The sequence below is a fragment of the Medicago truncatula genome, chromosome 8 (assembly GCF_003473485.1).
Source record: "Medicago truncatula cultivar Jemalong A17 chromosome 8, MtrunA17r5.0-ANR, whole genome shotgun sequence".
Classification (NCBI taxonomy): Eukaryota; Viridiplantae; Streptophyta; class Magnoliopsida; order Fabales; family Fabaceae; genus Medicago; species Medicago truncatula.
In genome coordinates this window covers 47,614,582-47,723,153 of record NC_053049.1, presented here as the reverse complement: position 1 = coordinate 47,723,153, position 108,572 = coordinate 47,614,582, and the positions used below count along the sequence as shown (strand labels likewise).

The following is a 108,572-nucleotide window of genomic DNA, read 5'->3' as shown; positions in this document are numbered from 1 at the left end:
ATCAATTTCATATACTTGCAAGACATGCACATTATGCTACCTCTCATCGTGACAACTAAAAATATTTTGAACCATTGATTTTACTTGTGTTTGTAAATGAATGAATGGAATTACTTTGCTAATTGCTGGTAAAATCGCTTTGTATTATGAACTTACCTTAAAAACCACTCATTGCGAGAAAGCCAAATCTAATCCAACAAACAGGATATGCCAATTCTTCATATCACAATATTGGGACTTCTTAAGGTTGCATACAAGCCAAGTTCCAAAGTCTTGCCTCCAAATAGAGTTAGGGATTTGAGGCATGTTAATTGTGTTATATATGGAAAAAAATGTGCTATTAAAAACTTTATGTTTTAGTAATTCTTAGTAAATGATTATGATGTGAATATTAAGGGGACATAATGTGTGATATGCACTAAGTCACGTCATAATTGACTAACAATAATTTAACAAAAGTATTTCATTAGAAAATAAAAATACATCAAGGGCCTGATTACAATTTTTAGTTTAAGGACCTATTTAATAATTCTTAAATAGACCAGTGAGCTATAAATTAAAAACCATGATTTAAAGAATAGAAAGAATTAGGTATTAAGATTTTAAGCTTAATAATTATTAGGCAAAATCATGTCTCCAATTATTTTAAGTTTGACCATTATTTTGGATTGCACTTTTAAGTTTTTTCTTGAAGTTATGTTCTCCTTACACTTTTGTTCTAAATGAAATATTTTGGGAGGGTGTGAACCACAACTTTTGTTTCAAACCAAGAGATAAGCGACATTCATATCATATGCTCCTGCATCAAACTTCATGCTAAAAATGAATTATTTATTATTTTTGGTTTGTGAATTTGAAACATGGCTCATGAATGAACACATTATTGAAAAAAGAAAAAAAAAACAGATACTTTGGTTCAAGAATCTAACTTATTGTGCAAGCATTTGTGTTTATATTACTTTTATCTCAATTTTATCCTAATCGAAAAAACAATGTTAATTAAAATCATCTTTTTATCTTATTTCACATTTATCATCTGATTAAATCGTCTAATTTATCAAACACTATAAATTTAATATACTATACATTCACTATAATTATATGCTATAAACTCACCCACTAATATCATCTATTTATTTTAATTTTTGAACCAAAAGAAAGTTTAATTCATCCATCATTGCCAATTTCTATATAAGATTGACGATACCTACTAAACAAAATATGATACCTCCAGTGTAGTTGGATTACGACTTAATAGTTTTTGTTATATAAAATAATTAAAAAGATAAGATAGTGATGCCAATGAATTGAATATTCAAAAGGTGAGATAAGATATTTTACAAAGGAATGGATTCAATGGATATATAAATATATAAAACAGTCCAATGGATAAGATCAAGGACTTTGTGCATACAATAAACCTTATCATGAGCAATAGATATAGGTGCAGGGCATTTGATAAGAAATTGTTTCATTCTTTAAAATGATTTAATTTTGTTGTTAGTATTAAACTTTTGCTAATGACAATCTACAAATACTTTTGTCTATACTATTAGAACTTTAACGCCTGTCCCGACTTAGTGAATATAGCCACTCACTTCACTTAAACTTTAATTAATTGAAAGAAAAAAAAAAAAAAAACATCAAGCTCATTATGCAAAGTTATCAATGCATGATATTATTAGCAAAGAAGACTATTGGAAGAGGAAAAAAATCCACACACATGAATAAAAGACAGAGCAAGTATCCTATAGTTGCAAAATAAAATGAATGCTTATTTGAAACTCAAATAGTTAACAAAACTCCATGAAAGATAACTTGTTCGAGAATGAGTTGATTATTAGATGAAATATTTCATAGTCAAATTTTACATTCATCGTCAATTCTGTACAAGAAGAAAACATTTAATTCACAAAAAATGATTTTTAAAATTAATTTTATCATTCTGTGCGGAGAGCGGTAGCCGGTTGACTATAATATGTACATGCAATAATACACATGTCAAAACAATTAAAAGTAGTTTTTTAATTGAAAAACAACGACTATTTATTAAAAGAGCAATGATATTTGTATATCCATTTAATGACAACTTTGGTGACAACTTTGTTTTTCTCTCTTTTGATTGGTAAAAAGCAATGGAGAGAGAAAAAGGAAGAGAGAGAATAACAACATCATGTGAGTATGAGAGAGAAAATTGTCAAAAAGTTGTAGCAAAATGGTTATACAAATATCATTTCTCTTATTAAAAAGTTACATGTTTAATATAAAATGCACAAATTATTATTTTAAAATTTTTGACATGTCTTTAAATTTATACATGATAGAAAAATCTATCAATTAAATGATGTTTTTCTCCGTTCACAATGTTGGACATCCTGTTTTTTGTTCTGTTTTGAGTTTCCCTTCATGTACATATTGTTTTGACTCTCATGTTCTTCTTTGATATATCTTAAGTTAGAAATGACATTTTGATTTAATAATATATTCCATTGTAGCCTTTTAAAAAAAAAAGTTTTTCTTCCCTTAAAAGAATGATATTTTATTTATGAAACGATATTTTTCAAAATATGAAAGGCGACAAACAACTTTGTAACTTGTATATCACAAATAAATGATTGTTAATATATGGATTAATCTTTCTTTCACTTTCTTATTAATATTAAATCACACATTATAACATTATTATCTGAAGAACTATATAATTCTACCGTCCTTAAAGAAAAAAGTATATAATTCTACAAATGGATCGAAGTTATTATGCTTTAGGTATCATCATGTTGATAGTAGATAACAGAACTGTTGCGAAAATCAATTCAAAACATAATTATATATAATATCCAATTTAGTAGTAGTGCGGAGTATATCGAAGGAAGAAGAAAAATATACGTAATTATAATATACATGTAATTCATAACCTTTACATAAGCTTAAAGTAGTTAATGATCGATTAACAACATATAAGCATAGACATGATGAGAAACAGAGCATCATCGTACTTACAAGGTACACAGGAAAACATATATGACTCACTGTGGAGAAACAGAAACAACAGACTTATTATGATTAGGAGGCATTGATTTGGTCCTTTTCATCCAAGGTGGAGGTGCAGATGACGAAAATGACCCTGAACGATGAAAACGACACCTGAAAGAGCCTTCGTGTGTCGTTGGTGAACATAGACACCGTCCTTTGGGAAACGACGCCGCTGCATCACCACCGATTCCACTGTCACTTTTGGGTGATGATGATGTTGAAACGATGAGCTTGATTTGAGGTTGAGATTGAGATTGAGATTGAGATTGAGATTGAGATTGAGATTGAGACTGGGAAGCCATTAATCAAGGAGGTGAAAGAGGTTCAAACAAACTTCAAAGTGGTCTAAAAAATAAGGACTCCAAACTTCATTTATATACAAGATTACCCTACTGTTACTGTTTTACTATTTGTTTTCATAAATAAAGGAATTAATCTCTTAGTATACAAACAAAATAGTTTTTTGTCATGATAAAATTATTGCTTTTTATTTTTAATAATTGTCTGAACTCATATTGTCTCCTTTTCAATTATGGTATAAAACTAATGGTGCATCTTATAATTGAGGCTCATGTAGAGACCATAGAAGTAAAGTTTGATGTAATTTTTTTCAATTACTTTTCTCATCTGTAATTTTTTTTAATATTTTACTAAATTAAATCATCACTCAAATTTTAGTTAAGGTTGAACCTATATGTGTGTGTGAGATCGAATTTATTGGATAGCTCTTAATAACTAACTAATTTCTGTCCTTCAAAACGAAGAATTAAGGTAATAAATAAAATGTTTAATTGATCTGTCGGTCCCTTAACTTATTTCTTTTATTTAATTTGATCTCATAAGTCTTAATTTTCTCAAACATGTCTATTAAATTATTTCATTTATTCAATTTGATCCAATTTTAATAATTTTAATCCTTTAAAAAAAAGACCATTGGATTATGAAGGTCTACCATATTTTATAGTGTATCATCAATACCTAATTTATTTATTTTCTTCATCTTCTTCCTCCATCTTCATCATCATTCAACCTTCATCATCGTTATAACATAAAATAAAAATCCCACCTTTTTTTCTTTCAAAAATTCACATTTCAGCTTAAACAAAAACTCTTACAAAAAAAACTTAAACAAAAACTACATTATCAAACCCCTCATCCAAAAATTGATTCAAAATAATATCATAATAACTCTCCATAAACACAGTCCCTATATTTACCAAAAAAAAAAAAAAAAATCATTAACTTTCATGAATCCAGAAATTTCCATAATCTTCAAGTAGTTAATAAAAAAATAAATAAAACTATTACACCACTGGATCTAAAACTTACGATACATATATTTTTAAGGTTAATGGTGTTTTACCCTCTGTAATATAAGTCATTTTTAGTTTTCTCCGTGTAAAATATTTTTTTTGATTTACCCCCTATTATGGGTAAAACAAAAAATGACCTATATTACGGGGTAAAACACCATTAACCATTATTATGGGTTTTGATTACTTTTTCATCAATCAAGGAATCCATTGGAAAAATCTTAGTTTTTTTTTTATACAAATTACTCTTTCATAAATCAAAACAGTTACTCTTTCATAAACTTACGATACACTATAAAAAGAGACCGCTGGAACTCCTATTTTCTGCAATACAGATTTACGTTTCATGAAATCTGGAACTCCTATTTCGCTTTTACTTCATGATTTTTCGAATTCGCCGTGTTGCAATCGTTTGTCCTGATTTTCGTTTTCGTTGATGAAGATTCACGAAGATTCAGATTGGAAGTCATTGAAGAAGAAGATGAAGATTCAAATTGATGAAGATTCAATTTTGACGAGTGGAAATAATACTGGGTTTTGATGTAGATCCAGAGTAGAAATCAACAAGGCAACATACAAGGAGATAAAAAGCAATAAATTTGAAGAATTAAAAGGAGGAAAGTTGCAGAAGTGTTGAAGAAGAAGATATTGGTTAGTGTTCTAGTGAGAAGAAGAGAATACGGTCTATGGGATTTTGGAGAGATGAAGAAATAAGGGTATAATGGTAATTTTCTTCTTCTAGATTTGGAGAAGAAGAAAGAAGGATTTGGAGAAAATCAGAAGCACAAAATTACGGTCTAAAGTTTTGATTGAGTTTTGATTTTTCTAAAATTTGGAATTAAATCTAGATTTTTTTATTTGATTTTATGAATATGATTGAAGGACGAATGAAGATGAAGATGATGGAAGAAGAAGAAAGTAAATAAATTAGACATTGGTGATACATTATAAAATCTGATAGACTTTTGTAATCCAACGGTCTCTTTTTTTAAAAGATTAAAATTATCAAAATTGGATCAAATTGAATAAAAGAAATAAGTTAAGGGACGTGTTTGAGAAAGTTAAGACTTATGAGATCAAATTGAATAAAAGAAATAAGTTAATGGACCGACAGATCAATTAAGCCTAAATAAAATGTCATACTAACTAATATATTTGAGACAATAATTAAAAAAATTACACTTTTTTATTTTTAAAAAAAAAGTGTAATTTTTTTAATTATTGTCTCAAATATATTAGTTAGCATGTCTTAAAAAAATTACACTAAAAACATTATTTTTCCACTTTTAATTAGTGTTCTAAAAACACTCGGTTTGCATTTTCCAAAAATAAATAAAATATATTATATATAATTGACAAAAAAAGTATATATAATATAAACTAATTGTTACTATATCACTAAAAAACTTTGTAGGATTTTTTTTAGAACCGAAAAAAAAAGAGATTTTAGGACTGATCACTTGTTTGAATATTATGAACCGCATTAGATAGTGGATAGGATATGGATATGACACTGAAAACGAATAGAGAAACAATAATAGATTTTTATCTCTTGGGGCTGGATCATATTGCACTAAACAACTGAAAATGATCATGTTCACCCTGTTCCATTTTTTTTTTCCCTTTATCATCATATAAAACCAAATAAAATTTTATTAAAATGTTAAAATAATCTTCAGAAGGATTTATTATTATTTAAAAACTATCAAGTATTAATGGTTACGAGTAGGAGTACCCCTGTACAGTACAAGGCCGGCCCTAGGGTTTATTAGGGTTATTTATAGTACACATCAAGGTTCAAAGAATGCAAACATTCAATTACTTTTTTTTTTATTTTTTTATTTTAAGAAATTCAATTACTTGTTATATGTAATACTTATGATTTATAATAATATGGGGCTTAATACATACGCATGTCCCTTAATTTATTTTTTCTTCTCACTTCAGTCCCTTAACTTTTAAATGTGTCAATTTGGTCCTGTAAGTTCTCTTCCGTTTACCCAGTTGATCCTTTCTGTTAACTTTTTGAAAAAAAACGTTAACTCTGCATAAGTGGCTGTCCACGTTGGCCAATCACTTGAGGACATGGCAAATCACTATCAGCAATATAAAAGGGGATGAAATGTCAAAAATTAGGGTTTTATTGATCTCATTCCTCCTTCTCTCTTCTTCTCCATCGTGAGTCTATCTATCATAGCCAAAACCTTCACTCTTGTTCTTCTTCTTTCATGACCCAGAATCCAGAAAAGGCTTAACCAAGCATCACCTTCACCTGAATGTCGAACCAGACATCAAAAACACAGTGGGTTCACGAGTAGTCTTATGGATCTGTTGGATCTAGTTTGAGAAGAAGGGGAAATCCGAGTTGTAGGTGTGGAGAACCAACTGTAGTTCAAACAGTGACTGACTTTTTGAATCATAACTATGGGAAGAAATTTTGGGGTTGCAGCAACTACAGGAATGCTTATGACAAAGGTTGCAGCTACTTTAAGTTGGTTGGTGACGATGATTTTATTGATGAAAGGGAATTGAAGATTGAAAAACAGAGTAAAAAGATTAAGAAGTTGAAGTTTGAGTTATCAAGAACAAGAAAATGGTTGTTAATGGCACTGATTTTTGGATTTGTATGGTTTGTGATTGGGTTGGTGTTAGGAACAATTTTGGGTGGATTTTATTTGAAATAGCAAAATTTGTTGTATTTTGAGTGATGATGAAAGAATGTAATGGATTGAAGAATGATTGTAATGTTTTGATTATGATGAATGAATGAACTGTTTTGATTATGATGAATTAATGAAATGGTTTGTTGATGAATGAAATTGTTGTTTAAGTTGTAATTGCATTATAGCACATAACATGAAAGTGCAGTTTATCACCTAATTGCAAATTACAGAAACCACAAAATAATCATAAGTAGTGAATCAAATGTGCATTATAACACATATTCAATAAGTCATAAGTGCATTATAGCACACAAATGCTTAATAGCACACATTTGATTAACAATCAAAAGTGCTTAATGGCACACAAATGCTTAACAATCAAAACAAATGCTTAACAATCAAAAGTGCTTAATAGCACACGCTTAAGAGTCAAAAGTGCTTAATAGCACACAAATGCCTAACAATCAAAACAAATGCTTAACAATCAAAAGTGCTTAATAGCACACATTTGCTTAACAGTCAAAAGTGCTTAATAGAACACAAATGCCTAACAATCAAAAGTCAGATATCCAAAAAAGACATTCTAAATTGCCTAATATCCAAAATTCAGATATCTAAAAAAGACATTCTAAAGTCAGATATCAAAAGTGCTTAATAGCACACAAAAGTTATTGGTCCATCACATTGGCTGAGTAGCATATCCTCCCTTCTTTCTCCTCTTGTTTCCTGTTTTTGCAGCTTGTTTTGGTTGAGTAGCAGAAACTTGATGACTAGCCCTTCTCTTCTTAGTTGAAGCACTTGGTTTCTGAGTTGGTGGCATCTGAGAAGTTGGTGGAATCTGAGAAGTTTGGGACCGAGTTGTCTGAGTTGCAGCACTTGACTCCTTAACCTTTCTCTTCCTAGTTGATGCATTTTGCTTGTGAGTAGTTTGAGTCTAAGAAGCTTGACTCTGCGTAGCTTGAGTCTGAGATAGTTGTGCCTGACTGGTTTGAGTATCAACGTGTGCTTGAGGCTATGAAGGTGGCACCTGAGAAGCTTGAGGCTGTGATGGTGGCACATGAGTAGCTTGAGTCTGAGATACTTGTGCCTGACTGGTTTGAGTATCAACTTGTGCTTGAGGCTGTGATGGTGGCACCTAAGAAGCTTGAGGCTGTGATTCAGGAGGTGGATGTGGAGGCAGTGGGCATGTTGACTTGTTGTGTCCAGATTGCTTGCACCTACTGCACTTTATTCCATATGATGCTCTCTTCATTTGTCCTTCTTCTCTGAGAAGCTCACTTACATCCAATCTCCTTTTCTTTTTAGGTCCTCCAGGTTGTTTTTTGATAGCTGGTGGTTGAAGATCTGTATATTCAGTCCTCATCCAAAGATTTTCTCCATTGGCAGGATATATCATGCTTGAATAACACTCAACATATGCTTCTTTCTTGTAGATTCCTGGTACATAGTCAGCAATGTTGTAATATTTGTGTTTCATGCAAGCAATGGGATGACAACATGGAAGTCCTGTCAAATTCCATTTCCTGCAATCACACACCATTGTCTGCAAGTTAACAGCATACTTGTCTCCAGAATTTGAGAGATGGATCACTTGGAAATCATGATCTCCACCTTGCCTAAGAAAATAAACCAGAAACATTCCACCATAAGAAAAAAAACATACAAATGAAAACTTAATCAACATACAAATGGAAACTTAATGCTTCAGAAAACACAATTAGTATACAAATGAAAACTTAATACCTTACTATCTAGTTATTTGTATAACCAGATTCCTTTTCTAGCTTCTTCTTGATATTTGGCAGAATATCACCATCATTAAACCTTGCAATTTTCTGCCTATTCTTATCCCACCTCTGCATGACATAAACTCTTATATCCTCCAACATGGAAACAAATGACTTAGACCTTGGAATCACAATCACAGAGTTAAAGGCTTCTTACATGTTGTTCACTAATGTGTCACACTTTGAGTCACCTTTAAACATTGACCTAGTCCAATTACTCCATCAGCAGTGGGACCTTCACTAGTGTTTGCTTCATTTGTTTCATTCCTAACAGGTGGAAAAGGTTGGGCCACAGGTGGGGCCATCATAGGATATTCTATCAATGGGTTAAGCTCTACAATTTCAGGTTGTGACATGGGGTGGACAACATACAAATGGACCTTATCAAACTCATATGCAATACTCTGCATCCTTCTACACCCTAAATCATTATTCAAAGCTACCATTCCATCTTCCAAACTAGGATCAAAATACCACAAAGACTTAAGACTAATATAACCTAAACCTTTTAAGGTTGATAACAAGGCAAAATAGCTGAAAAAATCTGGGTTACAGTCAAGTACTTCTTCTGGACCTACATACTCAGGGTCACTAAAACAACTTAAGTCCCAAGCATGATGCAAGACACACTCAAACAATTGGTCCATATGTTTTGAGCCATTAAGGCAGGAAAGAAAAGAACAAAACCTAATTAAATTTGTGCACAAAAATTGAAATAAATGGACCACAAACAACACAACAGTATAAAAGCATTCTTTATTTCCTTCAAAAAATTCAACACAACAGACAAAAATCAACTTTTGAAAAGGGAAAGTACAATAAAATATCAAATCCATGCATACAGAACCTTAAAACATACACAAATCATTCCAATCTGCAAAACCCTAGCAAAATTTCGAAACCCTAATCAGAACAAACATGAACATGAGTTTCATATTCGCGAAGAAGAAGATGAATTCAACGTTAAAATCCAACACAATCATACAAAACTTCAACATTTTTCAAAAACTTCAACATTTTTCGAAACCCTAATCATAAAAAACAAACACTTTTTCGCGAGGAAGAAGATGAAAGAAACCTGGATTTTGTCTTCGTTTTCGTCGTCGTTCCAGAATCAGCAACTTTTCCCTTAGATCTTCAGTTCGTTTCTTCTTATTCTCTCTTTGTTTTCTTCTCCTTCTCTCTCTACGTTTTCTCCTTCTCTCTCTATAGCTTATCAGAATTGTAACCATTATGCCAAGCTGGACTGCCACATGTTCAGAGTTAACGTTTTTTTTCAAAAAGTTAACAGAAAGGACCAACTAAGTAAACGGAAGAGTACTTACAGGACCAAATTGAAACATTTAATAGTTAAGGGACTGAAGTGAGAAGAAAAAATAAGTTAAGAGACTTGCGTATGTATTAAGCCTAATAATATGTCATTATTTTACGGTTCAAGGGGATTGTTTGAATGGACTTTCCATCAAGGTTCATTATTATGAACTTCCCTCCAAGGTTCATTAATAATGTGTTTTTCCATCAGGAGGGCAAAATTCACACAATCACGATTATTGAAGGATACAAATGCAATTAAGCTCTACATTTTTTACGGTTCTAATTAAAAACTTTATTTGTGAAAAGAAAAAAATAAATTACATCGAGATATACTACATTACTACTAAAGGGTCATTATCAAAAAAGTAAAGATTAAAATAGTTTGATTCTCCTCAATAATTTAAAACATGGAAGAGATCATGAGGGGTACCCATGACATGGAGGGAACTCATGATTTTGTTCTGCATATTGCACATGCAGTAGATGCTTATTCCATCTCAATTTAAAATGCGTACAAATAGGGTTGGCATGTAGGCAACCTAACCTAGTACTTGTTTATGCCATTATTTGCAATTTCTATAAAACTAATAAATTTTTTATTTTTGATTTCTTTCCTCAACTGCACATTTTTTATGACAATTTAATTTTCCATAACTCCAAATAAAAGTTATCTTGTGATTACAAGTTTTAGTTATAGGACCTTCTTTTGAGACTCCTAATTATAGGACCTGTATTCAAACTTTAAATCTTCACCACAATATAGGAATAACGTTAACAAAACAAAAATATTTCCTCTATAAATAAAAATAAAATGTTACCAAAAAATTTATTTTGACACAGAAAATTGATATTTTCCCCCCTCTCATTCAACCAAATCAACATTTAAATTGATTGTATTTTAATAGTGTCTACATACGATATCAACTTTTTTGATAATTTTTCCCCCTCTCCATTCAATCACGCTCCTACAGTCACACTAACAAAAGAAATGAAAAATAACAAAATTGGTGGTGGTGCATTTTTTTTTTTTTTACAAAGGTGCATTTTAAAATGTATTAAAAAAGAGAGAAATTAGAAATTGAAGACTAGGTTAATATCTCACAAGTAAAACATTAAAGGGTAGAAACAACAACTATCTCGTTAAAAACCTTACTAAAAAAGTCAATGGAATAAAACTTCAATGAGGAAAAAAGAGTTCATAGCAAACAAAAGTTTGAACTCTTAAAATATATCGGGAGAAACGAAAATCAGGTAACCCTAACCTATTTCGGTTAGATAAATCAGAAACACAAGAAATGATATAGTCTCATCATACAAAATTATTATTTTGGAGTCCAAGAAAATCAATGTTGTCTACATAAAAGTGTCTTGTCCGAAGATATGAGAAATAATAAATCACATAATTCTTGTTAACTCAAGACAATTCAGTCATCCGTTTCTTAACCTCACCAATGAGCAAGATCATAATTCTTAAAAACCAAAGCAACCAATTGATAATCTATTTCCAACCAAAGAGAGATTCATCCCTTTTTCGAAGCTATCTCAATTGCATACCTGGCTCAATTAACTCTGCATAGAAAGCAGTAAACACATTTAAATTTTTAGCAAAACAACCTACAACAACGTTGTTATCTCTAAAAATACCAACACTAGCATCTGATCTAAGACAATCTTTTGTTGTGTTGTCAATATTGCATTTGATCCAAGAGAAAATAGAAGGATGGTATATATAACCTACTGTTACCGACTAAAATGAATGTTTTTTAAAGAAAACGCAAAAACTTTTAAAGGGGAAAGTATGTGAAAAGTATGAATTTTAATTGATGAATAACTAAAGAAATCAATAACTTGGATTTTTATGAATAATGTAGGTATTTTAATTTGTAAGGTAGGGTCGCTCCATGTTTGAGTCTCGCAGTAGGCCCTTTGTAATTTGTACAGTATATGTAGGTGACGAGTCACGAGAGTAACAATCAGACAAATTTGATTAGTAAGAGACGACTAGAACCTTATTCTAGTTTCTAGGATTAAGTGGACCCTTAAAGAAAATGATTTAGTTGATTTGGTTTCTGAAAGCGAAAGATTATGTTTTTTTTTAAAGGACGAAGGATTATGATTACTTACTGGATATGTAAATTATAAAATAAATGTATATTTGTATAAAATTATAGATGTTATAACTTTAAGTAATCAATCAAATTAAATTAAAAGTTACATCTTTTACTTTATAATTCACCCCTTAATTACATTATCCACATTTTAAGCTAACGATGGAAAATGGAAATAAGCCCAACCGTGGATAAGTGCTTATAGCCTAACCTACGCAGCCCCGGTCCGACCATATTGACAATTAAGGCCACTATTTTATTAGAAACACTTTTTAAGAGTATTTTATTAAAAACATATTTAAGCCATGTTTCGATAGAGCTTATGTTAATTCATAAAATTTTACTAACGAAAATTTTATATTTATAAGTTGTTTTTTTATAAACTACCTTAACAAATTTATAAATAATACATTAATATTTATTTATTTGCATAAACTATTTTGCATAAGCTCTAAAATAAGTATCAAACGGAAATTAGACCGCTGATTAAACTTCAAAATAAACTTGTTAGGTAACATGTTAGACTTGAGATTTAACTTTTTTTTTTCTTTTTTATCAAACCATAATTAAACTTTACAAAATTTAGCTCGACCTATTATGTGCTACTAGTGTTCAAAGTGAGAAAAAAGAATCCATATATTTTTTAGATTATTTGGACCCAAAGTGAATTCATGATGAGTTGAGCCGAGTGGCCACAAGATGTGTTTTACTTTTTAAAGTTTTTTAATCAACTTTATAAATAAAATATGATTTCATATTTATTTTATTGTTTTCCATATTATTTGCATGTTTCTTATTTACACTTTCAAAATATATGATATGAATATGATAGACATTTGAATTTTTTTAATCACATCCATGTATTCATGGTTACATCCTAAAATAAAATTTAATTTTCAAATTCACCCATGAAACTAACGCCTCTTCCTTCTTTCTTCTTCCAAAATCCAAAAAACGCATCTTCCTTCTTTCCTCTTCCAAAAAACCACACTTCTCCAAACAAGATCTCTCCCTTCGATGGAGAAGACTTGATTATATTGAAATTGAATGAAACAAAATCTAAAGGAAAAAAAAAGGACCTGTTTTAAAGATGGAGAAGATTTTATTCTACTATAATTTAATCTTAATCTCAGTTTAAGTAGGTCATATAAACTGAGTTTAAGTGCACGGTTAAATTTTGCTTTAAACCCTTCAACTTTATTCAATGATTCTGAGTAATCTTATTTTAAGTATGTATACGTAAACTATGTTTCAGTAGCTTATGTAAACTAAGTTTACATCTACTTACTTAAACTGAATTTAAGTTAACCTCAACAAAGTTAATTAACAGGAGCGCGTGCGTGCTGCACCATCAAATAATCGTCATTGCAGAGAAAGAAGAAATTCACTTGTATTCAATAGAGTATGGATGAAAGATGTTTTGATTCACTTTTATTATTTTATGGAGATTGGTTGAACATCCATGATTGTTTGTGGATGAAAGTAACAACAAATTTTTTTTTGAAAGAGAAAGTAACAATGAATGAAATCAAGGTTTTAAGAAAATTTATATAAAAGAACAATTTTGGTATTATTTTTCCTTATATGAAGACCATATATCAAGACCCAATTCATAAACAAACATGCAGAGTACCTACGACTTTCTTTTTCCCCATATAACCTGAGTCTTGGATTGAGGAAGAGTTATTACCAAAGAAAATTATGTTCATAGGTACCTCTTTTTCGTGCAAAAGTCCTGTCATAATATCTAACCTTAATGATATATATGAAAAATATATTTTCTAATTATTATAGTATCTAATTCATCTTTTTCATATTTGAAAAGTATGCCATGGTAGAGTTATCACACAAAATAGAAAAAATTACAAGCAATTGCTAATTATATATGCACACACATTCTACGTGTGTTTGTATGTATAGTACATATCTACCTTGACATGAATAAGTTAGGTTCAAAGTAACGTTTTAAGAAGGTATACCCAAAATGAATTAAGATACAAGCATTTGATATTATCAACAAAATGTATAATTAGTTAACTTACCAGTCAAATTATCAAACTACCATTCTTCTACGATTTCAGCAGCCTAATTTATTATCAGATTTCAAGCTCTCATATTTGTCATCGCTAATGCATCATATTAATCACTTTTCAATCTTTGAAAAGCCTTTTCTGGTGCTACAAGAAGATTTTCTCCCTTTTTTTTTTCCCACTGATCAGCTAAGCTATGGCAAGGAATAAGAAGAGTTTACAAGCCAAACTGGTGGGTATGTCCTCCTTATTATTATTTTTTTGGTAAAATAAGAATCAGCTCTATTGAAGAATTGAATTGCTCCTATTTGGCATTAAGCTAGAACAACATGTTACACGTACCAGGACATGAGAAGCAAATAGTTTGTATAAGTAATTTATTATGTTCACATAACATCTTGTATAAAAATCTATGTTGGATTCTAAGCAAACATATTACATATTTGATTAATTATGTCATAGAAACAGCTGCTTAATGTATGGAAAATAACTTGTGTACCTCTTTAATCTGCTAACGTTATATCTATCCATTAATCAGCTTAAACTCGATACTATTAGTTTCATATGATCAAAAATCAAAATGGCATGCTTATATAGCAGAAAATTTATCTCAAGTTATTAAAATTATGCATGACTTTCCAGGTACTTCTAGGGGACATGGGAACGGGGAAGACTAGTTTGGTTCTTAGATTTGTCAAAGGTCAATTTTCGGAATACCAGGTTGCTATATGATTGTTTCTTTTCTTTATGTCTTCACATCATTATAGATGACTCAAATTATTGATAAAAAAATAAGATAATTTAATTTGAATTACCTTAAATGAATGTGTGCAGGAATCAACAATCGGAGCCGCATTTTTCACACAGGTTTTGTCTTTAAATGAAGCCACTGTGAAGTTTGATATATGGGACACAGCAGGGCAAGAACGATACCACAGTTTGGCTCCCATGTATTATCGTGGCTCTGCTGCTGCTATAGTTGTATATGACATTACAAGCATGGTAACTAAAATCCACTTTATAAGTGATATTTATGGTAGCAATTTATAGGCAATCATTTTTATTTAGCTTGTGATGATTAGTTGTTTGAAATATGTACTTGAAAGCAAAGAATTTTCGTTCGCATGACCTGTCACGAAGCTGTTCAATAAAGATAACAATAATTGATTGTCATGAATGATATATAATAGAATGTGTAATGTTTATGTTATTGCATCCGTGCTACAAATATTTTCATCTAAAAAATATCATATCAGAAGAAATAAATGGTGCATTTTCTTTCTCAGGATTCTTTTGTACGGGCAAAGAAGTGGGTTCGCGAAGTGCAAAGACAAGGTAACGGAACAGTCAAAAAGTAAATATCATGTGAACAAACTAGAGAAACATTTGTGAATATTTGGGCTATATAATGTTGATCATGCAACTTGTCACAACTTTACATTATGATTACTAATTTAGCAGTTTACTTAATTTGGATAAACTATTTCAGCAAATCCAAATTTGATAATGCTTTTGGTGGCTAACAAGGCTGATTTGGAAGACCAGAGAAAAGTTGGAAATGAGGTATTATTTCTGGTAAAATACCGTCTCAACATTATAAAATGCGGGAATATAGACTAGTTGACCCTCTCCCTTATAGACAGCTAAAGGATTTTTTTTTATACTACCATCTTTCATATGATGGTTGCAGGAGGGTGAGGAATATGCCAAAGAAAATGGCATGTCTTTCTTTGAAACTTCAGCAAAAACAGCACAGAATGTCAATGAGCTCTTCTATGAAATAGGTAAAACAATAACTTAACATCAACCCTTTTTATGTATTTTGGAAAAGAGGCAGTGTCACATGACATGTTTTAAGAACATATACACTGACTTTTGGCTGAGACATTTTTTTCAATTGCATGTTCTAAAGTTCTTGCCATTTGTTATGTTAAAGAAGACCAAACAGTAAGAAGAAATTCATTAGTTCACATCCATGCAATGCAAGAATGAGAAAAACTTAAGAGACTAATATTTGATTTTCATGTTTCTTACTTATAAAAACAAATATTTTACAGCTAAGAGATTGGCAAAAGCCAACCCTTCACGTCAAACTGGGATTAAGCTGCATGGCAGAACTCAAGAAACTAGAAGAAGACTATTTTGTTGTGCTTAAGCTTAACGGTGTGTCTTTAATATTTTATAAGACATATACTATATTGTACTCAAACTCACTCAAGAAGAACATATGTTTGTTCAGTGTACATTTTAATGTAAGATCTCACGCCCAAAGTGTACTCAGATGGTAACATTTCGTATTGACGAACTTATCAGTTCTCATTCTAAGGTCTCATAGGTAAAGCCTTTTTCTTTAAGTTTTTAATGTTGTCTTGCTCGTTTATTAAGAATTAAAGGATGATATGATTTCTAGTTTGATGGAGAAGATATATACATGAAGAAAGAAAAATACTTCAAGGAGAGCAAGAGAGACATTTTGATGAAACAGCTTAAACAAAAATAATTATGAATGCATGAGAAAGCAGGTTTGCTCAATCAAAATCTAGAAGTTACTGTCAAAAATCAGAGTTGTTGCGATGAGATGACAAATTTTTCTGATGCTAATTTTGCAAAATTGCTATACAACGCTCCAAAGTGATTCTAGCCATTTAGATACCCTCTGCAAGGATCAAATGGGGAATATTTAAAAAAGCGCTGGATCGATAGGAGACTAAATAAAAGAAATATTTTTCACAAGAAGAGAAATATGCCTTTTGAATTTGTGTTTTTAGAGATGAACAGGGGAGAAGCTGCAACACTATGTCCCACCTATGTACAATTTCAGCTGCTTAAAAGAGAAACAGAATAGAAGGCTGATTAAAATACAAAGAAAGTAGAAAATTTCATATTTGCTAACTTATGTGGAGCTTATATTTGTATATCCACCTGTTCATTTAAGAGCTACACTATTTTTCTTGTTGAAAAATTTGCGAGGATGCATTGTTGCTAGCCGGCTGGAGGGGCTGGAGTTGAAGAAAAGAAAATTACTTTCTATTATCTTAGAAAGGCTAAAATTGAGAAAGAAAAAAAAATCTAAATGCAGCCAAAGGACATAGAAGGCATCTCAAGACCAATCAAACAATAATATGACATTATTACGTTGACAAATTATACAAATACAACAACTATAAAATAATATATGTTTAAATATGCTAATAACATTGTACAAAGGGAGGAGGAGGGGATACGAGACGAGCAAAAGCTATGAAACAATAGCGTCTATCCCAATATCCTTTCAGTCTCAACCTAAAGAAAGTAAGAAAAATGTCAACTTTTGTTATAACTTACAGCTACTTTTACAATCGTGGAAGGAAAAAATGAATGGAGATTGCTTGCATCCTATAGTAGTGGCAGATTGTCAACCAACAGATAGGACCACACCCTATTATTACTTGGTACATATCCAAAGAAGTAAACATTTTGCAATAACAGCACCACCAGGTGTATATTAGATTGATGTGTGATAATCATAATTCATAATAAATGCAATTGTGCTGATTAGGGAAGAGCATTCATTCACTGTGTTTCTGTCCTTAGCCTTATCTTCCTTTCAAAGCGGCAAGCCTAGTTGCTAAATCATCACAGTCAGGTAACTTGGGATGAACATGTCGAGTTTCATACGATCTATCTGGCTGAAATGAAGCAGCGCGAACAAAATCTTTCTTAGCTTCTATTACTCTAGTTTGTTCACGAGGAAGGGAAACTGATCGTAGGGGAAGGGTAACTATTTCTGGTGTCTCATCAGATCCATCTCCATCTCCATTCTGTAGTAGTTCCCGAGTTGAATTATCCATTTTATGTTCATGGTGACTGTTTGACTTCTTTCTTACTATTTCAGGCTTTAGAATAGATGGTTTTTTGCTATAATGAATCAGTAATTTATCTATTACCCTTTCCTCTTCAGCATTTTGATGCTGCTCATCAACAAACAAATTTCGCAGACCACGTCTTGATTCACTTCGTCTCCTGCTTCTGCTCCTTGCTTTTCTCACAAGTTCAGTATCTACATTAGGGGCATCATAGTGACTAGTTCGTGATCTTGAGTGCTTTCTCCTTGTAGATTTTGCTTTTAACTTGGGGATTTCTTTAGAATCCTCACGAAAATAGAGTTCCTTTTTAGGACTGTGTTTGCTCAGTCTCTCGTGTCTACTGGCCTGCCAATCCAGGTCAGACTTATTCAAACCAATTTGGGTCCTCTCTGACATAGAAGCAGCATCAGAGTTTTCGTGAACTGAAGGACATGTAAAGAAGCCATCACTGTCGGTATGTGGAGATACTACATTGACTCCACATGTTCTGTTCTGATTCTTAGAAACATGTTTAACATATGGAGGTGGAATAACATTACTAAAGCAAGGCTTTAGCATAGGCGTTTCATCATGTTGAACTTTTCTCTCGGATTTATCAGTATCAGGTGGGCCAGCGCATGGCTCCTTCACATTACTCCTGAAACGTGATCCTATTCGAGTAGAAGTTGCAGTGTCCTGGCTTTTTCTTGGAGGGGTCATATTCCCCAAACTGTCATGCAGCTTGAAACCATCTTCAAATTTTTCCAATGTTTTGTCCTGAAATGAACGTCCAATTGGTTTTAGCATATTACCCTCCTTCCAATAGCTTCTATCACTCTTTGTAGTAGTAACCTCTTGCTTTCCTGTTAATGAATTATCATGGCCATCCTTTTTCCCAAGGACTTCACGACCATTTAATGGCTTGAATCCATTTCCAGGGAATGTGGATTTATATTGAAGCTCATGATAATCTCTGTTTAGGTCCTTTAGGATAACAGCTTCCTTGCCATTCTCCAATATAACATCATTCTTTGCATCTTTCTGGCAAAAATCCTTGCTGACTGATGATTTATCATAATCAAACAAATTGTTACAGATACTAGCACTCTGGCCCTGTACAGGTCATTTATTAAAAATAATAACAACTTTAGATACATTTTCAAAAATTCAAGTATGGTAAGAATTAGCTAAAAATTCAATCTGACACTGAAGTTAGTCAAAAATGAAAAGGAAATACAGAAAGCCGCACCTGTGCAAATGCAGAGGGTCTTGACATCCTTATTTCGAAAGCCTTGGAGTCCCAGTTGATTGAAAACTCTGATGCAATTTCCTGCATCAAGCAGACTTTCTTCTCTAATGTAGAAGACTTTGAATTCAAATTTGCAGCAAACTGATAATTGGCAACTTAGTCAGTGAGTTGAAGAAAACAGGAGAACTCGTTGATAAGTAAATTTCTAATAAAATTAAAAATATGAATAGCCACCTCTTGATTGACAAAACACTCTACGGAACTCCCATATCTCTCCTGAAATATTTGCCTAAGGTCGCGTAATTCTGGTAAATCGGAAAATCTTGCAGCAGCAAACATCAAAGATGATACCGCCACCCTACATTCCTCAGGGCAGCCACTGTAAAAGAAACAGAACCAGTTATAAAAATATTCTAACTTCTGATTTTGAAGTAAACATATAAAAGGACTATCTACTCATTATAATTTTGGGATATCTACATATAGCTTATAGGTATCCACAACAAAATTATATCTGTCAACCGAAAAACAAATGGATAGATATGTTAAAATATATTTTTGGTCTATATGCTGTTGATATGTTTTTTTTTTAACAATTTATTTTCTACAATTATGTTATTTCTGTTAATCATCATATCAAAAGAAATAACAGTGCCAAACTAAAGCATAATTCTAATCCATTATCCAAATTCCGCACAACGTAAAGGTTATTCTTGCCAAGATCACTAAAAAAAAATTCCGCACAACGTAAAGGTTATTCCGCACTTGTGGTCGTTGAATCTAAGATCGGACTGTTCAGATTTCAAACCAACGACCACAAGTGCACTGAATGCATCAAATATTAACAGCAGGGAATCTCATTGCTAAAAAAAAAATAAAAATAGCGTTCAAACTTTAGCAGCCATAATAACTCTGATGTCAAATGAAAATTTAAAATTAGAATAATAAATAAAGAAATGACATGAATATCTATCTAGGCAGAAACTAATTACCTTAACTTCTGCATCACTGATAAATGCTTCAATACAAGCTCACATGATTTCTCCACAAAACCATAACAAGATGACAAAATCAACTCAACCAAGAGTCCTTCAGCCTGTTAATTTTACCACATTGCAATCAAAACAAAACTTATTGAGATCATTTCATTAAACAATCAAAATTAATAGTACGTCTCCAATAAGCAACTGCTCAATGAAAACTAGCACGCTTTTTTCAAAGCACAACACTACATTGACCTAAGGCTTGTTTGGATTTCCTTATTTGAGTTTATCTACTGAATAAGCACTTTTGAGAGTGCTTGGGAGAATTTTTGAAAACAGGTTATTACATTCTCATAAGCTGTTTTCAACTAATTTCCATTAGTTCTCCAGGATAGCTTATGGAAATGGTTTATAGCTTATAGGAAAACATTTTGACTTAATTTATCTTTTATTATATGAAAAAAAAAAAAAAAAAAAAAAAAAAAAAAAAAGTTATATGATAAGTACTTATGCTATAAGCTGCAAAATAATTAGTTCATAAAAGGAATTACGTACCCTTCCATAGGCATTGATATCTAGACCACTGTGAAGAAGATCAGCAATATCTTTCTTAAGAAACTTCTCTGTGGCTTTTCTCTTTCTCTTAATGACTTCAACACGATTTTTGGTCATTTTGATTAACGGTTTACTGAAAAACAATAACAACAGAATAAGAGAACAAATAACATATAAATAGCAAGTAATTCAACAAAACTACGGGACAAACCATTTGGCGGAGAAGGTTTTGCCAAGTAGTCCATCCAACATGGTGGAAAATCTGGACTGAGAAGTTCAAATTGCGAAGTTAGACAATGACATTGAAAGAAAGGTTTGGTCAGAGTGTTGTAGAGTGCACAGTGGAAGAAGAAGAAGATGAAGAAGAAAAAGAAGAAAGAGTAATGGATTAAACAAATATTTGGAAATAAGAAAAAGATCTTTGTTACAACACTATGCATGCGACGATAATAGAGTTTGGCTATATTATGAATTATACCGACATAAAAAATGAACGTTAGAAGGAGTGAGTGATTTTGCCGATAAATTTGGTAAGAAGTAATGAATGAATGGCGAGTATTATTCTAAGCTAAAGTTGGTGTAATGGGTGTTATTCTGTGGGGACAAACAAACGGGCTAGGCGGGTAAGAGCCGTTATGCCTCATTTTTTTATGGTCATGTTTGAATAATAAATAAACATTAGAAAAGATTAAAGAATGTCATTTTGTTAAAAAGGATAAAAATAGAAGTATTGTATTAAAAAATGGTAGAAAGTAACTTTTTTAAAATTAAAATATTGTTGAATCTAATGCAACCCTATTATTTTCTATTTCCTTAACATGTGTCCTTAGCATAACTCATAAACATTAAATTAAGGGCCATAAACTTTTTTTTTGTAATTAATGAAAGAGGGTCGAAACCAAAAAAAAAAAAAAAAAGAAAACTACAAAACTGTTCTAATAATTGCAGGCATGCAAGTACTCAAAATGTCGTAAAAAGGATATTGTGAAGTTTCCTACGAGGAGATTTTAGAGTATGTACATCATTTTAATTTGTATTAAAATTAAAATAAGCTAATCAACTAACACATTTGTTCACGCTAAATATGCTTAAAAATAACGTGTAATTGTAAGTTGGAAATATTATAGATGCGACTGACCAAATTATGGGTGTTCCTGAATGAGTGTATTGAAATATCTTGGATACGACAAACCAAATTATGAGTTTTTCCGAATGAGTATTGTAATAGGTGATTATTGGATGTTTAGTTGGCTCAGTTGTGGGAAGAGAAGTTGAGGTGCGGTTGTAAGGGTTCTAGTCAGTTTGTTCTAGGGGTTTTGGTGCGAGCAACGGGTGATAGGCGTGTGGAAGTTGCCTTCACGGTCATTCGCGGTGGAGAGTTTGAGGATTTGACTCAAGTTTGGTTTCTGCTGTTATGTAGGGGTTTGATTTTGATGTGGACTTTGATTTTGGTGGTTAGTTTTTTATTTGATTTTGATGTGGACTCAGTTGGTTGATGTCTTTATTAAGGGTTTGATGTACGATAAGTATGAATTTTCTTTATGTTCCGCATATATATGACGCCATTTGTATGTTGTTTTAGTCTTGTCGACCTCTTTTCATCATGTGCAAGGACATTGTTATTAATAAATTTTGTCCTTTCCTAACATGTTGTTTCTAACATGTTGCTCTCTGTTTAGCATTGTACGTTGTTTGGCAATTAGTTTTTGCTATAAATAGTATATTCATACATTGTAAAAACACATTTAATCATTCAAACTAACTTATTTCCTCTTTTTTTTTTATCCCTTTACCTATTATGCATTTCTAAATGCAGAGAACCCAACCAAGAGAGAAGAGACATAGTTCCTCCATCGACGTTAATAGCTTGAAGCAAATGACAATTGAGGACATTCAGTCGTACCTTGGCTAGATTCTTGTTTCATCAACAGACCAAAGACAAAGAATCACACTTTCCTTGTTTCCATCAATAAGATGAAAACCATTAGGAACGAACGAGTTCATCACGTTTTTGAGAAAACATAGTCTGGATTCAACTCTCCGAAATATCCCTATGATGATTTAATCCATCTATCCAATTTCCCCCTCTTACCCGGAAGTCATTAACCTATTATTTAATGGCTCCCATTCTAGATTGCCTCAGCCGTTGATGATGCTACCAACTTTTTCTTTAGCATGATTCAAACCAATTGTTTTCCTAGTGTTGTCCCTATCACAATACTGTAAACATAGTTTTGCAAGGCTAGTAACCGCACTTTGTGCTCAAGCTTAAGGTAGAATGGATGAGGCAGTTAGTGTGTGTCGTGCTATTGTTATGAAGCATCCTCATAGTGATGTTCACCACGGGAGGGAATGATCAATGATTGAAGGATCATTGGATTGAAAACAAGCGATGGATTCAAGGAGACCAAGGTTTGGAAAATTATTTTTAATTTAATACACGCCAATGGTGTTTTATAAATATAGTTAGCTTTGGAGAGTAAGAATAAGTTCTATTTGGCATACCATTGACGCGGGAATTTTAAGGTAATGTCCGGATTGAACTTAGGCTCACACAAATGAGATGAAATGTACCTTTTTTTTTTTTTACTAGACTAGATAAATCCAAATGTCCAAACATGACATTATATTTGTGTTACAGTCAAAGATTTTCAGACTTCACTGCACTTATATGCTATTGAACAATTTATGAGTTATGGATTAAAGTGTACTTTAACATTTGGAGGGATAAAATATTCACATTTACATTAGGGATAAAGATATGCAAAAGAAAAAGCTCATTAGCCATTCCGCAGATTGAGCTAACAAAAGTCTTCAATATGAAAAAGAAAAGCTTTAATATCTGACCAGCACCGTCCACAAAACAATCTTGAAAAATATGTATACTTTTTCAAAAAGCCAAGCAATTTGTAAAAAAAAAAATGTATTCTAAACTTTGATTATGCATGTCAAATTGATACATTGGTCAACAAAATACTTTGAGCAAAATAAATACATAAACACACCAAACACTTATTACTAATTAACATTGCAAAGAAGATTAAATAAACAATTTAAGATTCATCTAAAAAAACATTAGATGATATTGCAAGAAAAATTCAGAAACATAACAAATTAAGACCTGACTGATCTCATCTTCAGTTTAGAGTTAACACTAGCAGGTGTCTCAGGGCAACCAAAGAACTCAGAATACATTTCCACGAAGAATTTATCAACAATTTCAAGATACGAAGGACAAGTGAGCCTAGAATAGTAATGAAGAACCTCTTCAATGTCTAATATATAATCCACATTACTCATCTCCAACATTTCCAATTCTTTCAGCTTCTTTTCAACCATACTCTTAGAATTGAACATTGATGATGAATCTTGTTTGCATTGTTCTCCATCCAATTCCTCACTTTTCTCCATCTCATTCTTCTCCTTTGCATTGTTCAAAGCAACCATGTTTTCATTATGATTATGTACATGTAGTTCCTCTTCTTGCTTTGTTGTTGATGATGATAGCATAGCTTTGTTCTTTCTTCTTTTCTTTGATTTTCCTTTTTCTGAATCCCATTTCTCAGTGAAGTCACTGTAGAATTTTTCCAAGTCATTATAAGAGGAGTGATTATGAGGGGGTGTTTTGGGAATTTTTTGGTAACTTCGAGAGAATAATGACCTGAAGTTGTTTAGAGTATTTTGGAAAAATTTCTTGTATTTGGAAATTGAGGTTCTTAGCAGCATTGTGTGATTGATGAGAATGAAAAGTAAAAGTGAATCTTTTTTTCTTCTGTGTATTTTGTTTTGTGCAGAGAATGAGAAATGAAACAGGAGAGAATGAAAGTGTGTAACTGTGTTTGTTTTTTTGAGGTTGTAGAGTTGTAGTTGGTTATGTTATGTGTTCTATGTCATTGTTTTCTTTATATTACAATTGATAGAAGCAGAAGGAGCCATGAAATATTCTTTGGCTTTTTTCCTTTTCTGTCATTGGATCTCCTTTACTTTATTGTTCTCTTTTGTTTTCACACGCTCCTTTTGTTACCTGTCTTTCCATTTTGCTTCCTTATTAGGGAACCCTACAATCCACACCCAGATTCTCACTCATAATTTAGGACTAAATAGACAAATTTATTTTCCAAACTGGGAATAAAGGTCAATATGATGTAAGGATTTCACAAAATAACTGCTCCCTCCGTCCTAAATTGTATGACGTTTTGGTCATTTCATACGTATTAAATTGTGTGGGGAAGAGAAATTATGAGTTGTTTTACAAAATTATTCTTAATAAATGGTATGGAAAAGATAAATGAAATAATTGAAAGAAGAGGGAGTAATTAATAGTTAAGGATATAATAGGAAAAGTAACATTAATATTTTATTGATATTGTAAAGCGACATATAATTTGGGACAAATTTTTTTCCAAAGCGACATACAATTTGGGACGGACGAAGAAATACATTATACATATATGAAATTATAACTTGTCTCTTAAATGTGATGAGTTAAATGAACATGTGATATTTTATGTGAATCTCACCAATCATATCGTCAAAAACTTATACAACATGTTAAATTCATGTATTTCATGTCAATTACGAGAAAATCATCTTGAGATTCAAACTCGTTAAATAGCTTTTGCATCATAAATTTCACATATTTTTAATTTTATGGATGATCAACATATGATCTATTTAAAATGTCACATATTCATTTAACATGTCATATGATGCTAATAAAACTAATAATAAAAATGCAACTAATGAATTATTGCGATAGATAGAGCATCGATTTCAATTAATACAACCCCCACGATTTCAATTTTCAAAGAAGAAATTCCCGAAAGTATTTTAAAATGTAGGAATTTGTGACTTTTTTTTTTTTTTTTTAATCAAGTTTAGTTGCTTTTACTTTTGATAGTGGAGTTGGTGTGTATGTACCTCTTTGGGAGAAAGAAAGGAGCGGGGGTTGTTGAGTTGTGTCTTTGTTCAACAATCTTATTCTATATTTTATTGGGAAATGTTAACCACTGTTCCGGAACACTGCTTAAGAAGCAAATATAGTATGTACTGTATTAGAAATTGTGTTGTCAATCCCACAAAAATCAATAAAGTGTATTTTTCAATTTAAAACTTTCTTTTTTTGATTTCCTTAACCAGTACCTCGGGTGCACCGGTTAACAAGACCCTATTTTATTTTATGCAAGGATCTCTCCTAATACTAATCACGTTAATTAGTGATTTGGAAAAATTACCATACCATGTTGCGAGGTTTACTAAACTAGCCTAAACTTGGATAGTTGGATGAATCAAAATAAAAAATAAAGGCCTAGCCTATACTTTAATAAACCAGCCTATACAAGGTAGGGCGTTTCTAGATTTTTACTTTAGATTGTAGAGTGATTCAGGAAGACTTACACAGAGATGGTCATAAATTGATTGTTAACTCCAACTATACATCCGGTGTAAAAATGTATATTTGAATCGATTGTTTTATTGTACTAAAGATCCAAGTTGGTAGAGTTTTAAAGAATAAAATTAAAATAAAAAACAAAAATGTTCACAAAAATAAAGAATGAAAAATAGATACTTACTAAATCTCACTAAGCGCAAAACCTTTAAACATTCAAAAGTTACTGCGATGTTCAATTTAGGAAAGTCTCCAAAGACGACGTCATTTGATATATATATATATATATATATATATATATATATATATATATGTCAGAATCAAAGATTTATAATTGTCGATCCACAGAGACTTGGTAAATAAATCGTTCAATTATTTTGATTGTTAGTAGTGGTAGTAATAAAAGAAAATGGTTGGTTGTTTATTGAGTGAGGAGTGAAACAATCAATTGACAAATTGTGTTGGAGTTAAGCTTCATTGATTAATTCTCTCATGTATTTCTTTGATCAATTATATGCTCCTCTTATTTATTTCAATTATACTTTCACTTGTCCCCCTTGACATATTGATATCTCACAAATAATAATAGATATACCATATTCTCTAATCTCTAATATCTCGTTTGGTTAGCTAATAGAGTAGCATTATGCTTCGACGGTGTGTGTGGTTGGAAACCTAGCCCAATATTATACAACTAGCATCTACAAATGCACTACCATGTCTCTTACAAAGGAAGTCAATGTTTAACACTCCCTAAATCAAAAGATCAATTTCGAGTTTGATAAAGATACAACCAACCCATCCAATGATCCTTTGCATGGAATAGGAGGTCCTGTGAATAGGTCCAAGAGTAAGAGGAAGAAGCAAGCTTTGTAAGGTCTAATCATAAAGATAAAAGAAAAAGAAATTCAATAGACATTAGAGGCCACACCAAATTGGCTCACTTTTTAACATGAAAATGCCCTTTTCACTTTAAAAATTGCACCCCCTTTTTATATGTTAATTTTATCAAACATTGTAAATTAACTAACTAGTTTACTCACTATAAACTAACTTATACATTATTCACTATAAGCTCAGCTAGTATATGCACCCCCTTTTTATAATGCTTGCCACTTTTTTCTTTTTTTTTGGAAAGTATAGTACTTGCCACTTTTAAAAGAAGAGAAAAATTGTTTGCATCCCTTGCTTAAGGTTATATAACTAGTAATTTCTAAATTATTATTACTCACTTTATATTTATGATAATTTAAATACAGAAATATTTTTTCAACATGGATAATCCAGTAAAATTATGTTTCACTTTCTTTTATTTATGATATTTTTAATGGGATTTGTTAGGATACATCTACTAGTTTTTATTAAAGAGCGTTTGAGCAACATGCATCTTTGGGTGTATTTAACTAATTTTTAGTTATGACATACTAAAACACTTCTAAAAAAGAAGTGGGTGTAACTTAACAAACCCAATTTTTAATATATGTACAATAAGCAAATATGATAAATATTGCGAAAGATGAGAGAGCAGATGACATTGACAAATAGAGAATCGTTCTTCTCTCGTCTGTTTTTGCTCATCTCCGTTGAAAAATACATGTGCGTAAGTTAACTTACGCTTGACTATTTTGACGGGAATGAGAAAAAACGGATAGGAGAAGAGTAGTACTCTTGACAATATGGAATTGGGCCAAAGCAAACCCAGAGGAATAAACGACAAAAAGAGGTAGGGGAGCCCAGATATGCACACAGAAGGCCCATACTGAGAAACCGACGTCCAGTTAATTAATTGACCCTTTTTAGGAACAAATAGTATTAATTGCGAATGTTTGGGTATGTGTGCATTGACAGAGAGATTTGGGGCTCAAGAACCCAAAAAAATGCGACCATTAATGAGAGTGGGAAGAGAACCAAAGCAAGACATAACGGATTGACCACTAGAAAACATTCTTTAATCCGCTTTCCATTTGAAGTAAACTGACAACCAATTAATTAGGCCATTAGTATCTGTCACCAAAATGAATGTATGTGACGTCCTAGATATTGCCACACAAACGGGACCTAAACGTTTTTGTTTACTTTTCGATTCAAAATGAATATCGTTTAAAGTTTATATATATATATTAAGAAATGTATTAATTAAAAAAAAAAGTTATTTTATCAAATTATCTTAATCAATCATTAATTTATTTTTCATTAAAGAAAAAATAATACTTTGAAAGTAGAATATATGGTATTAATTGAAGAAAAATTATTATTGCATTGAAAACTGAAGGTGACATTCATTTTAAATAAATTTTTTTTTGCTAAAACAATACTCATTTTAAAACGGAGAGAGTACTAATCATAATTTACAATTCTATTGTAAGTAACTTCCCTCATTTTTTTATTGTTATATTTTTCTTAATTGTCTAAAAAACAAAATTTTTCTTAAGATTAATTAAGTAAATGGTTTCAATAAATATGTAGATTCTTTTTATTAACAAAAGCAAATTTATTGGATTTCATTCATAACCAAAGAGTATTTAGTGGATGGTTAAAAAAAGTACATAGTTCATGGTACATCATTGAAAATGGTATAAGTGTTAGAGTGATAAAGATGCTCTAGCAAAACTATGAACAAAAGAATTCAACATTGAGATACAAGTTCTCCAAACTCAGTATTGGGAACAGTAGAAATGAAAGAGCATTTATTTATTAGAGACTTAATTTTATAAATTCTAGTAAAGGATGGTTTAAACTAATTCTAGAACAAAGGCATATAAGTGTAAGTAAACTGATATACAACTCAATTTTTTTAGAGTTGATGAAAGTGGAAGAAGTTTCAGATGCTTCCTATAACTTGGCGTCACGACTTTTCCATATGTTGTTGGTGTGATGACAACCTGTCAAAAAGATCAAACGATTAACGATGTAGTTGTGAAGTTATCGACTGTGAGAAGAAAATCACAGATCAAGTTTCCTATATACAATGTAGTTTAAAAATATAAAATAAAAATGTGAAACTTGGCATTCATTTTAAAATAATGAGATAATGAGAGGTAACAAAGTCCATGTGAATGTGTCACATACATTATGCATTATGTATGTAGAATAGGGAGGGTATACAGTCCCCACAAGAAGAAATGTGAAAGATGGGAACGTTTTTGGTTTTACATTCTTCCTGCAATTGCAAACAGATCTAGTTTCTCATTCCTCTGCACTACCCATTCGTTTGACATCGACGTTACATGTACACCTTAAATTGATGTTTCATCTTTGGTTATCGTAGTAGTAGTAATGGAGAATGCAAAGGAATTGTACGGCTCCACCATCTCACAAATACACATGCCTCAAACTCAAACCTTTCACTTTCTCTTTTTATTTTCAAACAAAAGAAAAGACTCTTCGGGTATTCAAGTTACATTTTTCTTTTAACTAATTTCGAAAAATTTATAATACTCCTCTTATCTTATTAATTGATAAAAATAATTTGTAAATTTTCACTTGTTGATTGGTGATTTTCTAATCAACACAAATTCATATCTTCATTTTGTGGTGGCATGGATCATATATAATATTTTGTATGTCATCATAATCACCCTAAAAATAAAAATAAATGTTCAATATCTACATATCAGTAAATATGATGTAGACCAGTATAACTTTAAATATATGTGTAAAGTATTTATTCCACTTTTTATTTTTATTTTTAAATATCATAATTTTTCTTTGATTTAAATATAAAAGAAAGTAGAGTCAACAAAAATTGTTGTAGTTAATCTAAAATTTAGATAAAAGACATTATTTTTTGTTGATAAAACTTTCTCTTATATTTTAAATTGAAGGTTGGTGTAATTTCAAATGTTACTTTTTTTTTTTACAAGAACTTCAAATGTTAATTAAATATTTGTATCATCCTTTTAAAATATGTTTACACCGACAATGTAAAAAAATTAAATTTGTTGTTATAATTTTTTATACCGCAACATTCTTTTAAAATCTCAATCTTATACACCTTTAGTAATTTATTACATTCCTTTTGTATCTAAAACATATTTTAAACAAAAAATAATGAGTACCATTGTTTTGCATTTGTTGTTACTTGTTAGGTGGAGATTCAATATCTTTGCTTGTCATTGATATATGTACATGAACAGTCCATGATCGTTCCTTATAATCATCTTTGAAATATTTCAATATCTTTATGGATAGGTGAATTTATCAATTTTGCAAAGACAAAGAACATGATCTCCCTCACCCGACAATGTTTGATATTCCGTCCTTTGTTGACAGTTTGCTAGCGCACAGACAATGAATATACATACATTGATTGATGATAGTTATATATAGTATGAATTTGGATAACAAAACAATCTTAACATATTTGTTTTTACCAAACAATGATTTAATTTTCCTCATGCTGTTGCTGTGTATGCCAACAGCATATATACAACCAACAAGTTTTTCATTCCCTTTTTTATTTTCTGAAGTATATTTTAATTGACTTTTAAATAATTGTTCACTCACATGTTGACACTTATTTCAAATTATTCAACAACTTTTTTCTTTGACCTGACTGATACCATGTTCATTTCAAAAGAATTTAACGATTATGTTTTTCGGTGCTATTGGCTAATAATTGTTCATACAAGCTTGAGTAAAATGAGTAAGAGACTTGTAAAAAAAAATTGCTCATAAGTCCCTTAAAGTATTGTTTAAGAAACTAAGATAAGTAACCTTTGAATATAAAGTGATGTAGTTATTATTATTTTTTTTTGAAGGAATAGAGTGATGTAGTTATGATTTCCCCAAATCTTTAACTTATATTTTTAAGATAAATTTTCCCTTTATTTATCTGTAAACACGTATTATTAAACACATGTAAACATAACAAAAAAATGAAGCAAAAGACAAATTAAATCGATGTTCGTATTAGTTTAGCTTGAGTAAAATGAAGCAAGAGACAAATAAAATCGGTGTTCCATCATATCCTGGGTCTCGGTAATCCAACTTAATTGGCAAGTTTTAACTAAGACAGTTGGTTCAAATAAGAAATGCGGGATGAGACGTATATATAGTATTTATTATAAATTACATAAATTTAAATAATTAATTTTTGTTTATAATAGTGATTTGAGGGGCGTAAGATTCATCATTTACTAGTGTATTACTACCCTATAGTAAAAAGTGGATCTCTTACACTGCCAGGCCTCTCAAGTCAAATCCCATGTTGAGTTTAATAAAAATAACCTCCTAATTTCAATGGAAAAATGCACTAAATAAATTGTACTCCTACTTTTTCCCTTGTTTTCTTGGGACCCTTTGAAAACGAGCTAGATCTTTTTGTATTCTTTTGGCGCATCCGAATGAATGGAATTTCAAAAAGAGAGTAAGACAGAGCTTTGCATTTTCAATCACTTTCCTTGATTCAAATTACAAATAAAATAAAAATCCTATCTCAACCCTTTTCAAGCTTATGGCTCACAAGTCCAACCAACCATGTATGTAACAATGATCAAATTCAAATCCAAAGTCCCCTTGTGATTTCCTTTTCAATTTTTCATTGAGCAATCTTTTCCATATACGCCTTTTTAAAATATAAAACAAAGAAAAAAGCTGGCATTTTCCAAAAACAAGACAAGTCCCCTTTTTATAGGTCTTTTCACAAATTTATCCCCACCTTTGCTAATACAGTTGTTTGTCAGCATATCCCATTCTTGGAACACAATTACAAAAATGTAACCTTTTTTTAGAATAATTACAAAATATAATAAAATTGTAAAACAAACAAACAAACAAATTAAATTTGAAGAACTAAAAACTGAGCACTAAATTGATGAGTAGCAAATGGAATATCATACATTCGAACTTGAGTTAGAAAAACTAAACTAATAATATCCTTAGAAACAAAAACACAAAACTAATAAAAACAGAGAAAGAAATAAAAAACAAATAATAAGATAATTATTCTTATTTTCTTTCTCCCTTTTTTTTTTTTTTTTTTTTTTTTTTATATCAAAGCCAGTCAGAGAATAAAGCTTCCCAAATCTCTGTGTAAACTTCAACAATGATCTTGTGATGATGATGTGAATTGAGTGAAAGAAAACACTGTAAAAGATTCTCCAACTCACTTGGTGAAAATATTTGTTTCTCAACAATCATTTCCACCATTGAAGTTCTAAAATCATTGTACGGATCACTTGAACGTTTCACCACTGCGAAAGTGTCTTTGACTTTTCCGTTCAACGGAAGAACACCCATGTCGGAACTCCGGTCAGTTTTCCGGCGAGAAGAATGTCGGCGGCGAGACTTAGAGGAATCTGAAGAGAGAGACTTTGAGGAGAAAAGGGTGTCTGTTTCATCGTCTTCGTCACTGCTATACCACCAATAACTATCAAAGTTTGTGTCTTTAGCACATGAGTTGAAAGGAAAAGCTCTGTTTTTCTTCTGGGTATGTTTCTTCTTCTTTTTCAACTTCTTTTTCTTCTTCTTTTTGTTTTTGTTTTTGTTTGTAACGTTTTTCATTGAACTGTTTGTCTTTTCGTAGAAACTGAGGCTGTTCTGTTCGTGGAATGTAGTGTTTGGTGAAACAGGAGGACATGGTTTTCTATCAAGTTTAAGGTTGTTGTTGATATTGCTATTTGCACCGCAGAGAAAGGGTGATGAACAAGAAGATATTTTACGTCGTGGAAGAGAATGAGAATCTTTGAAAGATATGATATCTGAAGGGTCGTCGATGGTTTGAGAAGGTTTGGGTTTGGAAATAGGGTGAAAGGGTAGTACAGTAGTGTTGGAGGAGATGGGGGGTGCAAATAGCGGTTTTTCCATAACATCAGTTAAGTGTTGTTTGGTTTTGCAGGATCCAAATGAGGATCGGAACATGCGAGAGATTCTCATTTTGAGACGGTTTTGGTTTTCCATGAGAGAGAGAGAGAGAGAGAGAGAGAGGGAAGAATATGGGGAGGTAGGAATTAGGAAGATAGGGTGATATAAATGCATGAGAAACAGAAAGTGGAAGTCTTATTAATAATCATTTACTAGTACTAGTATTTGAAAAAAAAAATAAAAAATAAAGGGTTTGAAAAAACTTAAATTTATGCTATTTTATTTCTTGTCGTTTAGTTTGTTGGGTCTGATTTGTACAGTGAGTGAATCAATGAGAGAAATTCGATTTGGTAAACAGTGCTAATTGACCTTCTTCTGCTTCTGGGGTTTGCCTTTAAACGTGCGTGACCACCGGGTTTTTCATTACTCTCTATTTAGTAAGTGTTATGTAAGATGAGAAATTAAGAATTAAGAAATAAACAAATAAGGATAGCAAAAATAAGAGTTTTAAGGCTTCACATTGCGTGTGCGCCAAAATATATATGGTAATAACAACTTTTAATTTGATTATTATCTTTTTTTTTTAAAAATAAAAAAAAAAAATAGTAGTAGTTAATAAATATCCAACATACTACTGTATTACTTACTGTGGTAAAGTTGAGGTGAGTAACTTGGTGGCGTATAACAGAATTCAAATTTGTCACTTGTCCTTTTAGTTTTTGCTATTGCTATATACTGGATGTCTGAAAAGCTTATATATATATATATATAAGTAGTACCACCAACACAAGGGCATGGGCATAGCATAACTCTCACTTGTCCAACGTACAGGGCTATAACCCTTTGTCACTTTGCATAGCTCCATAGTACTAAATGTACTACTATGCTATTACTTTGTTTTTCAATGTTTTATACTATATCAATTTATTCATTTTTCAAATTGAACTTAATAATATTTATTTGAAGATTAACACGTACAGTTCAACTATATTTGAGAATAATCTTTGCCTACAATACAATAGATATCACGAGAAAAATATGTGCTTCAATAAAAATCTTACGCCAATCATTATACTAAAGTTATTAAAAACTTCTTTTGTTAACCTTTTTTGGTGCATATAATTTAAACTAAACAAAGTTTGTACTTATTGGTTAAGTTTGTATTAAAGTAAAGTATTCACTCACCCCATGTACTTGACGTCTAAATTTTTGAAATTGATTACCATTAATTAAGTAATTTACGAATTGTACTAATTGGTTAAGTACTAAAAACAAGTTTAACGATTGCACCTTATGATGTAGGGGACCATTATCAAGACGCTAATTGAACTAGTTAAAGGCGCTTAATGATGTTTGAAATTCAAATAGTAGAAAAATGGATCGAAGCTGGCATCTCCTTGTAACACACAATAAGAATAAGAAAAATAAATTAGCAATAGCATAGCCTTTTCAACAACAGCTTAAGAATCTTTAACTAAACTTGATTTCTTCTACGTAGCCCCGTGATAGATTGATACTATAATATGAAATATTTACTTTGAAACAAACCAGCACTAGAGTTAACTTAATTTCACATCCTTTTCATTTTTAATTCTTGATGTGGGGTAGTTAGTTTATGTCAAAGTAGCATGCATGATCCAACCAAATCGGATGACTAGTCTCAACAATGTGTCACATTTCATAAATAATAGACGTTACAATGCAAGCAACATGTAAATGATAAAGAGTTATATATTTGATGTCTTAAAGTTTTGAATTAAAATATAATTGTTTGTGACTCAATGTGATTATTTTTTGGACTTTACTTCATGATCCAACAACATTACTACGTGACTCAGTTCGTTCTTAATTTTTGTAGACATAAAAATGTTCTATATGAAAGAAAAAGTTGGAGGACACAATTTATAGAACTTGTTCTGTGTTTATTTTTCACTGAATGGAGTGGATGCATGGCGTTCAAATAACGTTTTTGATTTGAAATAGCGTGTCTATGTGCTAATTTTAATAGTGTAAGTAATTGACTTTAACATTTTATGCCTGGTAATTCAATATTTTAAGTTCTAACTTGTAATCCACGATGCCTTTTTTTTTATTTGAATCTACCTCATTGACTTGTCTAAGTTTAAATTCAACGAGTGTTTTCAAAATATAAATTAGAACATTGTTTACATTCAGACAACAGTTGTGGAGCGAGAAAAAAACTTTAGATGGGCCACAAAAATAAGCATTCACTCAAAAATTTTGTTTTGTTTTGTCAGGTAGTCTAGTGATTAGAATTCATCTTTTTCAAAGTGAATAAGTAGGATGTCAGGGGGTTCGAACCCCAACCCCTACATATAACAATGGATGTCGCTGCCAACTGAGCTATGTTCACAGACACCACTCAAAAAATATTTTAATAAGCATTAATCATAAAATTGACCATAAAAAATATTAAATTACATATTTTAAAAATTCAAAATGATTATTTACGCATTATATACTGAGATGAAGAAGAATATTTTCATAAATCACAATGTAATTTTATTTGAAAGTCAAAAATATTTTAATAATTTCCTTTATAATTTTTTTAAATTTTTTTGGTAGCATATGTGGTGGCCCACCTAAGCCCTAGAGGGACTCCACCATTGCAGACAACACAACACCAAAATTATTGATATCGTTACTTCTTTTATGAAAGTAATCGACCACTATTTTCGAATCAAGTACAACATTAACACAGTCAAACCATGACTTCTAAACTCATTTAATTACATGAATATATTCATGAGTTTTAAGCCAGAATGTTTTATGGACAAAATCAACAAAATTCAATTTGAATATGAAAAAATTGGAATCAATTCTACCTCCTCCAAAAATTGAATCAAACATGCTACACTTGTTTGTTTATTTATTTTTTTTCACTTTTTCCCTCTTCCTCAATTAATGCAAATCCCAAACTCAACTTAAATCAAGAAGCTTTGGAAGATTGTCAACTATTTTGTCGGTTAAATTTCAGTTGATTATCCTCACCTAGCTACATACTACTGACTGACTGATAGTGTAACAAACTTGCAAGCTAATTTCTTAATGGCAAGCCGACCTAATGGTTTTATTTGTTTGATTATTACTTCTTCCTTCCGTTCCTTTTTAAGTGTCTCTTTTAGAGAATTTTTTTGTTCCTATTAAACTGTCACTTTCGAAGTTAAATGCAACATTAAATGTTGTTTTACCGATATCATCCTTACTTATTTTATTGCGGAGAGAAAAATATATGAAATTAGATATTGAATGAATAAGGCTATTATAGGAAATGGGTATATTGTTGTATCAAAAGTAGTACTCCCTCCGTTCCTTTTTAAGTGTCTCTTTTGGAGAAATTTTTTGTTCCTATTTAACTGTCATTTTCGAAGTTCAATGCAACATTAAATATTATTTTACCAATATTATCCTTACTTATTTATTACGGAGAGAGAAATGTATGAAGTTAGTGCTTAAATGAATAAGGTTATTATAGTAAAAGTATGCACTGTTCTATCAAAAGTAGTACCACCTCCGTTTCTTTTTAATTGTCGCTTTGTGACATTTTACGCAAACCAAGACAATCAATAAATGTTACTACTTTTGATACAATAATTGATACTTTTACTATAATATCCTTATTCATTTAATATTTCATTTCATATATTTCTCTCTCCGCAATAAATAACTAAGGGTAATATTGATAAAACAACGTTTAAAGTTGCATTGAACTTTGAAAGTGACAGTTAAATTGAAACAATTTTTTTTCCAAAAGTGACACTTAAAAAGGAACGGAGGGAGTAACATTTATTGAATGTATTAGTTTGTATAAAATGTCTTAAAGTGACTTTTAAAAAGGAACGGAGGTAGTAATTTATTAAACAAGAATTATTTATTTTAATGAGATAGTGTCTGCGGGTACTCTACAAGCTAGTATGACAGAATTTCAAAATTATCTTTGCAAGCTCAACAACCTTCAGAATATGCTTAAAAATGGAACGGTTTTGCTTAGAGCATTAACTATAACTAATATACTCCAACCTAGTACCTTTATTTATAGCATTCAACTGAGAGAGAGAACTGAACATCCTAAATATAAACAATATATGCACATTATTGAATAATGACTCGTGACTAGAAACGCTAGGAAATTTCCCTTTCATATTGCAGCATATATATTTAAATTTCTGCTTCTGTTACATGAAACCTTAAAGCAAGAAAAATGGATTTCAATAGTAACATATATATTGGCTGTAGAAAAATAATATGATATAATGCATTATACTTCTTAGTTGATTTTGACCCTTCTTAATTCTTATTATATTTTATTGGATGTAAGAAGATAGTGGGGGCTCCCAATATTTTTATCAGTTCTCTGAATTTAGAAAACTACAAAAATTTGATAGTGTATGTTTGTTTGAGAGGAAGAGAGAGAATTAGGGAAAATTGATTTTCTAAATGTGAGATATTGGAGGTGGAGGACAAAGGTATTATTGTCACCTTTTCCCTGTTTCTATCTAAATGGATTTTATTAATCAACTTTGGCAACATGCTCGTGTCTTCCTCAACTAGTCCGGTTGTTACAAGACAACATCATAGGTTTTTTCAAGTATTATTTGGCTTCACTAACAAGTTGAGTCTTAATGAGTCCTATTCTTCACTCCCCCAAAAATAAAATTAAGGGTACGTAATAATAATAACTCCTTTTATTACATATTTGAATTTGGTAAAATTTGTCATGCATTTTAAATTTCAACCGTGTGATCTCAAATTAACAATTAAAATTAATTGAATCTGATTTTGTTATTGTTTAATTTGAGGTGTTTAATATCATATGAATATACGAGATAACCTACAACCTATGAAGCACGAACACATACGCAACATGAACATCCATACACCAACATTGATAATAATTTACGAAAATGACATAATTCATTGTAATTTTATATGTCAGTATCATATGCATGACAAACAACAGAACACCTAATTTAAAGAGTGCATGTACTTCATAGTCTACAACGTAAAACACATACTTTTCCTATGGCAATGAGTTTGGATCGAAATGTTACTTATGTCTCATAGTTTAGCGGACATGATCCATTGAGCTAAGTGAGTATTTAAATACAAGTTCAACAGTGTAAATTCAAATCTTTCATTGATGATATAAAGAGATTGTGGCCACTATGTAGTTGGAAGATATATGTATAATTGAGTGAACTTTATTACCAAACATCATTTATTTAATTTTTTGAATTGGTTGCCTAATCTTAACAATTACCCTTTAATTTACTTTAAAAAAAGACCTTAGAATCGTGAAGTCAAGGTCTTTCTCGGAAAAGCATCTCAAAGTTGTGGAAGGTTCCAAGTAGATAAGGACACATGGATGAGAGTGGCCCTTACCCTTTTATTTCAAATGCCCTACCAAGGGGTAACAGACATTATGGGATAGTTACATTCCACTTTTCAAAATTCACATGAATTCAAGAATGACAAGAAGAAAATATCACAAATTACATTGATTTCTTACTCTGATTTTCTCTGCCTATCATTATATAAAAAGGTTCTCTGAACCCAAATTTTGTTACCTTATTATATTGTCAATGAAAGCAAAGGGAAGATGTTAGTGTTTGACATCTGGTACGTGACGTATGGTCCTAATTTCTGATGTAGTATTCTCTTTTTATCTCTCTTCTTACATAATTTCATGAGCTTGTCTTTTATATTGGCTATACATACACAACACGTTGTAATTTTGTATAATGCTTCAAATTTCACACGTACCACTGAGATTGGCACAAACCATATATAGTGTGTTTGGTATGGTGACGGAGAAAATTGATTTTGGTTAAAAGTGAGTTGAATGTGAATTGATTTATGTTTGGATACACTTTATTAAAAGTGATTCTTGTGGGTTGATGTTGTTTGGATAATTTGAATCAAAATTGATTTTGAATGTGTAAAGACTAAACTATCCTTTTAATTGTATTTAAAACTCATTCTCATTAAAAATTATTTCAACTTATCATACATGAATTTTATTGGTTCCAAAATTAATTTTAAAATAATATTAATTTATGTTATTTTTAATTATTTTTTTTCAATTAGGTGATTTTTAATAAAATAATATAAGCATAAAAAGATGTAAAACAAATGAGAAATTACACAATTGTAAACTAAAATATACGTAAATTATTAATACATAATCATAGATTTTTAAATATGTATAAAAAATGGCAGGGCTCTAAAGTATATTACATATAGATAATAGATAATATAAGTTAAAATGCAATATAATATTGATAATTTACAAACTAATTATTTAGCTTATATGCTATAATGTTCGTAAGTTTGCTCTTTGTACATGTTATATAATCAATCTATGTCAGTTACTAGCAATTGCATATTTGAATTTAGTTCATTTATAGCTAGACCAATTGTATTTGTGGATTGAAGCATTTACGAAATTGTTCTTGAAACTACCAATGTTATGAGAAGGTGGCATAAGCAATTGAACCATCATAAATTATTTTATAGGTCTCATTGCAGTTCGTCCTCGTATGACTCATGCTTCGGTGCTTGTAGATCTACATCGATTTTTTTTTTTTTTTCGGTGCTTGTAATCTAATGGTTGAATCATGGTCTTGTTTCTTGGAAGTTAAAAAACAGATAGATGAAATTGTCTTGAGTAAACTAAGAATATGTTATTCATTATTTCTCATATCTTCAGAGAAGACAATCGTTGTGCCGACAACATTGCTTCCGTTGGACTCCAAAATATATGATTTGTTTGGTGGTGGTGGTACTCTTTCCCTTCTTGTGTGTTCAAAACTTGTTTAACTAAAATAGGTTAAAGCTTCTTGATTATCGTTTCTGCTAATGCATTTCAAAGGATCAATCTTTTGTTCGATTTGCATGCCATTACTGTCTAATGGGATCAAGCTCCAAGCTACTAGTCTGCTCATGTACTTGGAGAAGGGTGCATAACAAGGAACCATTGTTGAGGAAACCACTAAAGTTGCTGTCATTCTGAAGGCATAGAAGGGGAAATGGAGACTACAAAAAGCTAAGTTACTCATTCCTCAAATAAAACACCTAGGCTTTGTTCACGACACAAAGTGTTTAGTATGGTCATAGACACAAGATGGACAATGGGTTAGGGTCCTTTCAGGGGTATTGTTGCAATTTGAATTGTAGTATTATATATATATATATATGCCTTGTAACATTGTAAACTATTATTCATTCAAGTGATGTATATATGCCTTGTACTTTGTAGTCGCAGAGATATGCACACTTGATCGAAATGCATAAACAAAGACCGTGTTTATTGCCTTACGATTTATGTTTCTTTTATTCTCTTACTACAACAACAATTGTTGTAGTAACACATAGTCTCCAAATATCACGCGATGGAACAACAGTTAAGTATATCTCTTAGCTTAATATGATAAAGAAATGGTCTATGAAGGGGTAAAAAAAATAGGAGGCTGTCATTTTCCATTACCCTAATCAGAGTGATGGGGTTCAGTTAAAAGGGAAATAAAAATAAATAAAAACAGTCCCAGCAATAACTTATTTATAATATTATGACTCAAAGAACGTGTAACATGAAGGAAAACAATAGAAGAAACATATCCACAAAAGAACATACCACAACTATAGAAATGGAATTTTGTCAAATAAGAAAACATAGAAATAGATTTCAGTAAGTTGTAAAGTTGGAAATGAATATTTACTGAACTTGTAGTGGAAATTAGGGAGGTTCATGTTGCAATTTGGATCGGTTTTGAGAAGGAAAAAAACTATCTCATTCAAAGATTAAATTATATGTGAATCTCTTTGAATGACTCCTTTATAAACTTCAATTCAAATGAATTAAATGTGATTTAGTTTTTATCGATTTTTTTTACCCCTTCATAGACCATTTCTTTATCATATTAAGCTAAGAGATATACTTAACTGTTGTTCCATCGCGTGATATTTGGAGACTATGTGTTACTACAACAATTGTTGTTGTAGTAAGAGAATAAAAGAAACATAAATCGTAAGGCAATAAACACGGTCTTTGTTTATGCATTTCGATCAAGTGTGCATATCTCTGCGACTACAAAGTACAAGGCATATATACATCACTTGAATGAATAATAGTTTACAATGTTACAAGGCATATATATATATATATAATACTACAATTCAAATTGCAACAATACCCCTGAAAGGACCCTAACCCATTGTCCATCTTGTGTCTATGACCATACTAAACACTTTGTGTCGTGAACAAAGCCTAGGTGTTTTATTTGAGGAATGAGTAACTTAGCTTTTTGTAGTCTCCATTTCCCCTTCTATGCCTTCAGAATGACAGCAACTTTAGTGGTTTCCTCAACAATGGTTCCTTGTTATGCACCCTTCTCCAAGTACATGAGCAGACTAGTAGCTTGGAGCTTGATCCCATTAGACAGTAATGGCATGCAAATCGAACAAAAGATTGATCCTTTGAAATGCATTAGCAGAAACGATAATCAAGAAGCTTTAACCTATTTTAGTTAAACAAGTTTTGAACACACAAGAAGGGAAAGAGTACCACCACCACCAAACAAATCATATATTTTGGAGTCCAACGGAAGCAATGTTGTCGGCACAACGATTGTCTTCTCTGAAGATATGAGAAATAATGAATAACATATTCTTAGTTTACTCAAGACAATTTCATCTATCTGTTTTTTAACTTCCAAGAAACAAGACCATGATTCAACCATTAGATTACAAGCACCGAAAAAAAAAAAAAAATCGATGTAGATCTACAAGCACCGAAGCATGAGTCATACGAGGACGAACTGCAATGAGACCTATAAAATAATTTATGATGGTTCAATTGCTTATGCCACCTTCTCATAACATTGGTAGTTTCAAGAACAATTTCGTAAATGCTTCAATCCACAAATACAATTGGTCTAGCTATAAATGAACTAAATTCAAATATGCAATTGCTAGTAACTGACATAGATTGATTATATAACATGTACAAAGAGCATACTTACCAACACATTTCTTCCCCTAAACAACTCCTTTATCCACACCCTTATCGTGACTACCCTGTTTCTCATTATTATTGTTATTATTATCATCATCATCCTCAACGAAGAGAGTTTCCATTTCTTCTAATGTCTTGCCTTTGGTCTCTGGCATAGAAACATAATAGAAACCGGTAGCCGCCACCATAATTCCTGCCAACACAAAGAACATTCCCCCAAAAGTTATCTTCTTCGAAATGCTCAAGAACGTCATAGACACCACTCCACTTACCAACCGATTCACTGAAATTGCAATACTCGAACCTTGAGCTCTAAGCCTCATAGGAAAAATCTCCGAAGAATAAACCCAAGTAATAGGCCCAAGCCCAATAGAAAAGAACGAAACATCAGCGCAAACAGCTACAATGCACACCACAACAGCCCAAACAGGCTTCCCTGAACCCTCTAGAATCTTTGAGCCGAAACCAAGCCCAAACAACGACACAGCCATACCAAACGACCCAATCAACAAAAGAGGCCGCCTCCCAAATTTATCCAAATAAATCGCCGAAAGAAAAACAAAAAAGCTCTTTGACAAGCCCATAATCACATTAACTCCGAATAGCTTTTTCTTACCGTGAATCCCAGCAGCTTTAAAAACTTCCGGTGAGTAATATATAACGGCATCGTTTCCAGATGCTTGCATGAAGAAATTAATCCCAATAGCAGAAATCAACATACGCTTAATGGGCTTGCTGGGCCTTAAAAAAAGCTCTTTCCAAACACCTTGACCAATCCAATTTCCAGGCCCATGGGCCAAATCATTTTTGTTTTTTACTATTTCTTGAAGCCTTAGTTCAGCTTCTTCTGGAGTAGTTGAAAGTGAAAGAAGAACACGTTTGGCTTCAGAAACTCTTCCTTTGAAAACAAGCCAATGAGGAGATTCAGGCATGAAAATAACACCAAAAGCAATTAAAATCGCAGGTAGAGCTGAAATCGCAAGCATGATTCTCCAACCAAGGTTTATAGGGAGATCTGTTAAAGCGTAGTTGATTACATAACCAATGAGAATTCCAAGAGTGATGAATACTTCAGGAAGCGAAGTGAGGAAACCACGTGTGGTGGTGGGGGAGAGTTCTGCCGTATAGAGAGGTGAAATCATGAGTGCATAACCAACACCAATGCCGGCAATCATTCTACCGGTTAAGATGAAAAGGAAGGAAGGTGCAAGTGACATGAAGATAGCTCCGATTAAGAATGTGGCTGCTGCTAAGACGATTGTGTAGCGTCGTCCGATAGTGTCGGAGGTTTTTCCGGAGGCTAGTGATCCGATTAAGGAACACAAGTTGAGGCTGCCTACTAGTATTTCTTGTTGAATTCGTGAGATTTTTAGATTTTCTTTTATCAACATGCTTGCTCCACTCATAACTCCAATATCTGCAATGCATTATTATCAGTATAGTAACAATTTAATTCGATTCAAGTCCTAAAATAGAAAAACGGAAGAAATTAAAATGAATAAAAATAAATGATAAAGAAAGAAAATAGTGAGTGAGTGTGAGTGACCATAGCCGAGGAGAATGGAGTTGGTTGACGAGAGAAGAGCACAGAGGAGTGTGTATCTGTTGATACGAATTGAGGTATTTTCTTCTTTGCCATTGGAGTCCATTTTTCCGTCACTAAGGAGATTGAAACTGTCGAATGAAACTCAATAGTGAATCATATAAATAAATAAAACTCCTTTAATGAAATTCATGAACATTAATAAGTTAGATACCAAAGAAGATAAAGTGGTCGAAACCTCCTTATTAAATTCAATAAGTTGAGATTCTAGACTTGTGAGATACAGTTACTGGTTATGGTTTCAACTTGTGAGTCGCCACTTTACTAATATAAACTAAATTTCTTAATAGAATGAATAATAAATTTCTAGTGGCAAGTAGTAAAAGAGAAAGAACATGTGATCAAACCTGAAATTATAGGTCGTTTGTTAATGCAGCATAGTGAAAACTGAAAAGAGCCAAAGAAACCATGCATGCTTTGCAACCACACTCAAGGTCCTTTAAAACAAAAGGGATCGCCAATCATTCCAGGTGCGTGTCATCAACTCAACTCTGTTTTAAATTAGGGTCTTTCTGCAATGCACGCGGTATTAATGTATCAACTGTTCCAACCTTTTCAGGCTCCAATTACATGTCTTAACAAGAAAAATAATAAATGTATTTTACGTGTCAATTTCTTTCACAAAACACCTCTTTCTCATTTTGCAACATTGCCAAGATGCTCAAGTTTTGGCATCGTTGCTATCAGATTTAGACTATTGAAGTTGTATGGATGTATATATGTGTTTGGACATCTTTACCCTTTGAGAAAGTTTTTTGGAGTGAGATTCAAGTCCATTTAACACGGACCCCCGCCTTATTCATGAAACGAGGGCATTGTATTCAACAGTACAAGTTCTCAAAGAATTTAAAAAAAAAATTCCTTGAGAGCAAGCAATTCCACCATTAATTTTGCTAATTTGAGTAGATATTGGAAGTTGGAGTGTTTTCATAGTAGTCATATAAAGCTTTTAAGATGACCTAAGTTGGCAAGAAAATTGACACTTTTTTTTTTAGATAAATATTAGTGTTACTTATGTTCGTATTTTCTCCTTCATCGTGATTTAATTATTGATCATTTAACTCCTTCAACACTAAACTCAAACCGGTTGAATTACTCAACCCTAATTGACACAATTATTAGCTTTACGGTAGATATAACAAACCGAAAGACTCCATTTTGGAGCTCAAAGGAGATGAAGGAGAAGCCCCTGTGAACAAAGTGCATCAGAGCTTGAAATCTACCAAGCAAAGAAGGGAGAGACAGAGTTATCTAGGAAGCTTGAACCAAAGAATTCCACCATTACTTAATTACTAAGTTCTAAATTCTGTTCATGTGTATGGTATTTACAAGTATATACTCTTTTAATCTCATCAGGAATCAGATATTATCATTAAAACTGAAGAACATCTTGGGGGCTGAATAAAAACAAACAGTCAACCTATGAATCTATCTGTTACAATTTCTAAAACATCACAGGAAAAATTATGAAATGGTGTAAACCGTTGTTTCCAGTCTCTTCATCATAATTTACCACCTTTTCCATTTGCAGAATGAAATGGTTGAAACCATTTTTTCCAAGCTGCATCTTTCTGTTGCTCCAACCAAGACAAGAAAGCACTATCCAGCAAGCAGAACAGGTTTACATACAGAAGCTGGTACTTGACAGGAACATACCGAAAATTAAAAACCTGCACAATTGGCCACACACCACCTTCTAAAACCAAGGCTGGGAAATAATTCCTCTTCAAGTCTTCCTTCACCTCAGGAATAGTCTTTCCAGCAGACAATCCCATGTAACTAAAGAAAACAAACAAATGTACTGGACCGAAAATCAAGCCGTCCATTGCAACTTTTGTAGCTACGGATCGCGCAGTTTGTGGCATTAGTTGAAGCTTGTGACTTATGAATTTTTCCAAGCCTTCATACCTACAAGAGATGAAGGTTGGTTTGTTCAACTTCAATGTGATCATAAAATCCTTTTGCAGCAGGAAATTATAAGTTTGTTTATAATATTTAGAAGAGCTATTATCCAAGCTTCTTAGTAAACTGAATGACATGAAAGCCCTTTCAAAGCAGAACCCAACCAAAATCTTATGAAATCATCGCTACTCTTAGAATTTGGATTTGTTTAAATTCAATCCAAGAAAACAGGCTTGTAAGATGAAGGAATCATCCCCTCACACTCAAGCGGGTAGAACAACAGATTTTGTATAGGCTCTAATACCATCTTAGAATCTAGGTTGAGCCAAATTCAACCCATATAAAATTAGCTTGTAAAATGATGTAAAGTCGCTCTCAGGTCAATATCTAATTCAATGTGGAAACTCTAAACAAACTACCTTTGAAGGATTGATTTATGTAAAAGTAAACATAGACAATATCCATGACAACAATAAATGTATGAAAATGAGAAAAAAGACATACCAGAAGTGACCAACAGGACCAACAAAACCAACTCCAAACATACTAGTAACAGCAACACGTCTCCAATCGATGACAAATTTATCATCTGCTGCTTTCTGCAAATATAAATATTATTATAATTTTAGGTAGTTACAGAGAGAGAGAGAGATGGGTAGTGCTAAAAGACATACAGTGGCAGATAACTGAAGACGCTTTTTAGAAGATGAAGATGCAGCTGCTGAATGAGTGATGTACTGAGCAGTGACATCTCCAACGGCCCAAAGGACGCCGGAGGTGGCGACTTGGGTTCTCACCGGATGAACGGAGAGGCTATTCTGATACCAATTCCATGCCCTCAATATCATCGACATGGGAACCTAACTGAGATCAGATTAATTCGGTGCTTCTCGTTGGATATTAGACCAGTGTCTGTCTACCTACAAACCTTAACTTAAATTTCGTTTTAAGCGTCGAACTATCTTAACCCATTCCTAAGATATTTAAAAGAGGGTTTATTTTTTTTAAATTAATAAACTAATATTGTGTCTATCTCAGAATAAAAAATAAAATAAAAAACTGATATCAAAATAAATGAATGAGCAATGAACTCCACCAAACTATGGATTATTCAGAAGAATCTTAGCTCCATTCTTGTATAATGTGTTAGACAATATTTGATTGAATTTTACTACATACTTTCCACTAAATTAACTCTGTTTTACAAAGACTCATTTCCCTTAAAAAATCAAAAAGAAACTAATAATAATGTTGTTTATTACAACAACATATAAATTTTATTTTGGTTTTAAAGGGATTTTTTTTCAAGAAATTCTTTTTATAGATCAATGATTAATTACACATGAATATTTTGGATTGTGAGTTTCATTGCTAAATTTTTAGAATAAAAAAAAATTACTTTGTTATGTATAAATTAAAATCTAAAAAAAAAAATGATTTTATTTATATTTATATTTGTCGTAAATTTTCATTAGAGTTTAAACTTGATGAAATAAATTGTAATCATATATTCGCACAACATTAAAAATATTGACTTACATGCCAAATATCTTAAAAGTCTCACAAAAGTTAATTTGTAATTGTTTTAAACAAAAAAAAACTGTAATTGATGGATGGTGAAAATGATTTGTATACTATATATATATATATATATATATATACACTTGATAGTTTGTTTATTTATTACGTGGTATAGTTTGATTCGTGAGTAGATGCTGGCGTGGCCTAGTCCACTCCACGGATGAGCTTGTTATTGTCATTTTGTCAAGACAGCCTCAAAAAAGTGCCCCGAAATCTGATTGAGATAAATATTTGTGGATAAGAATCTTCAATGTATGCCATACACACGAAACCCACTAAAATCAATGCTATTCTTTCTTCTTCACTAATCACATTACATGCACCATGACATAATAATTGGTTTCTAACTATGTACACTCAACTTGTCTAAGAACCTCGCTTCAACTCAGATAGGTACCTCTACTTTTACCTGTCTTCATAACAATTGTAAACATTACCATTATGTCATCAAATATGTAGCATATAATATAGTTTGTTCAAGATTAATTCACTCATATATGGATTAATGTTGTGAGCTCCTTTTGTTAATCGTTGTATTTTTTTAATATGACAGTTGATGATAACATTTTCTGGTTGGTTATCTTTTGTAGTTTTGAATGAGACATGTCCTTATGATGATGATGATGATAGTAATATAGCTAGTCTTGCAGCCAGAATCCGAGGCTTTCAGAAGCAGGAGTCAAGAGAGATTTCTGAGAATCTGATCAAATCTATTCATTGTCATGGATAGCAGCCAGAAGGTAGCCCTCATGAGTAATCAAAACGCTAAAGATTTATTAGCCATTGTACTGTCATCTTTTTAACTTTTTTTCTTTTCTAGTGACAATATCAGAAAATCATCTCTGTTGCAATATGCATTTAGATGTGACCTGTAATAATCACTATGATAGTGAACATTTAGACGTTTGTAGAAATATACTACTCGAGTTACTATTTCTTGGATTCATTGATCATAATAACACTGAATTTTAGGTTACTAAGACGTGGAGTATGAAGAAAAGCTTTTCCTTCATCTTATCATAAAAAGTATAATATGCATCTAAATTGTGAAGATAGTTTAGATAGTCTCAACGAATCTTAGATAGGCTTCATTACCATCGTAGCGTTTTGTTTGGACCTAACTTAACCGCACAAAATCAACTTGCCACCTGAGAGATGTCTCCTGCTTATAAACGCTTTTTCATGTCATTTTTCATCCAATATGAGATTCTCACTCACATTTGGCAATGATATGACATCAGGTTCTCTCAGAAACTTTAGGATGATCTCAATCTCAAATTTTGTGCTCTAAGGTGCTAGATATTGAAGTTGTATTGGAGTTCCACTTTGCTAAGGTTCCCAGGCTGTTGGATGTATATATGTGCTTGGGCACTCTAATCCTTTGAGCTAGCTTTAGGAGTGTGATCCAAACTCATTTAAAACTAGAATAATTTGCGATTATCTAAATAGTAAATATGGTCATGTACTCATGTGTATATATCAAAATGTTAATATGTTTTGATTGCATAATTATCCACATCTTAGGTATTAGGGATGAAAATTCAGTTATTATAAGTGATGGCCTGCAACTTATTTGATCTTTGATTTATGCATTGGATCCCAATGACTGTCACGTGTTAGTGTTAAAGATAATCATCAAGATGTATAGAAATATTGCCTATAATCTTCAACTTTTGGCAATTCTGAAATAGGAGCTGAGGCAATACAAGAACAATCAATCAAAATCAAGCTCTAATCCAGAAGAAACATGCGATGAATCCCGCTGTCTTATCTGTATGGGGAGCAACAGTTGTCAAACGGTTATTTCAAGAACAAAACTGATGAGTACTTTGATCAGAAAAGGGAAACCGCACGAAGCTGTGACCATCTTCAATAGTTTGACTGAAGAAGGACATAAGCCAACTATTATAACATACACAACACTTGTGGCTGCCCTAACGCGTCTAAAGCGTTTCAACTCTATTCCTTCCCTTCTTTCTAAAGTTGAAGAGAATGGAGTAAAGCCAGATTCAATTCTTTTCAATGCCATGATCAATGCTTTTTCTGATTCCGGTAAGGTACATGAAGCCATGAAAATCTTTCGAAAAATGAAGGAATGCGGATGCAAACCAACAACTAGTACTTTTAATACTCTCATTAAAGGATTCGGAATTGTTGGAAGGCCTCATGAAGCCATGAAATTGCTAGAGATGATGATTCAGGATGGAAATGTGAAACCGAATGAGAGAACATATAATATTCTCATCCAAGCATGGTGTACCAAGAATGAATTGGAAGAGGCATGGAATGTTATGCATAAAATGGTGAACTCTGGCATGCAGCCGGACATTGTCACATACAACACACTGGCGAGGGCGTTTGCTCAGAATGGTGAGACAGATAATGCGGAAAGGTTGATATTGAAAATGCAGCAGTATAATAACAAAGTGAAGCCTAATGAACGAACCTGCGGTATCATAATACGCGGTTATTGTAAGGAAGGTAACATGACAGAAGCCTTGAGATTTCTATACAAAATGAAGGAGCTTGGAGTGCATCCAAATCCTGTAGTTTTCAACTCCCTTATCAAAGGATATTTAGACATTACAGACACAGATGGAGTAGAGGAGGTAAGTTCTGGTATTTGATAGTATGCATATTTGTCAGTCAACATCCATTTGATATAATGACATATTCATGGGCACCTTTGTTTGTATTTTTTTCCAACAGGTTTTGAAGGTATTATGTGTTTGATGTGTCCCTACCTAAATTTGTGTTGCTCTTTATGAATAATTTTTGAGTAAATAGACACTTTGGTCCCTGACTTTGCACCTCGCTGTCATTTTAGTCCCCTACTCAGGATAAACTACAAAATAGTCCTTGAATATGCACATCTGTTATCAGTTTAGTCCTTACCGTTAAAAACCTATGTTAACTCATGATGTGTCAATCATAGGGACCAAATTGAAAGTAAAAAAAAAAAAAATTTATTAATGATAAAAAACCAAAAAAAGAATATTTATCACCTTCATCTCTATCTTTGCAATTTCAAAGTTGTGTCTCTTTTTGAAATTTTCAATTATAATTACCTTTTTACTCATATAAGACTACAACATTAGGCAATAGAATTGAAAAATCTGTACTTTTTGGTTGCTCAAATTCAACCTTCAAAATGGCATCCCTAAACACATTCTCAATGGTCTATCTTTAATAGAACATGTTAACAGGGGAAAAAAATCAAGAATTGGTAGAAAGAAAGATGATTTCAGTTTTTGCTGCAGGTTAGGCCTTTTCTTTTGGACTCTGTAGTGGTTTTTCTGTTGTGTTTGCGATGATTAACTTATCTAGTTTTTCATCTTTAAACCCAAAAGAATAAAATCTTTATGAAGATAGAGATGAATATTCTTTTTTCTGGTTTTTTATCATGAATAAGAAATATTTTTTTTACTTTCAATTTGGTCCCTATAATTGACACATCGGTAGTTAACAGAATTTTTTAACGGTAAGGATTAAACTGATAACAGATATACACATTCAGGGACTATTTTGTAGTTTATCCTGAGTCGGGGACTAAAGTGACAGCGAGGTGCAAAGTTAGGGACCAAAGTGACTATTTACTCAATAATTTTTTCTTGACATTCCATAATTCATTTATTTATTTTTGACAGTTCCATAATTCATTTTTTTGATATAGCATATTATGGATTCACATTGCTTTCTTAAACATTATTGACGTGTTTTGGTGTTATATTTAGCTTTATAAAAAAGATATTTTACAGTTCATAGTTCATACACAACATTGATGTAGGTGTAATGTGAAATGTCCACACACAAAAAAGGGTGTAATGTGTTATACTATGATTTATGGTTAAACGTCGTTTTTTTTCTTCTTTTTCTGAGAGGTGGTTAGACATTGTTGTTGCTCAGTAATTGAACACATCAAATTATAAACCATTCCTAATGTTAACTCTTTTCAATTTCTCCCTGTGCATTACATGGGTTCATAAGACTAGCAAGATTAATACTCCAAGATATCAACCACCTATTTCGAAATTGATTTTCTATACTCGTTATATCATGCTGGCCTTTAATTAGTCAGTATCTTGATTTGTGATAAAGATAGTAACCTACCAGTAAAATCTGGCCAGGCATTGACATTAATGGAAGAATTTGGGATCAAGCCAGATGTAGTGACGTATAGCACCATCATGAATGCGTGGAGTTCATCGGGGCTTATGGACAATTGTGAGGAGATATTTGATGACATGGTGAAGGCTGAGATAGAACCGGACATCCAAGCTTATAGCATCCTTGCAAAAGGCTATGTACGTGCAGGGCAGCCAGATAAAGCTGAGGCTCTTCTGAATTCGATGACCAAATACGGTTTACAAGCAAATGTTGTGATCTTCACTACCATCATTAGTGGGTGGTGTGCCGCTGGCAAAATGGATTGCGCTCTTAGACTTTACGAGAAAATGAACGAAATGGGAACTCCCTTGAATTTGAAAACATATGAAACTTTAATATGGGGATATGGAGAAGCAAAACAACCGTGGAAAGCAGAAGAGTTACTTGTTACTATGGAAGAAAGTGGTGTAGCTCCTGAAATGTCCACCATCGAGCTGGTCGCAGATGCTTGGCGTGCCATTGGTTTTTCTAAAGAAGCCAACAGAATTCTAAATGGTTCAGAAGAAGAATCTGAATTCGATGAAAGTTTTGATAAGATACCAGGGCAGAGCTTGGATAGAATTTATAAGAAGCAGAAACTTGGTGCTTCTCAATCTAATAATCTACTACAAATGCCTGATATAGTGGTAGCTCAGCCAGAAAGAACTTCTAATAACGCCAACATAAAAAGCCAAATGATAGTTAAAACATATGGCACAGTGCGGAATGCTACCGTTTCGATGGTTTTTGTTCGTAAAAATTCATATGGAGTACAGCCATTGATTGTAAGTAGGCATCAAACTCAAAATCAGATTATTAGGCCTTTACTTGACTGTTGCAGATTAGTGTGAATACGTTGCTGAGGTGACTTTCAATTGTGGTTATCTCGTTGATTTGTGATGAAACACAAAATCATATTTTGAATATATTTATTTGTTTCATTCATGTACTTCTGAAATCAGAAATTACACTTCAGTTTTGCCATAGTGGTGTTGTAAAATTTACTTTCCAATGAAATGCACAAGATGCAAGGCTACAGAATTGTTTGATTTGTGTTACTGTGAATGAATATAACCATTTCAGTCAAATCAAATCACACTTTATATGAGGAGAGATTGAACTGTTTACTAAATTTATTGTTTGTTGATAAATTTGATTAATACCCCTAAAAAAACAATAAATAAGCCACTATAGGCCATCCACATTGGACAGACTTATGTTTTAGTAAAGTCATAATAAATATTATGTATTGGTGTGGTTTTTCCTTCTAAATTTATCATTTATTTATTTTTTTACCTAATCAAATAATTTAATTTAATCATAATTTCTAATTTAAATCAAATCAAATTTAAATTTAAATTTACAACGTCTTATCCACAGGAATTTTTTGCACTCCTAGATCAGGGTCTTGGATCCACCACTGTTGATAGAAACATATTTAAGTAATATAGCAAGACTTTATGTCCAAGAGTCATACGTCCCAAATTGTATGTCACTTTGGAAAAAAAAATTGTTCCAAATTATATGTAGCTTTACAATACCAATGAAATATTTATGTTATTTTTCCGATTATATCCTTAACTATTAATTACTCTCTCTTCTTTCAATTATTTCATTTATCTTTTTCATACCATTTATTAGGGATAATTTTGTAAAACAACTCATAATTTCTCTTCCCCACACAATATTAATTATATTTCTTAATACGTATGAAATGGCCAAAACGTCTTACAATTTAAGACGGAAGGAGTATTATTATCACATTGATCGATTGAGGGAAAGTTTTGTCACCTACTATTGTTTTATCCGTTCGAAAGAGAGTTTAACCACAATATTGTAAAATCGAATAAAGAAAAAATAGTTGAAAGTTTACTAATATTTCCATAAAAAAATATATTTATATTTTAACATTTTACACGTCTTATATGACAAATAAAAGTAAACACAATATAACCTAATGAAACCATTAATTTGAAATGGTTAATGAACTTCAATTAAGAACAAATTATTAGAAATCAAATTCAATTTTACAGGTATAATAGTTCATTCTTGAGACATACCATTTTGATGATTCAATACAAAAATTTCAAAAAGTAAATAAACACAAATAAAACCTAATCTAGCCAAATCATTTAATGGATTCCAACTAAAAATAAATATTTAGAATCTAAGTTCAATTTTATTGGTGGAACAAATTAATTCTTGAGTAACCAACATCAATGTACAATTTTGATGTTAAAAAAATCATTCCAAAAAATAAATATAAAAAATAAGGGTTAAATATGTTTTTAGTCCCTATAAATATATCAATTTTTTGTTTTAGTCCCTCTAAAAAATTTCTTCAACTTTTAGTCCCTATTTTTAAGTTAATTTTAGTATTTTTTTTTAATGAAATTGTGCAGAAATGTGTAGAATATTGTAAAAATATTTCCCAAAAAAAATTAGAATTTTTTAACAAAACATAAATTTAATATGAATTTTTAACCATAAAAAATATAAAAATTCATATTAAATTCATGTTTTGTTGAAAAATTCTAAATTTTTTTAGAAGAGATTCTTATAATATTATAAATTTTTCTGCAAACTTTTATTCAAAAATGTGAATTCTACATATGAGTTTACTTTAAAAGAGGGACCAAAAGTGAAGATAGAAAATTTTTTGAGGACTAAAAGTTGAAGGAAAATTTTAAAGAAACTAAAACGAAAAGTTGGTATATTTATAGGGACCAAAAAGATATTTAACCAAAAAACAAACTTGAGAAACAAGAAAGAAAAGAGACAGTGAGTGCATAGGGAAAAGACAAAAACCCATCTTAGCCGTACAAAGATTTTACAATATCTCAAACAGGTTTCATTTCAACTCAAACACTTAAAGTCACTCACTCACTGTTCTTGTTGTTAGATATGCCATCATCATTCTCTATCTTCCCTTCACTTCAAACCCCAAACTCCAACCATGCTCATCTCTTCAATCCAATCAAATTCCCTAAATTCCATTTTAATTCAAGAAGACTCTCTTCTCCACCACGCTCTCATCCTACCTTTCCCCATCTCTACAAAACCTCTTCAACTCTTCGCCGTAGAATTCCATGTAGTAAAGCTTTGAAAGACTCCGGCGGAGGTGGCGGCGACGGTGGTGGTGGTGACCGGGAGGTGGATAAGAAAAATGAGTCGTCGGGACCTTTTCCTGATTGGTTGAATTTTACTTCTGATGATGCGAAAACTGTGTTTGCTGCTCTTGCTATATCACTTGCGTTTCGTACTTTCATTGCTGAGCCTAGGTTCATTCCTTCCTTGTCAATGTATCCTACTTATGATGTTGGAGATCGAATTGTTGCTGAAAAGGTACTCTTTTTCTTCATTTCAATCCAAGAACTTCTTACTGGCTTTGCATTTGCTTCATGTTGTATTTAATTACTCCAAAAGACAAATGAGATAAAAACACTAAGCTATGTAGGCTGTAGCATCGACACTTTAGATTGAAGACATGTTTAGTTCAAATATTTCATTTTCAGATCGAAAATGAAAAGTATAAAGTAGCGGCGACACTTATGATTGAAGACAAGTCTGATCGAATACCGACACATGTAGTTACATTCAAATATTTCATTTTCTCAAATTATTTACGGTATCAACGTGTTTTGCGTCGGTGATTCATACAAGTTCAAGTAAATAGATATGGCCATGCTATTGTTATAGGTTTTGACATCAGCATCCAATTAGATAGACTCTCTATAATGGTGCATCTCTTTGTAGATTTTAGATGCTTCTCCATTTGAAAAACTTCACCTATTTGTTGGAATATGGGTATACTTCTATATTCAGTGGCTTTTCTGTAACATTCACAGGGATAGAGAACAAGGGGGCTGAGTTGTTGTTTTCATTTTCCAAACACTAATTTTGAATTGATTGAAATAAGTTTACATGGAATGGTTAGATTATGATGTTCGTGCGAGTATTGGCAATTTGAATGTTGATTCAGTTTCAGAACATATATTATGTTTCAAGTTTGCTGTGCATCATAGATTTTTGTTCATTGTATTTCTTAGTGCACTAATTTGATACAATATTGATTTTCATACATACTAATCGGTTAATTCTTAGTTCATGTTGTTGAAGCATATTAATTGCTGGCTTAGTTATTTACTGATAACAGTCTCATAGCTGTAGCTATTTGTTGTCTTGAGAACTGTTATTGCAAGTCTCAAAACTCAAATACTCACTGGATAGAATCATGTGGATTTATGGCTATACCCCTTTAATAGATTTGACATCAAATGTCAACTAGACTTTCTGTTATGAACTTATGATGCATCTCTTAGTAATGATAAATCCTCATGTTTTCAGGTTTCATATTATTTTAGAAAGCCGTGTGCAAATGATATCGTGATATTTAAAAGCCCTCCAGTCCTTCAAGAAGTTGGGTACACTGATGATGATGTTTTCATAAAACGTGTTGTTGCAAAGGAAGGTGATGTCGTAGAGGTATGATATTTGGAGATGAACATTCATGCTTAGCTTTTTGTTCAATTCCTTGTTGAGCTAACGTCATTCAAGGTCTTGTCATTATCTTTTGTTTGTCGATGACTTATTTTTCCTCTTGCTTGATTAAAGTTTTTAGTGGAAGGTTAATCTGTTTTAACGATTAAGGTTTGGTTAACTGACTTATGCTCACTGTCTGTTACCTGCACTTGGAAGTTTGAAATCTGCATGAATGTAGTATATTTCATCAATATTCAATTGTAACTTCAGTCAGATTCTAACCCACTTGGGTGGATCTGGTGGTGTTGGCTTGAGACCTTGGAGTGTGCTTATCCTCAAGGTCTCACGTTCAATTCTCCCCGGCGCTAATTTGGGTGGACTAATTTAATTTCTTCAAAAAAAAAAAACTTGAGTCAGATTCTTGTTGTGTTTGATTCAGTGCCTTGGTGTATTAAATGTGAGCAATTGAATTATTTGCAGGTCCGTAATGGGCATCTAATAGTTAATGGGGTTGAGAGGGATGAGAAGTTTATCAATGAACAACCGAAGTATGAGATGAAACCCACAGTAAGTTCTACCCTTTTATATTGTACTCAGTTTTCCTCTTATTTTCTTTATTAGTCCTATGCGTAATTAATGTGCAAAACAATTTTTGGAATAATTACACATGTCATTCTTTGAGAGAATGGACTAAAAGACGAAGTTATGTCAAGAAAGCATAATCAAATTTAATATATACGCTGTGGTGGATGAGCCCTAAACAAAGGTTATGAAGATAATTTGGGCCAGGCATATGAGGGTTGGTCGTCCTATTGTGTTGTCTTGTGCTTGATTGTGTTTAAGGCGTGATCATTGAGCTCAGATCGTTTTTGTCATTGCACAAAAGTTCAGAACTAGTTGAATTTGTATTTAGTTTAATAATATTATTTGCTTTTGCAGCGTGTTCCTGAGAACTCCGTTTTTGTGATGGGAGACAACCGCAATAACAGCTACGACTCCCATGTCTGGTAAAATTTGTTTGAATTATATTATATGCATTATGTACACTATTCTTACATCTTATGAGTTATTTCCTTACAATGTTAAATGCAATTTTCTTAGGGGTCCCCTGCCAGCCAAGAATATCATAGGTAGATCAGTATTACGCTATTGGCCACCAAACAGAATTGCTGCCACAGTTGCTAAGGGAGGGTGCCCTGTTGATACCAAGCAGGAGACTCCTAGTACTACTCTAGCATCTCAATGATGAAGGCATCAACCTTTTGTCAAGCTTCATTTTAGCATTCATTGTGTACAACAGTTTGTTGGGAAAACGTTTTTACGCTCCTTCCCATTCTTTGTATTAGCTCGTGTCGTTGCCGATCAACCTTCAGTAACGAGATATTGAATCCAAATTAGCAAGACACTCACAAAAGATCATTGGTTAATGGTTGGTAATTGGGAATTGGGTGAATTTCTGCAGTAGGTAGCAATTGTTGGTTTTGAAGTTTTGCAGTAGGTAGCAATTGGATGAACTTTTTAAGAATTCTGCTCTTCACCCAGCACAAAACACTCGCGCCCTGCAGCCTTGTCAAAAATACCCTCGCGTGAGTTAACTAACGCCGCGTTAGTTAACTCACGCTAGTTCAATTTCTTTGTTGTTTCTTCTCTCGTTTTCTGCTTTCGTTTTCTAGCATCATGTGTTTGTTAACTATGAAGATTAAGTCATTTGGCCATCAATTAACTCACGTATTTCTTCTTTCATTTGAGCATTAAATTCATATAAAGATAGAGCCAAAATAAATTGATAAAAATTATAGAAACAAGCCATCAATTCATACACGTGAAGCCCATTAATTCTACAACACCAAACAAAAGCAGGGGTATTGATTTTTCAATTGCTGACAAAAGTAAAAAGCAATAGCAGATATGATTTTCAATTACTGATGAGTTTTTGCAGATATGAACTAGCGTGAGTTAACTCACGCAGTGCTTTACACATGCATTAATTAAGTAGCGTAACGTTAGGTAACTAACACATAAATTTACACCTGCGTTAGTTAACTAACGCAGGGGTATTTTGGGAAAGGCTGCCGGGCGAGAGCGAAAAGTGTTGGATGAAGAGATTTTAATTGTATATTGGTTATTTCCCAAATCCAACCTGGGGTTCACTACTTGGTCCTGATTCCGTATTGGCAAAACCCAATCCATGTACACTACCAAAAAAAAAAAAAAACAGTAATGATAGAATTTTAAATTCCTGACAAAATATACTCATTTTGAAAATAAGAACTTCCAAATAAGAATTTGAATTAACCGCTAAAATGACATTACTTCAGAAATTTCATTTATCCAAACACATTCTTTAAGTTTTGGATGAAGATGCAGTGTTGTGGTATCTTTGTTGTTGCTCTTGATGCTAACTCAAACTCAAACTTCCCATTCATCCTCACAATTAAAATTTTGCGCCTTTCTTATGGTTTTCTAATTGTCTTTCTTTTAGTCAATATAGATAGATAAATTTCTTATAATAGTTAATCTATATTATACCCAAATTAAAATACTCACAATTTATGCATTCCTTCTTTTATTGGTTATTTTTGTTGTTGTGGGAACTTTAAGGTAATAACCTGTTAGGTATTTTTGTTTGATTTTTAACGAGAATACCAATTTAATTAGGAGAAGGAGAACACACTGATGCCACAAGGTAACGCTGCATCTGTGGTTTATTAACTCAGAACAAACCACATTATACTCTAAGGGATGTGTGTCACTTGGAGGAAAAAACTAGAGGTGTGTGTTTCAACCGACAAATACAAGAAGGGTATTCATTCATTCCGTGTGTGATTGATTATCTTTTCTGGAAGTTTAACAACTTGATGCCATAGGCAAATACAAAAAGGAAGACAATTGTCAACTTGCGATTGGTCAGGTAAAACTACACAACCCTTTCACCTAAAACAACATTAATTAACAAAGATAAATTAGCAAAATTACACAGATCTGATAACAACTACATTATTATGCAGGTGGCAATTGAGGTAATTTATGTAACAATCCAAAGTCTAATATATTCTAATATCCTTTACCGATGTTTGGGTTCCAACCGCAAGTTAAAAATTTCTTTTGGGAACCCAAACATCCAGTAAAGGATATTGGAATATATTAGAGACTACTTTGGATTGCTACATAAATTACTTCAATTGCCACCTGCAGAGAATTGGTTGATGAATTGTGCACACAACAGTTCTCCCTGTAACAACTGTGTTTCTAACAGTACGCATAACTACTGCTGCAGCTCTAGCATCAAGACCAATCGTTGGTTCATTCATAAAGATAATGGAAGGGTTTGCAACCAATTCTACAGCAAATGGTAAACCTCTTTCTCTACTCGGTTGATAAGCCATCTATTCCAGGAAAGCCGACTAAGAAATTTCTCGCTAGATCTAACTCAACTAGCTCTATAACTTCCTCGATAAACATCTTGTTGCGAATTCAATGAAAAATCACACCAATAACAACTTGATGTGTGGAGCAAGAGATAATCAAGCAACCAAAACAAAGTGTATGGAACAATTAAATACAAGCCAAAAGTAGAAAACAATGGCAAGAAGAACACAAAGAAGAGAAGAACACAAAAGAATTTGTTGACCCAGTTCGGTCCAAATTGACCTAGTCTGGGAGAGACAGCAGCCCTCCGATCCACTATATGATGAGTAGCGTTACAAAAGAGAAATCAATGGGTTACAGGAATAAGTCTCCCGCCTAATTCTACCCAAAGTCCCAGCCTCTTCCCGTAACCGAGAGACTCAATCCTAATAGTGTTTCCCAAGGTGAATCAACCTTCAAAACCTAGTGTTTGTTCCAAAGAGACAAACTCTACACGTTGTTGCTTTTCTAAACCCTTGTTTCAGCCCCCTCTATCTCTCTCAAAGTTTGCTCTGATACAAGGTCTATATTTATAGTAAAAGTATAACTCATAAATTTGGAATAAATACCACACTGAAGATACTTTTTTTTTTCTCCTTCAGTGAAAGAATATTAGCATAAAAAATATAATATTCCCTTTCAAAATATATTTGCATCAAATCGTTCTTCATACAATACAAAAATATATTTATTGTCCATAAATATATTTTCAGCACAAAATATATTTGAAACAAATCTTTTATATTTTTAGCAACAATATTCTCCATCCATCAAATTTTGAGTCATACTACAACACATCTGAAGATAATAAGTAGAGTTGTAGACTGTTATAAGCTGTTTGAGTGTCATCTTAATTGATATTTTTCTTATCATTATGCATGGAGTTTAGGGACAAATAATTGATTCCTCGCTAACCACATAAAACAACCTTAATGCATGTGAAACTTGCATAATTATCTTATAACTGTCAAATGTCAAGTTTCTGACTGAATAGGTGGGGGGATATAAGAGCATATGAGAGGGTGTTAAACATGAAAATTTGTTTGATAATAACATACCTTTCTTGTTTCTATATCAACTTCTTTACTGAGCCGCAACCAAGCAGAAAACAGAAGAGATTCATAAACTGTAATATTGGGAGAGTGGATATCATTTTGTTCACAATAACCGCTAATCCGAGCAAAAGTTGCTTGGTTCTTAGGATAACCTGATATGCTAATACTTCCTTCAAGGTAACCGCTAGTTTTCCTTCCTGAAAGCACATCCATCAAAGTGGTTTTTCCAGCACCACTTACACCAACTAATGCTGTTAAAATTCCAGGCCTAAAAGCACCACTTATGTCTCTTAGTAGAGTCTGTTCTCTTCAATTCTTCATGTCTTCATTTCCTGATTATAAATTACTAATGTGACATTTGGGAGTTGTGATACTCTAATATATTTTCAAAATTATTTGAAAATTACTATTGAAGTAAGATGACTTTATTACACAATTTTTTTTCATGTAAAGTTAATTTCTGTGTTCAACTTTATTTTATTTGTCTTTTAGTGATAATAAAAATCTTTGATCACACACGTCATAAACAATATTATGCACGCACACATGCATGTACATACTCACACATACCTTTTACTCCTCAATGTTTAATCATTATGTATTTTAAGTATAAATGTCAAATCCAAATATTCACAGCTAGAAAAATACAAATGTCAAAGCTAACGATAAAATGTTCACTGAATAAAGATGTATAAATTTACATTGGGCATATTGATGTAATAATTCACATTTTCAAAAACAAGTGACAGAGGCTGAAAGGGTAAAACACCATTCCCTTCTTGAATTTTGCATTCTTTGCAGCTTTAGGAATTGAGCTATTCGTGCTGTTTCTTACTTCCATGTCAACACCTGTAGTAATCACAATTATCTTAGTGTTCATTTCCAATTGGCATGAATGATTATGGTAAATTGTATGTTAGTATAAAAAAATTACGCAGAAATCATATCAATGGTGTGCACTTGAAATAGAGATAAATAAGCTACTCGTTTTGGTTAAGGTAAAAATTATTTTAGGATAGAATCGGTGTTTCTTTTGACTAATAGCAGAGTAGAGTAAAATAATAATTTAGTCCTTCAAGTATCACTTTTCTCCTATTTAGTTCCTAAACTATATGAAAATAACAAATAGTCCTTAAATTAAATGAAATCCATTTAGTCCATGAATGATATAAAATCCGTCTCTCGAGTCCCTAGTATCACATCAGTACATAACAGTAGGCACTAACTTGATGGAAATTTTGAATTTTAAGAATAATTTATTATTTTTATATACATTAGGCACTTTAGGGATTATTTTCAAACAAAATTTATTATTTCCTTCAAACGATTCAACATTTGAAGCTGAACTTTCTGTCATATCTCCTGTTGTTTTTTCTACTGAGGAGGACTTCGTTGTGCTTTCCCTATTGTCTTCCTGTTCCACTATGATAGATTTTGAGCTTCTGAATGCTGCAATTTAATTTCAAAGTGATATCAGAGGTTTTTTTTTTTTTTATAACGATTTTTCAAATAGTTGTCCATGTTGCAAGATTGGTGGCTTTGCTTTTCTTGATATGGTTATCTAATAGGTCTCTTTCTAGTGTTCCTTTCTAATCCTCTCTTTTAATTGAGTTATAAAGATTATAATATAACAATTTAAGAAACAAGATTTTACAGATGCAAAAATGCAAAATCAAAAAAGATAAGATGGAAACTTACGGTCCAAGTAAGTTAGAGCGAGAATGAAACAAACATTGAACAATAGAGAAAATCCTATAAGAGCACGGATAGATATCCAATACCAATAGTCTTCTGTAAATATGCCTCTGGCCTTAAGAAAGGCCTTCCCAACCGTGGGTTCATCAATTCTGGGGTCAATATTAGGCTGTGAAAAGTGAAAAATCAGTAATTAATTGATAGTTATGTTATAAGGTTGAAGAACAATGATTATATCAACAAGAATAAGATCTCACAGTCACAGCACTCCATCTTTTGTCTAGAAATTCATTGATGCTTATTGCAGTCATTCCATACATCATAGGTGAAGCATAATGGCACCATATCATCCATGGTTCAATATCATCTATATATGAAGAGAAGGTTTGCAGTGGTTAGATAAAAAGAATCTATTTCACATGAAAAATTAGAAATCTCATTTAATATTGAAATATTTTTTAGTAATATTTATGGATGTATAAAGAGAAATTGCTACTTACCTCTTGAAACAGTAAATCCACTTAAAACAAAAATAACTAAAATTGTTATGGAACCAAATGTATTAGCCACAACTCTTGTCCTTCCAATTACAGCAATGAACCGGAAAAGGGGTAGGGGCATTTGGTTCACACAGAAGAATGCCAGTAGTTGACGGAAAAACCTGAAATAAGCTTTTAGATACATAATTGAAGTTTTGCCAGTAAAAAAATAGTAATTAAAATGATAGAATAATATTGCAATCAAAAATGTTTTTTCAAAGGTTTTAATCTAGAAAGCTTTTTTGATGTCATAATATTACTTTCCGAAGGTGAGATTGTCTATCAAGGTCCTCGGGAGAGTGTTCTAGATTTTTTTCAAAGTGTGGGCTTCAAATGCCCAGAAAGGAAAGAATTGCAGACTTTTTACAAGAGGTAACTTCTAGAAAGGATCAAGAGCAGTACTGGTTCAGAAGGGACAAACCTTATGAATATGTTAGTGTGCCTGATTTTGTAATCCACTTCAACAGTTACTGAATCAAATGGAATATGTCATCAAAAAGGTTATATGTTTCTGGTGCAGGTTGCAGAAGTGAGATTATCGTAGTAACATCCGTGATATGAAACATTTACCTCATAAACCTGACAATTTGGAAGGTTGTGGAACTATCCAAACCAGTTGAAATTCCATCCATAAAGAGTGCTTTTGCAGGTCCTACTAACATTTCACCTGCATTGTGTTTTTATGAATTGAGATTGAGAATTGATAAAATGAATATGATTCTATGCAATATTGTTATTATTCTATAAAGACTTGCAATTTGAGAAGCACACGACACTTACCAGTGGTTAAACGCTTATTTTGCCCACCAGATTATGTAAGATTTTTTTACCAAAATATCAGCACACATTTCCAACCCAAGAATCTATGTATTATATAAATAAATTAGATGAAAGAAAGTAGGATGATTGTTGACTAAAAATCAATCAACTTATCAGCACACATTTCCAACCCAAGAATCTATGTATTATACAAATAAATTAGATGAAAGAAAGTTGGATTATTGTTGACTAAAAATCAATCAACTTTAAAAGTAATAGCATAACCAAACCTTGAGAATATAATATGTAACAAGACTTGTTTCTTGACCTTCTATTGATGTTACTTTCATGAAAGCATCTATTTCAGGATCTGGTTTGATACCTGCTTCTTTTTCGCGTCTTGACAATTCTGTCAACATGTCATATCTTGTTCCAACTCCCAAGCAGCACCCGGAGAAGTCACTGTCTTTCTCCAAGGTGAAGATCATGCTGACTAATATAAGCACATGTTCTTTGAGGAACAAATTCTGACAGTTCATGACCATTGTAAGTGACTCTTCCTGAATCCTGATACCTGTTGAGAATTTTATGATGCATATGTTTGGCAAACTTATATAAGGAAATAGTTATTCTTTTTAAAAATTATCATGAAATCCTTTTTTTTTTCTTCTTGAAAAGAATTATTCAAAATGTTTTAAATGACAAATTATGATCACTAATGTTAGGAACATACTCAACTATTGAGTAATTAATTAATCTCATTTTGATTAGTAATGCACTAAATGAGACTCATATATTCATTGTATTAAGATTTTAGTGAATGTGATTTTGTTTAATGAGTTGTGTTTATTCTCAGTGCACCCTCACCTCTCCAACATTTTTAATTTTAAGTGTAAAAGTAATACTCCTATAAAATATGATTATGCAGTACTCATATGTTATTTTTTTAAATGTAAGGAAAATAAGAATAAAACTTTAGCAAATTATTAACCTGTAATGTTCCTTTAACTTTATCATCTATTTTCAATTAGGGTGCAGGTAATGCCGTGATCCATATGGCAAAAAATAGAAGGAATAATTCAAATCGGATATACCAACAACATAAAATCATTTAATATATTTTTGATAAACTATTTAAAAATACTCAAATAGAAGGAATACTCTTATTTTTTATAAATAAGAATTATATACTTTTTTTTTTGAAGGAATTATATAATTTTATACCTCAATTATTGATTTATTTCAAAATATAGAAATTAAGATTCTATCTAATTCAAATTCTGATGAAATTAAAATTGAAAATGTGAACTCATTAAAAAAATTAAAAACCATGATATTTTTCTTGTGTATAGAAGAAACCATGAATAATTAAAATTATTTAGATAAGATAATATATTTGTTGAATATACCTCTATTAGACCATTTACGATGGTAAAACAAATTCAACAACCCTCAACACCCACTTTTTCAATTTCCAACACTCCACATCATTTTCTCTCTTTTAATTCAACACTCATTCAATTTTTACCTCTCCAATGGTTTTTTCATTCAACACCCTACCCAGCCATCTTTTATTTCTTATTCTTATTTAATTTTATATTTTTGTTTTTATAATTACATAAAATTACAATTATCGATTATAATTAAATTAAAATGAAGAAACACTTTAACAATTTTTTTTTTTGTAAAAACAAAATTTATTTACATAATTTATTTTTATTTTCTTAACTTAAAATACAATACAACAAATTAAGTACGAGTCACACAAATAGCTTAAACATGCCAAGTGTCACAACATTATCCATTTCTCTCTTCTCTCTCCGCGTCCCAACTCACCCACGCGCCCTGTCGGCGCGTGTATCTCACGCGCCTGTTTTGAGCAATCCAAGCACGCCACGCGTCTCTGTGGGCCAGCTTTAAACATGTTGAACTTGTTCAACACCTCTCTCCTCCAACTCAGTTTTTTCCCATTTCAACATGTTGAATGGCAAATTCAACATGCCATTGCACTTGGTCTTACATTCAGAGTAGCATTGGCTAGTGTTGGCAAGGCCCTAGTTCCATCATAGGCATCTCTTTCAACTGACAAATTTTCAAACCGGACTTCAATCTTAGACCATGTACAATGGTTAAAAAATTTCAATACCCTTCAACATCCACTTTTTCAATTCCCAACACTCCACATCATTTTCTCTCTCATAATTCAACACTCATTCAATTTTTACCTCTCCAATGATTTTTTCATTCAACACCCTACCCCACCACCTTTTATTTCTTATTCTTATTTAATTTTATATTTTTGTTTTTATAATTACCTAAAATTATCAATAATAATTAAATTAAAATAATACAATTAACTATTTATTTTTTGTTTTTATAAACACCTGCAATTGTGTTTTTGTAAAATAATTTATTTTTATTTTCTTAACTTAAAATGTGACACACAAATAACTTAAGGATGTTGGTTGGAAAATTGATTTTGGTTTTGAAGATGTTGGTTGGGAAATTGATTTGGGTGTTGATAATTGTTGGGATTTTGGTAGGTAAATGGATAATCAGAAGAATTTTGGGTGTTGAATTGATTATTATTGGGATCTATTTCACTAAACAAACACTAAAACTTCAAAAGAAAAAGATTAAGAGAGTGAAAAATTTGATTTTTTTTTCTATGTCCAAATCAAATGATCCTCTCTGTTTGTAGAGAAAAAAAAATCACGAATTTTGGTAAAAAAAAAAAATTGATTTGCAATGAAATAATTGAGTCCAAATTATTAAGAAAATAAAAATCCAAGCAACTTCAACCCACACGTGTCCCTACTTTATCCAGAAAATCTTCTCTCTCCGCGTCCAACTTCAACCCACACGCCCTGTCGGCGCGTGTAGCGCACGCGCCCAAAAGAACCAACAGAAACGCGACGCGTGGCATACGGTGCAGACTTTCAACATGTTGAAATGGTTCATCATCTCTTTCATCCACATCATTTTTAATAACCCCTTCTCCAATGGTTTCAATAGTTGAAAATGGCTTTCAATAACCCCATTGTGGGTGGTAGGAATCTCATTTCCAACCCTATTGTAGCAATAAAGACATGGAAAACCAGTTAGTAGAACCTTGCTCTTGCTCAAAAAAGATGAATTAGAAAGTAAAAGCAATTCAAATCAAACCAAATAAAGTTATATCTACCATCATTCTATCCCTCATCTTGTGGAGAAAGTTCTCATTGTCTTCTTCAGCGGTATTAATTATGCTCTCAAGAATATGCTTCTTTTTTTCTAGTCCAAGCTTTGTGATATCATTTATCAACCTTTTCATAGTTACCTTTCCATTATCAAGAACTTGCTTAAATATCCCTTTTCTCATTCTATCATATGCTGGAAGCCTCCATTTTGAGCTCTAAACTATATTTTGTGATTCGTTGGTTATTCGAGGGTTAAGGGTTATATTAGCATACTGAAAAGTTTAGATGGAGTAAGCAGCAACGCCGTCAAAAACTTAACAGGACCAATGTAGCAATTTAATATAAAATCTTATATTCAGAATCGGATATTGTTTTCGCCAAACAGAATTTTTTAAAACAATTGTTTAAATTCTCGTTACGCATAACAGAAACTAGTAATTCAGAGTTCCTCGTTTTGGACTCAAATGAAACTACTCGCATGATTATATTAAATATACAACGTAAGTAAATAAAATTCATGTAACAACCTGAATACCTTAATAAGCAAACAAGAACATAGAGCAGGAATACAAACAGAAAACATGCAAGGGGACTAAATTGCACTAAAATCAAAGGACAAATCTGAATGTTATTTCTTCAGACTGGATCAGAATTCTCATGCAATCTTGCAGGACTGATTTGTTTCAATCGGAATTGAAATTACAATGAATCATAAGACTAGAGCTGAAAACGTGATACCCTTTCTAATCGGCTGTGCCTCATTATATTCTGAAATTGTAACTGAATTGCTCAAACTTGCTCAAGCTCGGAAGCCTGGAATTTCAGCACTAGTTTTACAATTCAGAAAGAAGAAAAAAGTGCTTATTTTTGCTTTTAGCTTCAGTTGAGATTTTTTTATATGAAATAAATTCCCCCCTATTACAAGTCACTAAAAATCTATAATAACAGTAGCATGTGTCCTGTACATCTACATAATCAACTACGAATTAGAGTAACGGAATAATCCACAGATATTGCTAATAGACATCTACTTTTGTGAACTTAGTTGTGTAGGATGCTGACAATGCCACCTTCAACAGGATTATTGCTCACCAGTTGCAAACATAAATTCTGCCTACGGAATAAGAAAACAAAAAGAACTAGCTCTATTAGTAGAAATATCTAAAAGTCATTAATCACCTTAACAAACATAAAAACATCTTAGGCGGCCAATGCGAATGTTTTGAGAAACAAGCCTTAGGATTGTCATCTTTGAATGATTCAAAACAATCTTAAAAATTTACATAATCAAAACACAAAACTAGTAATCTCTAAAAAATAAGTGTCAGTCTCAGACATCCAAGGAAGGATAAAGCAGCATTAACTCTCAAGCCTGGCGAAGGCGAAAGTTCTTAGGCGGCCACTGCGAATGTTTTGAGAAACAAGCCTTAATGTTATCATCACAGACGACATTATATAATTATATAAATAAATAATGTAAAAGCAAAGAGATATACTTTTCCATCCTAAAATGATCAGCAAAATATAAGAAAACAGAGCTGACAAAGTGAAGCAGATGGATAATTTGCATATAAGGGACGCATTCTTCCCATAAGCAATCAGAAACACTGCTTACAGGGCAGACGAATAGTCCCCAAAAAATTGCAAATAAATACAGATCTACTTCAACAATACAAATTTATCACTGTTTGATTGGTTGATATGAAAGTCATCAGATAGGAGCGAAAGACTAAAGATTCTGTTTAATCATAAATAGATCATTTGAACTATGCAATTGATCATCATATGACTCTCCAACCAATCAAAGATGTTGAACTTAATAATACTATTACAACAAAATAAAATGAAAATATAAAATTCCTCAGAAGGAAGGCAGTATGGTATAGTAAATCATCAATGTTCATACCCTAACACATTTTCCATCGATCTCATCATTGGAAGAAAAAAAAAAAAACTAGATCTATGTACGAAGAATTTATAATTTAAATAATGGCCTCATAGAGAAGATTAGAATTTTCCACATGAATTAATTCAGACATATGCTTGTCTATTAATTATTTTAATCATCGGCCAATTCAAACTTAACAATGAATAATAATTTCAACAAATAAAAGAAAAATGAAAAACCTAAATTGAAAGAAAAAAATAAGGGACTCAGAATATGGGTGGTGATATAACAGGATGGTCGGCAAGGCCAATTGGCCATTACGACGAACGAGACCTAATCACAATCGTCACCGTCGCCTTTCAAATTCAATCTTATTTGAAAAACTAATTAAAATCGATTGAAAACAAGTTAAGAACATGCGAGATTAAAGCAAAGGGAAAACATGAAGTTGCGGCTAGAAACCCTAATCGTAACTGTGATACAATGGAGAAGGGGTATCGAGGTGCTTATAAAGAGTACTGGGAGTGTGAACTAGGGTTTTGGCTGTGAAACTGTAGACACGTGTAACTCATTTCTAGAATGTGCGGCTGGTGCGCCTTTGCTTAACCTACGCCACCCTATATTTTTTTTTTATTAGAATTGTTGTTCACACATTTGGTTTGAGTGAGAAACACGAGTAAATTATTCAAATGTTCATCGGCAGTTAACTGCCGAAATTTTAAAGAATCGGCTGCAGTTAACTGCTGAGGAAAACTTCGGCAGTTAACTACCGAGGAATTTCAAACATGAAATTAAATAAGAAAATGCACATAAATTTTTCTTAATTAAATTTAATTCTTTAATCCTTTTAAGGAATTAAACATAATTATTTTAATGATTTATATGATTTTGTTGTCATAAATGAAGAAATATGAGAGATGAATAATATCTGCAATCGGTAGTTAATGGACCTAAAATGATGATTCAATAAAAAAATGCAACAACAAAAACGTTAAAAATGATAGAATAATTATATTTGTAATTATTATTAATTAATTTCATTGATGTCTGTCATTATTCATAGGTTTGACTGACCTATTATTACTTTATACTAATATTTCAATATTATTACTTTAATTAACATGAAAAACGCAACAACAAAAAATAAAAATATTTGTCATCGGTAATTAATGGACCTAAAATGGTGATTCAATAAAAAAAAAATGCAATAACAAAAAACATTATAAATGATAGAATAATTATATTTGTAATTAATTTCATTGATGTCTGTCATTATTAATAGGTTTGACTAACCTATTATTACTTTATAATATTTTAGATATTATTCATCCCTCGTTCAAATAATTATATCTGTAATTATTCTATTAATAAAACCTCTTTTTTTTATAGAAATAAAAGCTCTTTCCATTACTAGTAAGAAACGTGATCGAATACTGCAATTGTTTGAAACGTACAAAATAATGATTGAAACATTCAAAATCAATAAATATTATTAATGACAATTTATGGTTTTGTAAAAAAAAACAGGTTTGAGGTTTCCTCTGCAGTTAACTGTCGAAATTTTCAGTTTTCCTCGGTAGTTTACTGCCGAAGTTTTCCTCGATAGTTAACTGCAGCCGGTTCCATAATTCGGCAGTTAACTGTCGAGGGGCATTTTGGTAAATTACTTAGTGTGACACAGCCAATGCATATGTGTCAACAACAATTTTTTTTTTTTATTCTTCTGGTACAGTAAAATATTGTTTTTTTTTTAAGAGAAAAAATATAGTTTTTTAAAAGTGTTTGATCATTCGTTAACATTTCTCTTTAAAATAATGTCTATTATAGTTAAAAGCACTTTTAATCATGAGTGCCTCTTTAAAATAATATTAACAATGGTTAAATGCACCTTTAAGCGATTTTTCGGTTTTTGTTTTGTTTTTGTTTTCGGCTAAAATAATATTGACGGTTAAATGCACCTTTGAGCGTTTTTTTTAAAGTGAATAAATGGATGTTTGGGATTTGAATTTTGGCCTATGCATAAAGCAATTATCAACAATCTGTTTACCGATGTAAAAAAGGAAAATGTGATTCCAACTTGTAATTTTTGGCTTGCCCTATTTTTTGGCGTGTTGGCCTGCCTAATGAAAAAACTTTTTCTTTTTTTTTACAGTTTATTAATACAAAAATATATTGTAGTTAGCTTGGTTAGTAAGCTAAATTTCCTAAGAGCGTTGATACCTCTAAATTTTCTGTTATCAACATTAGTCTTTTTTTTTTCTACAAAAATTTATGTTACATGTTCTAAGCCACACTTTTTTATAACATGACATTGTTGAGACATTAAAATATCATTATCTTAATAACTTAACATGTCACTTGAACCACGAGTATCGACCAACACAATCATGTTTGAAGAGTCATAAGACACAAGATATGTATAGGATATAGACGCTTCCTCTATGGAAATTTTATCTAAGTTTTTTTTTACTTAAACAAATGAGAATGTAATATTTGAATATGTTGGCCGCCTAATGAATTGTAAACCACACAGAAACAACATAAATTAAGGTGTTAGCAAGTGATCAGTACTATAAAATTGAATTGGTATAACAACGGGAGACCACCACCATAATAATATGCACATGCATAACATTTGGGACTCCTGCCACCGTAGAACGTGGTAAGTCTGTACTTCCAAACTATATTTCCAAAACAATCTCTAATTTCCTATATTCTATTACACAAATGAATGTTACACTAACCATCAGAATCTAACATTTGCTCATAAATCAACAATGTAAATTAAATGCCTGCATTCGCAACACAAGTTGGTTGCATTGCCATTCTGATGGCTCCATATAAAACAACATAAGCTGCTCAATGAATAACTACTATACTTTTGCTTTCATCTTCTATCAGGTCTACTTATTTGAGCTGGAACACGTGATTCAAGTGTCGATAGGATCTGTGGCATTGACATGCCTCCAGAAACAACAATTTCTGCAAAACATGGCAAATGTTAAAAGTAAACTGGAATGAGTTCAACTATATTGTTTAGTTACTTTGTCATTTAGAATGTCCACAAACATTCACAAATAGTTATTGCTTGCAACATAAAGTGCACCAGTAACACATACTGAGGCATTCAAAGAAACTATATGTTCATAAAATATTGCAACAGGGTTTGAGTGTGTAGCACTGATTTGAAAAAGTATGAAAAATGTGTGAGCAAAGTATAAGTCTTTTCAATCATTATCCCCCAATTGTAAATCAGTGAGACCAAAAAAATCTTGGTTCAAATTTTACCACATCAACCGAATTAGCAAAGGAAGCTCCAGAAATTAGTTCACTCATAAAAAAGAAACCATCTTCAAAACATTAACGAAGTGCAAAGTAATTATCATTAGCCTGTGTTTCCTTCCATAAAATATTCAAGACTATGAGTAAGTATAAAAACTAGACAACTCACCAATTCCTTCACGGACGGATAAGGTTGGCCTAATGACATCCTTGGTGTTTACAAGAAAAATATCACCAATATAAAGATGGTTTGTGGGAACGTAGACACAGCATAACTCCTCATCTCCAGAGTAACTCTGAAAAAGATATATAAATAATTTAGTTAAACTCAACAAGTTATTCAAAGTTGCGACAATTTGCAGAAAATCTTCATTAATTAAAACTAAACCTGTTTGTCAAATACAATACATCAAATGCTTATCAATATAAATCCATGACTCCAAACTATTGATTACAAGTTAACATCCAGAAGGCAATTTGAACGAGGTTCAGAAAGTGGCAACTTACTATTAAATACATCACTATCCTTTAAAAAACAATACGGTGTTTTGCAATATTATATGGTTTTAGAGATAACCAAGAGTAGTAAAGTGATGAATAACCATATGGTTCGGTATAAAACCTCAACAACACATATATCATCATACCATCGTCATGCAAGACGTAGCAGAAAAGTCCGAAGACTCCAAAAAAAAAAATCATTTATAAGGGATTACTATATAAGGGAGACACTAAGGTAATGATACTCATAGGGTTTAACACAAACTTCATTGGACTCCACATGAAGATTACACATACAATAATGAATGGAAACTGGTAATTTATTAGAATGAAACAGGGATAAACTCCAATTGCAGAGAGAGCACTTCAGAACATTGAGAGCTTGCAAAGCTCTCTATGCCTAAAGTCCAAAGGTAACAAGTCTTATTTATCAAATTATTGAAGCACCTATTAACTTATCAATACCTCCGACCCCTACAATACAAATTAAACATTCTCAAGATGAACAATTTGTAGTTGCAGATTTGCGGAAAATAAAATCCAACCAAGGTCCCACTGTTCGGGGATAATAGAATACTGAAAGAAAATGATTATAAATTTAGTTGAACCGGTAGCCCTTGCAGCTTTACACATAAAGCTTGCCCAACTCCCTTTGTTTTCACCTTGTAAACATCCCCACCTTCACACAAACTTAGGTGTCTCCAGCATTAGGACTTCAACAACCTTCTTTAAAATGAAATTGAGCAAGGCTCCACAATTAATCAACATCATCATCACTTTCATGCCAATCACTTCATCCCATAATTTGACAGACCACTCGGTAGTCAGCCCGACCGTACCTTGTACACCCAGCTGAATAAGATTTTCTCTCCCATTCAATAACCTTGTCCTCTTCATGCCCTATTTTGTATGTACCCCTTTGGGTCTTCCATGGTCACACTCACTTCCAACTCATTCAGAGATCGCAATCCTAGTGCCTTTAACCCATAGTCGACGACAAGCTTCCCCTGAGTAGCTTCTCAAGATAGAATTGCCCCCATTGTAACTTCCATTTCAACCACTTCCACCACCACCTTCCCCTCCCTGAATCACCCAACTTGCCCCTACAAAATAAATGATCTGATTCTTCTAGCCTATGACGTAGTCCATCAATTCAATCAACCAAATTCTACAACTTCAACTCCACCTCAATTTCCTCCTTCAACCCTTTCCAGAGAATTCCTTTCAAGTAGTTTTGGTAAATACTCCTTAAAGTTTTTGCATAGAGCTCAAATTTCTATCAGAATTCCTTGATAAAAGGTGTATTAGGAACGCAAGACTTGATAAAAGGTGGATTAGGAACGCAAGACTCCTTAAAGTAGTCTTGGTCGATACTCAAAGTCGAACTGGGAGAGAAAACCTCTCGTTGATAACAACTTGGAGCATATCCTTAAGACCAACAATTACATAGCCCTTCTGTGAACAATACATATACAAAATAGAGAAACAGAGAATAGGAACAATGACGGCTAGGGTTTCAATAGAATACCATTAGCTTAACATTACATAAGGTTACTAGAGAATATATATAAAACCTAATGGACTCTAAACTAACAGGACCAATAGCATAGCCCATTATTTTATTATCAAACACCTTCCTCATTAGATGCCCTTTTAATGTGGAAGTACATTTCAAGCTTATTAATCGATCCATGTGCCTCCTCACCTCGGCTTGGTATTCCTTGCTCCCTCCTTCATTTTGACAATTTTCCCTGTGAGTTTTGATCAAACAACCTTCCTGTCTCAATGCATCCCGATATTAAACTCTCATAGCATCCCTTCAATTATCCTTGTCTGAGCATCTTGCAGTTCCTGTTGACTATGAGCAAAAACTCTCTCCATTTCCCCTTAAAATAAATTCTCCACATTTCTGCTTTTCGCCTCAAACCCTTTATCCAAGCCTTCCAAACATCCTTCCCTTTCCTTTTTGCACCATGAATTTTGGTGCTCAAGATCAAGAACTCTTATAACAGTTGATAGGGATAAACCCCAATTACAAAGATAGATCATTGCAAAACTTTGAGGGTCGATAAACCTCCCAATTCTTCGACAAATGACTGGACATCTCTCTCCACCCACATCTTATTTATAGGCAACACGCCTTATTTCTCTAATTATTCCGGTCCTCACTAACTAAATCACTAAGGGATTTTCTATCACAATTGTTGAACTTCCCGACCAGTTTCAGAGCCAAGGCTGTCCTTTGAGAAACCGATTCTCAGCCTTGCACAAAGGAAAAACAGAATGCATACCAGAAACTGATACAGATCCTTTAAATAACTAAACCACATACAATTAAATAACTGAGACAGGATTGTTCTATTATATAACTGCCCTGCTACAAAAGTTAAAATTACTTCATAACTCTCCTACCATATAACTACCATATTACTATTTCTTCTCTATTATTTTCCTGTTTCTCCTAGAGTGCACAAGCCATATGTCAGGCTTTTTTTCTGCATGATCCAGAACTTGGCTCATTGTTTGACCGAGCATTAACAATTAACAAACACCATGACATTCATACGAAAACAGTGAAATACCAAATTTAAGACGTTATGAAAAAAAAAATATGAACTTATAAGCTGCCAAATGTAGAAAATTTTCAGAAACCTGAAGGACAACGGATGAGGTAATGAATCCAAATGCATATTCACCAACACGTGGATGTCGAATGATAGCTACTTCTTTGAAGGCTTGTGAATTTTGATCTGTGGCAATACATATGTTAAAGCAAACAGTTCTTGCCCAACAATAACAACACAATAGATGTTATAGAAAAAGATGTTTTGCAAACACACCTGGTGATATAGCAGCACTAATTTGCTTAGAGGCATTATAGATATGACGAACAAGAGGCATTCGCTTGATAAACCACTCCCCAAGTCCCAGGACAGATGCACCCAGCCATGATGACATGAAAACCCCAACCAAGAAGATGAAGGTTATGGAAGTTATGAATCCAAGACCTGGCCAAGGAGTGTTAGCAATTACTTCAACAATCAACATGTATAATGCTACCATGGCCTAATGGGTCAGAGACAGACACCAAAGGCCAATAACATATTTCCCATGTAAAAAATTGTATTTCTCTGGAAGCTCTATTGCACAACACTACTTCCAATAATCCCCAAAAACAAAAAATAGCAAAACCCAAATAATATGAATGTAGCACTACAAATATTTGATCCATCCAATAAAATTGAATAGCCATAATACTGGCCTTGTGTGGGAAATAGTAAGGCGTAAAGGGAAGTACCATAAAATAGAAGCACTTACCAAAGATGTCGATTCCAAGTTGAGCATAGATTGGAGAAAAAAATCCATCCACGAAATGAATGAACCACCATGTTATGTAGAAGGTGATTGCAATTGGAAGAAGAATGACACTTCAAAAAAAAAAAAAAGACCTATCAACTAATTAAACATGACATATTAACAAAGAATTCATAACATTCAGCTGCTACTGCCATTTTATAGGTAATAATGCACATATCAGATTTGGGGGCATTTGAAATAACTTATTTATCGTATTGTGCAAAACGTTTTCAGCTTATTTTCATAAACTCCTTCAGATAATTTATTTTCATAAGTTGTCTTTAGCTTACAAATAGTTAATCCTTTAAAAAGTTGTCTACTTCTCCATCGCCTCACCCTTCTAAAACCAGTGATAGAGATAATGATGAAAATATTTCTATATTTTTCTTGGTCAGTATGTCACAAATTGAATAAGCTATATGGAGATTTATAATCTAGAACTCAAAGGTTTTGTTCAATTAGGATCCCCCTTCCCCATTAAACAAGGAGTGCCAGTTTGAATATATTACTAGCAAATAGTTTCATAAATACAACTATGATGTATGCTAACTTGTAATTCAAGACACAGACATCGATACAACAAGAAGGCGACAGATATGACATGTGGCACTAGTTTGATATATGTATGAATGCACACAGTAAGATATTGGGTTGAGTAAAGTGATACGCACCATCCAGTCATGAATTTTTTTGATGCCCAGCTCTGAACAACTTTGGAAAAAGTCTACAAATCAACAGAAAAAATCACATAGCCAAATGTCAGACAGATACTTCAGATGCATAGTCAATGAATTAAATTTCACTGAAACACATTAAATTTTCATGCAAATTCAAAGGTCCAGTTTTTTTTTTTTTTTTTTGACGAATCAAAGCTCTAGCTTGTGCTGTTGCTATAATTCTAGTATAAATCAAGTATTTATTTAACAGAAAACAGACCCAATAAAAATATTTGAACCGATAAAGAAGAAAAAGGAAAATATTTGGACAATTTAATTTGGTATGCTTATAAAAAAAAGGTAATAAAAAAAATTATGCCCTTAATTGAATTAGTAGTTCAATCAATTTAATTAGTAATTGAACTAAGAAGTTCATCCAGTTAACATAAATCATCCCTAAAATTAGTAACAATTCAAGTTAAAGAAATTCCCGAGACTAACAAATTCAATGCAAGCACGCACAAAATTGAGATTAGTCAAATGCTTCAAATTAAACAATGAACAATTAAAACCCTTAAGTACCTCGCGGCCGCTATGATGCATCGAAGAGGATGAAGCCAATGGTCTGGAGGCATCGGTATCGTCGCCGGAATTAGCGACGGGGATGAGAAGCTCTCGATCTCTATCTCTGTTGCCTATTACAGTCGACGGAGATTTGTCGTCAACCATCGCCGGAAGAATTATCAGTTACGACGTCGTTTAGAAATTTTGGTGGAAGAATTGCAGAAATGATAAATTTTTCAAAACCACTCTCTAATTCTTTTCTTCTCGGATTTTATTTTCTCTCTTTTTTGTTTATTTTAATTAATATTTATGTGAATTATTTATTTTATTTCAATCCAAACAAAAGTTTAACTTATTTTAAGTTTTTAACTATATTTCGTCAAAAAAAAATTACTGTATTTTAACTATACATTATTAAATTTTTAAAAGTTCCTAGGTTGGGATTCAGATGCTTTTGTTGACTTTTAGAATTAAGATAAAGAAGACAAAATAATGATGATGTTATATAGGTGATGAATTTGAATGGGTGCATGTGACTTGAGGGAGGTGTTCTTTGCCAACGAATATTCATCAATTCATCATAATTCAATAAAATATATTTGAACACGTAAGTCTTACAATAAATCAGATAATTTGACCAGTTTGAACTAAGGGATGATAAGTTTCAAGTCTAAGGTCAATAATCATAGTTGATTATGAAGTGTCAAAATTCATTAATTATCGATTAAACATGTTAACCATAATTTTAAATGTTATTGATCATATATTTTGGTTTTAATTTTTTACAAGGCCAAGAAAGAAAAACCGAAAACAAAGAAAATAACAATCTATGAAATTAAGTTTTCGCAGAGCCTGCTATTAGAAGTTTCGATAAATTTGATTGAGGAGAGATGGAAATGATAAGATTTGAGGAGGAAGTAAGCTTCAAGCTTTGTTAAAAATTAGCGTACCTTCTCAGATGATGTAGGCAATGCACGTGACTTGGTCAAGATTGATGAGATTCTTGATGTCTCGAATAAAAGAGGCATATTTGTGGCATCTAAGAATTGACTCTTTGAAAATGTTAACACATTGAAGAGAATTTGAAAAGAAATACAAGTTTCTTACTTTTCAAATGCTAAATGTTGAAAATCACGGATAATGATATTATCGACCCAAAAAGTAATGGCTAATGACATTAAAAATCATAGTTAATTATGTTATGTGGGTGATTAATAAACTATGATATCAAAAGAAAGATAATTTTCTTCTTTAAAAAAATGATATCAAAAGAAAGAACATGTTAAATTTTCCATCTATTTTTGTCTTTGAAACTCTAAATAATTCGAAGACTAAACTTGGCAGCATGCCTGCCTGTATAACTCATAGTATGCGTATATTATGCTGTCAAGTGTAGCTGATGAGTTGTCGTAAATAATTTGGTTGATTACTTATCAAGCAACATGGTATTATGTGGTTTGGAAAAAATTGTATTGTCGTTTGGTATCAAGGGAAGCCAAGGGATGGCAATTGGACTCAGGTTCGATGGATATCCGAAAAAATACCTGCAATAGATAGGGTAAAATCCCGCTTTCATGGGTTCGGGCTTGGGTCTGGATATTGTCCGCAAATTTAAATGGGTATGGGTAAGAGTACTATATTGTCCAGCCCCGCAACCCGCATAAACATATTTATCCAATATGATAAATAATTTATTTATTTTTGGTGTATAATTAATTAATTTATTTAGTTATTTAAGTCTAAGCGTAATCCAAAAACTACGTAATACAATAACTGATCCCTCCTGCTAGTGTACAATTTTGAAGGATGTTTTGGATGTTTTTTATTTTGTTAAATACTACGAACCATACTATTTTATGAGTTGATTTGAAAAAATTTGAACCATAATTTTATTTCAATTGTTATATTTTTATTGTCTTTTCATAGTTAAAGTGCAGATAATGGGTGGGTGCTGGTATGGGTGGGGAAGGGCACTAAATTTGTTGCCCGCGATGGTACGTGTATTTTTTTACAAACGCGGGTATGGGGAAGGGCACCGACCTTACCCATAGGGTACCCAATGTCATCCCTAAGGGAAGGATTCTTTGGGGAGAATTGTAATGTCGTGTGCTTAATATGTGCTTGGTTTAGCATAAATTAGTAGCCTAGTGGTAGAAATTCACCTTTTTAATTCTCAAATAGCAGTTTCATTACTCATATAATTTTAAGGATTTTGAGATTCCTCGAGACACTCTTTAATGATTCATTTAGTGGGGAGTTGGAGGCGCCAATTTTTTGAGTGGGAAACCAATCTTCTTAACAACTTGTTGGAAGATTTGGAAGGATTTGTGTGGGGACATGGTGAGGATAGGTGGAGTTGGAAGTTAGAGGATGATGGAGTTTTTACGATTAAGTCATTGTACAACAAGTTGGAAGGAGTGTGTGTGTTTTGGGGGGTGGGGGGGAGCGTTGGAGTGGGGGGTCAATCTATAAAAGGGTTTGAGGGCGATTTGATATGTGGCGTGGGTGATTTGGAAAGTTAGAAATGATCGTATTTTCAATGATGTATCTAAAACCATAGAAGAGCTTGTAGAGGAGATAAAGGTTTTTTCATGGCGGTGGTTGTTGGAAAGGTTTAACATTCCGGTTTGTATGTATTATGAATGGATTTGGTGTCCACCTTCATGGTGCGCGGCTGCTGTTTTCTGGCGTACCTTTCTGGTCTTGCACAGGGTGCCTTATTTGTGTTGTTTAACGGCCTAGTTTGGCTCTTTTTACTACCTTTGGGGCTGGCGTTATTGCTGTCGCCGTTGGTGTTCACAGGTTTTTCTTTTTTGGTTTGTGGTAGTGTCTTGCCTCTTTGGCTTGGTGTGGCTGTTTTGTTATTTAGTTTTTTTGTTATTTGGTTTAAGTGTTCCGTATATTTACGACGCTTTTGTATTATTTCTGTTTAGGGAGCTTTTTAGGGCATCTTGCACACGAGCTTGTTGTTAATAATATTTGCCGATTAAAAAAAAAACTATATTATGTTGGAAGGGCACAATTTAACATTTCTAAAAGTTTAAAGGTAAAATATCTGGTGCATATCCATTAAATTCAATTGAGAATGGTGAGATTTGAATAAGTTGACTCGCCAATGAAATGAAAACCACCGTAGAAACATAATATATTATTAAGCTGAAAGCAAGTAATCAGCACTACAAAATTGAATTGCTATAACAAACGGAGACCGCCAAGATATGCACAAGTACTAAATTTTAGAGCCCTACCTCAATAGAATGTTGTAACCCTGTACCATCACCCAAACTATATTTTCAAACAAACACTAAATTCTACATTCTATTGCCGGAATGAATGTTACACAAAACATCACAATTTATCGATCTAACACTGGTTCGCGGATCAACGCGTAAATTCCATGCCTGTATTTCCAACACATTGCTTGCGCTGCCATTCTGATATCTCCATGTGAAATTAGCTGTTAAATAAACAACTACTATACCTTTAACTGTCATCTTCTATCAGGTCTACTTATTTCCACCGGAACATGTGAATCAAGCGTCGATAAGATCTGCGGCATTGACATGCCTCCAGAAACGACAATTTCTGCAAAATTTAGCCAATGTTAAAAATATATTGGTGTGAGTTCAATTAGTTTTCATATATTTTGCATCTTCATTCCTTGCAACCTAAAGTGCATAAGTTAGACTAGAGGTGATAGCTACACTTGCACCTAATGATTACCGAGGCATTTAATGAATATGAATTGTTCATAAAAAGTTGCAACACGATTAAGGTGTGCTTTTTTGGTGAATTCCACAAGTATAAACAGTATGCGAGTGAAAAGTATAATTGTATATGTGATACTTATGGCTGAGTTGGGTAAAACAAGATAGTTATTACTCAGTTCATCGTCTCCCAATTCTAAATCACAAACAAAAACATCAGGCTCCAATTTTACTGCACCTCCACAGAGGAAGCTCCGAAAAGTACATCTTCATAATATTAAAATGAGTGCAACGTAATTCAGCCTGCCTTTACTTCTACAGTGTAAGGCTTAGAATAACTTTAAAAACTAGTATAACTCACCAATTCCTTCCCGGACTGATAAGTTTGGCCTAATGACATCCTTGGTGTTGACGAGAAATATATCACCGATATAAAGATGGTTTGTGGGAACATAGACACAGCATAACTCCTCATCTCCAGAATAAGTCTGTGAAACAGCGATATAATTAAGATAGTTCAATTCAACAAAAGTTTTAAAGCCGTGATAAGCAGATAATCTTTATTAATTATCACTAATTCATATGGACTCACTCGTGATTCCAAACTAAGTTAAACACCAAGTTAAGCAACAATGAAAGAAAAAAATTCAACATTGGGCTCTTAACATCGTAAAACACCAAGTTAAGCAACAATGAAAGAAAAAAATCCGAACTAAAAAGCCACTAAAGTAGAACTGTTTAAGAAACCTGAAGGACAACAGACGAGGTGATGAATCCCAATGCATATTCACCTACACGTGGATGTCGAATGATGGCTACTTCTTTGAAGGCTTGTGAATTTTGATCTGTGGCAGCACATGTGTTAACATAAACATCTCTTACCCGCCATTAGATATACATTAGCATCACAATAAAGAGTAAGATGTTGCTGTCTCCAAGAGCATAGCTCAGTTGATAAGGGACAATGCATAATATATGTAGGGGCCGGGGTTTGAACCCCGGACACCCCACTTATTCACCTTAAAGGTGAATTTCTAGCCACTAGGTTGCTTGACCAAAAAAAAAAAGAGTAAGATGTTGCCAAACACACCTGGTGATATCGCAGCACTAATCTGCTTAGAAGCATTATAGATATGACGAACAAGAGGCATTCTCTTGATAAACCACTCCCCAAGTCCCAGGACAGATGCACCCAACCATGATGACATGAAAATCCCGATCAAGAAGATGAAGGTTATGGAAGTTATGAACCCAAGACCTGACCAAGAAGTTTAACTGTTTAAGCAATTATTTCAACATATTAAATGCTACCATGGCATCCAGTAGGTAACATAATCTACACCATTATACACTTAGCAATTCAATTCTTCTTCAAAATTAAATTTAAATCTAAATATATGCCAAAAAAAAAAAATCTGCTACAAATTTGCCCTTAATAATCTAATTTTATTTTCAAATTTAAATTTAAAAAACGATAAATTAAATCAAACTAAAATAAATATTTAACAATAAAACACACACGCGCACACACACACACACACACACACAATTAAATACAAAAGAAAAAATGCAGATAGAAACAACAGCAGCAACTAATAACATATTGTTTGCACGTAAAAAATGTATAACTGATGTACCTTTAAATCGACACTATTGATCTTTGGGGGGAGGGGGATGTGTATTATAAAGTACCATACAACAGAAGCACTTACCAAAGATATTGATTCCAAGATGAACATAGATCGGAGAAAAAAACCCATCCACAAAATGAATGAACCACCAGGTAATGTAGAAGGTGATTGCAATTGGAAAAAGAATGACACTTCAATAAGAAAAAAAAAACAATGAGAAAAAATAAATAAAACAGGAATTCATAACAAATGGCAGCATAAAAACATGTCAAATAATACTATAATAGCATGCTCAGGAAAAATCCCTCCAAAAAAAAATGCTCATGAAAAAGAAAAAAGGCGTAAAAAAGGCAATCATACAAAATCAAAAAAATCTTCTAAGTTAAAATTATCATTTTTTAATCTTTCAAAGCCATCCATTGACAACAATTTCCACAAAAAGAACTAAAACACAAAGATAAGTGACCTTGAGAATGTCAAGAAGCTAAAGCAAAAACTACTCTGAAATGTTAAGACAACAAACCATGAGGCACGGACATGGTTTTCAACCCTAAGATAAATGCAAATAGACAGACAAATACTGGACAGTATTTGACGGTACATAACTTATACATGGTGAACCAGTTCACCTTGTACCAACAACCGTTAGATCTGATGTTTTGCATTCTTTACTACTCAGATTTGGTAATCACTTAAAGGATAGAATGGTAAATTTATCTCTTCTCCCCCATCTACTGAAACTGCTCCTCCCCTAACTGTTGATTTCTCTGACCACTCCTCCACCACGGCCACCAATCTCGCCATGATCTGATCAATCTAATAGTTTTATCATAAACCAATCTTCCAAACTTCTCTTACCATCATTATGCTTCCTCTATTTGCAGCTGCAGTAACACAACCTTGGTTACTTCCTCCAACCCCACACCACAGTCACCACAACAATAACATGAACAGCAAACCTATGAATGTGATCACAGACTCCGAAAAACTCTTCTATTCCATCACAGTGTGAATAATTCTCTCCACTCCCAGCTTCGCTCCAAGGGACATTCTCTTAGAACCTCTTGCTGTAATTTGTTAAACTTCTTATTGTAACAGTTATGGGCAGTAACTAAGTCAATTATGTTGTTCAATTTTAGTAATAAGAGTAGTGCTAGCAACACTCTCTAATACTCACTCTCTTATTGGCTTAAATCATTGTGGGTCTACACATTGAAAGTAGAACCCACACAAAGTGGTGGAACATACATTGATTATATCCAATAAAAAGTGAGTGTTAGAGAGTGTTCAAAAGTGAGTGTTGCTAGCATTCCTCTTACTAATAAATAGATAATGGAAAGGAGAAAGTGATTAAGGGATAGTTATTTAATGTATACGGGAGGGAGAGACCAAGCTCTCTAATTCTTCAAAGGGAGAGACCAAGACTCTCGAATTTCTTGAGAGACCAAGACTTTCAAATTTCTTGGAAGGAAACCATTTGAAGTCGTAAACCTTTATTTTCTTATCGCTAATTTTGTTTCAGCTGTATTTCTTGTAACAATGCTGATCCTCTGCTTCTGAAACAGAATTTCCAGCATTTAGTGTAATAAATTTGTTGTTGTTTTCTAAATTTATCAATATAGAAACCAGTTTCTATCAGTATTATTTCAGAACAATCTAGAAGATTCCAGCAAAGTCAATGTTCTCGATGAGTTTCTGAAGATAATCTGAAAAATGGGTTGGATTCCTTCCTTTGATTTTTCCTGGCAGAAGATGGCGGGACTTCTCAAATGATGTGAAAGTAAAGGTCCTGGCGCAGACATTGAAAATGTTACAGGCAGTGCTGATCTAGTTGCAGGGTTGGGATTGAGGTGGTTCGAGTCAGAGAGAGAATAGGAGGGGTCGGAGTTCTTCGCTTTTCTTATTAAAAAAATGTTCTGAGTTCGAAGATTTTTAATTCCCTTCCCCAATTTGCCAAAAAAGGGTATGTCCTCTACTTTCCAACTTCCATACCCTAACACTACATAACTAGCGAAATTTCTCATATCCTAGCAGAAGAGAGAGTGTAACTATCATGTAATGGTAACATTTGGTTCACGATAGAAACACATATACACCAAGAAGGCAGCATAAACTAAATGTAGATAAAGAATTAGAGGAAATGAATTCTTTTTATATCATCCATCTAAAACAAAAGCACAGTTTTCTGCAGGAAATAATAAGATAAGATGGTGAAAGATCTTTGTAGTGTGTGCACTAGTTTGACATGTAAGAAAGAAATTAGGTCATGAACTTTTTTGATATTAGGTTGAAGAAAGAAATGCTCACCATCCGGTCATGAACTTTTTTGATGCCCAGCTCTGAACAACTTTGGAAAAAGTCTACAAATTGACAGAAAGAACACATGGCGATCTGTCAGACAAATACTTCAGATAAATTCCTTCATGCAACAAAATGAATAGGATAACTAATGCCAGGCTTAGGTATTCAAATTCACAAAAACAAATAAAATTGCAATATATATGAATGGGAATTATAAAGCACCAGCTTGTACTTTTACTAAAAAAAACAGATTCAATTTACTCCTCCATATGAAGAAACTTGCAAAATTATGTTAATCCAAACCAGGTGAAACAATGAACCAATACTAGCTCTATAGTACGTATTTAAGTATTTCAGTGTTGTAAAATAGCAGCTATAGCAGCACTAGCACCATCGTTGTGTGTGTAGCATACTTTGAACAAACCGCTATTTTCCGTGATCACTTGTTGTCAATTGCTGATTGGCAATCAGCAATTGACAAATCTGGTGAATTTCGACTAGAGCTAAGAACTAGCATTGGTGCTATTAGTTCAAAGGTGGCAACAAGTTAATGTAATTATATGAAAAGCAATAGTTTCAATTGATATGTAAATCGTCTTTATAAAAGTATCAATACAAGTCAAAGAAATCCCCGAGACTAAGGGCCTATTAGGATTGGCTTATTTAAGCTTATCTACTGGCTTAAGCACTTGTGTGACTGTTTCGGAGAACTGATGAAAACAACTTACGACTTGTTTATAAGCTGTTTTCAGCTTATTTCCATAAGTTCTCCAAGATAGCTTATAAAAACATCTTATAGCTTCTACTAAAACAATTGGATTGTGTTTATCTTGTGTGATTGGACTAACTTATTACTAATGATAAGCATTTATGCTATTAGAAGCAAATTAATCAGCTTATTTCCATAAATTCAATCACTCATGCACAGAATATAGATTAATTAAATACTTTAAAAAAATCAACCGAATGAAGAACAATTGAAACCCTAACCTCGCGGCCGGCATGATGAACGGAGGAGGAAGACGAAGAAGGTTTGGAAGCATTGGAGTGGTCGCCGGAATTAGCGACGGGGATGAGAAGCTCTCGATCTCTGCCGCCGATGACAGTAGAGGAGGATTTTTCGTCGACCATAACTGGAGGAGGAAGAACCATTAACGACGCCGTTTCAAGTTTCGCAAAACTGGACAATTGTGTCCTTTTGCTTCGCTTCTTCTGCAACAACTCCGTTGTAGACTCCGTTCAAAACACCACTTTCTCAATTATTTTATTCTTCTTCAGTTTTTTATTTTTATTTTTGTTTCCTGTGGGTGGTTTTTATTTCTCTTTATTTAATTGAAAATAATACTGTAAAATATAAAATATTCAGTTTTTTTTTTTTGACAAAAAATATAAAATATTCAGTTAATAAAGGAATTTCTTCAAATCCGTGTTTTTTTAATAAAGGAATTTGTTTTTAAAATCTTATCCTTATTTTTGTTGGAATTTAACTACTTCTGTTGACTAGATGGATTTAAAATAAATAAAAGAATAGAAAATTTGGGTGATGAAATTGAAAGGATGCATGTGAGTTGAGGGAGTACGTGTGAAGTCATGAAAAAAAATGCATTTTAATTTGTGACTGTACGTACATGGCAGCCTGTTTTTTCGATTGAGATTAGTTAAATGAGTATTGTGTCTATGCTGTCAAGTGTAGTTCATGAGTTGTCTCCTTTGGCTGAACACTGTTGGAGTGTTGGGTTGCCTTGCAAAATGGTACTTTGTATAATATAACACGGAAATGTCAACAAGTTCATCTGGGATACCCGTTAAGAAAACAAATATAGTATGTGTTATATTGAAAAAAGTAAAAAAAAAATAAAAAAAATGGTATCTTCGATTTAAAACTTCATTTTTTTGGTTTTCTTAACCAATGTTTCGACGCACTGGTTAACATGACTCAATATATCTACATACATTACACATCTGGAATATTTCACAAATTCAGGGTGGAATGAACATGAAATGTGTTTGATTTAGCCTACATTGTAGAAGAAATGCATTTGATGTTTAGCTCATGCTCACTTTCCTTTTTGAGCCATTTCACCCGAGTACCTAGTTTACTACTTCTGGTAGTATATCATTTTGAAACTCATGTATTCTATCAAACAAACCCTTCAAGACCATTGAAGAGAAATTGCAGGCTAATCATGTCCTTTAGCCGATGGTAATGTTATTTTTTTTAAACAAAGTTAACCCATTTTATTAATTAAAAGAGATAAAAGACAAGGAGGAACAAAATCAAAGACTTGGTGACTAGCATAGAAAATGGCTCTAGTTAGATTATGAACTACTATATCTGCTTGTCTTTGAATAAACTTAACCTCAAAGTTACAATTCGAGACTAAAATATGTCTAATATTGATAACAATGACATTGAACTCTGATGCACCATCACTGCTATCACAAACAGCATCTACGAGGACTTGTAAGTCACTTAGAACTTCACACTTTGTAGTCCCAATTCTTGCACCCAGTTCATGACATTCAACATAGCCAATGTTTCTCCCTCATACACCAGCAAGTTATGTGAATACCACCCTATCAATGCTCGAACAGACTGACCTTCTGTTCCGCGTATGCAACAACCGAACATGTTGGGTTCTGCCCGTGAAAAAAACTTGTGTCAACACTGCAGCTGTCTGTTCTGTCCACTGTTGTTCCAGCTTCTGCTGTTGTTTGGTTGTTTTTTATCGCTTTAGATCGCACACTGCGCAAACACCCTGCCATTCAGACTACAGTAAACTTACCAAACACGGAATTTGATTGCCACTTGATCTTTTGTGGTTCCAAATCCAATCATTTCTATTATGCCAAATCCCTCACACCATCGTCAAGACTCTACAAACAATTACCTTAGATTCACGCACACAGACATCCAACAGAACCTCTCCCACTTAATTAAAACGAGATAAACGCGACTGAACCGTTGAAAGCAGTCATGCACCAGTCCAACATTCAATACTAGTCTGACATTCAAAGATCAGATGCATCTCAGTTTCGACAGATATATCACATAATTCACAGTTTTTCAGGCAAGGAACATGACGATCCTGAAGTTTGTCTCTGTGTTGGTGAGCACAGCCTACAAATTCTCCATATTAAATTACGCACTTTAGAAGGTACTTGAGCTCTCCACAAACTACCCCAATCTCCCGGTATAAGACACCTCTCTTCCTTCAAAGACCTCCGCATAATAAATCTATAACCGGAACGCACAATGCACAAACCGTTCCTCTCCTCATTCCATATGAAAGCATCAGGTTGGTCATCTATAACCAGATGAATATCCATAATAGTTTGGCTCACATCAGTGAATTTATTAAATGAATTAAATTTTGAATGTGTTTGAAACATAATTTTGAATGAAATAAATTTTGTAAAATTAATTTAGTAAATCAGATGTTTTTTGTAATACATAAATATGAGTTTGAAGTGAAAAGATATTAATTAAATGGAACTTCAGTTTTGACTCAAACAGTTAATAAATTTTAATTAAGGTCCTAAAACAATCTTTGGCCAGATTTGCCACTCTTTTGTGTGCAATTGCTTCTATCGGTATCAAGTTCAGTTCCATGACCATGTCTCTTCTCCTTTGACTTTAGCCGATTTCTCCAATACGTTTTTTGGCACTCTTCAAACGAATTTGCATCCATTTCAAAAACATTTATCAGACATTCACAAACAAAGAACATTTAAAACATGGAAAATAACGATACAAAGAAAGAGAAGAAAAAACATGGAAAATAACAGCAACAAAGTTTAGTTCTGACTGTGATCAATATTCTAAACTCAATGCACTGATTAATATGGATACCACTGTTAAAAAATTTAACAAAAAGTATTTTACAAAGAATGCTTCTCGTTGCAAAAAAATTAACTACTGAACAATCTCTATCCCGTGCCATGTGCAAGCAGCAATTAAAATAATGTTATGACTACCAAACTTTATTGTAGAACCTTAGCCTTTGTATTTCTCCCTGCGATATGAAACTAAATTGGAGCTTTTCTGAGATTTTTGCATAGCTGATAATCAATGCTACAATCAATAATATGAATTCAACTTACTTGTATAACTGAATATCAATGCTACAACCACTAATCAACTCTGCAGCCTCAAGTTCGGATAATATTGAGTTATTTTCTGTGATTTTTGTACGATTCTTGGGGAGTTCCGATCATTTTTTTGTGATTGACAAGATTCTGATATTGCAACTCCTTTGCAGACTCTTTTCTAGTAACTGATTTTGCCTGTTCCCCATTCTGCAGAGGTTTCTCATCTAATCAAAGGAAAAGAAAGTGGGAAGTGAGGGGATTAATTAGTGCAACACCAAGCTGATCCATCAATTGTGACAACATAAAAGTTAGCTGAATTCATATAAATATTATAACCAATTTGTACTCTTAACATCTATACTTTAGTGGCATATATTGTGAACGGTTAATACAAGAATTGTGAATCACTTAAAAGTTAAGAGAATACATGGAAAAGTACCATTTTCTACTAATATACAGTGTACTTTGATAATGAAAATGTTTCTACTGTTAAGTGCTTACCATTTTATTTTTGAGATTTATCTTTTGGTTAGTAATACGAGTTGGCTGTATATCATGGCCATCATATCAGTAACTTCCAGGATATTAAAATAATGAAGATTCCATATCGTCCAAAAAGTAACCTTGTAAATGTGAACTAGATACCTTTGGATGTTGTTGAAGAGTCTCCACTAACCATGTCCAATTTAGCACGTGTGATGCACAGCCATCTTCTTTCTGCTTCATCATTAAGTTCTGCTTCAATTGGAATATGCCAGTGGCCTTCTTCTGATTCCTGCAACCACAATTGTCATGTTATATTTTTCTTCTTTATCTTGTTTACATCATTACTGTTTCAACTTCAGATTTGTATGAACAGATATAATTTAACTAGTGTCACGTTCCGCCAATTTTTTTAAACAGTGCTATAGCTTTCCAGTGTATGTTACTTACCTGAATAACAACAGAACAAGGAGGCGGCATGTAAAACTCAAGACCAGCATCAGAGAAACCGAATCGTACCTAAAATTTGGAAGGAAAAAAAAACAAATATAGGGATTCAATGGTAAGTATAGTTCTAAATTGTAATCAAAGAAAGGAAAATCAAGCAAACATGCATTTATATATCATTAAACCAAAGAACAAAAATTAAACCTTTTTTCAACAAATATATACAACCTACATGATAATAAGAAAACTTTCTTTGCAAAGAGTAATGCATACCTGATGCCTTTCTTTCCACTTGGGGAAGAAGTCATTTCCCAGAAGTTGAAACAAATGATCTCTCATCTCATCATTGGAAACGAGTAAGCATTTGAATTTTATAGCTGCATACAACCAGTACCTGAAACACATGTTTGTAAATGAAACATAACATGCATAATCAGTAGAAATTATTAATATAAAATATTAATTAAAAATATATATATTCCATTTTGTTCATACCAATCATCATTTGATCCTGTGGGTGTTGCATAGAGTACATTAGCATTATTCCACCTATCAACCAATGCCTTGTTGATTGGTACATCCCTTTTGTCTCCTTTGATACGCCTATGATGCAAAACAATAAGTGGAAACTTCTTTGAAGGGAGTTTTTGGCGCAATTCATTGACAACAGCATTGATCTAAAAGTTTCACATCAGATGGAAAAAATCAATGACTGCAATTAGAACGGAATGCAAGGTAAAAAGAAAAAGGATAACTTTCCACATTCAGTAACTTGCCTTGGATGGCATGAACTTCCCTTGGCTGTAAAGACCTACATTTGCAGCATCTATCACTGCTTCAAAAGGTCCATAGTAGTCAAGCCATTTCTGCAATTCATAATTTCACATATGTCACTTCATCAATATGTAATGATGTTAGAAATATCAGTTGTGTTAATTCGACAACAAAAACTGGACAACTTTTGCAACAGAAATCTAAGTGGTTAACGCTGTTGAAATAGGTGATTAATAAATATATCAGGCGTCAAAATTCGTTAATCATTACCCAGCTACTAAACATAAATAACCATCTATTTGAACGGTGCTAACCACTTAAAAGAAGTGTCGCGAAAATTGTCTAAATTTCATCATAGGAAAAATCATTTCTCTAGAAATAACAAGCATTATTGAAGTTTCTTACTTGAAATGTCTGGAAGTTTGAATTTTTCTCATTACTTATAGCAATGGATGCAACTGACTTCGCAAAATTCTCAGTTTCAACAGGATCAAGATCAATAGTAGCCAGTTGCACTCCACAGCATTTACACATTCCATCCTTTCTTACACTGGTTTGAAGAACTTGCCATTTCCCCTTACCCAACCAACCGGTCCCATGCCATCCTCCACCGTTATTTTGCATTGCTTTCATTATCAATCCATTATCCCATTTTCTTTTTCCCACTTTTAAAGCGATTTTGCTCTTAAACCAATCAACAATCAAATCTGCAGTCGTGGTTGAAACTTTCCTCACACTACTGCGTAGTTTATGCAACACATAATAGACCCTATCACTCTTACCACCTCTTATGCTTACTCTCAAAAGTGCCTCCAACTCAGGCTCTTCAGGGTACACACCATGTTCCAACATGTGCTTTTCAACATCAAATGCTTTATCTATTTCTCCATTATTACAATAAGTAGATAGAGCAGGACCATAAGACCTTAACCTAGGATTTATCCCTAAAATCTTCATTTGTTTAACCATCTCAAAAGCCTTGTCACCATCACTCAATGCCATGGCCATTCTAGCCACAGATGTCAATGCTGCTTCATTCATTTCAACCTTACTCATACGCATATTCTCATACACTTCAAATCCTCTTTGTAGTGCATATTCCTTAACAACCTCACTCACCATTATCCCATTCCTCTTATCCCTGTCCTTATCATTCATGTCACTATCATCACTATGTGAAACAGAGACTGAATTATCTAACAATTTATTATCATCACTATCACTACAAAATCTTTCATCATCATCATCATTTCTATCTACTGATCCATTTAAATTATTAGATGAGACCTGTGCATTCAAAGTTCTAGTACCACTTCCACTTTTCGCAGGTCGAAGACCACCAATAGCTGCAGAAGAACAGAGATACAAAAGAACAGTATAATGGTGCTGCCCCAATTTTACACCTTGGGAAATTGCTGAATCAAATAAGGATAAAGCTCCCTTTAAATCCCCTCTTTTAGAACACTGATCCAAAGAAACCCGCAATTTAGCTTGTGGGGGGGTGTCCTTAATCTTCTTCTTCTTCTCGAACTCATTTTTATTCTCGTTTTCATTTTTCTTCTTTTTCTCAACAACAGTGTAACTGGTACTGTTAACTGATTTTGATTCAAAGGAAACCTTTTTGTCAGTATGAGATGAAGAAGAAGAAGAGGTTTTCTTGGAAAACCTTCTTACCGAGTTTTTGGTTGCTGTGTCAAGTGGGGGGTTGCGTGAAGAACATTGGATTGAAGGTTGTTTTCTTGGGTTGAAATTGATGGTGGTGATTGAAGGGAAGGATTCATAACCAAAATTTGAGAGTGCAAAAAGCTTGGGTATGAGAGAATGAGAGAAAGAAAGAGATTGTTGCAGTTGCAGTTGCAGCGTGAGGGGAGAAGTAGCCATTACATTTGCCTTATCATATGTGGCTGCTAACAAGTACTAACACCCAATCTAATCTTCATATACATGTTTTTTCGTGTACTTGTAAGTTGTAACAACTTTTGTTTGTCTTACAAAGATTATTTTTTAAACCAAGTTGCTCGGCTCCGGTGGCAAGGAGCTCCGTATTCGGGGAATACCGGCTTCGATTTTCAGGGGAACAACACTTGGTCAGTGCCACGAGCCGGATTAGTCGCTCACTATTGATGGATTGAAAATCGGTGCGAAAGCAAAAGAAAAAAAATATTTTTTTATAGAGGAAAACCCAAACACATCCTCTTGAGAAAATATAGCTCAATCTGGTCATTGAAAAAATTAAGGCAAAATTACAATTTTAATCCCTTAACTTAATTTTAGGTAATATTTTGGTATCTTTTTTTCATTTCAATTTCGTCCTTTTGGTCCATTTGCATATGAATTTTCAAGCTTCAAATTCATGGTTTTATTTTTTTATGGCATTTCAATCTTCAAATTTATGGTCTTCATCTATGTTTGCATAAGAATATCATATTTGAAGCTTGAAAATCTATATGAAAATCGACCAAAAGGACCAAATTAAAATTAAAAAAAGATAAAGGATCAAATTGTTATCTAAAATTAAGTTAAGGGACTAAAAGTATAATTTTGCTAAAAATTAAAAAATAGTATTAATTTGTTTCGAAAGAGATATAACTAAAAAATAAATATGTTTACACTCGTTAAGTAAAAGTAAATGATCCTAAGGGGAAGTAATAAAAATTAATTATATTTTTATAAGAGTTCAATTTATCTCTTAAAAAAAATAGTTTACTTTATATAAAAGGTCGGTGTAAAAAAGTTATTAATTTGCTTATCAGAATGATAAAGAATCTCTTCCAATTCCAATTTAACTAGAGACTCTAGCTTGAATACAAACATGAGAATGCATTCAACGATATTTAACTCATAGAAGGTTTGGTAAAAAAATAACAAATATACTTTTTTTGGTATTTATATTTGAGAAGGTCATATGGAGAAGCATCTTTTAGATGATATAGACATACCGACTTAAATAATTTGTAACCTTTTGATGACTTGAGACTAAGTTACAAGCATACTTAAGATATTTTTTTGTGCTAACCTTTTGATTCATGTGAGAATGGACCTTAATAATCTGAAGTTCGGTTAAGTCGTAAGTAAAATCGGCCCAAAAATCATCTCACTCATGAATCAAACTCGGATTCTCTTGAATGATTTGTTATTTGGTGAAGCTCGTTAACCACTTGAACTCAATCACTTGATAACATAATTGAGATATATTTCAAGCTTAAATATATTTTTTATTCTTGTAAGATATTCGCTTTTTTATAAAGTTTCTAATCAAATGTTTCGATGTTAACTCAAATAATTTAATTTAACAAACTAACAAAAATCTGATAATCAAATCAAGCTGCACTCACAGTCAAACTCCAAATTACCGGAAGAAAATGATAACATATTATCCATTTGAATATATCCTTTTTAATGAAACCTAAATATATTATATTTTACTACCTTAAACCCTATTTTTGAGCCATAGATAAACACATCTCTGGAGTGGAGATGACAGTGTCAGTGGATACTAAATTTATTTGATATTCGCTAAAATATATACGACATTAGATTAAAAATCATCATTATAGATGTGAATAGTTACACCCTACAGAGTGGACTTGTAACAACTAACAAGTAGCAGACGAAACACGATATGTCAGCTGCAACGGTTTAACACATCTCAAAGCAACCATGTATTTCCTTCCCATTCACCTGTGTTAAGCAAGGATGAAGAAGAACCTTTACATTAAGCCACACTAGTTTGATAATGATTTAGAAATACCTTCTAGCTGTGGTGATCACAGAAATGATAAAAATTGGCTTAAATTCTTCAGATATAATGCCCTTCAATAACGCATTATTAGTTTACCAAACTCATCCAAAAATAAGAAAGGCAAAATAAGTTATTCCAGAATCGTCTGGGGATAAAATGAACTAACTCGATGAGTAAGCAACATAAGTCGCATTACATGTTCGTCAAAGATATCTGTAAAGGATCCTATGTCAAAAGGCCACAAGATTACAAAAAAATGAAAACATCGACATTAGCCAAAGTCTGCCATCACATGGAAATGCTAATTGAATCAGCTAACCGTAGATCAACACTGTCATAAAGGCATGGAAATACCTGTAAAAAACAAAAGCATTGTGATAAGTTCTTTCCATTCAGCTATTACTGCAATTCAGATACAAAATGTGTTACGGACAATTATCTTACTAACTATGTGCTTTAAAAGAATAACTCTTGATAAATAAATGGTGTCGCAGTCTGGCAGTACTTACATAAAAGCACTCATGCCTGAAAATTTTGTACTTCTTACAAGTGTTAGAGGGATATGATGACTCATTTGCTATCTAAAATCATTTTCAATAGTATTTTTCATTTCTTTTCATCATGCCATGGATGGAAGGCTCTCTCGGTGGATAATTGTGAAAGAGAGAACATACATGGGTGACTAACTAGGAAGAGATACTGAAAATAGATTTTTGCATATTAAAAAATGTGTAAAATGCATTCTTCAAAGCTTATTATTCTCAATGAAAATGAAAACAGAAACTAAGTAAAGCAAAAAATCATAAATATATTTATTTTTGTTGAGTTGCAATACATAATTTCATGAAATTACTAAAAAAAAAAAATGTTTATGCTGGACAACACGTCTGCTGTGGAGTCACTTCATAATTTGACGACATTCTATAGTGCAACTATCGGTGTAATTCACAACCCTGTCGTCACTAACTATATGAGGTTGGCCCTATCTCATAATAAAATAGGGAACGAGTAAGGTATATGGTTCATTTCAGTTTTAGAGGTAGATTGAAGGCTTCAAAAATTTAAAAGCAATGGGTCAAACCCAAATGATAAGACCATTAGTGTGAAAAAAACGCACCTTGAGGAACTAAACCCCAACCAAGAGATTCAATGGATAAGCTTGAAACTAATCTCGCTGATGCGACCGCGCTATAGAACGGCAGCATTGATTCCAAGCTACTCAACTCTACCGGTAACCTAATCAACAAAATTGAAGAAAAATGATTCAAAATAATTGAATTGAATTTGAGTTATAATAAAATGAAAGATTAGGTAGGTGAGAGAGATAGAAGAGGGATTCTGACCGAGAAGTGAGAGAGACGCGTGGAACAGTTGCAGATTGAGGTTTGAGTTTGAGATTGAGATGGAGAGAGAGTGATGGTTGTTTAGTGTTGGTATTATGAACAAGAGATTGTAATCGAAATGATAACCTACACAAAGCCTTACACGACGATGTTGCCATTCTAATTCTTCTTCCTCTTCTTCAGCTCGGCACCTACGAGACACTGTCACACTGCTTTTCTTTCAAAGCCTCTTCCTTCAATGCTAGAACCATACGATGCCGTTTTACCTTGGACGAACGCCAAAAACATATTTATCCCAAAAATAAACAATTCTTTTTACGGGACAAAACAAATTAAACATATCCTATAAATATTTCAACTTTTCATTTTAGTCCCTCTAAAATTTTTCTTTAAATTTTAGTCCTTATAAAATTTTCAATCATTACTTTTGGTCTCTATTTTTAATTTAATTTTTGTATTTTTTAATGAAATTGAGCATAAATGTATCAAATATTCTAAAAAAAATTAAAATTTTTTAACAAAACACAAATTAAATATTAATTTTTAACCTTAAAAAATATATAATTTCATATTAAATTCATGTTTTGTTAAAAAATATCTAATTTTTTTTGGGAGTCATTCGTATGATATTTTGAATTTTTCTGAAAATTTTTATTAAAAAATATGAATTTTAAATATAAGTTTACTTTAAAAGATGGACAAAAGATGAAGATTGAAAATTTTATAGGGACTGAAAGTTGAAGGAAAATTTTAGAACGACTAAAACGAAAAGTTGACATATTTATAGAAAAATATATATATATTTATAGAAAAATATATATATATTTAACCCTAAAATTAAATACACCAACTTTCAATCTTAATTATTCTATCTTTCAAAAAAAATATATCTTGATCGTTGTAAAAAAAAAAAAATCGCTTTAATTTTAGTCCTTGTTTTTCTTTTTCGGGTTAAACAACTTTTTTTTATGGCATATCTTCGATAAAATCATAAAATATAATTGTTCCAACCGACTATTTTATTTTAAAGATAATTGGCTATTTAATATTGAAGGGACTATCACTTAAGAAAAAATATGGAAGGGCCTAAATATTAAAGGAAATTTCTCTCAAATAAATATATTGAAGGAAGTGTTTAGATAGACTAAAATCGAAAGTTTTTTTAAAAGAGTAAGATTGAAAATTTGTATATTCAAATTGGCTAAGTATATAACAAAAAGAAATTCTTTTACTAGCATTTGGCGTGTCTATATGTATACTCTTTATATTGCCTTAATACTTACTTCCTCCTCAATGAAATATAAGCACATACAAGGGTTGAAAAATTTGATATATATGAAATAAATTTTTAACCATACAATTTGACTTTTCAACTATCATTTTTATTTTTATTAAGATAATAGGTATAAATATTTTTTACTGTAATAATTAAACAAATACGTGAAATTCATATTTTTGGATAAAATTTTGCATAAAAATTTATAATGTCATAAAAATACCTTAAAAAAAAAAAACAAAAAAAACTGCTACTATCATTTTTTAAAAAAACATGAATTAAATTAAACTATTTGAGGGGCATTTTTGGATATTTGACGTGTCTATGAGCAATTAAAGGGCCGTGTAAAATCTTCCAAAGCCCAGTTGAATATACACCGTTGAAACAAAAGGCAAGCAAGCACCATGGTTGCCGCGGAACTCTGAAATCGCGTGTCTTAAAAGTTCAATCAATCTATCTTCTATTACCATTACCGCGACTTCAAAGTAATAATGCCTAGTAGTAGAAGTAATAATGCTAAAACTCCAAAGAATCATGGTGGAACTGGAAACAATCCCAATCCCAATACAAACTCAAACCTTACTTCTCTAGAAACTATGTATGTATATGCACCGCCCCTTTTCTCTATATCTCTGCATTCATTTCAATTTCACATTTTATATTGTTTAATCTATTCATTCTTATTGTTTTCTTATCTTATTATCATTATCACCATTGTTATTAAGTAAACTCTATTATTTTAATTTTCTTCTTTTTTTACTTTCTGCAGTTGCTATGAAGGAAAACATCTAACCAATCTGCTCCAATCAATCCTTAGGTAAAATACTTACCGCGTTTTGTGTTTGGTTATGCCGTGAAAAAATTGATTTTGGTAGAAAGTGAGTTCAACTTAAACTTATTTATGTTTGGATATTGTTAGATTATTATATCTCTAAATACATTCACAAAAAAATAAGTTTTTATTTTTTATCACTTTTGTAGAAGGTAATTGATTTTAAAGATGTCTAATTGATTATTGCATGTTCGGATGTTTTCAAGCACAACTGATTTTGCCTTCAAGATTGATTTCAAACAAGAAGTTAGAATTTGGAGCTTTTGCCTCTACAAATACAGTTGATGTTTAGCATTGAATTCAGAGTTCAACTTACTTTTACATGAATGTATCCAAACATAAATCATTTTACATGAAACTTAATTCTAGGTTATTGCACAAGCTAGAAATATAAGCTTTCGGGCAGAATTGATTTTGGGACTAGCATAACTATTTACGGTCAAATCAGGTTTGGCTGACCCAATTGTGATTCTGGGGGTACAAATACCGAACCAAACATAAGCTTAATTTTCCATGTGTCCAAACATAGGACTAATTTTCCATTTGTTGTTTCGTGTTTTAATCAAAATTTCAAAATTGCGTGCTCCATAACATTGTTTAATGAAGCCGGGGGAAGGGTAGAGGGTATGAATGAAGATTTAACAGTTGTGCAATTTATCACCTGATCTTGCAAGCGGTTATTCTGATGAGCAGGGGGGTCGAATCAGCAAGACATTTGGATGGAAGTTCTTTGCCAGAAAAGATATGGATAAAGGTTTAACTCCAACTTGATTTTCCTAACTATAAAACATATGAATGAATTTAGTAACATGTAGGAGTCTTGCACAGTCATATAACATTTACCTGGAACCTTGCAGCAACAATTTGCTATTGGGGTCAATGACGTAACTCGTGTCCTGGAGCGTATGAAACCATGTGCAGAGTTTGAAAGGTCAGCTCAACTCCTCCCTTCAATCACAAGCAATCATAAAACACCTTCAGTTAAACTTCAGGTTGATTTCTTTTATTCTGATATGAAGGAAATGTAAATTATTTATTTAGTACCTGTACCTGTTGTTACTATTTCATCGCATCATATTAAATCCTCCAGCTTACTCTATTTTTAATATTTCTACCTTTACATGGTGCTTCAAATATCCATGTACCGGTAGCTATAGTTAGGCTTTTCGTTCTTGCTGATGCTGATCCCTGCAAATTATACTAGCAATTGACAGTGTGTTTGGAAACCATTGTTTTTGCATCCACAATTTCAAACACAGTTAGTTTTCCTTGGTATAAATAACTAGTTTATTCTGTACTTAGGTAAAAGTAATATATGGCTGCTTCTGGTGTTGGCATGTAGCTTTGTTTTATAAGCAAGCCTTGAAGAGAAAATATATTCACATTTTATTTTATGATGATGCAGGCTGTGCTTGTAGCTTCTGACTGTAGCTCACGATGGCTGACAAAGCATCTTCAGAGTTTGGCTTCATCAAGGAGTGTTCCACTGATATTTGTTAAGGATAATAAAGAAGGTTCTTTGAGATTAGGTGAACTTGTTAAATTGAAAACTGCCATTACTATTGGAATTAAGGTTAGATCCTGGCCTCACACAAGATATATATTCTGTTTGGTTTTTAATCATTTTTTGTTTAAAGTGCTCTCATGAAATTATAAAAGAAAGTGATTATTTTATCAAAATAAAATAAGCTAATTCAAACATGTAGTATTTTTTTTTTTTTATTTTGTAAATTATTTTGGGTAACTACATTCCATAATAGCTTCCCTTGATGAATCCTAGTTTTCAATATCACAATCAACTCCCTTGCTTTTCAATCCTGCATTTCTATATATCAGTTTCCTTATTTTGCTAATAAGATCTGCTCAAGCACACTTGACACCATTTCTTGAGTTTAATGTGTCATGGTGAGAAGAATTCAAGAGTCCAACAGGCAACGAACCCGTGTTATTTTACCATGGCTTGAGATGTCACTATAATCTTCTAAAGCTATTTTGGTTTCATCTTTCTTTCTTTTTAGATATTGAGTTATTTATCTTTCACTGACTGCAGGTTAAAGGAAACGCTATTAATAAAATTGTCGAGGATATTATTCAAGTCGATGGATGTAGACTCCAACCTGATGAATCAAATTCAGCTGGAATATTTGACGATTTTCAACACCATGACAAAAAGGGAAACTTTGTCACAGATATAATTTAATCACTGAATTTAGGATTAACATCTATTTTTGTCCCCGTGTAGTTTTTTCTTTCTTTTTGGGGTTAAAAATTGTTTAGTTATTTGTAGCTTGCTACCTGTTACATTTCTAAAATTCTAAAGTTTGAGCAACATAATTCTTTATCATCATAGAGTATCAAGAGAAGCCTTTAAGTTGTTCTTTCTCGTTCAATAAATGGCTCCAAGTTATTAGCAGCAGCAAAGTGTCCATTTGAAAGCACTTATTGAAGGAAAGTAGTGTTGGTTTCATGGGGACAACATTTGACAATGTCATGTTTGCGTTATTGATAAATATTGGAAAATTATAGAAAACTATAAGTAATCGCCAATGAACATCAAGGGGGTGTATTTGAGATTTTAAAAGACCTTTTTGATAGAAAAATCTTGAAGATTTTAAAAGACTTTGTTGGATTGTATTGATTTTGTGGGATTTTAAAAGACTTTTTACAATCAAGATTCTTTGCAAGATTTTAATGGATTTATGATATAGATTTTAGAGGATTTTAATGGATTTTTAAGATTTTAAAAAGGGTCGTTAAATTTAAAGATACAGTACAGTATAATACTATTAGATGTATAGATCAGTTGCCAAAAAATCTCAAAAACAAAAGTACAGTTATAAATCAACTGAAAAAAAAAAAAAAAAAAAAACATTGAATCAATGAGTGTATAGATTATTAGATAATATTTCTTCAAAAAAAAGACTATTAGATAATATACTACTAGCAGGTTGATTGATCTTAAAAATTCTGGACATATGATATCAAAATAAATAGACCTAAAAATAAGTTATGTTAGTTTATTGATTATAATAATTTGATTGAAAAATGCATGTTACAGGTAGAAAAATGCAAGTAGAAAAATTATTATAATACCAAAGAACGTAAAGTTTTGATTTTTATAATAATTTGATATATAGGTAGATGGTAAATTAACCACAAGATTATACAGTACATTCTTTTTTTTAATGAACGTAAAAGTATGTTAAGAAAAGTGCAAGTTAGAGGTATGATGATTTCGAGAATAAGTTTGCCAAACAAAATATATAATCTGCCATTGTTACAGTAGAACAAAAAAGAATTTGGATGAAACGTAAAAAATAAAAAAATAAAAAAAAGGAATTCAGAAGAGTATTACAAAATCTCAAGAGTTTGTGTGAGATTGTTAGATGAGTGTATTTTAACTAAAAAGTCTCACACAATCCATTACACAAATGAATCCATTAAAATCCGTCTAATTTTCAATACCACGAGACATTTTATAAGTTCTTAGAAATCTTAATTGAATACCAACGGATTTTGATGTCTTGAAAAAAAAGTCTTAATTGTCTTGATTGAATACTACAAGATTTATTTAGATTCCATAAAAGTCTTGATTCAATACCTCAAGATTTTCTTTTCATAAAAAAGTCTATTAAAATCCTTTGAAATTTCAATTCAATACACCCCCCAAAACACATAACAAGATTTTTCACTAATAAACATAAAAAGAGGAGTTTTAGCAACACATTTTTAAAACATGTTATATTTGATTAGTTAAATTCACACGGGTTCCATCTAATCATGTTGTTCCTATATAAATATGATGGAACCCACATGAATTTAATCAATCAAATTGAGTGTGTTGAAAATGTGTGTTGTTAGCATTATTCATATAGAAAAAGACATGAAACAAATATATGTCAGCGATAAATATCATAAAAAAATATGGGATGCTATTATCGAATAAATATAAAAAGAAATATGACATGTATTTATCACTGATAAATGTAATAAAAAATAGTGGAAAAAATTGATCATTGGTAAATATAAAAAAAAATAAAGCAATATATTTTGTCACTAATAAATATATATTAAAAATCTTGTCAAAAAAAAAAATCTATATTGAAAATAATCAGGTCAAGTATTTGTCACAAATAAATATATAAATAAACACATTCCAGTTATTTGTCACTAATACATGTAAGAAAGCAATACAAGACAAATATTTATCAGTGATAAATATTAAAAACACTTGCAGGTATTTGTAACAATAAACATAAAAATATAGAACATATATTTCTCACTAATTATTTATCAGTGACAAATATTAAAAACGTTTGGTAGGTATTTGTAACAATAAAGATAAAAACATATAACATATATTTCTCACTAATAAATGCAATAAAAAAACATATACAAAAAATACATAATAAATATTTGTTAGTGATAAATATCATAAAAAATACGGGATAAATATTTGTCACTGATAAATATAATAAAAAATACGGGACAAATATTTGTTAGTGATAAATATGGAATAAAACATTAGAAAAAAATTTGTTTGTGATAAACCTGAAATAAAACACTAGGTTGATAAACAATTTTGCGCACGCAACCAATGACAACAGTTAAAATTGCCACATCAATATTTGTCACCATTTAATTTGAAGAAAAAAAAACGGACAAATATATATCAACCATATATATATAAAAACAGACAAATATATGTCCTTGATAAATATTAAAAAAAGCATTAGACACATGTTTGCTATTGAAAAATATGTATTAAAATAAAAGTAAGGGATAAGTCTTTGTCAATGATAACTTTCAAAAAATGGGACAAACATTTTTCGCTAATAAATATAAGAATATACAAAATAAGTAGTTAGCTTAAATTTTGGCATCCTTAAACGTTCTTGATAAAAGTGTGTTTATGGATACCCACGATTTAAATTACTTGATATTCCACTTTAAAAGACATTTGTCATTTGTTTCAAACATAGTTTTAAAACTCGGACCAGTCATCGACTCGGTGAGGGTATTGAGTCACTGAGTCAATAGTCGAACCATTAGGTCATTGATTGAATCACATAAAAGAATTAGATTAAATCGGTTGACTCGATTGTGTCACTTGGTCTCTATAATAAAAATCTTAGATGATTTGTTCTCTAAAAAATTTATTACACTTATAAAAAATAAAAAAAAATAAAAACACGATTTCACAAGTTCATTTTTCAAATTTATTCCATCGACTATGATACAATTATCAATCAAATACAAAAATTAATTTCAAGGACACAACTAATTTTCATAAAAGGAAATTACACTATTTTTATTTTTGACAAGAGAAATATGCTATTAACCAAAACAATAATTACAGCAAAGTGTATATTTTTTTTTGTGTTAAGAAGATTTGTATATAATTTTGCAATACATCATTAAGCTAAAATTATATATAAAAAAAAAATTAAAACATTAAATTATAAGTTGAAATGTGAATTTCAGTGTCTTATAAATAAAAAAAATGTAAATTATTGTGACCTTTTAAAATTGAATTTAATATAATAAATAACAAACAAAACTAAATCACAATTGAGCGCATGGCCACCACAAACTTCAACTACACTCAAGTCTTTTGCCCTAATTCTATTTAACCTTATCCTCGGTTCGCCACCATCACCTTCAACTTCATCGCCTCCATCGCCATCGCATAGAACTCTATTCCTATTCAACCTTTTGGGTTTTCAATCGGATATTGGATCGATGGTTTATGGTTAGGCATGGTCTTAAGTTTTTGCCTTAATTTCAGCGAAGAAGAAGAAGAAGAAAGGGTTTGTCACTTTGCTTCGTGAAATAAATGAGTCTCGATGTGGATATTTTGGTCGTTTGTTTTTAAACGTGTGATTGAGGTGATTCTACTAATTATAGCTTCGTAAAAAGAGTTTGTTTTGATTGGGACGTGTTTTGGCTTGACATTGAAGTGTATAAAACTATGATAACATGGATACCAAAACATAGTTTAGTAAATGTTGTTACGATAAAAAGACGTATACAACGTAATTTCATGTCATGTGGATAAAAATGTTTAAAAACAAAATAGAAGTTGATTATGGTAAGTGATTGACGAATAATTTTTGTATCTACAACAATTATTTATTTAACATATGTTTCGTTCACGGCCTCCGCAAGATTAAAGAGTCGTTTGATATGAAAATAAGAGGCAACAAATTGAAGATTATGCGACGACGTGATTATTTGTCAGGATTTTCCAAAATGTGATATGCTTCAAAACACACTTAGATACAAAATACATATTCCAAATTATACAGATTAACCAAAACTAAATAAAGAACAACAACATATTTTCAAATTATACAAATAAACCAAGACTAAATAAAGAAACAACATCAACGATAATAATGTGTAAGGACGTTCACATATTTGAACATTTCATTACTTCAACACAACTTACCATCTTCAACGATAAAAATGTAATCTACTCTACACGTTGAACATAAAAATTTAGTATTACATCATAAATGTTAATTATAATATGAATTAAAACATATAAATTTTTTCACTTTAACCCAACTAATAACATCATAACAATATAGTTGAAACTTTCGACTAAAGAAAAATTCAACAATAAATATTTAACATGTACTTATTAATATATGTATGTACTCATATATTTATTCATTATGCAAGAAACTTGTGTTCAACTACTGCAATATTTATGTATTTAGTCTTTGATGTTTATCATGTAATACGTGGATATTTGCATTTTATGCTAAATTAGTTAATTGTTCAAAATAAACAATTAACTAATTTAGCATAAGGTAATCAACGTACCATCTCCAATCTTTGAACTCCTACACTTGCTCCTTGCAAATTCATATCTTCATGCTCCATCTTTCAGCCCCACAAAGAAATTAAGAAAACACAAGATTAAAAATATACAAAACACACTCAAATTGAACATGAAAACTGTAAAACTGTCCTAAATTGTCATATCCATGAAAATACAAATAAAGACAGATCAAACATACTGAAACTTGATATTTTAAAACATGTATATGATGCATACACTTTAAGTGTGATTTGAATTAACCCAGAACATGCAATTATACATACATTAGAAGACGGCAAATTTTATGGTACACTCAAAATTTTGAGTGTATTGGTACATCAAATCAATAAATTAATAGTTAAATGTGTTATTTTTTGAAGAAAATTTTTATTTTCTATCATTTATAATTAAATCTTATTAACCAAAAACGTCGACGAAATAAAATAAAATATTTCTGAATTTTTAGTACTTATAATAGAGAATTTTGATTATTTTTTACAATAAAATGTAAAAAAAATTAGTATGATTTTTATAAACAATGAAATGATATTTTTTCTTATGAAATGACATTTTCTAAAATATAAATATTAACAAATAGCACTTTATTCCATAAAAATAATATTTAATTTAAATTTTTTTGAAATAAAAGTACCGGTACACCTTAATTTGCGGGTGTACCGTAGAAGTTCTCTTAGAAGACACGTTGAAGACATAATGTAGACATTTTTTTCCTTGAAAATTTTTCAACAATTTTTTAAAAATATGATAAGCGCTCATTCAATTTTTTTTTAAAAGAACATTCACTTCAATTTTTTGAAATTTATTTATTTTATATATATAAACAACTTAGTTGCAGCTTATAGCAAAATCACTTATCATTATAAGCAAAAATGAATAATTGTCATAAACTGTTCAATACTATTAATCATCATAATCTTAAGCGTAATATGAATTTTAAACTTACTGCAGTCAGGTCAACCATTTTGCCTTTGAAGCAAGAATCCACAGTGTAAAAACTAGACTAATAAAATAAAGTACAACCAAAATTACAATCCAAAATTTAAAAAAAGGAAAACTAGTTTAATGCCCAATTCAATATAACAATTCAGCTACATCTTGAGTCATCATCATGGCTTCAATATTGCATTCCTCCACATTATTTCCATCATCATCTTAATTTTTTTTTTATTAAACAACTAAACCATTATACCTTCTATCAAACATTATCATATCGAAGCATATCACAAAACCATTATACCTTCCATCAAATATTAAATGACAACATTCTGCTAAGCGTGAGTATACATTTCAGTTCATCAAAAGGTAAGTGGCCATCATTGACTGAAACAGCTAAAGTATCATATCTTTCTCAAAAAAAGTATCATCTAAAATCAAAAGCATCAACACAAATAGAAAAAACAATCATGTCTGCAGTAATAATTGCATCTAATTTTGTAGTAATAATTATATGCATTTATAACCTTCTGTGAGTTCTGCAAATCATACCATATAGGCATATACCACTAAATTGTGTATCCACCCAACTGAACAAAAAGTATATGATTTTGTGAATGGGATACTAGAATCAAACTCACCTTAATTTCAGATAAACTTCCTTCATTGATAAAGGAAAAAAAAACATAGAACATGACAAACATTTCACAATACTCCCTCCGTTTTTAAATATAAGCAAATTTTACTTTTTAGGTTCATTCAATTAATGATGTATGTGGTCCATAATATGAACCACATACATCATTAATTGAATGAATCTAAAAAGTGAAATTTGCTTATATTTAAGAACGGAGGGAGTACTTAGCAATTCTGGTGCAATACATGTCTGCAACAATAATACTTAACTCAATCTGATTTTAAAGCAGAAGTAGAAGCAAATGATTGTACTCCACAAACACAAGGGAAACTTTAACATTGATTGTAAAACCGATAAACAACATAAATAATTAGTTCGAGATTACCATTGGAATTTTCAGAAAAACCATGCATCCAACTACGAGCACAAATTAGCATCTGGACGTGTTCTGGAAATGTAGAACTTATGTATTTAGTGAGAATACTTCCTCCGATACTAAAAGAAGAGTTTGAAGCCACGGTAGTGATTGGAATGCTAAGAATGTCACGTGCCATTATGGAGAGTGTTAGATACTTTTTCGCGTTAAGCTTCCAATAACGAAGCATCTCAAAATCCTCAGAGTTTTCTTCTTCAAGCTGCATAGCTTCTTCCTCAAAATATACATCTAATTCACTCTTGTCATGGAGAGATCCACTAATCGAACTCAATGTTTTAAAGTCTTTGCAATTCCTAATGTATCAAATGCTAAACCATAATTTTAAGTAGTTTTATTCCATAACTCTTAGACAGACAACACAATCACTATTAAGTTACGTTTACTATTTATGTGCAGCAACACAAATTATAACATAGTGCAACGCTACTAAGTGCTAACAGACATGTTCAATTTATAAATATGATCAAATGTTAACCTAACAAACATGCCAAATTTATGAATATGATCATAAGCATGACTTGTTTTATATTAATGTTTGCAGTGGCTTGTCCAATCACTGCTTAGTCTATGTCTTACAGGCACAGCTACATACATTTAAAAAGCAAGCTGTCACTCACCAACAATAATTCATTTATTATTTGTAACTACTACTTATTTTCTTTTATATTCTTTAAGTTTATAGAAAAAACAACTTCTAGTCTTCTACCTTCCTTCATATTCTTTCCAACTAAAGTCATGCATACTCCTCTCTTTTGTACGGACAAAAATCCCTCTGCGTGGCCACCATAAAATCTAGAGTTACTCATCTCCACCATGTGCTTTAGCTCTTGCATCCTCCAAACTCTCTTTTCTTTTCAACTTTTTATTTACTGTTTCGTTCTTGCTCAAGTAGGGGAATGAAGTCTACTGGGTTTGAGCTTAAAACAAAAACTTTTCTCTCTTCACACAACCGAACCAACCCACCCGAAGATCCGCTATTCCGACTTATCCGAGACCCGCTCAAACTGAGTACAAATATGGTCGGAATTGGGCCTTAAAAAGACATGGTCGGTTCATCTAGCATGACAAAATTCAGGTGCGAACCCGCCCGAACCCGTTCGATGCTCTGCCCTATCAGTCATAGATAGCTATGCGTCCAACAACAACTCTGTTTAACGCAGTGCAAATTAACAGATTATAGATGATATAAAAAGTTTTTCATAAAATGAATTAAACATAATTCAATTATTATACAATCATTTATCATGTTGAATTTTTTTTTTTTTTTAAATATCAATTATATTTCAAAAAAACTTAACCCTCTTAAGTCCCACTGCCTCCCAAAATAAAGTCTCATCGTCTTGAAAGTTCTCCTAAAACCTCTTCTCAAAGAGATCAAGAGTAATGATGTGTTTATTTTGCAGCATCTTTCAATGTGTAATTTTTTTTAACATTATAATTGTGGTGAAAATCAATTTATTAGGATGTCCTTCTTTTTGTTTTAACCAATCAAATAATAAAGTTGTAAAATTTTAAAGATTATTCAAAAATTAAATTATTTTATTGGCAATGAATTATATAATAATAAAAAAAGTTTAAGCAAAGTAAGATTGGAAGAAAAAAATGCTATATCAAAACCTAGTATCTTTACATTACAAATATAAATATTTAAAAATTCCACTACTAAATTGAAAAAAGACTAAATTGTAAATGAAATAGTTCATTCAATTGGTAAAATTCGTCCAAGAAAAATGGTAAAATTGGAAAATAAAAATTCTTTTTAGTTAGGTGAATATAAATTATAATTGAATAAAAAAATGTAAAAATTCTTTTTGTCAAAAAAGAAAGTGTAAATATTTTTTTTTAAGACGAAATTGCAAAGATTCTTTCTACTACAAGTGAATATAAATTTAAGCGTTTAATGGTGGTGGGTCTACGCCTGACGGTCCAATTTTTTTTTTTACACCCATAGCCAATTAAAACATTTTTTTTAAGGAATCAATCAAAACATTTGAAATCATCACGATAGTTAATATTTTTAAGGGTAAATATCTCTTTTCGTCACTGTAATATTAGCGAATTCCGGTTTTAGTCTCTGTAAAAAAAAAAGATTTAAATTTTGTCCCTGTAATTTCAAATTCTTCCACTCTTGGTCTTTCCTTTAATCACGTCAGCACAATCTGCATAAATTACGTCCTTGTAATTTCAGATTCCTCCTGCTCTTGGTCTTTGTAATTTTAGATTCCTCCACTTTTGATCCCTCGTTTTACGTGCCATGTATGCAAATTCTACTTGCGTGGTGGAATGAGAGACCAAAAGTGGAAGAATCTTACATAGACGAAAGAGGTATTTACCCTATTTTTAATTTGGTGTGTGTTCACATGAAAAAGGTTAATCCTTTCCCACCATGGGAAAGTTGGATTCAA

The 108,572-nt window shown here is 32.1% G+C and overlaps 15 protein-coding genes and 5 non-coding genes across 31 annotated transcripts; 4 read left to right on the top strand and 16 right to left on the bottom strand.

Moving 5' to 3' along the window:
- Positions 1 to 14,122: 14,122 nt before the first annotated feature.
- On the top strand, positions 14,123 to 16,610 carry LOC11406551 (ras-related protein RHN1). Of its 2 annotated transcripts, none has more exons than XM_024772476.2 (7): positions 14,123 to 14,484; positions 14,891 to 14,968; positions 15,083 to 15,250; positions 15,535 to 15,583; positions 15,738 to 15,811; positions 15,939 to 16,032; positions 16,306 to 16,610. In XM_024772476.2, exons 2-7 carry the CDS (start codon positions 14,906 to 14,908, stop codon positions 16,401 to 16,403), a joined length of 546 nt encoding a protein of 181 aa, XP_024628244.1. In that variant the 5' UTR covers positions 14,123 to 14,484; positions 14,891 to 14,905; the 3' UTR covers positions 16,404 to 16,610. The 2 variants fall into 2 exon arrangements, with proteins under 2 accessions (XP_024628244.1, XP_003630800.2); XM_003630752.4 differs by having other exon boundaries at positions 14,129 to 14,480.
- A 761-nt stretch (positions 16,611 to 17,371) lies between these two features.
- On the bottom strand, positions 17,372 to 21,419 carry LOC11409615 (uncharacterized). The gene is made up of 6 exons (XM_003630751.4): positions 21,071 to 21,419; positions 20,860 to 20,992; positions 20,314 to 20,417; positions 19,556 to 19,700; positions 19,322 to 19,462; positions 17,372 to 19,185 (listed from the first exon to the last, which is right to left on the bottom strand). The coding sequence occupies exons 1-6, from the start codon at positions 21,109 to 21,111 to the stop codon at positions 17,824 to 17,826; spliced, it is 1,926 nt and encodes a 641-aa protein (XP_003630799.1). The 5' UTR covers positions 21,112 to 21,419; the 3' UTR covers positions 17,372 to 17,823.
- A 2,554-nt stretch (positions 21,420 to 23,973) lies between these two features.
- Positions 23,974 to 24,306, bottom strand: LOC11413691 (uncharacterized). The gene has a single exon (XM_024773158.1). It carries the CDS (start codon positions 24,304 to 24,306, stop codon positions 23,974 to 23,976), a length of 333 nt encoding a protein of 110 aa, XP_024628926.1.
- Positions 24,307 to 32,060: 7,754 nt separating this feature from the next.
- Positions 32,061 to 33,224, bottom strand: LOC11408108 (transcription repressor OFP8). The gene has a single exon (XM_003630749.3). It carries the CDS (start codon positions 33,146 to 33,148, stop codon positions 32,243 to 32,245), a length of 906 nt encoding a protein of 301 aa, XP_003630797.3. The 5' UTR covers positions 33,149 to 33,224; the 3' UTR covers positions 32,061 to 32,242.
- A 7,876-nt stretch (positions 33,225 to 41,100) lies between these two features.
- Positions 41,101 to 44,816, bottom strand: LOC11415749 (probable polyol transporter 6). Of its 2 annotated transcripts, XM_039829304.1 has the most exons (4): positions 44,037 to 44,816; positions 43,633 to 43,760; positions 42,094 to 43,503; positions 41,101 to 41,901 (listed from the first exon to the last, which is right to left on the bottom strand). In XM_039829304.1, the coding sequence occupies exons 2-3, from the start codon at positions 43,733 to 43,735 to the stop codon at positions 42,110 to 42,112; spliced, it is 1,497 nt and encodes a 498-aa protein (XP_039685238.1). In that variant the 5' UTR covers positions 43,736 to 43,760; positions 44,037 to 44,816; the 3' UTR covers positions 41,101 to 41,901; positions 42,094 to 42,109. The 2 variants fall into 2 exon arrangements, with proteins under 2 accessions (XP_039685238.1, XP_003630795.1); XM_003630747.4 differs by having other exon boundaries at positions 41,101 to 43,503.
- Positions 44,817 to 45,025: 209 nt separating this feature from the next.
- Positions 45,026 to 46,545, bottom strand: LOC11416735 (protein SYM1). The gene is made up of 3 exons (XM_003630746.4): positions 46,266 to 46,545; positions 46,096 to 46,190; positions 45,026 to 45,597 (listed from the first exon to the last, which is right to left on the bottom strand). The coding sequence occupies exons 1-3, from the start codon at positions 46,443 to 46,445 to the stop codon at positions 45,192 to 45,194; spliced, it is 681 nt and encodes a 226-aa protein (XP_003630794.1). The 5' UTR covers positions 46,446 to 46,545; the 3' UTR covers positions 45,026 to 45,191.
- Positions 46,546 to 47,391: 846 nt separating this feature from the next.
- LOC11417004 (pentatricopeptide repeat-containing protein At5g21222) lies at positions 47,392 to 52,406 on the top strand. 4 transcript variants are annotated; one of them, XM_039829343.1, is made up of 4 exons: positions 47,392 to 47,565; positions 47,823 to 47,912; positions 48,864 to 49,781; positions 51,300 to 52,406. In XM_039829343.1, exons 2-4 carry the CDS (start codon positions 47,895 to 47,897, stop codon positions 52,167 to 52,169), a joined length of 1,806 nt encoding a protein of 601 aa, XP_039685277.1. In that variant the 5' UTR covers positions 47,392 to 47,565; positions 47,823 to 47,894; the 3' UTR covers positions 52,170 to 52,406. The 4 variants fall into 4 exon arrangements, with proteins under 4 accessions (XP_039685277.1, XP_024627747.2, XP_039685276.1 ...); XM_024771979.2 differs by having other exon boundaries at positions 47,763 to 47,912; XM_039829342.1 differs by having other exon boundaries at positions 47,726 to 47,912.
- Positions 52,407 to 54,160: 1,754 nt separating this feature from the next.
- LOC11417003 (chloroplast processing peptidase) lies at positions 54,161 to 57,286 on the top strand. The gene is made up of 5 exons (XM_003630744.4): positions 54,161 to 54,663; positions 55,666 to 55,803; positions 56,281 to 56,367; positions 56,740 to 56,807; positions 56,902 to 57,286. The coding sequence occupies exons 1-5, from the start codon at positions 54,223 to 54,225 to the stop codon at positions 57,044 to 57,046; spliced, it is 879 nt and encodes a 292-aa protein (XP_003630792.1). The 5' UTR covers positions 54,161 to 54,222; the 3' UTR covers positions 57,047 to 57,286.
- A 1,687-nt stretch (positions 57,287 to 58,973) lies between these two features.
- On the bottom strand, positions 58,974 to 60,476 carry LOC120577592 (ABC transporter G family member 39). The gene is made up of 2 exons (XM_039829202.1): positions 60,267 to 60,476; positions 58,974 to 59,186 (listed from the first exon to the last, which is right to left on the bottom strand). The coding sequence occupies exons 1-2, from the start codon at positions 60,474 to 60,476 to the stop codon at positions 58,974 to 58,976; spliced, it is 423 nt and encodes a 140-aa protein (XP_039685136.1).
- A 420-nt stretch (positions 60,477 to 60,896) lies between these two features.
- LOC11412887 (pleiotropic drug resistance protein 2) lies at positions 60,897 to 63,801 on the bottom strand. The gene is made up of 7 exons (XM_039829201.1): positions 63,585 to 63,801; positions 62,919 to 62,967; positions 62,459 to 62,619; positions 62,216 to 62,325; positions 61,962 to 62,127; positions 61,581 to 61,712; positions 60,897 to 61,112 (listed from the first exon to the last, which is right to left on the bottom strand). The coding sequence occupies exons 1-7, from the start codon at positions 63,799 to 63,801 to the stop codon at positions 60,988 to 60,990; spliced, it is 960 nt and encodes a 319-aa protein (XP_039685135.1). The 3' UTR covers positions 60,897 to 60,987.
- Positions 63,802 to 67,761: 3,960 nt separating this feature from the next.
- LOC112417653 (small nucleolar RNA SNORD14) lies at positions 67,762 to 67,883 on the bottom strand. The gene has a single exon (XR_003008245.1). It is a non-coding gene; the product is annotated as a small nucleolar RNA SNORD14 (small nucleolar RNA).
- A 45-nt stretch (positions 67,884 to 67,928) lies between these two features.
- On the bottom strand, positions 67,929 to 68,033 carry LOC112417614 (small nucleolar RNA snoR99). Its single transcript, XR_003008215.1, has one exon. It is a non-coding gene; the product is annotated as a small nucleolar RNA snoR99 (small nucleolar RNA).
- Positions 68,034 to 68,138: 105 nt separating this feature from the next.
- On the bottom strand, positions 68,139 to 68,229 carry LOC112417605 (small nucleolar RNA snR60/Z15/Z230/Z193/J17). The gene has a single exon (XR_003008206.1). It is a non-coding gene; the product is annotated as a small nucleolar RNA snR60/Z15/Z230/Z193/J17 (small nucleolar RNA).
- Positions 68,230 to 68,292: 63 nt separating this feature from the next.
- LOC112417613 (small nucleolar RNA U83) lies at positions 68,293 to 68,375 on the bottom strand. Its single transcript, XR_003008214.1, has one exon. It is a non-coding gene; the product is annotated as a small nucleolar RNA U83 (small nucleolar RNA).
- A 210-nt stretch (positions 68,376 to 68,585) lies between these two features.
- On the bottom strand, positions 68,586 to 68,678 carry LOC112417606 (small nucleolar RNA Z43). The gene has a single exon (XR_003008207.1). It is a non-coding gene; the product is annotated as a small nucleolar RNA Z43 (small nucleolar RNA).
- Positions 68,679 to 70,868: 2,190 nt separating this feature from the next.
- Positions 70,869 to 76,971, bottom strand: LOC11407577 (protein LIKE COV 1). Its single transcript, XM_003630739.3, has 7 exons — positions 76,702 to 76,971; positions 76,135 to 76,187; positions 75,425 to 75,534; positions 74,947 to 75,114; positions 74,759 to 74,856; positions 71,775 to 71,901; positions 70,869 to 71,305 (listed from the first exon to the last, which is right to left on the bottom strand). The coding sequence occupies exons 1-7, from the start codon at positions 76,846 to 76,848 to the stop codon at positions 71,211 to 71,213; spliced, it is 798 nt and encodes a 265-aa protein (XP_003630787.1). The 5' UTR covers positions 76,849 to 76,971; the 3' UTR covers positions 70,869 to 71,210.
- Positions 76,972 to 79,799: 2,828 nt separating this feature from the next.
- Positions 79,800 to 85,606, bottom strand: LOC11406550 (protein LIKE COV 1). The gene is made up of 7 exons (XM_003630736.4): positions 85,313 to 85,606; positions 84,329 to 84,381; positions 82,103 to 82,212; positions 81,481 to 81,648; positions 81,138 to 81,235; positions 80,752 to 80,878; positions 79,800 to 80,268 (listed from the first exon to the last, which is right to left on the bottom strand). The coding sequence occupies exons 1-7, from the start codon at positions 85,472 to 85,474 to the stop codon at positions 80,174 to 80,176; spliced, it is 813 nt and encodes a 270-aa protein (XP_003630784.1). The 5' UTR covers positions 85,475 to 85,606; the 3' UTR covers positions 79,800 to 80,173.
- A 1,014-nt stretch (positions 85,607 to 86,620) lies between these two features.
- Positions 86,621 to 92,076, bottom strand: LOC11406549 (proteinaceous RNase P 2). Of its 6 annotated transcripts, none has more exons than XR_005643489.1 (8): positions 90,524 to 92,075; positions 90,121 to 90,210; positions 89,840 to 90,021; positions 89,618 to 89,738; positions 89,348 to 89,416; positions 89,060 to 89,189; positions 88,427 to 88,638; positions 86,621 to 87,630 (listed from the first exon to the last, which is right to left on the bottom strand). XR_005643489.1 is itself a non-coding variant. In XM_024773491.2 (8 exons), the coding sequence occupies exons 1-7, from the start codon at positions 91,997 to 91,999 to the stop codon at positions 88,944 to 88,946; spliced, it is 2,085 nt and encodes a 694-aa protein (XP_024629259.2). In that variant the 5' UTR covers positions 92,000 to 92,076; the 3' UTR covers positions 88,099 to 88,638; positions 88,916 to 88,943. The 6 variants fall into 6 exon arrangements, 2 of the variants coding, with proteins under 2 accessions (XP_024629259.2, XP_013447328.2); XR_003008024.2 differs by lacking the exon at positions 86,621 to 87,630 and adding an exon at positions 87,732 to 87,992; XR_003008022.2 differs by lacking the exon at positions 86,621 to 87,630 and adding an exon at positions 88,099 to 88,351.
- Positions 92,077 to 93,608: 1,532 nt separating this feature from the next.
- On the bottom strand, positions 93,609 to 95,487 carry LOC11417002 (protein NONRESPONDING TO OXYLIPINS 2, mitochondrial). Of its 2 annotated transcripts, XM_039828417.1 has the most exons (4): positions 95,204 to 95,487; positions 94,978 to 95,096; positions 94,215 to 94,262; positions 93,609 to 93,799 (listed from the first exon to the last, which is right to left on the bottom strand). In XM_039828417.1, exons 1-4 carry the CDS (start codon positions 95,359 to 95,361, stop codon positions 93,768 to 93,770), a joined length of 357 nt encoding a protein of 118 aa, XP_039684351.1. In that variant the 5' UTR covers positions 95,362 to 95,487; the 3' UTR covers positions 93,609 to 93,767. The 2 variants fall into 2 exon arrangements, with proteins under 2 accessions (XP_039684351.1, XP_024627887.1); XM_024772119.2 differs by lacking the exon at positions 94,215 to 94,262 and having other exon boundaries at positions 93,631 to 94,214; positions 95,204 to 95,481.
- Positions 95,488 to 96,846: 1,359 nt separating this feature from the next.
- Positions 96,847 to 99,701, top strand: LOC25502271 (uncharacterized). Its single transcript, XM_013591872.3, is given in 7 exon segments — positions 96,847 to 97,077; positions 97,249 to 97,296; positions 98,005 to 98,065; positions 98,169 to 98,303; positions 98,717 to 98,884; positions 99,362 to 99,431; positions 99,434 to 99,701. Coding segments are annotated over 7 exon segments (615 nt in total). The 5' UTR covers positions 96,847 to 96,970; the 3' UTR covers positions 99,460 to 99,701.
- Positions 99,702 to 108,572: the final 8,871 nt, after the last annotated feature.

Excerpts from the sequence above, each read along its gene's own strand:
- LOC11406550 (XM_003630736.4), bottom strand. The coding sequence starts at position 85,474 with ATGGTTCTTCCTCCTCCAGTTATGGTCGACGAAAAATCCTCCTCTACT. Across the intron at positions 80,879-81,137 it reads CCTCGTCTGTTGTCCTTCAG|ACTTATTCTGGAGATGAGGA; the intron begins GTTTCTTAAACA and ends GCTGTTTCACAG. Across the intron at positions 80,269-80,751 it reads ATCAGTCCGGGAAGGAATTG|AAATTGTCGTTTCTGGAGGC; the intron begins GTGAGTTATACT and ends TAAATTTTGCAG.
- LOC120577592 (XM_039829202.1), bottom strand. The coding sequence starts at position 60,476 with ATGGATGTGCTTTCAGGAAGGAAAACTAGCGGTTACCTTGAAGGAAGT. Across the intron at positions 59,187-60,266 it reads TTGATATAGAAACAAGAAAG|ATGGCTTATCAACCGAGTAG; the intron begins GTATGTTATTAT and ends TTCCTGGAATAG.
- LOC11416735 (XM_003630746.4), bottom strand. The coding sequence starts at position 46,445 with ATGTCGATGATATTGAGGGCATGGAATTGGTATCAGAATAGCCTCTCC. Across the intron at positions 46,191-46,265 it reads GTCTTCAGTTATCTGCCACT|AAAGCAGCAGATGATAAATT; the intron begins GTATGTCTTTTA and ends TTATATTTGCAG. Across the intron at positions 45,598-46,095 it reads GGTCCTGTTGGTCACTTCTG|GTATGAAGGCTTGGAAAAAT; the intron begins GTATGTCTTTTT and ends CATCTCTTGTAG.
- LOC11417002 (XM_039828417.1), bottom strand. The coding sequence starts at position 95,361 with ATGGCAACATCGTCGTGTAAGGCTTTGTGTAGGTTATCATTTCGATTA. Across the intron at positions 95,097-95,203 it reads CGCGTCTCTCTCACTTCTCG|GTTACCGGTAGAGTTGAGTA; the intron begins GTCAGAATCCCT and ends TTTGTTGATTAG. Across the intron at positions 93,800-94,214 it reads AATGCTTTTGTTTTTTACAG|GTGAATGGGAAGGAAATACA; the intron begins GTATTTCCATGC and ends TGCTTAACACAG.
- LOC11407577 (XM_003630739.3), bottom strand. The coding sequence starts at position 76,848 with ATGGTTGACGACAAATCTCCGTCGACTGTAATAGGCAACAGAGATAGA. Across the intron at positions 75,115-75,424 it reads ACTTGGAATCGACATCTTTG|GTCTTGGATTCATAACTTCC; the intron begins GTAAGTGCTTCT and ends CTCCTTGGCCAG. Across the intron at positions 71,902-74,758 it reads CCTCATCCGTTGTCCTTCAG|AGTTACTCTGGAGATGAGGA; the intron begins GTTTCTGAAAAT and ends TATCTTTTTCAG.
- LOC11413691 (XM_024773158.1), bottom strand. The coding sequence starts at position 24,306 with ATGGTTGCTTTGAACAATGCAAAGGAGAAGAATGAGATGGAGAAAAGT.
- LOC11412887 (XM_039829201.1), bottom strand. The coding sequence starts at position 63,801 with ATGGTCATGAACTGTCAGAATTTGTTCCTCAAAGAACATGTGCTTATA. Across the intron at positions 62,620-62,918 it reads CACACTAACATATTCATAAG|GTTTTTCCGTCAACTACTGG; the intron begins GTTTGTCCCTTC and ends AGCTTATTTCAG. Across the intron at positions 62,326-62,458 it reads TGGATTTACTGTTTCAAGAG|ATGATATTGAACCATGGATG; the intron begins GTAAGTAGCAAT and ends CTTCATATATAG.
- LOC11406549 (XM_013591874.3), bottom strand. The coding sequence starts at position 91,999 with ATGGCTACTTCTCCCCTCACGCTGCAACTGCAACTGCAACAATCTCTT. Across the intron at positions 90,211-90,523 it reads CAAACTTCCAGACATTTCAA|AAATGGCTTGACTACTATGG; the intron begins GTAAGAAACTTC and ends TATGAATTGCAG. Across the intron at positions 89,417-89,617 it reads AGTGGAAAGAAAGGCATCAG|GTACGATTCGGTTTCTCTGA; the intron begins GTATGCATTACT and ends TCCAAATTTTAG.
- LOC11409615 (XM_003630751.4), bottom strand. The coding sequence starts at position 21,111 with ATGTTGGATGGACTACTTGGCAAAACCTTCTCCGCCAAATG. Across the intron at positions 20,993-21,070 it reads AAAACCTTCTCCGCCAAATG|TAAACCGTTAATCAAAATGA; the intron begins GTTTGTCCCGTA and ends ATTGTTTTTCAG. Across the intron at positions 20,418-20,859 it reads ATATCAATGCCTATGGAAGG|GCTGAAGGACTCTTGGTTGA; the intron begins GTACGTAATTCC and ends TAAAATTAACAG.
- LOC11417003 (XM_003630744.4), top strand. The coding sequence starts at position 54,223 with ATGCCATCATCATTCTCTATCTTCCCTTCACTTCAAACCCCAAACTCC. Across the intron at positions 54,664-55,665 it reads ATCGAATTGTTGCTGAAAAG|GTTTCATATTATTTTAGAAA; the intron begins GTACTCTTTTTC and ends TCATGTTTTCAG. Across the intron at positions 55,804-56,280 it reads AGGAAGGTGATGTCGTAGAG|GTCCGTAATGGGCATCTAAT; the intron begins GTATGATATTTG and ends AATTATTTGCAG.
- LOC11406551 (XM_003630752.4), top strand. The coding sequence starts at position 14,445 with ATGGCAAGGAATAAGAAGAGTTTACAAGCCAAACTG. Across the intron at positions 14,481-14,890 it reads AGAGTTTACAAGCCAAACTG|GTACTTCTAGGGGACATGGG; the intron begins GTGGGTATGTCC and ends ATGACTTTCCAG. Across the intron at positions 16,033-16,305 it reads TGAGCTCTTCTATGAAATAG|CTAAGAGATTGGCAAAAGCC; the intron begins GTAAAACAATAA and ends AATATTTTACAG.
- LOC11415749 (XM_003630747.4), bottom strand. The coding sequence starts at position 43,735 with ATGGACTCCAATGGCAAAGAAGAAAATACCTCAATTCGTATCAACAGA. Across the intron at positions 43,504-43,632 it reads CTCCATTCTCCTCGGCTATG|ATATTGGAGTTATGAGTGGA; the intron begins GTCACTCACACT and ends AATGCATTGCAG.
- LOC11417004 (XM_039829343.1), top strand. Across the intron at positions 49,782-51,299 it reads ACACAGATGGAGTAGAGGAG|GCATTGACATTAATGGAAGA; the intron begins GTAAGTTCTGGT and ends AAATCTGGCCAG.
- LOC11408108 (XM_003630749.3), bottom strand. The coding sequence starts at position 33,148 with ATGGAAAACCAAAACCGTCTCAAAATGAGAATCTCTCGCATGTTCCGA.